Source organism: Aphelocoma coerulescens, chromosome 3 (assembly GCF_041296385.1).
Source record: "Aphelocoma coerulescens isolate FSJ_1873_10779 chromosome 3, UR_Acoe_1.0, whole genome shotgun sequence".
In the NCBI taxonomy this organism is placed as follows: domain Eukaryota; kingdom Metazoa; phylum Chordata; class Aves; order Passeriformes; family Corvidae; genus Aphelocoma; species Aphelocoma coerulescens.
This window is the reverse complement of record NC_091016.1, coordinates 7,648,574-7,776,100: the sequence shown is the minus strand read 5'-3', so window position 1 is coordinate 7,776,100 and position 127,527 is coordinate 7,648,574. Positions and strand designations below refer to the sequence as shown.

Below are 127,527 nucleotides of genomic sequence, written 5' to 3'. Positions count from 1 at the left end.
TGACCACTTCAGTGTTGAGGCTTTTCCCTGGGGTCCAAAATTAGATACCAGCGTTGCTCTTTTGCTTCTGAAACAAAAAAGATGCTTTGCTTAGGCCTGATTTTTTCACTTAACCCCCCTGTCATTAAGGCATATTTGACTTTAATTTACCACGATGGCACAGTGTGATGAATTTAAGGGTTTTGGTGAACGAGGAGGGGATTGCTCATGTATTAATAGCTATAAAGTGAAACAACAGCAAGAAATGGAGTGAGCTTTGGTCTTGGCTGTGAGTCTTGGGTGTTAGCTCTCTTGGTTCCAAGAGTACATGTACGTTTGGGCTTCTTTATGGCTCTATACCTTGTGCTTTCAGACTTCATTCTGCTGCCTGCACCAGAAAAAGAAATCTAAAAGTCCAAAGAAGGATTCTGGATGGAATAAGAAGGATACAGGGAATATGAGGGTTTAGAATAAAAGGTTTCATAATTCAAAAGTATGAAGGCTGCCCCATCCTTTTCCAGGGTGCTTGTTTGTTTTTCCTTTCTCCCACATGCTGTACATTTCCAGCATCTATTGCCATTTGCACGAATGAACAACAGAGCCTCCTATCACTGGAATTCATGGATTTCTTCCACCTGCGATCATTTCTATTTCTTGCCCAGTTTGTAAAGCATAATCCAACTCCCCGACTTCCATGCCATGGACAAGAGCTCACATTTCTATACAAAAGAAGTCAAACTTGCTGCTAATACTTATTCAGACTGATCAGATGATCCCAGTGCCTCACTTAGGCACACAGGCACAGCTCCTGGGAATTGAATTGCTGGCAGCACCTCATATCCCATATGGAACCTAACATCAGACTATTCAGAACATTAATATAAACTAGCAGTCATATTTAAAAACAAGTAAACAAGAATCAAAGGAAACCATAAAAATTAGAAATGTGCAATTTTAAAAGGAGGAGAATGTAAATGTTGACATACCAAAAAAAAAAAAAAAAAAAAGGGCAGTATGAATAGAATGGCAATTTGCCTTGTATAAGGCTAATGGCATGAAAATGTCTGGGCTTCTCCATTCTTATTTTTGGTCTTGAAAAAACATTCTCAGATGATTAGAAAAAAAAAATCATTAATATAGAGTAAAAATTCCATTTAAAGATCCTGCGAAACATTCTCATTAGACCACATGCATGCTACCTCATGCTCTTTGATTAAGTTACAATGGAATTTTTTTCTCCTAAAGAATGGGGAAAATGCAACTCCAGTAAATTCTATGTTCCTACCAAAATAAATGGATCAACAGCATGTCACCCTGAATTATTTTGAGAAAAATACCCAGGAGAAATTACAGCAACATCACAGATACGCAGACCAAGTATCTTAAACCAGTCAAAGTATCTATTATTGCTTGTTTTTATCTTTCTCTAAAGGGAAGCTATGTTTGACCTCTAAGGAAGGTCAACAACTTAATTATTGTACTCGAGACAAAGCTACTCTGTGCACAGGAAATGAAAGCTAAAGAGAAGCACTTTGAGAAGAAAGACGTTTTACTCTCTTAAATAAATGAGACCTGAAAAATTCAATATTGTTTTCATCCTGACCAAGCCTTCTGGCTGGATGCTAAGTGATGTTCATTGGGTGAAGACAGGAAATCCAGGAGCCTTCCTGCCTTTGCAAGACAAGAGTCGTAGCAGGGCAAATCTGCTTGGAAGACAGTAAAAGAAAAAGTCTGTGCAGGGAGGGCTCTCACAATCACAATCTTTCGTTAGAAAGCCAAATCCACTTGCTTGAGAAATGAGCACATCGAGGCATTTTGATTAAAAAACCCCATTCACTTCTAGTTCTTGCACACTGCGTAGAAGAGGATAGCTTGGCTCTCCTTGAAGGCTGCAATTGGAAGAACGAGGAAGAGTCAGGAGCAGTCAGGGTCTCTGACAGAGCCCCTAACATTAATCCAAACACACCAAAACAGAAAGACAACCAACCAACCAAGCCAAAAGGGATGTGTCACCATCACAGGATAAGCACTGTGCTCTGGTGCTGAGCTATCTTACCAGGACTGCTCTGCCAGCTTGTGCCTCTGTCCTTACTTTGCTGCCACACACAGGAGCTGCAAGAGGTTTGGTTGAACTTGGAGGTCCCTTCAGTAAAAATGCTGTGCTTTTATTCAGGTCTGAGCTGAGTTGTGCTGATGAGGCCAGAAGGAAGGATAGGCTGTAGTTCACAGAAAGCAAGGAAGGGTACAGCAGGGGTGTGGAGCATTAGGGTTAAAGAGGGAACCCAGCTTCACCAAAGAGCTGAGAAAAGGGATGCTATTCACCAGTGCTGCAAAGACATGAATCTTTTAACAAGGATGGTCTGGCAAAGGCTGTGAATCACCAGCCACAAGCCTTTTCCAGAGAGGAAAATATGGCAATTACAGTAAATAATGCAAAGACTGCAGCCCTGCTCTGGGTATTGGGGATGTGGGTGTCTGCTTTACCTTCAATGATATGAATAAAACAGATGCAAACAAACTTGGAGCATTCTTAGTGAGAGGAACTCAAGTGTGTGTGCACTACCTCTTTCTAGAGCTCAACAATACATCTTTCCAGTGTTTGTACCAACAAGGAAATGGCTGGATTGTCATCAGAGCAGTGTTGCAGCTTCTCCTGTGGTTGATGTGCTTCTGGAGAAGCCTAAGAGGGTAAGGAAATCCCTCTGACTCCCTACCTGTCGTATATCCCCACCTGTGGGGCTGGCTGATGCTCATTTTTGGCAGCTTACCTGCTCGGTGATGACTCAACAGGATGTTTTCCAAGGGCACCCCAGTGATTTACAGCTCGTGTTGCATTTTCAGAAGTCATGTAGAACTTTGGAGCCTGTATTAATTAGTAATGCAAATTGCAAATCATTAAGGTAGGGGTCCTGTAGAAAAATCAAGAGCAGTCATGGGATGAGAAGCTATCCTAATCCCCATCCACAAGGAAAATTACTTCAGTTTGCACAGAGAACTTAATCCTGGCATTTCTTACCATTTGAATACCTGACAAATACTTTCTTACCTAAAAGGAAGAATATGAACTGCTCAGTCTTGAAGGGTTTATGGGCTTCAAGAATGCAAGAGTGACCCTTTCCAATCAAACATCACCATTTATCCAGCAGATCTTTAGCAATATTTTGACTCTGATTTCCACATGGCCTTGTTTCTTCTCTTAAAATTGGCAGAGCTGCCCTAAAACTTGGCCTCTTGTCAGGTCATTGGTGTGATAACTGGCAGCCTCAAGGATATTCACTACAGATGATAAGGCATTTCAGAGGGACAAGAAACAACTAAGTTTCAAGTTCAAAATCAGATACTTCTGCCTTTTTCCAGCTTGTGGGAAAATGGGGAGAAATTGTCCTAAGCAGGCAAATTTTCACTGAACTCTACACAGTGGCTGAGAACAGAGTGGTCTGGCTAATGAGAACAACTGATTATAGAGATTTAACATAAAACGGATTTTAGGAGGTCTGGGATTGGATTTAATCTGTTCTCGTGTATGCATTGACAAAGCCCACAGCCTGTGCCTGGGCCAAGGCTTTCACAGTCACTGCTTCCAGGATGTAAACTGTCATCTGCACTCTTTGTTCTCAGATGTATGACCTTACATTTTGCTGGTTTAAAACACATGTTCAGAGGAGTCCACTTTGCCAAGTGTTGCAGTTTGTCTGGCAGGCTTGACCCGTCTTGTTTATTTACCACTGTGGCATATCTGCAACTTTTCCAGCAGCTGATTTATTTATTTTTTTCTTTCAAATCCTTGATAACAATAATGGATAGCCTGGGAGTAAGAACAAATCATTGCAGGACCTTGATAAAAATACCCTCTTGATACCTCTCTGTTATAACAAGTTACTCACTTAATATGTGCTACATCTTGGGTAGTGACATGTAAAAATTAATTTGTACCACCATTTTTATTATCAAAACTGTACTGACTGGTGTCATTTATGTCACCATCTCTTGAACTTAATGTTAGCACCTTCATGCACCTGATTTTCTTGCAGTTGCCTCAGAACTGACGTCAGGTTCACTGGTCTGTATTTCCATGGGGACTCTGGGAGAAAGGGGTCACCTCCTTCATCCTTCTAAAATAATGAAACATTTGCTCAGCTCTAGTTGTCTGGAATTTCCCCAGTACCTTATGAGGTAAGAGGGTCTCCAAGAGATGTTGATAGTAAGAGAAAGTAGAGAGTGCTATAAACAAGAGACAAAAATCTCATCCTTGAGGCTTGGACACAATGTTGTAGCACTTGGCTTCAACGAGATCAGGATGGAAATGGATAATATTTGTTTCTGTGGATTAGTACTCTGTCCTGGTTTTGATTCTCATGTATTCAGCATCCTTAAAGGTACACTCCATTTCTGCAGTTTAAGTCCATCTCCAATGACAAATTACTGAGTGTTGCTGACTTCAGCAGCAGCATGATGTGGCTGGATTGCCAAGCACTGCCTGCTTTCCACTTGTTACAGTAAATTCCCTGCATTTCCACTAACTGTGCCCCAGTTTGCAAACAGCAGCACAACTGAACTGCAGGATTTTATGAGACCTCCCAAAGCAGGCAATTTTACCTGGTTTTGAGTTTCATTAGGAAAGCTTTGATCCAGCTTCAGCCATTTTTAAGGGTAGCAGGGCACCTCCTGTGAAAACTGGAGACAATGATCCATCCTTCAGGAGAACACTGCATGGAGGCATCCCTAGGAGACAGTCTTTAACAGCAGACATGTTTTTCTAGCTTTTTGTCAACCTATTTTTAAGGGCTCAGCAGAGTCTTTTCCCTACCTCAGAAAAGGAATTGCCTCCCATTTGGCACTTGTGTTTTAAGGCCGTGCATGGAACCATTTTAATAGGACAGCGGAGTGGCACTGAAGTTGCAGAGTGGCACTGAAGTCACAGAGTGCCTCTGAAGGTCTGACAAATAAACAGATGGCAAAAAAGTGAGTTCCTAGACAGCGAGGAGCAGCAGTCAGTAGATACAGCTCTGCAGAACAGCATGAAGCTTGCCCTGCAGTACATGCAGCTATGGTCAGTTGACATTTCTCCCATAAACTTCCCCAGAGGGAAATTTATTCAACTGAAAATTGAGCCTGTCTTTGACATTAAAATAATCAGAAATCAAATCCTAAACTCTGAAGGAAAAATAGTACTTAAACATTTATCTCAAATTAGGACAAATCCAGGAAGAGAGAGCTTTTTGGCTAATGATCCGTCTAAGAGACTCCCCATAGACTTTCAGAAAACACATAGATTCAGCTGCTTTAGCTCATTCTTTTTTTGGGGGGGGGGAAGAAAAAAAATACTTTGCTAGGAGTTAAGAGATCCCTCTTGTCTTTTTTGTTTTGTTGTTTTCTTTTTGTTAGGGTACCTCCTATCTGTTTGCTCAGGATATTATTTTCCTGTCATCAAGAAGTATGGTTTTCACAGATACATTGCTTGCATGGGCACAGGGTCAGTCTCTGCGCGTTTTTTTCCACCACTACTCACAACAGAAAGAAAAGAAAATTGCATAATCACAGAAGAGCTTTCACCACTGCTTTTAGGGCTGATCCAATATCAGCAATCCTCTTTCAAGAATAACTCCCACTCTCAACACTGCTGATGTAGAACTGGTCTTGATTCTTCATTAAACATCCAAAAGGCCAGATACACTGCAGGAGTGTGTTAGGGTAGAGGACACTGAGCTCAGAGAGAAAGAGCTCCTTCTGATCCACAGTTCCTTGCAGTTCTTGTGGACTCTGGAGGTTGGTTGCCCCAGATGAAGCCTCAAATGCACCTACAGAGAAAGATTCCTAAGCTTGAGAGGCAGTACCAGCTCCACATGATTCATTTTCACACCAATTTCTTTAAAGATTTATTCAGGAAGTCTTTCTGTAAATCAGGAGCACTCCAGTGATTATCCATTGCAATATCCAACTGACCACAAGGTTTGGTGAACAAGAGTATGTGAGACATCCCAGTGGTTTAGAGAGGGATGGAGAGCTCCAGCTGTAAAGGTTTGCAATGAATAAATTCATGCCCTGCAAAGTTCCTTCTAATCCTTATATGGCATTTCAGGATATATCTTATATCTGCTTAACTTTTTCACTGATGTTCCTCAGAACTGGACTGAACAGTGATGCAATAATTCAACCAGATCACTCTGATTCTTGGCATTTCAGCAAAGGCTTCACACAACACAGCTTGGGGAGCACCAGGTATGACACACAGCAAGTGCAATCCAGCAGTGGCCAGGTGGGGATAGGCATCCTCTCTCTCCAAAATGACAGCAGGGGAGTCCCAACTGCACTTTCCCTCAGGTATGTTACTAGATCAGGAGTAAGAACCACCTGTAATAACTCCCTGATTCAGCTAATTTTACTGTAATCACATCCCACATCTCCTCTGACCTAATTGGGTGCAAGCTGTCAGCAAAAATATGCTGGCTCTCTCCTGCAGTATTAATTCTGTAAGCCATACAGATATTATTTCAAAAAGATGGAAACATGTTAAAAAGAACATGTCTTTTGTCTCCATTAATAACAAAGGGTGGAATTTAATGTTATGCATTTGATGCATTTGCTGCCAGAAGAGTTTCTTCTAAAGTACAAAAAGCCACTGGAAATCAATGTGTTTGATTGACATAGGACAGAGAACTTTAAAAGGCTTCTCTGTGTCCATACAGACCTGGGAAAATGCATAAATTTCTGTCCTTAGCCCATGTCTTGGGCTGCAGCAAACAAGCACTGCAATTTATACCAGACATTGGAGAATATGAATATTTTCTTTACTACTCAGCTCCGGGAAAGGATAATTATTATAAGTAAAACCAGATGAAAATCTGAGAATATTTTATGATCCACTTTCATTACCAAAAAAAAAAGAAAAAAAAATCCTCTATTAGCCTTAGAACAATGGGGCCAAATTCACACTTGGGGTAACATGACTGACATCAGTAGAGCACTACAATTAATTTTGCCCATGGGATCTACTCGAAAATAAAATGTACTGCCACAAGGATGACAGCCAGATTCTGTGCAGAAAATCTTTCTATACCAACTAATTTGGCTTCAAAAAGACAGCACAGCTGTACAAGCAGTAATCCAGTGGCCTGGATCTTCAAGTGCAACTCTGCTCACATCTGTACAATAAAGTTCAGTTATAACCAACTGAGAATTTGGCGAAGCACCTTTTCACAGACCAAATGGGAGATCACAGTATAAGTATTATTAGGCACCAAAATGATGCTTGTGTGACATTCATAAAAACAAAGAGAAAGATACTGGGAGGTAGAATTCAAGAGCAACCAGGTAGCCAAAGATCTAAGTGAAATGCTGATATCCCTTACTAATCCTTTCTTATCCTGGCTCCTCTTTCTTCCACCAAGTAGTCTCCTGAAACATGTTAAGCTGCAGAAAGAATCAGAAAAAAAGCAGAAGGCTCTTTTGCTGTTTCTGTCGTCATTTATTTATTTTTAAACAGAAAATTCTTGTCCCTTGCAGTGATGACGTTTTAATGAATCCATCAATCACTGCAAACTCCAAACTAGAATCCTACATAAAAGAGACCTATTTGTAATACGTGACCTAAGCCCATACCTAGCGAAATTAGTTCTCAGGGAGACAATGCAGGTCTTTCAGTGCTGTCTCCATGGAATCACAGATTATTAAGCTGGACAGGGCCTTGTGGGTCCTCAAATCCAACTCTGTACACCTAGCATCACTTTACCCTTGCCTCGTTCCCCTGAGTGTGTTATCTAATCCTTTGCTGACTGATTGTGACCCACCCTACAACTTCTCTTCCATGGGCAAATTTCCATTGTGTGCTGCCTAAACAAGCCCTTGATTGCTCCTCTAGGTTTTTGGTTCCCCTCTATCCATGAGTGTTAGGGTATTTGGATCCAGGCTATCTCCCCTCCCCTTAATTACTTTGAGTCTTTCCAAAATTGCCTTTTACTTTTTTTGGTTTCTCGTCCATTTGCTCTGCACATCTCAGTGCTGCAGGTTCTGCTTCGTTACACCTCTGCCACCATGCTGGGCTCCTCAGGGCACATTCACAGTCAGATCTTTGACTTTATTTTGTTGCTGCCATATGCAGTAAACCCCCAACTTCACTAAATCATGACTCAATTTTTTGCTTCTCCTTTTATGGCTAGCAGACCCATTACAATTTGCTTTCATTTCATTTACACCATTTCTCTCAGGTTGACGTTTCATAGCTCTCACTTGGTGCTTTCTTACCACAGCACTGCTTTTCCTTGCCACTTGTCATGCGCCTACAAGATCTGAGCTTACTTCTTATCCCAGACTGAGAGGACTATGTAAGTTGTGAGGTCAAGAAGATTCTCCCTGCCCACTCCTCTTCCCCAGGACTCCCTGCAGTGACATCACTGAGATGCAAATCCATGAGATGATCTTGAAAATAAAATTTGACTTAAAGAAGACCCTGACTCCACATTCAAAACTTCTGAGCTCTCCACTCTTCAGTGACTGTTGTTTTGGCTGCTGGTGATCTAAACTTAAGTAGATGAGAAACATACTCAGTGTGCTGCATCTGTGGGCAACTCCATGGACAAATATTCCTGCCGGCTTCAGAAGTATCAAAGAAAGCAGTTGCTGCTCCCTCGTGGTCACCAGCACATCCCTGTTTTTAAAGTTACCACCACCTAAACTTTGCAGCAATTTATGATCTTCTATCTCCTGTCTGCCTACAGAGGTGCTTTTATCTATAGCTTGGATAAGTCAAAGCAAACCAAGGTAATGGAGACTTATTATTGAAATGGCTTAAGCCAAACCATGTCTGCAGCCTCATGGGATGACTCAACAAGACTCAGACCAGGAGAATGTTACAAACAACAGTTTCTAAATCAACTGGGCAATCCTGAACTCAGTGATTCCCCTCCATCCTTTTGTACTTTCTCTTTTACCACTTGCTAAAGTGTTTTCACTGACTACATCTCCTGTCAGTACTGTCTGGCACAACTGATCAGCCATTTCAGAACTTAGGTGGCCTCTTAATTTTTACAGAACAGATAGAGACCAGAACACTTGTATACAGAGCTTAGATGTTATCACACAGCTGAACTCCTTCTGTGCTCACCATGGATGGCATCACACAGCAAATCTGCAATTATAAAGTGAATGGCAATTCCAAAACCTTTAGAAAAAAATACATCTTCATGTATTGGGAGCAGCACAGAATGAATACGTTGTTGTCAGTATTCCTTTTTTCTTTTGGGGTCCATTGTCCCTTGCTATACACACCACCAGGATATTCCTTTTCCCACATGTTAAAACCCAGCATGAAAATCAGACAGGGCTCTTGAGCCTGCTTCTCACTGTTTTACACTTGAAATCTGGCTTTACTCACTGCAATTTTCAGTCCTGGAAGGCAACAATCACAAGGGCCAAACGGAGGCTGCCCTCAGAAAAGAATCTGCTTTAGCTGCTTGCCTCTCAGTAGCTTCCTTCACAGGGCTAGTCCTGAGGAAATATAGCATTTTTATTAGCTTATCATTTTCCATTGGGACTGGAAGAGTTTTGTGGGAAGAAACCCCAGAGCACCTGTAACTTAAAGCATTGTCCTCTCTCCGTTGAGGTTGCTCAACAACTGTTTCCACAGTATCACCTGAATAGAAGACAATCCTTAATTCCACCAGTTTTGCTTATTTTCTTTGCCCTTGTTTCACATCTAACATTCCTACTTATGGAAGAACAAGTCATCTCTGCTTTTTGACTCTACGTTGTTCCTCCTTTGTTCCAAACCATTAAGGAACCTGTCTGCTGCCATGGGCACCCCTGTCATACACCACCATAGTGGTGGGATCTCCTCTCTTTCTTGTGTGAAAATCAGTCTGTCTTTTATTTCCCCCTTCATTCTCCCCCATGGAGTCTCAATCCTGGCTGTCTCCACTGTCATGTCATTTGGTCTTTGGGGGGTAGTTTCCCTTCCTTTCTTCTTTGCCTCTGAATTGTCTTCCTCCTCCAGTTGAATAAATTTGTTGCTCAGCTTCATCTCTCCCGCACTAGCTAATTTCATCCTCTCTCCTGCCCTTGGGTAGGGTTGTCCTGTGGATATCCCTTTCCATCTTTTTGTTCTTGAGGCCTCCTTCTTATTGAGGAGTTGTGCACCAGTGTTGCTTCTGCTCTCTCCTCAGGGTATTCCTCAACCACATCTTTGAGCTCCTGTCTGAATTTCCAGTTATCTGCACTTGTCTCTTTAGCACTGGCATTGTTTCCTCCATGAGTATGGTCAAATTATGTTCCATATTTACGTACTTTCCATCTTGTGCCACACCACACTGATGTACAACTGGGAGATTCTGCAACCATCCAGCATCTTGTGAACCCTTTCCTCTTTTGTTCCTTTAAAATTATTCTTCAGAAGAGCCCAACTGAATTAGGTACCAAAATTCCACAGATATTTGCTAGGTGCATTTGTTTATAATACATGTTAGAGAAACAGGAGACTATCACAAGCTGTTAGGCAATAAAAATCCCTGCAACATAATCTGTTGTGGTTGGACATTTTATTGAAATCCTGGATAGTCATTTTCAAAAAAAGCTGACATGCCGGGTTTGGATTTAATCTTCACATTTTCACTCAAACTGTGGCATTGTTTGAACACGACAGCTTTGGGATCCTGGCAAAAGAGTAAAACTGTCCGAGCTGTTCCACTCTGGTTTGAATTATCTCTCTTTTTATTTATGTATTTCTAGCTTTGAAGTCTGTGTACTTTAAAAATCAATGAACATTATATTAACAAGCAGACACTAATTATATTTTAACAAACTGGAAAGGCTTGGCTACAAATCTTTGAAAAGATAGATTCACATTTTAAAGAGCTTTCTAATCCAACTGGCATCATTGTCGTAAGACACTGACAAAGCCTGCACAGAATGGAAATGTTAAAGGAATCTGTTTTCCAGAATTTTTTTCTATGATTTATAATTAGTCTTCATCATTGTACTGTTTCATACACTAGGTCTGGTAAACAGAGTACTCGTGACTTTTACAGGATTAATGGAGACATTCTGAGATGTAGAAATTAAAAGATCACTCAGATAATAGCAACATTTCACTCGTACCTCTTCTCATCAGTTCAACTTATTGTTTTACAAATTAGGATTGCTATCAGAATTCTACAGAGGGGTAAAAATGAGGCAAGGAACACTAATGTGTCTCATCTGCAATTGCTTAGCAGAACAGAGACAAATCAGAACTGGGTGTCTTGTATCCAGTTTAGAGCTCTAATTCTTAGGTTACAGTGGTTCACTGAGCAGTTTGTAAAATATGGGTATTGGAGTGTGCAGTGGGAGTCAGAGAGTTTGTATCAGGATGTTCAGCACATCAGGAAGTGCCAAAAGTGTAAATAGATGGTCCTGGAACTATAAAAAATATCATGCCTCTTCTGGCCACTCTGTCTGAGAGCAGCTGTGTCCTTGGTGAGAGGGTTGCTGGAAAAGCAGCTCCCACATGAAAGTAGGAACCCCAGCAATGCACGGAACAGTTTCTGCACAGAGCAGAGAGCCAAGACATCACGAGGTTTGTGTGGTAACAACAAGGGGAGAGTAGGACACAAGAGGACACAATTCTTGTGTCAGAGCAGGCTCCAGGAAGCACTCAGGAGAAGCTATGCTTTTGAAATGTCCCCACTGATTTCATCACTTCCGTGCACTCCAGAACAGCTGCTTGAGAGGTAAACAGACAACTTGAGACGAAGCTATCTCAGCACACCAAAGCCAGCCTGTGCCAAGAAACACTTACTGCTGTGTCACGGACCACGTGTGGTCATATCAGACCCCAAAAGGCTCAGCAGGCCACTCTATGCTGTGCTCTGAACTGGTGAGGCAAAGATACCAAAGATAAGGGCAAGAAACTTGATGGCACGTCATGGCATGAGAGATCAGTTCTGTGCTCCAGGAGCTGGAAGATACAAATACTCTGGCTCACCCACAGGATACCAGAGTCAGCTCATGTCCATAGTGAATTCCTTGAGACAATTTCAAATGGAAGGGACAGCAAAGCACCATTGCTCTGTCACACACATCAGTATTTCTCTGTCACTACAAGTACTTACTTGTTACAGTTGATTTTCTAGACCTCCTACAGAGTCCTGCTTTCCTGGCTACATCTTCTGGTTGAGCTAAACTGCCAGAAAAAAGCTCATCTGCTGGATTGACCTACAGCCCAAGTCCTTCTGCATCTGTAAAGAAGAGGACAGACTGTCATGCCTGTCCTGGAGCCACATCAGGTGTGCCTGGCGGAGCAGCACAGGCAGTTGTCACCTCAGCACAGGCAGTCCCAGCGGTGGCATCCAGCAGTGATACCTATATAAGAGCACCCTAACCATCAGTGATTCTGTGCACTTCTGTCACTAAAACAATCCCTGAGTAATTTCCAGCATCAGCACAGCTCGCTATAGCTGATGGCTCAGGCAACCCTGGCCGCCCCTGCAGCACAAGCTGTGGAATTCAGGTACATTGATAACAATTAACAGTTTTGGGCTTTAGCACAGCATCTGGCAGAAGTGACTCTCCTTAAAGGTACTATGAATAGAGTACCAAGTATCAGGGTCACCTGCCATGGCACCCTATCTACCCTTTCTCTTCATAAACAAACTGGAACAACACAGGTGGTGGGATGCCTCCTTTGAAGTCACTATTTTGATATTAAAGAGCATTTTTCCACTTTCCCACCTAGCTGGTTAAAAAGATTTAACAACTCCTGTAGTGCTTACACAGAAAGTCTCTGTACACAACTGGATCCAGTCCAAGTCTTCAGGTCTACCACATCTCTCCAGATCCTGTGCCACTACACACAACGCTTTTCATTTGGTTAGCACCAAATGGATATAAATGGATTTATCTTTGCTTCCTTATGTCACTTGTCAGTGACATGCTACATGTGTGGAAGCACACTCCCCTCTTCAGTAAGTGCTGAGCAACTAGCCTGACTCAGACCCCAGACTTCTGTTACAATGGTGCTGAACTATTATTTTGTGTGGTCAGATGGGTGGTGATTTTGGGACCATCTTGACAAGTCTGAAGCTCTGCCTCCCAAATGGATAAAGGGAGTTCTCACTATCTTGTGACTGATCTGCAGGGACTGCAAACCACCCTGGATGTGTGGGTAAATGAGGGAAACACCTAGATGCTGTCTTTGAAGGCATCTGGAGGCTCGAATGTTCAGCTGCCGATAATGGCATGACATCTGCGATTTCTCAGCTGGTGGTGTGGTTTCCTTAAAATTTGGTCCTGATCTGTGTTTTAAATTGTAGAACAATTAAACTTCATGCACAAATAAAAAGCAGATCATATATTAGAGAATCTCTATTGGATTTTGGAGCAGGCTAGAAAGTACATAAACACCTTTAGTACAGACTGCTTTTCCTACATCGCTACTTTATTCCCTGTCACAGCAGGACAGGGAAACATGCAACACACCTTCAACGAAACACATTTTGGAAAAACAGGAAATAAACCCCAGCTGAAATCCTACCTTAAATAGATCCACTCCATATCTTGGTCCCCTGTGAAGAGCATCAGCTGTGAAATAGTCCAGAGACGCCAGTGTTCAAACCCCTCTGAAACAAATGCCGGCAGCTCACCTCACACTGGCAGGTTCCTCTCACAATTGTACTAGTTTTAAACCAACAGTATGCACTTCAAAGCAAGACTTTAACTGATCTACACTTGCATAAATGACAGAACAAGCCCATTCTTGGTTCAACAGCTTGGGCAGTTCAGATTCGATTTAGCGTAGAAATTTAACACCAGCCGCAAAAAACTTCTACTTGAAAAGGGAAGATTAAAGTCTGTAAGAGCTGATGAGAATACCCGGAAAAGCAGGCAGTGAGGCAATGCCCAAAAAGCCAACTGCTGCACTCAGGTTCACTGCAGCTGCCTGTGTGCTTTCCCCCAGCAGAAAGCAGCAGAACAGAGAGAACAATAGAAAAAACAGGAGAAGTGGAGGGGGGAACCACTTTGATAAGCTCAGGAGATGAAGACTTTCTAAAAGATGAGGTAGAATAAAGGTGCAGGAAAGGGCAAACAATTCAGTTTCTCTGTCAAACAAACTCTTGAGTTTTCCCATATCATAAAGGCCAATCAAGATTTTACACAAGATAAGAGGATGCAGCTTGCCCACAAAAAGTTAGTTATACTTACATTTCCACTGGATTAAAATATGACAACTTGAGCACTTTTTTCATTTATTGAAGGCACTTCTTCAAAACCTCCTAAAGCAATTACAGAGAACTATGTTTTCCAAGAACATGCATGCCTGAAGAGGGAGCACATTCTAGGAAATACACGATCCTGTGCTAGAGGTGCAAATTCCCTGATGGGTACTTGATCGGATTTTTTCTTACACGAGCTAAAATAGAGTCTTCAAATGCTGATCAACTCTAAATCTATTAAAATTGAAGTAAACCAGGAAAAACTCCACACTGCTAGAAAAGCAAGTGCCAGACTATAAGCCTCATGGAGAAAATCTAAAAGACTAAAGTTCCTGGGAGTTTCATTATTGCACCAGTGGAGCAGAGATTTCTCCCTAACTGCTCCCCAAGCCCTGGGGTAGTCAGTCTGTACTTTCTCTAGTGTGTAAGGGATGGAAGAAATCAGAAGAGAGCACATAATAAATCAACTGACAGTCTCTAAAAAATAGCTGTCCTGTCTCCTTAACATGAGTGAGAGTAATGTTCTGAGGGCAGGAAGAATTCAGCTTTAGACTGAAAACATTCCCCTATTGGGGTCCAGAAAGTGATCACTCTGTAGTTTAATCAGTCTCAGGCCTCTCTTTGAGGGAAATAGCGTGTTGCCTGCAACAGCACGTGTAATAATGTTTGCTGAAATATAAACAATGGCTGTATACCCCAAGATGGAAGGTCAGAAGTCAACTGAGGATCTGGCCGCAGATGTTCAGCAATAGAGATCAAAAAGCAATCTATCAAATCCAGTACTTTTCCTCAAGGAACAGGTTGCAGAAATTTCTCAACCCATCTCCCTTCACAGTAAGTGCACTCACCCTGCATGTAACAAAGCTGTGCACCACAAACTGCCAGGTTACTCAAAGACAAAGTTCATGCCTCCTAATTTCTCCTTGTCCTGTGCTCGAGTGTTTAAATATTTATATAGTGAGTTTGCTCTTATCCACAAACACAGCTCCCCTGAACTGCCACAGTGCTTTTGAAGCCCATCTACCACAGTGAAGAATCACATGACACACCACTTAGTCCTCCCCCAGCCCTTGATACCCGTTCCCTAAAGCTGACATTTGATATTATGGAATGTGTTGTAATCAATTCTTAAAGTTAGAGCACCACGGGATTTTTATTAACTTGCACAACAACAACAACAAAAATCCAACAAAAAATGGGCCCTCATAATCAGTCAGCCTTGTTATATCCTGAAAGCTGCTTTAACAAGCAGGGAGTAATATAGTGTAATTGGTACTCCGCAATTTAATTGTTCTGTTCTTAAATCTAATATTGCAGCTGCGGGTTAAGTTTACACCACAGCTTTCAAGAGAACATGAAAGTGTGGTACATCTGTGCAACAGAAAGCTAAACATCTCTCATCTGATGTGTTTACAATGACATTTGATAGCATGGAATTGTTTGGAGTTCATTCTTAAAGCTGCAGAACTGCTTTTCAACACTGCAAAAAAAAAAAAAAAGGAAAAAGCCTCCAATGTCCTTCCAGCAACTGAGCCCACACAAGCCTGATGATACCACTGCTGGCATGGCAGGGAAACTGCTGGCTGGAACAATTCCTTCAGGTAGCTTTGAGCATTTGTCACTCAGGCAGTGGACAAGGGCATCTTCCTCTTCGGGTGATAATTATTTGAAGAACAAACAACTCAAAAAAACCCCTGGACAGGACAACCCCTGACATGCATAAAACAGACAAAAATATTTCAAGAAATGTTATTACATGGATGACTGTAGCATGTATAGAAACAGTGGAGTTTTCTATTTAACAGGTGGCAGAACAGCTTATGGTATCTTGAAATTCACATTCTGTATAACTAACAGCTTCAGCATTATGTACTTGTTAGTGAATTTATTAGGCCCATAAGTAGTTCAAGAAACTTAGGAATGGGCCCATAAATGTCATCTGCAGTTTGTGAACTGCAAGTATCTGACTGTTTTGATCAAGGTTTTTACGGGAAAGTTAAATGGTTATTAAAATTATTTACTACTGCTCCACAAAAAGGGAGCAAGCCTGCTGAAGAACTTAGGTAGTGATAAGATGTGATAGGTTGTAGGTCAAACGCGCTGGCAGAAACGCATTTCTGTTTATGTCTAAGCTCAAATTTTTGTACAATTCAAAGTTGAGAGTGCACTTAAGAGGCCGAGAAAAGGTCTGTGGAGGGGAGGAGGAATTTTCCCTTTCCCGAAACCTGCTTTCAGAAATATACAATCTCATCAGGCTACTTTTCTTGTTCTCAGCATTAGCCTTCTTCTAACATTTTCTGTCCTTGGAGAAATGCATGATAGTGCAACTTAGTTAAAGAGGTTACTTTCTGCTCATTCCTTTGTAGCAGTCCACACTGGCATCTTGATTTATGATCTTTAACAGATAAAAGTCAGTCTCACTGATGAAGCTCAGCTATATTACACTGGAATCTATTAACTTTTTAAACTTTATTATTTCAGTCACAATTAAGACTATCCGAAGCCTCTTCATAAAAAGGGGCCATATCAAAAGCTGTATGTTAGCAACTGGATCAATGGATGCATTCATTCTGCATCAAAAATACCATAAGAAGAACAGATCTCTCCTGGGGAAACAAATCTGTATCAATATTTCAGTCTCTTGAATACAGAAATTTGATATAACGTGATGCAACACCCGAGCTTCCCCTTCTTTCAATTAACTGAGAAATAAAAATTGTCCTTAGAAGGGAAGAAATGCATTTGTATTGTTTAGTTTTCGGGTTTTCCGCCCTTTCATAGCATCATAATGTTCTCTTAATGGGTGGAAAACTTAATCTTCAAGTTCAAGCCTAGATTCTTCATACAGTTCAGGATGAGATGACTTGGAATACCGGGAATATTTCAGATGTAGAAAATCACCCAATTCATCCAGAGCATTCAAAACCTGTAAGACCATGATATTTTGTCAATTCTATTGGAAAAGAAATGAAGTTCTAGTAACTTCTACTTTACTGCAGAACAAGAAGATTATAATAAAAACATCAAATAAAGTTTAAAAGACAGACTGGCAAATTTTGCATTCATTCTAGAACAGTGAACATCAATACAGTCGTAGATGTACAACAGCATCTATGAGAAAGGAATTTGCTCCTTCAGTAGGTTATGGTTTATTAGTAAGTGCATTAATTGAGCACAGATGAAAAAACCTACTTTTTCTAAAGGTACAGGGAGGTTACAATCCAGACAAAAATTATCTTTGCTTGTGCAAAAGAAACGTGTAAGGCTATACTTCAGTATTTCTCCATAGCTCCCAGAGACTGGAGTTGCCAATGCATTTTCTTAGGTAGGACTCAGCCCCCAGTGCTGAGCAGAGTCAGCATAAACGGTCTGAATAGCTGAAGATAATTTTAGTGAACGCCATTATCTTACATTAATATAACAGAGACATTTATTTTTTGTTCATTAATACTGTAATGGAATTTGCTGAGCTGAGTCCCCAGCTTTCAGTAGATTCAAAATGTAGGCAGGGAATTCTGTACCATAGGGTAGCAGCTCAGTGTTTTTCAGCATCTGACCCACATTCAAGAGCAGCCAACTTTTTGGCATCAAAGAAGGAAAGAGCAGGTTTGATTTTGAGCCTGTTTCTGTTAAGCCACTAAAACAAGCTCATGAACAAAAAGAAGTAATTTAGAACAAAAAGAAGTAATTTAGTAATGGTTTATGCAGAGAGATAGCTTCCAGGTCATTAAGGAAGTTATTCTTGGGAGCTTGCCCTTTCATGGATCTTTCCTCTTTAGTTCCAGGCTGAGATACAAAACAAATTTTGCGAAAGGGAAACATTTTCATTGTGCTTGTTACCTGTTGTTACCCTGGGTTTAGGCACAGTCACAAAGTGTTTTGTCCTAAAAGCTTTGCATCTGCAAGTAATTGAACTCAGGGCATTTCCATTCCCCCAAACTGTAAGAGTGCCACAAGTACTGTGGCAAGACCACAGCACGTTCACTGATGACTGGGGAGCGTCAGATCTTCCCTGGAAGCAGCAACGTGCAGGTAGCGGGAAGTGAACGTACAATGATGGCCCAAAAATGTGGTGGGCCTGACATTTGGGGGCAGGGGGAAAGGAAGAAAATCAAAGCAGCAGCCTCAAGAGATTAATCTTCAGATCAACTTCATTGCCTGTTACCAGTTGCATAAGCCAAAATCCACACAGTCAAACAGCAGAAGCTGGCAAGGACCAACAGGAGAGCTATGCTCTGTTCTACAAAATACTACCTTAATGGTATTGTACCTTGTTAATAACTACTGCACCTTTAAAAGCAGCAGGAATTTTACACTGCACACATGCGAGGCAGGTTTTTGATGTTTGAAAGTTACCTACACTGGTATGGGAGCTGGTCAGCAGAGCAAGGCTCTGGCCTCCACATCCATGCGCATCTCAGGATGCAAAAGGAGAGTCAGGAGCTCTCTGCAGGCACAAGTGCTTGTCTACATGAACCAGTGGCATATTTAACTCAAATGCCTTTCCATGTTCAAAGATTTTTTGCTTTGACCATCACACTCGTGCGAAGAGAGGAAAAACAAAGCCTGAAATTTATTGTTAAGCCTCTGTGTTTCATGCCTCCAAGTTGGCTTATTCTGAGAATGAAAGAACATATCTCAAGCCAGGCCAAAAACACCTTCGGCAAGAAAGGGAGATGGAAAATATCAAAGAGTTTATTTTAAACACATTTCTGACTGTGTTGGAACGGAGGTTTACAATGGAAGTTTCAACATACTGTTAATGGTATTTCTGATATCCGAGAAAGATACGGAACTGAGACTGGCCAGACAGCACCAACTAAACTTAATTAGGTTCAAACAGTTCCAAATACTGTTTGCAATTTCCACCTGTACCCCCAAGGCTGTCCCATATACTTCTGCAATTCAAGAAACATGGGGAAATATGGAATAGAAATATGCGTATGGAAAACTTGATTTTCAATTATTTCCATGTCATTTTGGGTTTCCTACTCTGATAGTTTTGACATAGCATTTAACTTTTGTCTTGCTGTGCTGTTCATGCAGGTTTTTATTAGTGATGACAGATTTGGTCACTCTTAGAAATAGAAGAACATAAGAAGTTAACTCGCCGATAATTTATTTAGAAAATAAAATGTATAAGGCTCAAATGCCTTTAAAGATCAAGTGACAAGGCCAGAAAAACAAATGTAAAAATGAATTATTGAGATTCAAAGTAACAGAGGCACAGCTTCTCCCAGCCTCCTTTGCACCTGAAGTTAATTTGGGCAGGACATCTGCTGTGCTTACCGTGTCTAACATCTCCCGTGTATGTGCAGCTGACACACAAAACCGGGCCCTGGATTCTGTGATAGGAGTAGCTGGAAACCCAACCACGACCACCCCGATATTTTTTTCTAACATGCGTCTTGCAAAAGCCCTAAGGAGAGAAAAAGTGGAAGGAGAAAAACCAAAAATAAATTATCTCCAATAAACTGAACACAGAGAGAAAACATTCAGATATAATGCAACAACAGATAAAATCCTGTTTTCAACTGATTGAATATTCCCACTGATTTCCATAAAAGCCAGAATTTTACCAGTAGGATTGAGACTGTTTGCTGCTTAGCGGCTCATGAAGCCAAGTGGGTGTCAAATCCTAGAAATGTGATGGCAGAGAGGGCACTGCACGATAAACAATTCATTTCTGTCAATGAAAGTCTCTGAGTACAAATCAAACCATGTGGACATTCACAGTCCCTAAGCATGGAAGAGGTTGGGCTTGTGGACAGTATGAATGCTTGGTTCCTGAACATCAATAGGAATAAACCAATCTGTGTGATGGTTTATTTACCCTCACAGTTACTCTGCCAGTTAAGAAGGCTTGTGTGGTATGTATGAGACCTAGAGCTCACAGCTACCCTAAGCTACTTGCAAATTCTCCCTACAGCTCAACCCTTACATTATGCTACGACTGACTTCTGGTCTGTGTGCCCAAGTCAGTGCACAAGTGCTGCTTGAGTGGAACTGAATGGTAAAACATGCAAAATCCATTCAAAGACCAGATGGGACAAAAAGGCATTCATCTAAACCAATTCATACATCAAAGGCAACATGTCTCCTTTAATGATGACAAATTAAAAACCAAAAAATTCAAATTAAAAATGTTATCAAAAGTATTATTCCAGACCACGCTAAAAAAGGAAAAGAGAAAGATTTTAAAATTCTGAATTCTGGAACAACTCAAAATTAAATCTAGGGGCAAATCTAAAAGAAAGCAGAACTAAAGGATGTATTCAACTAACAGTGTATGTTTCTCCTGGGAAGCACCTACCACACAACATCATCTTCTTCAACGTATACCGAATAACCATGAACATGAATAGTGCTTGTTTTGCCAGCAAAACAAGTACTTTTTTTCAATACTTACCCTATTTTACCAGGCATATAAAGGAGCAAGGGAACAACAGGAGAATCATCATTGCCATAAATGATGAAGCCCATTTCATGCAGTTTTCGTCTGAAGTACCTTGTGTTTTTCTCCAACTGACGCACTCTTTGGAGCCCTGAAACAAGCCAGTCAGGAGAACAGTCAGTGTAAAGATCACAACTGGGGTCTAGTCACAGGCAAGAATCAGGGCTGGGGGTAACAGTTTGGCTGAAATGTAAATGTTGCTATTTGATTGAGAAGAAAAACACGGAATGAGCTAAATACAACTACACTGATTATTGCGGCATTGTAGGACAGATGGTTGATATTCCTGTAATTGTGAGGTGCCTTCCCATGGCAGAAACAGTCCCTCTCTGGGGAGAGACATGTGGGCAATTCCCTGAACTTTGCTGTGCTAAATAAAGCCTCCTAGATGACACACACCTACAGAGAAGTAGTGCAGACATGTAAATAGAGAATTTATTTCTCAGTGTAATTGACTATTATCTCTGCATTGTCCCTGGCCTCATTTAGTCATGGATGCACAGATGTGACCCCCGGCAAAACTGACAGAAGAGTTGAAAACAATTATTTTTATGAAGGAAAAGGACAAAAAACATCAAAGAAAAAATGTGCTTGAAAAGACATTTCAGCCATTTCTTTTGCAGTGCCACTAAGGAGGTGGTTTCTGACAAGTGCAACTGCTTCCCAACCCGTTGCATAGAGAGGGAAGAGACATGCTCTACATTACTGTAGTAAGAGATATAATATGTCCTTTCACTACTCCACCTGCATTATATTTAATCAGTAAGCTGATCTCTGTGCTGCTTTTCCACTGCTGTGAGGTGCTGGCAGGGATGGTGCCACCTCCTCCACACCCACATCCCTGTCCAGTGCCAGTCCAAGTTGACACGGCCACATAGCAAATCGAGCCAGGTCTGTCATCTGCCTGACCTCACCAGAAACAAAACTGGCAAGCCACCATTAAGCAGATTGAGTCTCTAAACCTAATCGCTGTTCAGCAGCTTGTGTCTGCCCAGCAGAGGTGGTGAGAATGTGTGGTAAGACTGGGATTTAGCAGGACACAGTTACACTCTTAGCTTTCATTTTCCTGCTGTTCATCAGCCCATACTTTCAATATCACTTATGTTATGTCACCAGACATGAACACTGAAACCTCCAGTGCAACTCATTTCCTCTTTTCCCTTTGCCTTTGCACAGATGTGTTATGTTTTCACTCTCCATTTATGTTTTCATTTTACTTTACATTTTGTTCGCTTCATTCTTCATTTACTACTTTCTGCTGTCACCGTTCTCTCACTGGATGCCTGTTTCCTAACTCCCCATCTTGCTCTGTGCAACCACAGTGGCCAGTAAGGCGTTTGTAGCAGCTACATGCCACCTTTGGCAGATTTGTCCTCAGACCACATTCTGCCCCACCATCTGCTCTGGCTTTTCTTCCTTTTCCCTCTTGGCTGACGTGGGGATCACCATACCTACATGAACCTCTTTTCCATTAATATTTCTGAACATGTGTAGGTTTGAACAAGATCTACTACTCCATCTGTTCTGTATCCTCCCAAGTCAAGGTTCTGTCAGTTTTCTGGCTGGGAAATTTATAGGAAAAGTGGGACTTGCTTCACAGTGATCAGTGTTTTGCTTGAACAAATTAAAAGAGCTCATAAAAACAGTACATTTGTAACTTTATGCACACAACTGCCCACACAGACAACCTGTTACTTACAGTCTCAGTCATTCAGTTTAAAGCACTCAGTGGAAGAGATCTGCTGGGTTAGAAAAGGCCACAAATAGTTTAACCATCTCTCTAATGCTGCTAAAGCAAAAACAGCTGTGCCAGAGCAAGGAAAACAAATGAAACACAAAAGCATCCTACTACAAAGCTTTCCAGTCACTAATAAAAACAATAGTCTGTGGTATTTCCAAAAATATTTTTGGTGTAGTAGATCTCAAAGAAACAGGAGGAAGAGGAGGGGAGGGGAGATGATGGTAAGGAAAGGGAGTTAGAGAATAATGTGGCTGAAGTCTAAAGAGAGACTTTTTCCCTTGTTAGAATTTGTAAAGATGTTATTAGCACCTCCTCCATGTCCGAGTTATAAGGAAGAGGGTGGGGAGTAACCTGAACTGGGGGCTCAAAGCAACTGCTGTTTCTTGCTATATAAGCAGCCCCTGAGCTAGTTTCCAAACTCTCAGTTGGAAAGCATTTGAAACTACTAGATTTTCAATTAGGGAAAGTTTTTCATAAATGCAGATGTTCTTGGTGAGTGCAGTTTAAGACTTGCTGCCTTCTCCTTTCTATTCATGCGTTTACCACAGAGCTGGAAACACAGTGTGAGCCATGCAAGATTCCAGGCTGTGCTGTTCGCTATTTATCAAAACATATGTGCAGGGCCCAGAGGTGATCAGTCTGTCTCTACTTAGTTTTAGTGCCAGAAATTTAGACTCCAGCTAAGGAAACTTTAGAGCTGAAAGAGGAGGTTCAGACAACCCCCCAAAAATCAAAAACCTCTTCCTTTTCTAATCTTCCTTTCCCGATTCTACATCCTCAACTGGTTTGTGATGCAAGATCTCCCCTTTCAAGACTCCCTATGGAGCTCATTTCAAGCCAGCCAGTGCTGATGCAAAAGAGACACTTGAATGTTTTAGCAACATCCCAGAATACTAATTTCATTTGCAGGGATGCATTAAAGAGCCAAATAAAAGATCAGAGCACTCCCATATATCTGGAGGGGAAAAAAAGCACATTAGGAGACGATTGCTACACTCACTGTATTTGTGGGTGGGTGGCTGGGAGGAACCTATTTCTTTACCAAATGTCAACACTTTCCTTTCTCATGTTAAGTTTTGTGGTCAAAGACCACAGACACACATCATATACACAGGCTTCTTATACGCTGTCCCAATAAGAGCAATAAAACCATTAAAATTTGTAGCTGTATTTCAACACTGTTTTTCATTCCTTTATGGGACCTTCCAATGTCAGATAAGGAGGTAGATCTGAGCAAAACGTTTATTTTTGTCTCATTGGCCTGATTTTCCCTTTACACTGCAGATTAAGAGTGATGAATTCAGTTTAGAATCAGGTCTTAGTCCAAATGCACTGGAGTATGTTTAACTAAAAACACCACAAAGTATTTTCTTTGATTCCTGAGGCTGTGATCTTGCATCCTTTAATATTTATTGAGTGAAAATCTACAGAGCAGACCCTTGAGCTAAAATAATATGGCTGCATCTATGTGAGTGTAAGAATTTACCTGTATGGGACTAATTAGAGGATCAGGTCCCTAGACAGTAAATATATGTGTTACAAAATTCATACTTTGCAAAATCCTTGAGGATTTACAGTCTATGCAAAGAGCTTACAGCACAGCAAGCAGCATATCCAGAGAGTTATATTCCATAAAATATGTGAACCACAATACAGCACATGTTTGGAAAAAACAGCCTGGACAGGGAAAACCAACCCTCCTCTATTTAAAACTAAGCCCACTAATGCCCCAGAGTATTCAGCTAAGGCTGAGAATGTCTTTATTAAGTGCTCTAGATCTTCTTATTGACTGAATTAAGAAGGGACAGAAAAAGAGAAAAGTAAAGGATAAACAATTCCCAAATTTCACAAGTTATCTTCATGCTGGTGGGAACATACACAGCCAGTTTATGGGGATTTTTCTGAAATAAAGGATTAGTTGCCTGGATGGTACAAGAAAAGCAGATTTACTGCATCAGCAATCCACCTTCTGCCGGAAAATTTAGTTTTCATTTGGTTGCACCACTTTAAAAATATTTGGTTTACTGCAAAGTTCTAAGGTGTCGGCAATTCTGGGAAAAATGCTGATTATATTTTTATGTGACACGCATCATTGCATGCTGCTGGCTTTAGCTCATTAGTTTCTGCAGGCTTTTAGAAAGCTTTATAGCTCAAAATTAATATGGTTTAGTTGAAAGAAAAATACAAAAAGAAGGCAAGAGGGAGAGAGAAATGATAAAATGTAGTAGCTTGCTCATAATTTCTTTGAAGCAACAAGCTTTTTAAGAGAGCCACTTGGAGTAACAGACTTGGCAGAAGCTTTGTCACATACTTTCAGGGCCCCTGACATCAGGAAGGCATCCTGACTACACATCTGAGGGCCTGATCCCAGGCTGGCTTTACCTGGCACAGCTCTGTGCACTTCAGTAGAACTTTGCTGTTTATGCCAGCTGAGAACCTTATCCTGGCAGTGAAAGAGGCAGTAAAAGTATCAGCTCTCTAAAATAAAAGTTCATTTTCCTCTTCCAGAGATGTCTGCTTTTGCCTCCCACAGAATGTTCATAAGCAGAGAAGCTGCCTACGTTCAATTCCTGCACAAACAGTCTACCTTTGAACTCTTCCTGTAGGCTTCTACCCTTGGAAGTTGTGACTCAGTCTATTGAAAACAGGAATAAGCAACCCGTAGCCTTTCATATCAAGATCTCAGGTGTAGGAGGGGAAGGAGAGCTATTTTTCCTGAACCTCTTCCAGGAAAGATAACCCCATGCCATACTGGTTTTTGGCATGTGGTGGACTCTTCAAGACACAAATCCACCTGCTTTAATCTTCTCCAGCTGTTGTTTCATAGAGTCTTTGTAGATAATTAATTACACAATTGGACTTTTACATACCAGTGTCAGTGTTCCTTGGATGGGGAACTCAACTCCCTGCCTTCCTCTACTAACAGCTAGATAGGAAAAAGCAAACTTCCATAGGCTGAAAAAAAATTGGAAAACAATAGCTCTTTCCCACTAAACTATTGCAGATGGACAGATTTTTTTTTTTCCTCTGGTTCCATTATAAGAGTAACACACATGCAGCTCCACGTGCATTAAATCACATATAGAATGCTATAAAATTGGGGTGCCTAAAGGAAATATGTTCTCAGATAAAACAATCTTCATCAAAAATAACTTTGCAATGAACTGGGGAGAAGTGAAGACATTTACTTCTACAATCTAATGCTAACTAGAAACCTAGTGATTTCAACTTAATTCAGCTGCTAAATAAGCCCTTAAGGACTTATTTTAACTGTGAACTGCTGCAAAACACTGTCCAGAGAAGATTATGGGAAGAAAAATGGCAGTTTCAGTTGAAGCAGAAAGGAGAAAAATTGTGAAGATTGGATCATTTTTACCTTATTTCTCGGATGAGTCAGCTCTGCCTAGCCAGCACCTTATCTATATTCAGATATACAATGCAGGGACAGAGCAGGCAGCCTTGGCTGAGTCCTGTTTACTCCCAGCGCAGGTGATTAATCACGAAGCGGGTCCGTCCCGCCGCTGAAAACCAGCCAGCGCACAACGCGCTCCATCTGCATCCCATTAGGTGTTTCTGAAGTGCCAGGGATCCGGATGCCGCGAGAAACGGCACTTCGCTGCTTTGTGCTCGGCAGGCTGAGAACCGCGCTGGATTCCTCGGGCACCGCAGCGCCAGCGGCATCTGCAGCAGAGGAGGGATCCTCACTCTCTTCCGGCAGCAGACACCCTGGAAAGGGGACTGTGTCATGGAGCTGCCTGCCGCTGTCCCTGGGGAAAGCATAGCTGTCACTGCTGGGGGACAGGTCACATCCAAGTCTGACATCCTTCCTCTGCCTGCAGGTGATGCTTATTTCAGGATACAGGGAACATCTATCCATGGGTAGGGTCTGCTAGAGGACTCCAGCACAGGTTTAACTGTGAATGGGGAAAAAGTGACTGCAAATGAGGTAGAATTCAGTTAATCCTCAGAGATCTTGCAAGTCACTGCAAATGCTGTTAGTCCAAAGCCCGTGCTTGTTCAGATCCACTGACTCTCCGTGCATACATTTGATGCCCTGTGGCAGGTGAATCACATGGCAGGTGTCTCCACCAGAACAGCATATCTCACTCATTTTGAGCAAAGATATCTAAATTTAGCTCTGTTTCATCATCTACTGCTGGGAGAACATCTGTGATGTTCAGCATATACAAATAACTGCGGCAGCATATACTATCACTGATATCTTCACTGTTGTGACTGGAAGCCCTAGTCATGGAGCCAGTGCTGTGCAAACAGGGAATGAATGTGCTTAAGGGCTTGAAATGTGACCACATACTTACTGGGAATATTAACTTAAAATTAAGCCAGGGTTCTGCTTGCTAAGGACCTAAGAGAAGCAATCCCCTCAGAATGAAGCAGCAAAACAAGAATTTGAAAAAGATAGACTTCAGCATGACTGATTCGGCCACCTGTTTTGAGCAGGTCCAAGGGGTCCATCTCTAAGTCACTTGCAGATTTAAAGCTTAGAGCAATAGCTTCATGATCAGTCCAGTCTGGCAGACATTGATTTTGCTGCAAAAGGGATTGTTCCTCTCAGCTCCAGCTGCTCAAGTCCTGGCACTGCAACTCATGAAGCCATACAGCAGATTGGCTCTGGGAACCAGTCTGGGTGTAGGCTAACCATGAGTGGGAGAGTTGGTTGCTTTTCAGCTACATCAGTGCTCTGATTCAGTTCATTGCATGGCTGCACGAACACTCACGCTGGTGTAGGGAGAAGGGGCACGAGAAACAGGATAGGCAGGCAGAGGAGAAACTGAGGACAAGACTGCCCTTCCTTGTGCCAGTGCTGGCTTATGCCAGCTTGTAGTGATGTGGAACTAAGGTTTCTGAATTTACAGAGGATCCTGACAAAGCAAAACTAATGTTTTCAAAAGACTGTGGAGGACAGATAGCAGAGGAAAATGCTGGAAACTGACTTTAAGGAGCTGGTCCTCCATTTATATAAAAAATCTGAGACCAGTGGAAAAAGCTTTAAAAAGGAACCTTTAAAAAACAATCTCTTTAATGCCAAACCAAAACAGAAAGCGGCATTCTGCCACTTCTCACAATCTGAAAGAGCTCAAATGCAAGAACTCAAGCGCTTGCTAGAAACACAAATGAAAGCTAGTAGTTACAAAAAGATAAACCAATCAGCACAAAGGGGAGAGTAAATGAACATTTTAAAGAAACACTTCTAATCTAAACAACTTCAGGAATTATCTTTTAACAAAACATCTTTTACTAGTTCGAGAGGACAGGCTTTTAAATGTTTCAGCATCCCATAAAAACATGAAAAATGCCCACTGCTGTGAATGATTGTTTGCCATGCATTAAACAGAAAAAATATTTCCTTTACAAATGCTGCAATTTGCTTTTTACACCAGTATAGTCTATTATTAGTCATTAAAAAAATTGCTTTGGATTTCCCAGCAGTCTTAACTCCGTCTGCCTAGTGGTTCTATTTTATACCTATCAAATTTAAGTGTAAAAATATGCTTTTGGTATTCTCATGCAGAAAGGGTAGGAAGAAAAGGTCTGAGGTCACAGCTGGAGGGGCTGTGTTGCATGCAAGTAAGTGTACTTGCAAATTTGTGCGGGGTCCAAACACTCTGAGTCAACTCCAGCCTCATCATGGGATAAAACCACGAAGGCAGCTGCTGAGTTTCCTGAGGTATCTCCAGTGGTGTAATGAGAAGCCACAAGGAGAACACATAAAGAATATCTATATAATGAATTATAAAGAGTAAATGCCATGGGAACTTCTGCTTCCCATATTTCCTAATAAATGAGCTGAGATACATTTGAGATGAAAAGGCCACAAAGGCTTAAGAGGGATAAAATTGTTTCTTTTTTTTTTTTAATAGACTACATGAGCCGAACTGTGGAACTTGCTGCATTATGACATTACTAGAGGAAATACAGCTGCCAGAAGTTCATACACTTTTGAACAACTCTATTATAGGAACTATGAAAGTACTTATGATGTTATGGTACTAAGAACAAATGTGTTTTGTTCTACGAGACATCGATTTTCACAGTTCTGTGAAACATGGCACTGAGAAAAACAGGATTTTTACTCCACTGAAAATCTGATTTCACATTTGCATTTTTTTGTAGTAAAAAATTTTGATTCTTTGCATATAGTCACTCAAGAAATACTGGCAATATGGACCTCAACCTATTCCTCTTTCCTGGGCAGGAAAAATGCTGTATATCAGTTTTGAGGGAGCTACTACCTTCTCCTAATTTAACACTTCTTGCCCTTCATTTTCTCAAGTCACCACAGAAAACACAACAAAAGAAGGAAACTGCAATAGCTGGCTGTGGGCTCTGCAGTATCCTCCCAGTCACATTGTCATTAACATCTCACAACCATCACAAGTATTGATAGGGGACATACCCTCATGTTTATGCTGAAACAGACATAGGCTGTGGTTAACTTCCAGCTGAACAGTTTAGGTCTCACAGAATCACCCTGAAAGTGCTAACCTGTTCCTTCCTTGTGATGAAGCAGTACCCCCTGGGCCCATAAACATCTATTCATATCCTGCAGTCATGCATCTGGTATACTGATCCTGTCCTGGAAATGCACATCTCGATTCCTTTTCCAAACAACCATATTCTTACTAATTGAAAATAGAGGAAGAAAATATATAAGATCAATCAATTGGATACACACCAGGATGCACAGGCAGTACTGCTGCACTTCTGGGCCCTGGCATTACCTACTATATAATTTCATCGGTGCTAGTCTTTTCTAGATCAGCTGCTTAACAAATTAGTGGAGAATAACTAGCAAGAAATCAAAGGGAATGTAATAGTCTTATATCTGGGAAAATAAAGAAGACCAAAAAATATGGATTTTTCTGAGCAGCAGCTTAAATGACCAAATCAGTTTTCCTTCTCTTAGTTTTCTATTAACCTGCCAAGGAGTCAGTCGTGATGTTCAGATGGAAGAACAGGCTGGATTAACACATTTGTTTTCCTCTTATTTCATCCTCTTTCCAACAAGCACCATCTAGTTCACATGGAACTTTTTAGCAAACTCTAATTTCATTATTTTCTAAAACATTCCCAGTAACTTTTGCAAGGCTCACTCCCCTAGAGAAATGACCTCTGGAGGATAAGCCGTTGGTGGACATCTCCTTAAAAAGGATTCCCTTTATAAGGGGTAATCATCCAGTGGGAAGAGAATGCCATTTAAAACAAATTGCAAAATAAACTCCTATGGATCCAAGGGGCCTCCAGAGAACACATGGTCGATACTACCCTGCAGCAACTTCAGTTCACTTGAAACTTCTCTGCTCCACAGCTCATGCCCTCACAAGAACAACTCACATGCAGGGTTCACCATTTTCTGTGATGGACCAAAAGAACTCTGCCAAGGTCATTGTCCTTGGAATCAAAAATATCTAAGGAGAGACAGTGCTTTCTCCCCTCTGTTCCTTGCTCCTTTCTAAGCCACCACCTTCCTCTCTCTGATGCCAAAGCAACACATTGTAGTGTGGTCCAGCATAGCATTTTTTCCCTGTATTTTGGGTTGTGGGTTTTTTTTGTAGTCCACAAGACAGCCTAATGAAGGGAGGCCCACATGAAAGAAAACCCAAAGACTAAAATAATGAGTCTGGCTCAGAAGGACAAGAAACAGTTTTACACATCATAGCCAGCTTGCTAGCCTTTGTGCAATGCTCTAAGTTGTGATATATGATTTATTCATTTGTTTTTCTAATCATTTGCATTTCATATTACAAGACAATTTTTAAAAAACTGACAAAACACTAATCTATTTCATAACGGATTTGCAGAAGACTTAAAAAGCTCTTATTTTGTGCAGAAGAACAAACATTGTGTCATTAAACAACGCTGCTTGTGGAAGAGAAAATGCTTCAAACTCTTAGCCCTAAGACAGACACGCACATCTTAAATCTTGAATCCAGTTCTCCTCTTACCCTGCCCTGAACTGCATGCAGAATCACGCTAAATGAAGAGCGTCCTTAACAGGCTTGGAAGGCCTGGAAGCGCTCGGCGTGTTCCATGCTCCACACGCGGCATCTGCGCGCTCCCGAGCCAGCAAGCCGCGGGCAGGCTCAGTGTCAGACCGCCCTCTCACGGCAAGGGAGCGCGCCCGGCCCCACGGCCCGCCCGCCGCGGCCCCGGGCTGCGAGCAACGTGCCGGAGGTGGTCTCTTCTATTGAACATATGTAGGCATCAGCACATGCAGCAGTGACCTTCCAAATTTCAAGCTGGAAGCAGTTTTTACGCTCTGGCTTCTCTGCAAAAATGAAAAGAGCGTCGCTTCCTCATCGTCTGCACATCGCGCCGGAGTTTTGCTGTCTTTTGTCCTTGCACTCGGCAGAATTTGGCACTGGGACTGGATTCTCTATCCCTCCTTCTGTACTCTGGGGTCTTGTAAATTCTGGTCTCATTGAAGAGCTGCGATAAACGTCTTAATAGCCTCGTATCTGTAATTTGAATATCTATTTGAAATGGCCCTCTAGGGCACTGCAGCAGAGTAGTGCAGAGCAGTATCTTACCTGCTCTCATCTACTCTTTATCTCTTCCATTCCCACCTTATCCCAGTCATATCTGTCAGGGAGGACTAATACAGAATTAATTCTGTTAGTCTCAGACAAACTAAGAGAAAATAGCACTGCTGGACCGGTATAAAACATTGCAATTCAGAGCAGAATCTGTACCTTCAGCTGCATGTTAAAGAACATCATGACTCTCAGGCATTCCTGAAAAAAACTACACAAATCCAATCAGTTTTTCTCCATATTGGGATTTAAGTCCTAGAACACTGAATACATATCAGCATTGCTTTGAAACAGTAATAAATAGATATCTCCCAGTTGTTTTGTTTGTTGTATAGAACGCATATTACACAGAGGATAGAACATCACTCAGAGGATAAAGCATGTCACACAGAGGATTGGACAGTAGCTGCATCTGCAGCTTCAAGAGACAAACAGAAATACTCCCGATTTTTCATAAAGACACCAAGCAGTCAATGCTTTGGGGACAAAATGTAGTACAAAACCAGGTTCAGGACACCAGAATTGGTGCCTGAGGGAGGTAGGAATTATTATAATCATCTTCTCATACTATTATTTAATGTTCAATACCCGTTCTGAAATGCTGCACCACGCTTGAGTTGCTTGCCATTTTGAAGGTTCACACTTACAAAGAAACTAAACTGACAGCACCTAGCCCATAAATGAAGGCATGTCCTTATGAACCTGACTACAAAGTCAGACAATACTACAAGGGAAATCCATGTATTTCTATTTCTTTGCTGCAAAGCAGGATGGGCTGGCTACTATGCAGCCAGAATTCCAAAATACTTCCATCCCTGCTACATGTGGATGAGCATGGGAAAAAACCCCCAGGGTCGACAGCACTTAGAAGTATGATGATTTGGGTATTAATTTTACAATAAGAGGAATTTCTTTTGCATTTCCATTGCCATACTTCTTTGCTGCTGGATGACATTGTGTGTGTACCTAGGAGATGCTTTGGTTGCAGCTGAAATAAGGGAGGGAGGGAGGGAGGGAGGGAGGAAGGAAGGAAGGAAGGAAGGAAGGAAGGAAGGAAGGAAGGAAGGAAGGAAGGAAGGAAGGAAGGAAGGAAGGAAGGAAGGAAGGAAGGAAGGAAGGAAGGAAGGAAGGAAGGAAGGAAGGAAGGAAGGAAGGAAGGAAGGAAGGAAGGAAGGAAGGAAGGAAGGAGGTTTACCTTGTGCTGTCCCATCCAGTCCCATGAGGCATTTCATTGCCCTGATGATTTGCTCTGCTACGGCGGGACACATGGATGTGGCGTACACAGCGCTGTGAGAATGAGTTCGTAAAAAGTCCACAAGGTCCTTACACAAGCAAAACAAAGCATGAATGAGCTGTGAGCTGGCCAAACAGCAGATCTCCCTCTTAACCACTGCAGAAGTGGGAATGTGCAAAAGGAAGAGGACATTTCACCAGCTCCTGGATTGCTTTCTTGGCTGCCACTGTTGATACATGGCCTGAAGAAACATCAGGCAGGTGCAAATACTTTACCATATAAGTGGGGCAATTATAGCTGAAACAAAAGTCTGGAATAGGATAATGTTTACTTCTGTGCTAAGACGTATTATAAAGGAGCCAAAATAATTTCAAGACCAATGAACAGCTGCGCTTAAAATAATGCTGCTCAGTTCCTCTCTGGTAATGAAACAGGCTATATGACGTCAGTATAGGTCCTCTGCCACGTGACCTAGCCCAGGAAAAGCAACCTTAATGGGATCTATCTTTGTCTATAAGCACATAAATTTTCAATAGAAATTTTCAACCACTGTGGCAGGTACAGTCATGTTAGAGTTGGTATAATTGCTTTAATGTTTCCTGGTATAACTAAGAACACAATCTGTGCTCTTAGTAAAACCACTGATATACTGTAGGCATGTCTAAAGCACCAGTAACTCTCCTGAATCCAGGCATGCAGTAGGAATTCAGATCTTATTAAGATCATCATTGTTATAACAACTTATGTCCTCAGTGCAAAATATCAGAGTAACTGTTACCACACTAAAAGTTGAGTGCCTGTTAGTGAGGAAGGGATGAGGCCTGCTTGAAAAAAAAATCCAGTGAGAGTAACACAAATCACTACCAAAAATACTGTATGAGTCTACGCAGTAATCCCAGTGCTGGGGATAAAGATTTACCTAACCTTACACAGGTTATGCACGGCCATATTGCAATTGTATTCCTAAGGGTTTGGTCAAAAGCTAAGAAGGCCTCTGGGCTCCAGCTGATGCAGAATAAACAGTGCCACTGAGAGTGTTTGGCTGCAGAAAGGAATGTAAGTGGGTGAATGGGTGAGCAGCCTTCCAAGGCTGAGAAGCCTGAGGCAAAGCTTGGTGATACACACAGGCATGAAAAGAGCAACCTGTTTGCATCTAAAATAACTTCCAAGGATTAGAGGAGAAATTAAATCAAACTACTTTTCACAGGTCTAATCTTTCTATACTTTCTAGCTACATTAGGCACATTGTCTTTGGTAAGAAATAAATGTAGAGATACAAATTCAGGAAGCCAATGAAACAAAGAAAATTGATTCTTGATGTATTATGACACTTGGTTTTAAAATCTCCAGGGGCAAACCCAAAAAAGACAGTAAAAAATACACAGTTTATACTTTCTTATAGCCCTTTTATTCTACCGTAGGACTACCCTTATTAATGTTATCCTGACAACAACCATATGGGCTGTCTAAACAGGCTTCCCACTCATTCAGCAGACTGCTTAAAAAATACATTCAGCTGGGTATGAAAAGAGCAAATAATCAGCAACCATTTGATCTCTCTGTCAAGCAACAAAACCAATGACATTTCACAATGGTGCTGATTATGCTTTCTCTTCTACACCCTCAGTTAAAGCAAACTCAGCTCTACTTTTTGTTGACATCTGTTGTTGGCAAGAGACTGTTTTGTTAATGTACGTGGAGCAACTGAGGACACAGAATTTACTATTGCAAAAGGCCCCCAGTAACCTCTTTCTCCATTCTCCTAAAAAATGCAACTATGTCAATCCACAACTCTTTAGGAATTTTATTATCAGTGGATGAAACTGTGGTTTTAATCTCTCAATATTGTTCCACACACTGTTTACAAATGTGAAACAAAGTAATGAGCAATCCGCATGCAAATTAATGTAGGGAAGTATATTTAGCCAACCACAACATGTCCAAACGTTTCCAAGACAAACAAAAACCATCAGGGTGGCACAGAAATAACCCAACTCAAGCAAATTACATAATGTGAACATGAGACAAAAATAAGAAAGTCTGACTGTTTGATGTGCATTTGGGATCCAGGCAAAAATGATGCTAACTTTAGAATAGTGCTCATGTTAAGCTGTCTGTGAAAAAAACCCCTGAAATATATCATGTATAATATGAAAGCAGTTCCCACACCCTTGATGTGAAATTGTTTATGATTTCCTTTTACCTTTCTGCCAGCTATGTATCCTCCAGCTGCACCAAAGCTCTTTGTGAATGTTCCCATTAATACGTCAACATCATCGGGACTCATTCCGAAGTACTCCACAACTCCTCGGCCCGTCGCTCCCACTGCACCAATGCTGTGAGCTTCGTCCAAGTAGAGGTAGGCTCTGTATTTCTTCTTCAAGGAGACAATCTCTGGCAGGCGCACGATGGACCCTTCCATGCTGCACATGGAGAGAATCAGGGATGAACAACAAACCCTGTACTCCTTCTGATACTGGCAGAAAACACAGTCATGAATTGCCTTATTCCACCAAAGCCCCTCTGGAATCTCAATTTTTACTTACAAGCCAAAGAAAACTCGCAACCCTTTCCCGCTTGCAGGTGAGTATAAAACAGTTAAATAGTTTTGGAATTCAAACAATCAAAACCAGTCCAAAAGTCTTTGAATGTTTGTAAATTGTCAACATGTCAGAGGAGAGAAGGAAAGGTGAAAAGCAAGGGAGAGATACTTACCCAAAGCAGCGCATTACAGTTCACCTCTACAAAACAAACATTATAAAAAACTGCTATAGTTCAGTCTGGTCCTTGCTTACTTCATCGTCAGCTACTGTGGCAATATTTGGGCATAATAGCTCTAGAGCAAATTCATCTGGTGCAGAGGAGTTGGGTCCAACATACACTGGAGATGGGCCATGTGAAACCCACAGCTGGTGCCATAAACTCTAAGCAATCCCAGTCTTCACAGAATCAGGGATTAAAACAGGCAGCTGAAACCTAGTCTTGCCAATTTTTGCTCTCTATATGTACTTTTTAGGAAATGTAGCCTGCTACCTAGTAATCAAAAAAAAAAAAAAAAAGTTTCCATTCCTTTTCTTTTTTACTTTCTTACAGCCATGCAGAAAAATGAAATATTTTGAACTGGCACAGGTTACTCAGAGAAGCTGTGTCCCATACCTGGCAGTGTTCTAGGCCAGGTTGGATGGGGTTCTGAGCAACCAGGTTTAGTGGAAGATATCCCTGTCCATGGCAGGGGGAGTTGGAACAAGATGTGTTTTCAGGTCCCTTCCAACCCAAACCACTCCACGATTCTGTGATTAATGGCGTATTGAGATTTAGAGAAATGAGAAAAGATGATAAATCTTTTGCATTGTTGGCAGTCATGTCAGTAAATGAGAAGACACAGAGGAGATGTCCAGCAAAATGAAAGCCCAGGGAGATAAATAAGAAATGCTCTCTGATCCCATAAAGATGACATATCCACAGTATTGCTGTGAAGACTTGTGTCTTGAAAACCTTTGTGAGATGACTACAGCTATGCTTGGATATGCTCAGATGCACTCAGTATTTATTTCATAATGAGTTAAATGTGTTCTCTTCCACTAGCTGTAGTAAGCAGGTCTTTAAAAGCTAAAAACTTCCTATCAAACACAAAGTCAGCACGCCGTGTGCCAGGAAAACCAGGGCTCTTGTGGCTAAGGCCCACAGCAACGGTGTATCCACTTGCAAACTCAACAAGTTTCAGGTGAGCAGAAACACAGACTTTGGTCCCAAATATCAAGTACAAAAGAGCAGTGCAATCAATAGTGTCCTGGGAATTTTTAGATCTTGGACCAATGGCTTTCACAGGCTGCTTTGTTGCCACTCTACTTGTACTGTGCAGCTGGAAGTTTGGCACCACAAAAGGAGCATGGTGTGCTTTTAGCACTCAGGAAATTTCTGACAATTTTAGTCCTTCTTCATCCTTTGGTCTTCTGAGTAAGCTTGGAAACTGTTTGGTCTCCAGTTTTGAAGGAGACCTGCCCACAGGCAAGTCTCCATTAGTGTAACAGCACGGGGGAGTAGCTGTAGACAAGGGTTGCCTGTGCTGTTCATACTGGGAGGTTCAGAGAGCCTGGCTGTGTGTGCCTGGAGGCATATTTTTGGCTGTTGGTGACTGCTGGCAAACCTTGCCCTTCTGTCTTGCCCAGCCATAAAAGAGGCAGCTGTGGGACTGTATGTTGGCACCATGGTCCCTTGCAGCAAATAAGGGTGGGCTTGTACTGCAAGCTCCTGAGGACTGGGCTTTCTCACTTTTCCCAAATGGCACTTGGCAGCTGTGGGAGGAGCAACTTAAAACACCACAGCTATTTTCTTAGTGAATACAAGTCCTCACATAGCCCAGAGTCAAAGCATTAGTCAGCTAAAATGACACTGAGCCACTGGGTGTGCTTGGACATGCAGCATCCTACGTGCTGGGCTTGGCAGCTTTCAGCTGTGTCTGGTCGGTCTGCAGGAGAGCCAAGGAGCACCTCTGCAGAGGGAAGCACACTGCCATCCCATCCTCCACCTTCCAGTGATGCTTGGACACACCAGTTAGGCACAGAAGGACAAGAATAGTTTTTCCACATTTATATGGTCATCACTAGGCTTAGTGGCTCACAGAGATTCATGCAGGACAGACAGCATCTAACTTCAAAAGGACAGGAGTAAAAAATGGCAAATTAAAAATGCTGTGTATTTGTGTAATGGAAGGAAAGTTGTGCTGAATCCCAGAATACATGGAGCTGGTGCATGGCTGATGCAAGATTTAACCATTTAGAAGATTTAATGAAAACTTTTCTTACTCATATGAGTAGCAGATTTCTCTTGGAACTCTAAGCTGTTTAGAAAAACAAGGTACTTGTATTCAGTTTCAGTTTTGAGTTACTGCTCTTGAAAGATGCTGGCTGACAAAAATACAATACTTGACAGAGGTCCTAATGTGGCCTTGAAGTGTCCATGGAATAGATAAAGTGCTGCTGGAGTCGTGCACATATTCTGTGCTGCCATTCAAACAAGTCTCAGCCCTCCTGACGCAGAGATGAGAACTGTTTTGCTGCCTGCTGTGGTCTTGGTCTCTCTTTTGACCGTGGGAGATGGTTAGTGATAGGCACACCTAGAATTGCTTCAAGATAAAGCTCATTTCACATGATCCCTTGGGTAGCCCAAATAGAAAGCTTACTGAATCCTTCAGTAAATGTTGATGTCAAGTAGCTTAAACCAAAAAGCCAGAAATGAACTGTTCTGTCTCACTCTGGTTGTGCCACACAGCTTTGTGTACAAACAGCTATTGGGTTCAAACATATTGATCTGTTTCCAGATCTGCTCAAGCACACAGGGCATATAAAAAATGCCCAGGCACAGATGAACTCAAGCTGGCTCTGCCCACGTTCCCATTACGTGGTATGACATCCTGGCTTGTAGCACAAATTCTTAGCTTGGGGGCAGGGATGGAAAACTTCTAGATTGCAGCTGACCCTCATCTCCCCTGTCTGGTGGACAGGCACAAAAACTTAAGTTAGTACACACTCATTTTGAACATACTTCCAGATGTGAGGAGATAATCCCAAATTTTGGGAACACTCCAGTTTGATACTTGATTCAATCCCCATCAAACCACTGACATTCCTCCTGATGCAGCTGATGAATTGTGAACCCAGGTGCTTTGAGAGACAGGAGGTGTGTGCTCGTGATGGTCGCTTCACTTGGAACACAGACTCGCCCTTGACATGGTACTGATGGTTTTTTTGCCCAGTTTATTTTGAAACTTCTTGGGAAAAGAGGTTTCTACATTCTGCTACATTACCGCAGTTTCTATTTTTTTTCCATCAGGAAAACTAATTGACAAATATTCCACCTGTTATCTACTTTGTAACAGCATCACTCAGCATCTCTAAACATGCCCTGGAGTACCACTGTCTTTTCAACATTTGAAGAATTTATCTGTTCCCCTTTCAGGCTAGTTCGTAATTGGGAAAATCCCTCCCTTCCTGGCCTGCTACTCCCAAGACATATACATTCCACTTTAACAGTTACTTTAGGTACTGTTTTCTTACATAAACCTTGTACATTCATACAACAATCTCTGTTTTGTAGTTTAGAGCAATAAATTTAAGGATATCTTTCAACTCTGCCCTCAAATACAACTCCATTTCAACACTGAAATGATAGAAATGTTAACCTTTAATGCTGGTCCTTGGCCAAAGACATTAAATGTTACCTCATTCTTTTCTGGAAGTCCAGTCACTTAATCCCAGGAAATAAAAAATAACCCCAATAAATTTCCTACACTATTGGAACTTCTAATGCACATGAAAAGGCATTAGACAATATCTAAGTGATCAGAGCTATTTTCTTAGCTGGAAGGGAAAATACACAAATTAAATTAAAAGCAAGGAAAAAACAAATGAAAACCAATCTGTTTTGATCAGTTTCTGATGCCCCATAACTCCTGCCCTGGGCCTTGGCCTATCTGACTCCTAAGTAAATATGCATGGCAGAGAGCAGAAGCCTACCACAAACCATGTAAGAACACAGTAACTGATTAATCCTGAACTGGAAATGGTAGAAGCCAAGGAAAACATTAGCTGGAATTCAAATAATAAAAATATGATTTAGCAAGTCAGTTTAACTTGTGCCCTGGTCACTGCCAAAACTTGTTCATGCTTTTTGGAGTCAAGATTGATGGCTAGATGGCCTCCCTCAGTTTGGAACACAAATGGAATATATTTGCTCCTAAGCTGGTCCAAGTTAAGAACCAGCTTTCACTAGGAGTTACATTTAATTTTGATGTTTTTTTTCCTTTTTAAGATAATAGAGACATTAAAAGCAAACAACCATATACTTAATGCTATTTATTTGACATGTCACTTGAGTGCTCCCCAAGTCGAGGGGCTAATTCTGCTTTCAGTTGTAACCAAGCAAAATCTGTGGTTTATGGTATCAAACACAAGTCTGATTTCCAGAAATGCTCGTGTTGGCTAACAATGACCCTTTTCAAATTTTGCCAGCTGGTAAGTTTAGGCTTATGCACAGTGTAAACACTTTAAGATACTCCTAATGGAAACAGAAGGCAAATTTCTTTCCATACCATAAACTTCACCATACTAAGACTATGGTGTCCCATATAACAATATTTTTTTAAAGAAGCAAAGCTTAGTGTTTTCTTTTACATCTCTGGAAAAAGCATTTCTGTAAAAATTTGCCAAGCCAAACTTGCAAATCAAGACATTTTAACTTTGAGAATGGCTCTGACCAAGTTATTTAAATTCTATTTTTGCTCCCCCTGTAGCATAACTTACGGAAAAAAAAAAAAAAAAGCAGTATTAACTATTGTAAGAAGAATACATTAAATATACTCTAACTCCTCTTAAACCCTCTTGATGAATGCTAATTTGGCATTTGGCAAACCTTCAAGAAAACTAACACTAGCCAATATAGGGCTGGAAAATTTTAGTCTTTCAAAAATCCCAGGCCAAGAAAGGAAAGCACATACACACGAAAAGAGTAAGAGTATTTCTATTCTGTCCTTCTCCAGCTGTTTTTTTGCATATGAAAGGTTCTTAGCTACCAAGTGGCTCAGACTGCCCGGCCTGTGAGCCTGCTCCCGGCAGTGCCGCAGGGCTGCCTGGCTGCCGGGCTGGCAGAGGTGGCAGGGACACGGCGCGGTGGCACATGGTGGCATTCACCCTCAAGTCACAGCAGATTTGCTTTACAACCAAACCACGCTCTACAATTTCTGATCTGCTTAGACCATGAAAACAACTAACTAAGCAACCAGCCTAGCTACTGCTAGGGATAGTTTCCAACGAGAGACTATTAGAGAGCTCAGCTTTGTTTTTCTTTTACTTTATGCCTTTCAGAAGCATAGACACTCAGGACATGAGTGGTCTTAACATTATTTAGCCTTTATGGAGCTGAAGGAACTTTATGGTTCCTTTTAGTAGGTACTCTGAGGTTTAACATGCTTTTATTTTGCACTCCAACAGAAGGTTCTTTGAACTCTGGAAAATTAAATCTCGTTTGAGAATGAACTGCAAAACTAAAGGAAAAGAAAACTCTACACCAAATATAAATCTGGAAATACAGTTATAAGTTAATGTAGTTAAATAGCTGACAGTGGATTTGTCTCACTGCTTGGACTGATCTGTGTTACCAGCCTACCTTCTTGCTCCCTCGTGGTCAATATTCAGGGTAAAGGATTTAAAAGTGAACAAAGCTCAGCAGCTGGAGCCTTTTCTGTCAGCCATGTGACCAATGGGAACATTTGTCAGTAAAATGTTGGTGGTCCACTTAATTTCTGCATGATCAAAGTCCTTAAATCTGAGCTTTCTTTTAGTAGTACCAAGCGATGTTTATTTGTAGTTTTGCTCTGTTTATTCTGGTTGAAAGGACATGTTCAGCCTGCTTTGGATCAGCTGATCTGCTGCCAACCTGTTTCACCTCTGAATGACACGTGTTTAGATAAGGACCGATTTGATCTCTTTGCAGATGGAAAATGTTAGGCATAAAGAAAACCCTGATTATTCTGAAGTTGTGATGACATGAGATCATAAAAGATTTCTCACAAAAAAAGCTAATTGGCTAAGCCGTGTCAGTGTTTTGCAGTAAAATGGCATAAGTGACTACCCATCCAGACTGGCTGTATTTCAGCCACACGTGATACGATCCCTACACATAAAGTTTTAATGCCACTTTCATAAACCATGTCATGTCCTGTGGATGAGTGCTTCTGGTTCCCTTTTCCCTGGGGCAGGTCTCACTACTCCCCAAACTACCTTTCTCCTGCTCCCCCATCTCCTGTCATCACCCCAGTAGCCCTGCCTAGATCCCTGCAAACCCTCTTACTGTCCAAATCGTTGCTTCTTCAGCCCTTCCTGCCTTTCCCTTCTCCAGCTCCTGCCCATCAGTGCCTCCTCTTCCATGAGCCCCCTGGCTGCCTTCCCAATGACCTTCTCCAGACTGGACAAGTTGCCAGGGTGAAGCCCAGGATGGTGAGCCTGGCTGGTGCCACTGCTTTGCTGCTCAACTCCAGGGACTGTTCGCCTTTCTGCTTGGGTATAAGCTGCACCACAGGAGTGAACTGGAGTTACCTGGCTGAGATGCTCTGTAATTATATTGTATTATTCATGCTGGTATTATCAGATGGATTCTCAAAGGCGCTTCTCTCGTTCGAATTCCTCCAGGGACCAGGGCTACATTAAATACCACTCCATAATTCTTTGAAAGACAGTCTTTCAATTAGTTTCCTGTTAAAGTGTGAGTCTATTAGAGCTAGCACTAGTTATTAGAAAGGTGCTGATATCACTTAGCTCAAGTTTAGCTTGAGATTTAAGATTGCAACAGCAGGGCAAGAATTGGGCATGCAGACCTTAATTAATTCTGTGTAGCTGTCTTTTGATCTGCCCATGCATAACAAACAACTCCAGAAAGCTCAGCTTACTCACTTAGCAGAACTCCTCACCACCTATAGCTCCATGAACTCTATCACATCTGTCACAGCAAACATCACCTTATCTGTCTTGCTCTCACAGTACATCTCCCACTCCACTGTGATTTGCTAAATCAACATCCAGAACAATGTACAGGATCTAACTGGAGCTACAGGATCCAAGGTTCAGGCTGACATAATGGAAATCAACATATTTATGAGGTCACAGAATGTTACTGTAGCTTCCACTCTCATTAAGATTTCCCTCAGATACCTACAGTCAGAGTTTGCCCCACTCAATTCATCATTCTGTCCTCAGAAATGATAGACTACTCATCTTTCTACAACATAAACATACCTGTAAATGCCCTCCACGAGGATGATAATTTTTCTCCATGCTCTGTGAGTGCGAGGCTGTCCATATATTATTGCATCCTTCAGCAACTTCTCGAGGCTCTGCATATCTTTATTTAAAAATAAGAAAAAGGAGGAAGAAAAAACATTAACAAAGATCTTTCTCAAGAACTTCCAATTTTCTCCTGGGCACTATTTTTCCTATACAGAAAAAGACAACATTACAAAAAAATGTGTCCTAAAGATAATTTTCCTTTATTAGTAGGCAAAACCCAACAATTAATTTAATTGGCGTGAATGCAATGTAGTGACAAAAAGAGTTATAAAAAGCTTTGAGTAATGCACCTGCTCTTGGAAACTTTCAGAAATCCTTGGCATACATTTTTATTTAAAGGCAAAAGGGAATCACTTTGCATCAGTACTGAGGCTAATTGCCAGCAGTTCTGTGTAGGGGTTGCTGATACTCATAATTTATCAAGGCTTCAATAGTGAGTTTTGGTTGCTTTCCAATCACAGGCTCACGAACAACATGCATTTCTTTAGCAAAGGTTTTAACAAGGCTGCATGAAGCACATCAGGATGGCAGCAAGAGAAGCCTTGTCCTTCTCAAGAAGGAAAGCAAGTGGAAGGTTGCTGATGAAAAAGGAAGAGACAGGTAGATACAAGCACATGGCATGGATACACTGATTTGGGGCCTAAATGCTTGGTGCTTGTGGGACTTCTATATAGGGAGGCCTGGAACAAGGTTATGATCCTTAGCTGATTTCTTAAGTGTTGAGTGTGAGTCACCTAAAAAAATTCTTGAAAGAAAGCCATTGAAATTTTGAAAAACATGGAAAAAGTAAGAAAAAACACCACAGAAATCAGGGTCAGACCAAATGTGGCTCTTAATGCACCAGCATTCTGGTGTCTCCAATGAATGGACACTGTTCAAAATGAATTATTCTGGTACTTTTCAGGAATTTGGATTGGTATTTCAAAATGTTTTCCAAGAACATCCTACAGTCTCATAATATCCCAAGGAACACTACAGATCAGCTCAAACTGTGGGCTGAGAAAATCAATGGTATTTTTTCCCAACATAACCCCATTTGCTTCAGCAACACACCTTAACACAGTTGATATAACCTACTACAATAGCACAAAGTTAATGTGTAAAATAAATTGTCCCAAGCAAAGAAAATACATCTTAGAAATATTAGTATTGATCTCTAGTTTGGTTTCTGCCTGAGGGGAATGGGGCCATTTGCACATTAAGTGCCCATCGTGAGTAACCTGTGCCCTGAGAGGTGGCCAGGTTATGACCCAAACCCTTCCACATCCTGATGCCTCACCTCTCCCCAGCAGCATTCAGTGATATTGATGACAGGTGAAGTTCTCAGCAACAAAACTGCCGCTCTGCACCTGCCACACTGCCACAAGGACCGAGCAAGCCCTTGCTGTACTCTACAAAGCACAAAACAGGCATGAACAATACCAGTTGCCCCTTATTTCAGTGGTGCAATCGCCTGCACAGCTCAGTGAGCTCCGAGACGGAAATGCTGGTAGGAATGATGCAATGCAGACAGCACACTTTCCACTAGATGGCAACCAAGGAAACAAAAGTTTTTTGGTGCTTTATAAGAGAAAGTTATAACCAAGCTGAGCATTTTCATCTGCTCACGTTGTCTTTCGTTTCAAGAAGACAGTATTTAGAACTCCTCCTAAAGGGCTCCCTCAGGATGACAGAGAGCTCACAGTAAAATCTGGACACCCCCTTTTCTCCACCGAATTGTTCTCTATTGTTGTCACTGTGATCTAAATCCTTTTGGGACCTTTCAAACTCTCTTCTGAATCACACAGGGTTTTTCAATTCAGTGTTCTGTCTATGTGTCAGTCCAGATTGGCTCTTGACTTCAGGGAAGTCATTTTGCCTCTGAGCTAAAAGCATGGCTTGAAGATTCAGTTGTTTCAGCACACATTGACATGAAAAATAAAAGGAAAGAGGGGATGTAGTGAAATGTATAATTCTGTTTCAGAAAATACAAGGCTGTGAATAGCTTCTCTGTCCAAACTACTGTGGAACATGAGACCACAGATTGGGGAGAACCCCTCTGAGGGATGAGCTTCCCTGATTTTACACATAATATAGTCCTGCTGGAGTACAGGCTATGAACATGCCTGTTTGCAGGATCAGGGCTATTTCACTTTCTTTTCAATATCTCATTCCGAAAAACATATATGTGTGACCCTTTCTGAAGCCTGTAATATTCAACACATAATCTGTTCAGGTGCAAATGAATTTTACTGACCTATTAACTCTGTGCCTCATTTGGAAAGGGGAAATAGGCAGGAAGAAAAAATCTGTAACTTTAAATATTCCCCACAAAAGGCTGCTTCCATTCTTCAAAGTGATGACAAAGTGCTCTAGGCTTTTCAGAAAGTGGGGATATACTGAACAGCAGGAAAAACAACAGTGCAACCCCAGGTGACTTTCAGATATCAAATTATTTACCCATTAAATATAGTTAGATTGAGAGACATTAGGACATTAAGATGATGAGCTGCATGAGTCCATCTTGAATAACCAGTTATAGAGAAAATAACAGTCCTTCCTTGTTTGACCATCACCAGCCCAGGGTTTTCAGTGGCAATGGCCAACAACTGCTCACCAGCCCAGGAGCTGGTGTTAAGAATTTGACTTGATCAGTCTGTCAAAGCACAACCAAATCTGTCCATGTTTTGCTTTCCACCTTGTCCTTATAACATATTGTCCAGATATGGAGGGAAAAGTTTCCTAAGAGGGAACAGTGGCTCTATCAATGGGTTGGTGGACTTGCATAATCCTTGTTTGGGATTTTTCAGAGTTACTTCAAGAGAAAACAAACTGCCAGTGGGCTGGAGCGAGTCTGGACCTGGGCAGGCAGCGTGTCATGCTGCCTCCAGTGCAGGTGGGACACCAGGCTCCTGAAGGGAGCACAGCACGCTCAGGGAGACACGGCGTCTCCACCCCTCATCCTTACACTGCAATGCTGGGGATGTCATCACCATTCCTCTGCGTGGGCTGGCAGCTGAATCCTGTTTAATTAAAATAAACAGGCTGCTACTACTCTTGGCACATTCTTCTTTTGGCTTTGCGCTTGTAACTCTGATTTTCAGTTTCTCCTCTTTTGCACTCTCCTGCAAGTTCTTGAAGACCCTGTGGCTACACATGAAGATCTGTTTGGAACGTGGGAGTGGTGATCACTGCAGCCTCAGCGACAGTCTGAGACTGCCCTCCCTGCCCCTCAATAAATACCAATCTCTCTGAAAGGAAAGGGCACTGGCTCAAGAAAGCTCCCTGCTCACACTTGGCAGGTCAGATGTGGCTTTCTAAAAGCAGAGAGGGCAAACGCAGACACAGCGTGCAGGGAGCAGGACAGACCAGTCTCCTTGCCCTGGTGGCGTCTGTATGTGTCACAGGGAAATACACACCCAACTGCAGTCCACCTATCTGGGCAATAATCCTGTCTCTGATAGTGGCCAGAGGCTTCAAGGAGCACAAAACTCTAGTGGGTAATGTGCCTTTCATCCTGCTCTGTAATAGCTGTAACACTGCCCTCCCTTCTGAAATTTAAGGGCTATCTACACACTTGGAAAAAAAAAATATTAAGGAACCATCCTGTACTAAGCCACCACAAACTCTTTGGGTTTTGTAACCAAAGAGATCTCTTTCTCATTTTTACATGTTTATGTATCTCTTTCATTTCCCTCCTATTTTATTTGCTTGCTTGATTAGTTGCACTTAGTTTACCAATTTTCTTTTTCTTATTTCCTCTTCTTTCCTTCTTTTTAGCCAGAGAATATATTAGAGAATATATTTACACTGAAAAATGAAGGCCTTCTGCCACCGAGAAGTTCCTTCAGTATTAACTACAACTCCTCCAGGTAGCTGTGCTTTCTCTTTAAGGTGTCCTCATGGCACTTGTATCTGAACTCCAAAGCAGTAATTTGACTGAGTAGACTGAGAAATGCCAGAGTTGGATTAACATAAATTCACAGTTGTTGTCCAAGTTGGAAACTGTATTTTGTATGGAAACCTGGACAGCTCACACCTGCATCACACACTTGTCATCAACCACTCGATCTGTGAGAAACTAAAAAATCCCTTACTACTTTCACAACACTGAAAAGGGGCATAAGGGGGAGCTAGGAACATATTACCCTGATTCCCATTTCAGATGTGGAGTCAAGCACCAGATTAGAGGCTGGATTTTCACCAAGGTGCTTGGTTTGCAATTCCCTGCCTTCTTCATAGGATCCCTTGTTCTGATTGCTCAGTGAAATGCCCTTGCAATGAAGAGAACTGGAAATATTTTTCTCCCATGGCCTGATTTCTGTACCTTGTCACAACATTCCCACAGACAGTTCCTGCAATTGCAAATCTAAACCTGAAAATGGGACTGCAGTTGAGTTGCCTGATGCTGCAGGGGAAAAGTGCAGTAGAATTAGAAAGAATAAACAAATCCTAAGCCTTGTATGGTGCCTTCTTTTACAGGCTGATAAGAACAGAACTCATTTGGATATAGTTAGTCCATAACACCCTCATCTGTTCACTGAAGGCACACCTGCTACTGGTATAAGACCCAGAACTGCTGGGAGAGAAACCCCTTGATAAAATCACAGGCTGATTGATTAATGGTTAAATATTTGGTTTTGCTTTTCAGGTTTTATTGGAAGTATTTATTTATTTTTACTTACCCAGGTAAAGGTCAGAGGTCCTGAAAAAGGGCTGTAAATGTATGGTGTTCTTAAAAGATTGCCTTAGAAATTAAAAAAAAGCTAAAAACCAACAGGGGATAAGTCAATCTCTCCCTGAGCCAGGAAGTAAATCCTGAGTTTAGCCCCCATTTAGCTGAAGGACCCCCATGCCTGTCATTTGGGGAAGGTGGGAGAGACTCCCTGGAGCCCAAGGCTGGTGAAGGTAACACCAGACGCCTTCTGGCAAAAAACTAACCAAGGCCAGGCCACCACTGCCCCAGAGGTGGGGAGAGGTTTTAGCCTCCCACCTTCTCCCACTGCATACTGGCTGTTGGACTGTGCTGCTGCCTGCATTCCCAGTGCAGCAATGCAGCTCTTTCCCATCTTCCCAAAGAAATCACTGCCTGGGAAGTGGTAACCTGAGTGGTGTCCACACCACAGCAGGGGAGAAAAAAGGCAGGTGCTTTATGGGCAAGTTAGAATGATTTTAGTCCACTAAAACACATTTAGGACTGCTTAGACCCTTAAATAAAATTGAAAAAAAATTAAAATCCCCTAGGACTTCCTCAGAGCAGAGGCTCAAGGGAGCTGAATGTTGCTGCTTGTGTCCACAAAACCTCACAAATGCCTACCACAGAAAAACTCCCTGAAAGGCCAAAACCCCTGTGCCAACCCTGCTACCACCTTGGCAGGGTAAAGAGTAGAGACAGTAGTTTTTAGTTATGGGGCTAAGATGGAATATTCTCTTACATTTCTCTCACATGGATGATCTGTAGGTGTGTGCCTGTGCATTTCTCTCAGGCCTGTAAATTCCTGTCTGTTTACAAGGAAGGGATTGTTCACTGGCAGGCAGGATGCAGGGCACATTCCTCTGTCCAAATAAAAACAGACTTAGAGGTCCACAGCACATTTTTGTTCCATTATTCACCTTAAGGCTTGTAAACCTTCTCATACACCTGTGCAATGTTTTTGTCAAAAAGGAGAGATATCCGGATGCCTTTTATTTCATCTAGGAAAAGCATAGAGGTCTAAGAATTTTGTCTGTTCTAGAAAAACTACTCAAATTTTTTATGGAAAGTGTAATGTCTAAGAGAGCTACTCAGTTATGGAAATAGAACTTCATTAACTTTTGTAAGAATAAGAACTGCATTATACATAATTCAGGTAATACGTAGAGATTCCTTCTTGTCTTACAAATGAAATAATTCTCTATTAATAATAAAAGAGTAATTATTTACTTTTGAAAGATGAAAAATCAATCCAATATTACAGATTTTATGCTTTGAAATAAAGTGATACAGTTTTACAGAATTAGCTGTAGCACAGCCTTTGAAAGATGAAGGTGTTTCATAGCAAGTTTAAAATGGTAGATTTTACTCTCTTTTCTGTGAAATATTTTTATCATAGAACAAAGTTTTGTATAATTTTTCTCTGACAAATAGTTTTTCCATAAGAGAGAAGGGAAAGGAAAGAGGAGAGAGATTTATACGCTTGTTAGAACCTGATGGTGAAATTGATGCTTTTTAAACATCTTAAAGCTGTAACTTAAAGTGCAAAGTTTTCTGTTCATGCACAGAGCCAATACAGCACAAGGAGCCTTGCTTTCACATCAAGCAATGTGACACAGAGCATGGCTCAATTCCCCTATTCCTAAGCATGGCATTGACAGCACGAGCATACTCTGACAATTTGGGCATGCCTGTATACATCATATACCCACACATTAGCAAGAATGAATCTGGGAGCATAAGCAACACAGCTCTGATCTAACAAAACAAACATCTGTCTAACTGAAAAGAAACCTCCCAACCCAAGCTGGAAGTTTTGGTTACTTAATTAATACAGTTTTGGCCCTTAATTTATTTGCTGTACTGACTTGTTTACACTACTCCCTGACAGACCCAGAGAGAACAAGGCTGTCTGCTTCATTTTGGGTGAAACCATGCATCATACAAAGGCACTTCCTGCTGTATTATGCTTTCCACTGCTCTCTCTCCCAATACACATCCTATTTCCTCCAAAGCAAAAGGCACATACATACATCTCTGCATGTGTGATTTTAGATGTTAGTGATGTGTAACTCATGAGTATGATTAAGGAAACATTAAAAGACAGAACTTTCTAACCATAGAACTAACAAGCTGAGAGACTCACAGAGGGCTGAGAGAAAGCATGAGCATGTGAAGTTTCCTCACATGAAGTGTTCTCTAAATGTAGCTTAGGCTCAAAACTACAAAATTGTGACAACAGAAGCTGTCACTCAATTCCAAACAGTATTTGCAAAATTTTCCACAGTTTTATTTTGGAAATAAGTTAAGGCAATGTCTCAGCAATGGCATACGAGACTGTCTTTGGCAAATAAGATCTCTAATCTAGAAACCAATGAGTTTTTCCAAAGCTTTTCCACTTGAATGGGCTTCCCCTGAGGTTTGCCAAGATTCTTAAAGGAACTGTCTGCATTTTCCAGTGCTGGATTAGTGCTGTTTGGGTAGCTCACTATTATTTTTAGGTTCACCCATTATTCAGAAGAGCATCAGATTTATTTACTGTCAGTGCAACAGAAGCTGGTTAGGTATCAGGTTCTGGGGAGGGGAATGAAGTATTGAGAGATGGTTAGAGACCGAATTCCTTAAAGAGAGCACGACAGCTCCAGGTGATATCTTCACAGCTGAGAGTAATACACTCCTCAAACTGTGCTTGAATGTGCTTTGAAATGATGTGGGAAGTGACAGAAGCCAGCTGGACTGCACGCAGCATAGGTGGGTGGAGAGGCTGAGAACATTTGGATTTGGGTAGTAAGAGGTCAACCTGCAAGATGTGATGTAAACCTGATTGAATGGGAAAAGGCTTTGGACAACTAAGGAAAAGTTGAGAAAAACTGGTGTGGCAACCATGCTTAGTATATCCAGATTTGTGGAAGTGGACCAAGTTGGGGCATGCTACAGGTTAAGCCATTAATAATTAATTCTGGAAAAATATTCATGTTCTGTTCAGATGGTCTTTAATTCTTGAATGATCTTCAGAAATTGCTTCTTGCCGAAATTATGAATAGATATTAATTATAGCAACATCTTATATTATAATTATAGTGTGCTTTTCATTCCAACTCATCCTTAGGCCTTTTACAGCATATGCATAATTCATTTTTGCTCCCCTTGGGCCTGAACACAACACTTAATAAAGAGTAGGGATTGTATTAGCTATTAAAAAAGGTAATCAGACCTCTCTTCTGATTTCTCACCACTTTTCTAGCTTCTAAACCTTTCTTGCAATCACTGCCTGGTCACAGCAGTGAGGATGGAAAAGGGAATTGCAATGGGGAATAAGGGAAAAAAACAAGGTCTTGCCATCAAAGGCAGTCCCAATGTCAGAGTAACCACAGCAGCTTTAACAAAATAAAAGTCAAAGAGCATGAGCATATAGGTAACTATACAATTGCAAAGTTAATGTGTGATTTCTACACTAAAATTCTATTTCAAATAATATTTGGGATGATGCTCTTCAAATAACCATCTGCATCTTTGCTATTAGATCCCTGGGAATTCAGAGTAACTGCTGCAAAGGAATGCCAAGTTAAGGTAATTCTGGTTTCACTGAACCTGCTGGAAACAGAAGCATGTTTCTGTAATTGTGTTTCTACTTTGGGCTACAATGACAATAACAATAAAACTTTTATGACAGCACAGAGTCATTGAGAAAGTCAAAAAGACACAATAGCAATTATAGTATTGCACTATTAATTTTTCCCATCAGAAACCACTCATAATATTAAACGGTTGATCCTCCTGCCTGGACAAAAGTATCTGGGAACTGACAGCAAAGTAAGCATTGAAAGAAAGCATTCTTGCCTTTGAGGTGTGAACAACTCTGTCTCTAAGTTTTTCCAACTTCAATACTCACTATTGTGCTTGAAGATTCTAATAGTGGCACCTGAAAGCCTCGCACCAAGAACGAGAGAAGTGTGGTTCAACTCATCACTTAAAATGAGGCAGCCCTGTGGAGAAGGAGTACAGTGAGCATCTGCATGAACTGGGAGGCTGCTGACATGTGGGCATGTGTGTGCCAGCACAGAGCATTGCACCAATTAAGCTGTAAGGATTAAACATGAAATGAATTTTCTGCCACTTTCCTGAAGGTGCCAGGGTGCACTGCAAAGGCAGGCAGAAATAATGGGATCAGATTCTCAGGCACTCCTGGTGGTGAAATGCTTCTTGTAACTGGCAAGCAGCAAATAAGCCTATTAAAGATTGAGTGCTTTATAGTAATATCAGGTGATGTTGCTTACTCTATCACCTGTCTACAGCCCATTTTGAGTTGTAAAGAAACTGCAGCCACCACCCCACATATAAAGACTGTGTGACAGCAGTGTAAGGAGGAGTAATACCTCTGAGGCTGGACTGACATCAGCAGTTTGGACTGCAGAAATGAGATCAGGAGAGACTGATGCCCTCCTCCACAAAGATGTGGGTGAAGTTTAGGAACCAGAGTCTTCCTCTGGTAAATGCATATAGAGTTGACCTGTTGTATACTTTTTATTAATTAACTCAGTTGAAAACTCATTTTGTTTTTGGAAATGAAAATAGAAATGCGGGAGAAGTAAATTTATATATTGTACTAACAAGGGGCAGGGCTCACAGTTGAGTTTCAAAGCTTGAGCCCTTGTTTAGCTCTGCTTTCTATTAACCATGTTTCACTGTCCTTCATTACCCAAAGGGCAACACATCATTAAGCAAAAACTTATTCTGGAATCATGGACTAAGCCTAGGTTGAGAAATACTCACACAATCTCCCTAGACACTGGTATGCAGAACTAACAGTAAGTGCAGATGCATCTTGACAAGAAAATGTAGCTGTTAGGCTTAATTATAGAGGAAAACATAGGAGTGAATCTCTCAAATATATGGTGGATAAATAATATTTGTAATACATAATATATAATAATACCGTATAATAATATATACTCAATTGTCAAGAAAAAAAATACAATACATAGAGTATTTATTATCTTTATTTGTGACACTTATATCTAAATATCTGACAGAAGCTTGAATCTCTACATGAGGCCAGGTAAGGCAGGGAAAATTATTATACAGCTAAGCAAAGGACCAAGTACCTCACACTGTATACCTGCAATTTCATAAATTTACCTTCATTAATTCTCTGTATCTGTTCCCTTTGAAACTGCTGGACAGGTTCTCCAGCACTGCAGCAGACTGAAGTTCATGTTCTGGGCAGCTGAAACAACTCTCCCTGCCCAACACTTGTAAACATGTATTTTAGAGATCTCTTGCAAAAGCTGCATTCATCTTCAACAGTGAGTGAAGAAGTGACTTCACCTCTACACTGGTGTTTCAGAAGAAGTCTTGGTCATACACCTCAAACTGAGCTCATTCAGTTTCCACCAAGAGGGAGGTCATGTTTTGTACTTGCATGGCACACTTCATACTGTTGCCCAGCTGGATGAGCTGAGGAGGAGTTACCCACTTCCCAGCTATCAGCACAGTGCATCTGCCTGTGATACCCGCAGTGATCAGTGGCAGGATGATGGATATCCATGCCTTTGAGTTAGGTACTCCAAACTGGAGATGAGGTTCCTTTGGCACCAAGTAAGAGCCCAACTTTTGTAACATGATGGCAGCTTTAGACTTGCATTTCCTGCCAGCTTTCTTCGAAGGGCTAGCTGGAGCTCTGTTCACCAGGAATGCTAAGCACTGTGCTTTTTCTTTTCTCCAGGTGTTGTAAACACTATCCGAATCATCATCTTTCATCACAGGCAGCTGGGCAAAATCTCAGCAAGTAGCCCAAATACTTCATCCCACAACACCTGGACACGTGATTCTTCAACATTTGCTTATTTTTTAGGGAGAAGCAACTTCACTGAGAGGAGCTAGACAGCCATATCACTGATCCTTAAACAGATGTTAGGTATGTGCCATAGCAACACTCAGCACTAGCACAGATGATAAAGGAGCCTATTTAAAGTCACGAGGTCATCAGCTTTATGACTCACACATTCCTGATACCAAGCTTTGTTCCTCGATCAAGCCTTTCCACTTACTGAAAGCCTAGAATACTGCAACAGTAGTTAAAACAATTAATAAACGATTGCTTTGCATGTTCCTGAAGGAAGTACTCACCTTTCCAACAAGGGCTGGAATATTCATCGAGTTAGTTGCAAAGCCCATGCCAAACACCATAGCATCTTCCACACCAAGGAACTTGGCCACAAGTTTCTCTAGTTCTACATGTTTGTCTAGGGTGCCTGCAGAAATAAGCACACAGAATATTAAATCTCATTAAACTGTGAAAGTTATTAAGACACAAAACATACAAAAGAACAGGCTAGAAGTGTGTCATTAAGCTCTACAACATTAAGTTCTAATGAAGGTTTTCCATGTGTATCCTGTGCATGTGGGCTAATGCAAGAGGTGCAAACCAGCTGTGACTAAAGCTAACAAACACTGCTGCTGTTAAGGCAGCAAAGCAGTTGCTATGGGAAAAAGCTTCCTTTTCCCATAATAACTTTTGACATAGTTTATTCTGAAGACTAATTTTTTTGTCTTTTTCTCTCCCCTGCAATGAGGGTAAAAATACCTCGTTTTTGCAAGAAATGTGGGACAAACATTTTAGGCATTCTTGAGTTCTCTCTCGATGTGAAAACAAATATGGGTGACAACAAAACTCTCCCTTTTTTATTGCCTGCCTAGGTATATGTACAAAATTCTTAATTAGGATTTTATATGGATAGACAAACAAAAGCACTCTCCATATTTTTCTGCTTTGGAAAGTAAAAGCTATTCCACTCCCCATAACTGATGATAACTCTCCTCTTTCCTTCCTCTCAACAGGAAACATAAACAATAATGCAGCACTAGAGAGCCTTCTTAATTGCATGTTAATTATCTAATATTAGTGCCTGAAGTCTCCAAACAAGTAAGGTGCTCCAACTATCCAACAAAAACAGTATCCTTTCTGCCCAACTCACAGCGGAGGATGACAAAATACAAAAGGCAAACAAACAAAAGAGTGGTGTTAAGAGACTGAGATAACAGATAGCTTTGAACAGTAAGGAATCATCTCAACTTGCCAGCTCTCTAGTCCTTGGTTGCCTGGCTGTGCATTGCAGGGACCAAGGCAGAAGGAACTCTTACAGGATGATCTGTGGGGAAGAAAAGAGAGTGGCCTGTGGATTCTGACAGCATTTCCCCTATGAATAAGGCTGTAATCAGAGAACAGAAGAAAAGAATTAGGCAAGTGAATATGTTACCTCACTTGCACTGCACAAACTGATGCCACAATAATATAAAGTGAATTACAATGGATGGAACAGGAAAGCTGTGCTCACTGTGATGGACAAAGGGCAGATGAAGGAGGAAAGCAGAAGCTTGGCTAGAGTGTCTCAACAAGAATGATGAGTCAGGAAGATGATCTTACCTTCATCATGGAGCAGAGCTCATTAAAAAAACAAATAAAAATGGCGGGAGAACAATGTCAGCAACAGCACTAAGTCAGCTGGTTACAGTGAAGCAGCGTTTTCATTATCTTTTCTCATTAAATATCTGAAGTCAGAATGACATCCATTAGGAAATAGAATGTGACAAATACCTATCACACAGGCAGGTAACTCTCCAACAATCAGGGAGATAAGGAGCAAGGATCATGTGGCTTCTTGAAAAACGTGGGTTACATGGACAGTAAAGGACAGCAGTGCTGAGATATTGCCAGGGCCCTCCTGGGCTGTGCTAGACCAGAGCCTACTCCAGCAGAGCTTCAAGAGTGAGTCTGCATTTGTACCACACTGCATCTACCTGGAGCTGGGTTGTTTCTGTGCTCTGAGAATTAGATAGTGTGATACAGAAAAGGTGGCTCTGCAGAAACTCCACTGTGAGCTGAGTTTGTGTGAAGCTCTTTGGGGATGGCTATTTTTGAATTTGTACAACCCATGATACACAAGGATATGAGCTGGCTCTGCACACAGCCACTGTTTAGTAGCCAGGCTCCATGAAGTACAAAACAGAGCTGAGCTGCTCACTGGGAATGTGGGTGAGAATCTGTCTTAACTTGTAAGCCCACCAGAACTCAGCACGTATTTCTGTGGTTAGTACTGTATTTTTTGCAAATTGGGCCCAGCTAGTCTTCAACCTGGTTACAGTTCTCATTGACAACTAAGAGTTCCAGCATGATCAGCTGCCTTAGTGTTCCTTTCAGGTGTTATTTTGTCACTTGAGGGCTATCAGCACACAAAAAGGAGATGAAGTCTGAAATGGAAGCTTGAAGCCAAGCACCCTACGGTCACAGCTTGAATTAGAAGGTTTGTGAAAGCATGAGAAACAAGCAGTGTGTGCTTTGCAAGGCAGGCATTTTAAGGCATGACACAATTGTCCCTGACTATTCCAGGGCTAAGTCTGACACTACTGGGGTGGAGTTAAATTGCTTTTTCGGGTTGCATCACATGTTTTCTGTTGTTGCAAACAGGAAAAGCCTGACTCAATACAGATTGTTCTGTTAAAGCTCCTGTTGGATGACCCACAAAGGAACAGCACTTTTTGGAGCTATTTTTATTGATTTTGTCATGGTGAAGAACTAGACATTCTGAAAGTGACTGATTCCTACTTACTATTTACTAATCCTAAGAGTGAATGCAGATGATATTGTACATCACTATTGCCTACAAATCCTGGAATACAAATTGAAATTGGTTTGCAAAACAAAATCCTGAATGACAAGGATTTGCAAAACGAGCCCTGGTTTTGAATCATGCTAATTACCGTGGCAATACTGTTGGTGGTAGGTAAGGTGTTGCAGAAGAAATACAACACACACCAGTACTGTCAGTGGGAGGTTCGTGACAGCTGTATACATCGAACAGAGTTGAAAAAGCGTATAATTATGCAACTATTTAATCATATCAGACGATACCTCCACACAGGATGTCCTTGGACACTATAAATGACACCAATTCCCTCACCTCTCTTCACTGGAAGAAACAAGGGGTCAGGTGTGTGCTGCTGGGATGAGGCTTGTCCACTAGCACTCCCAGCTGTCACAGCCACCACCACGACAAGCATAAGCAGCACTACCAGACAGATGCAAATTTGATCCAAAGGAACTGGCACAAGCTGAAACATCTCAGCATCTAAAGCTACATAACAAAGGCAGTAATTACACAGCTCTTCATTAAACACAGCCTTAGAGATGTCAAGTGAGGTTATCCTGGCCCTTAAAATGTTTTGTGTTGTACTAGATTCAAGGCCAGTATTGTGATCTGATGAATGAAAAGTGATATACTGGATACATTTTTTTAAATACGTTGTATACACAGATACTTTTTATGCTTGCCCTATAAACAGATATTAGAATTTACCCACTGACTGACTACAGCTTGGCTTGACCCAACAAATGAGGACACAACTAAATAATGTACACCCAATCACCAGGAAAGATTTAAGGGAAAAAAAAAAAAAAAAAAAAAAAGAAAGGTAACTGCATCTTTAAGAGACAAAATTAAATCCTTTTGAAAGTTATTCTTCCCTGCTGAACAGCTGTATGTAATAGAGTATAGCAGGAGTTACTGTGATCTGAGACTATATAGGTATTAAGGTCAAAGATCATATCAAAAGTGGACTTTCACAATGAGAACCACCTCCACAGATTTCCACACTTCTCAAAGCAAACCCCCTCCTTTTCAAAATCTGGTGACCCAGTTCCCTCCATTAACTTGCCACTGCACTCTGGTGACAAGGAACATGAAGTACACTGTATTTTGACAGGCTTTTTCATAGACTTACCCATGCTGTTGGGCTGAAAGTCACTGTCAGACTACTAGACAGATAAAGCTGGAAAATGGACTTCCCATGATCCACACAGCCATTATTTAGTTTGACATTTTCAGCTTGGACAAGATGGTTTATGCCACTGGTTAATCTGCCCAAGACAGTCTTTCAGGTTCTTATACACCAATGACACAGACTGGTTGAACTGCCAACACTGGCAACAGTATCTTGTAATAGAATTTTATGCTTGGAATTCCAAGACCCAAAGAAGACAGGGAAATACCTGCTCCCCTCAAGTTAAACAAAAGCTGGAGGAGTAAACTGATATAAGCAACAAGCCCTTGAAAGAAAAAAGAACAGCTGGGAAACCTATGCACCCTTGAGGTGACTCACCAAGGTGCATGAGAACCATTACACTATGAAAATGAGGGCTTGTCAGCAGCATCCTTGGGAGGGTGGGGAACAGAACAAAGCACCTGAACCTCCTTGTCGCATTTGACACTTAAGGACACAAACTCACTCTGGTAAGATGCTTGTCAGAGATGAAAAAATCTGTATTATTAAAACACATATATGCTTTAACAAAAGCAAGATTGGATGAGTTATCAACAGAAGAATGAAGAAACAGAAGCTGGAGAAATGATATTATTTCTTTACACTGTGTTGCCAGAGTAGACGATGCAGATGGTATCACTGTCCTACAGAGCCACCACCAGAGGAAAGCCTCAACTTGTAGAATGAGACATGTTGGAAAGAGAGGGAGAGAAGCACACAGTAATGTTATGTAGTTGCCTCATTTGACACTGTATGTGCAGAAAAGAGTCCTAAAATAAAGGGGTTTTGATGAATCATTTGATTGAAAGGAAATGCTCAAGTTTTCTAAACATTGCTACCAACTGACAGGGCTTTCATACCACAAAGATGCCATGGGTGCCATATATCTAATAATGTACCTGTGTAATTTATTGATTCTCAGAAAAAAGGTGGATTAGTTTTAAAAAACTTTCCAGTTGAATTTAGATCTTCTGGTTTTGTTTCCTTTTTTTTTCCCTTTAGAAAAACACAAGGTTAAAATTTCCAGTTTAAATCGAGCCGCTTCATGCTAAAGCCTGTATGGCAGTATCTTAAGTATCTAAATATTTGCATGCTGATAACATCATATATTGCAGATATTTTAGGTATTAAACAAGTCACACAGCCCTTAACTCCTACAGATGCCTTCAATTCCGCCTGCCAGCAGATGGACTATCCAGACTGTTAACCTTGTTTTGCAAAGTATACTTTTGTAATGGGGAAATACCAGGAACAATACTGATCCAATGATCGTAAGTTGTTAGTAAGTTGTTCATAAATTGGATTAGTTATTTATGAGAGGGTAGGTACAAAGAAGGAAAAGGCTGCTAGTAGATGACAAAAGAGAATTCTAATGTTTCCTAATTTATACCATACCGTACCAGAAAATAGCTACGATTATGAAGTGTGTGTGTATATATATATATACAAACATGCACACAAATTCTCATTTTTGTGGCTTTATTTCTCCTTAAGATCCTACTTGGAAACAGTAAATTATGGAAAATTCAGTTCTTTATCTCTTTCTCCTAACTGAAAAATGAAACATTTATTAATGTTTGTACAGTATTATGTTTAAAATGAGCTCTGGCACTAATTAAACCTCTAAAGCAGTATAAAAGAAAGAACGGCCAAATAACTATTTTTATCTTTTTGAAATGCTGCTAGAAATTCATATTAGGCCTCAAAACCCAAAGGAAGGAGGTAAATAGGATTGAGCTACTTTGGTAGGTTAAATGTTGGCACAGATTTTCAGATCTACTTTTTAGAAATGAGATCACAATCAAGTGTAAAAAATCCTCAAAGAAAAAGCCCTAAAACTGAGTGCAAGTTAGGTGTTAAAGGGTAATCTCCTAATATGCCCTCCAGAGTGAATCACCCTGCAAGTGCTCTGTGCAGGCTCCATCTTGTGTTTTGGTCCAAGGCATAATCACAGGAGAAGGATTTCAAAAGGCAGGAATCCTGCCTGGCTGCTTAACCAGCACTAATGACACGTTTGCTCCAGTTACTCACGTATATCATCTCCATGAGGAATAATGGGGAGCTAGATAAACAGAGCATTGGAGTACTGGCTGTCCATGTGACAGTCCTGTCACCAGCCTGGCCCCAAGCCTAGGAGCACTTAGAGCACGATAATCTGCCTTATCTTAAAAAAAGTGTAACTTTGCTGATTTTATTATCATCTGAAAGCAGCAAGCAGGAAACTAATTGGCATGTTTCTCAATAACTCTCAGTCACATTGCCTAGAAAAGGCTGACTATAAACACTGAGCCACAGGATGGGCTCAGAAAAAAGGCTTTTGAGTCTGCTTCCAACGGTAGCCAGCTCCCACTCCAGCCATTAAAACACACTGATTTGCATGGGAAAAAGGATGTTACATTCAAGTTGTCATTCTTTCATATTTTTCATTATATGGAGGGAATACTTACTATTTCATATTTATTTAGGTTCCTATTTGCTGGCAGTTTTATTGAGCTAAAAAGTAACACTTTTGAGGGAAAAATTAAAACACAGAAAACAGTATAGGTATTTTTGGGGGGTAGTTTACATGAAATGCCCGAATGTTACAAACACTCCGTTAGCTGAACAGTTGGTGTCCAGTTACTTATGGAGTCATGGAAGGAATCACAGAATAGTTTGTGCTGGAAGGGACCTTAAAGATCATCTCATTCCAGTGCCCCACCTTGGGCAGGGACATGGACACCTTTCTATAGATCAGGTTGCTCCAAGCTCCATCCAGCCTGTCCTTGAACACTTCCAGTAATGGGCATCCCCTGCTTCTCTGGACAACCTGTTCCAGTGCCTCACCACCCTCACAGGGAAGAATCTCTTCCTGACATCTAGTCTGACCCTGCCCTCTTGTCAGTTTGAAGCCATTCCCTCTCATCCCATCACTCCATGCCCTTGCAAAAAAATCCCTCTCCAGCTCTCTTGTAGCCACCTTGAGGTACTGGATGTCTACTTAAATCCTTCAAGATTCAGGAATTATTTTCTCAGACCCAGCATGTATTCCTAAAAACTAAAACTTCCTACTTATTTTTGTCCCAGTTGGTTTCTTGATGTATAGTGAACAAGCCAAGAAATAAAAACAATGACCATTTCCTGCACCTACAGGAGAGACTGCTGCTGACAAAAGCTACTTTAATTCAAATAACACCCATGGTCAATTTTGTCAGGTACAGTAGGGGCAGATCTCTCTGTATCCTCCCTTGGCATCTCCCACAGTTAATTAGGACACTCTGAATCAGGTACAGTTTGGGTATTGCTAGTAACTATCAGTGATCCCTCCTCTGCATGCATGGCCAATGTCCCTTAGAACACAAGGGAGTGAGAAGTTCTGGCACCTGCAGCAATGAGCTCCTCGGGTCTGCCAACCTCCAGTATTTAGGTGAAAACCTTCTACCAGCTTCATACTGTAGATCAGTAGATCTGGTAGTGGGAGAGGCAATGGACAGTGAACCCTGACCACTCTTCCACATCACACATTGTACTGAACACTTCTGTAATTTCTCCCTTTAGGCTCTTTTTGAGTGAGATGACAGGCATTTGTGACTGCTGAAGACAGCAAGCTCAGTAGTTGTTCACCCAGAAGCCATCTGAGGCCTTTGAGGATGCCTGTGGCCCTTCCTTATACTTTCCAGTTTTGCTAAATATTTCTGATCAGACTTGCATAGAGTACTCAAGACAACAGCAAACAGCAGCTTTATGCAGTAGCATACTGAGGCTCTATGGCTGGCTTTCTGTGTACTTTCTAGTAACTTCTAGTGTTTGATTTGCTTTCTGACCATGGAACAGTAAGTTAATTCTTCCATGGATGTACCACTTATAACTCCAAGATCTTCCTCCTAAGGGATAGTAGCTAGCTTGGTCTCAAAAAAAGGAAAGTATTTTTCTTTCACATTGGAAGTCCCACAAACCCCTCAGAAACGTGTCTTAAACAACACTGTTATACTAAGAAAATAATTTATTAGTATTATAATTAAATAGAGCATGGAACTAAAAATGGAGAGAAAAGCCTTAAATCTTTTTATGAGGGACAAATCTAGGAAGGTCAGCCACTGCTTTCATCAGTGTTAACCATGCTCTAAGAGAAACTACCTGCAACAACATTCTGGTACGACAGCATCGTATACCCTCTTCACAGCCTGGCCAGTTGTAAGAGGAGGAGTGTAGGCAGAAGACCATAAAAGACAGTTTTACCATCATGTATTCTTTCAAACATCACTCACATTACTTTTTATTTGTGTCTTCTTTGTCTTACCCTCTCTCTGAAATCTTCTGAAAGCGGTGGAATGATGCTTCTCAGAAAGAGAGCTACCACTGCTTACAGAGAGATCTTGGTAAAACTCAAACATGCCAGACACTTAAATGCACACAAGCAGAGCAGTACTTCCAAAGTCAATTAGCCTGAAAATATAAATATGTTCAAGTGCTCTCTTGGATTAGAACCCCACAGGCAATTTGCACAGCCTTGGCTCTTGCAGCTCACTGCATTTTTACTTCAAAACACTTCAGCTCTGCACACAATAACAACAGAAGTTTTGAAATGTGATCTGCCCAGAAACAAACTCATCCTGTTCTTTTTATCTAAGATGAAGATGAGAAATGATAATTCCAAAAGTTAAGACCTTTCATTCAGACCCTTCCCTATCTCTCTCTTTGATACATTTAACTCAGAATTTTTCTGTTCAACTGTGATGAGAATGGAGCACAAGAATGTAAAGGAGCAAGGAAAGAGGATATCCACTATGAATAAGAGGCTGTTTTCCTTAGGCTGTTTATAGAGATCTTGGTGACAGACAGGCTCCAAAGAGCCAGCACCAACGAAGGAACCACTGCTCAGCACACAAACACAGGCCCTCTGTTACCTGCCCAGGATAAAACGCTGTGACTGCTCGTTCACACCAGCTAAGTCAGGCCCAAACACACTGCTTTCCTTTCTTAATAGGTCTATGTCCAAGCTGCTCTCTGAAATCCACTTCCAGAAGACTGAGACTCACAAGGATTTTAGGATGCTCTTTATCTCTAGTCCATGCTTGCATTGTGAATAGTCTTGATGCAGTTCATGGGACTGTTTGTTGTGAAGGCAATTAGAATGAATCTAAAACCTTGCTCAATCAGTGAGGACAACAACAGCACAGGAGCTCAGATGAAGAGAAAATCCTAGAAATCTCTACACACTGGCTCTCAGATACACTAAATGAAGTTTCAAGCCATAGAAATGCAAGAGGAGATTTCTCTTCAGGCTTTACCTTTCTTGGGAGTTATCAAAAAAAAAAAAAAAAAGAAAGAAAGAAGATGTAGGATTCCCAGAATGCAGAAGTCATTATGAACAAGATTTTTAATATTTGAACACAGAATCAATCTTTTAATAAGTTGTGTTGGTTTGTTTTTTTCTTATAAATTAAGTCACACAAGTCTTCCATTAAAAAAACTCAGCAAAAACTACAGAATAAGGAATACCAGCGATAACCTTAGATGTACTGAAAACAACTTGAAATGTTCTTAGACAAAATAGAATCCAAGAGAAAAAGAGAGAAAGCTTCCTTCAATACCTTAAAGGACTAGCAATGGTGACCACTTTCAAGCATGCAATGCAGGTTAAATAATATATTGCAGTCACCAGATGGGTCACCTACAAAAGGAAAAGTAGGGTCAATCTGTAAACCCTCTCTGGGTGGTGCCACTGACATAATTACTATCAGCAAATCAAACCACAATGACAAGATAAGAAGCAGGTGACAAGGTTTGCATTACTTTTTTGTCTGAAATGGAGACTTTATATAAAAACTTAAATACAGTATTTTTTCTGTAAGATTTATGGAAGAACAGAGGTTACTTTGAAGATACAAAACATAATTTTTTCAGGTTGCTGGATTAGAAACAAGAAATCTATAAAGACTTCTGCATTCTGGGAATCCTACATCTTCTTTCTTTCTTTTTTTTTTTTTTTTTTTTTTTTGATAACTCTCAAGAAAGGTAAACCCTGAAGAGAAATCTCCTCTTGTGTTTCTATGGCTTGAAACTGTTTGGTTTTTTTTTTCTGAAATGTAAGATGATTGTACCATAAGGAATGCAAGGCTTTGTGTAAAAACAGAAAGTTGAAGGTAACACTGCATGCAGCCTACCAACCAACAAAGCAGACAAATCATAAAGGACATATAAACCAAGAATGTCAGACGGAGCCTTCCTGAATTTATTTGCTAAAGGCAAACTAGAAATATTTTGTTTGCATTTGTGTGGAAACTACGGTTTTTTGCCAGTAGTATCTCATAAAACATTCCAATACATTCTTAGAACATGGGATTAGAAACATTATGTAAAAGATCATTTTACTAATCTGAAATCTCTGTGTGTGGTAACTGATATAAATCTGTGATGCAGTTGAATTTGCCCTTGAACAATACTTGAAATCTCAATGCATTTTTTACTTCTCTTAAAATATAAGCCTGTTACTTCCGTCATTAAAAATCCCAGGCCAGTATACAACACATGTGCTTTTGCTTTTCCAAAAATCAGTACTATTTTTCCTTTTGAAAAAAACCCTCATGTGAGAACAAATAAAACACAGCATTCCTTCTAATTGTGAAATGAGTAATTGCTGATGGGATTAAAGTTCTCTAAGTATCCAATTCTTTCAAGATATCTGTGAGAAAATGAGTATAGTTTTACAGAAACTTTGGTGGCCATCTCGCTGTTTACTCACCCATTTCTTGCCTGGTACTGCAGACTCCTGTCCCGTATTTTTCTAACTCTATGGTCACAGTTTTCAAAGCATTAACATCTGTTTCTGCAAAGCCGAGGTAGTTATAAGAACCCATATTGATTACATTCTTGATAGTCCTTCCTGTAAACCTACAATTAAAGCAAATTTTGAACAACAGTGCAATTTTCCCTCCAATCCCAAATGAAAAGAAAAAAACCCCAAATTTTCCCACCAAATTTTGTTCTGGTGTCAAATTCCTACTTGGGAATTTACAATCCTCATATTCTAACAGCCCCAAAGTTTTTCTAGCCTCTCTCTTTTCCTAACTAAGTACTGCTTCTTGGTCAGAGTGCTTTCTAGAAGCCACACTGTAGATGACAATATACTGGTAAATTGAATGGTGAATGGCTGCTTTTATGGTTTTAAACAAACAAACAAACAAACAACTTTATTTAAGAAACAACTTACAGACATTAATTTTTCAAGCAAATTGTCAACTGCTTCCATTAAGTCATCGGTGTTCTCACACAGACAGAGAACTTAAACTTGATGAAAATACAGGAACCACTATGATGCATTCTCAGTAAGCTCAAATACAGCCAACCTACCCATTGTCTATGCTGTGAATTTCCACAGCTGCTTAATTCAGCTGCCATACACCAGAACCTTCAAACTGTAATCTGCTTAATACCCACTGCCAAAGACTCACTATGAAGGCAAGAAGCCACATTCATGCAACGCAAGGTATTATGATTTAAAACCTAACCAAGGGATAAAACAAATTTTGTTGTAATATTTTGAGTCAAGGTCTGTTATAAATGGAGTGTGAGCAGTCTTGTGCTGACACAGCCAAACAAAATCTTGCAAGCCAAATTTTTGGATTGTAAACCCGTTTGCAATAGAGTTGGAAGTCCATACTGCATTTCCAAACAAATACTCAGATGAAAAAGATCAGATTGTCAGCATGGTGCTGACTGCAGAAAGAAACATGCCGATGGATTCTAGACAAGGATCTAGGCAGAACTTTCTGTGCTTTGCAGAGGTATCAGGAGTATGCTTATGAAGCTGAGAGCAGCAGAGTGTAAGATGACTCACCTAAATGTCCAGTTGTAATCATCTGTAACACGCTCCATGAGGTCAAACTGTGGCCCAGGGACGCTGCAAATTGGACGATTCCAGTTATCCCGTATTCTCAAATAGAGGTTTCTGGTGTAAAAGTTCTCAAAATCTTGATAAAGTGGCACAAAGTCCTGGTTTGAAAACATGCACAGGGTTATGTTGCTGGGAAAATATCTGCTTCTGTACCCAAGTCATTCCTATTAACAGGGAAAAACTGATTCATCAGTAAACAGAGCTATAGCAGCCACAAGTTGGTCTAATTCCCCCTACATATCCTGAATGTTGGAAATGAAAAAAAAAAAAAAATCAGAATTCTTTCATTTAAAGAAACCAATTGTTTCAAATTGAGCATTTTTCTATGTGTGGAGCAGATTGCAAAAGTAGGATAAACAACTCACTACGTTTCATGAAATGCTGGATACATTAGACTAAAGCTAGAGCAACATATGGGATTTGGACATTACTGGCCTAACCTGGAGGTGCAAACATCCAGTTAAGACAATTTTTTTTGGTTGAGAATTAGTGTCTATCTAAGGATTTTACTTGGAAATTAAAATTTAAACAAAGCTTTATATGAAACAGCAATATATCCATGTTGGGCACTGCATACAATAAACTGATAAAATAACATGGCATGCAGTTAACATACGTGGGAGAATTAAATAAACATGCAATCCATAGTGAGGACAAAAAAATTTAAGTGGCACAACTGGAATCAACAAATGGCTAAATCATGAAGTGAATTGAAAATGGTACTCATTAAGTTATGCACATATCTTCGAAAATCTAAAACGAAACAATTTCAGGAATTTTATTTGCAAGGGAAACACTAACACTCCTCATGTTTTTCCTTTGTTATGCCAGGTGTTACCATAAATGATGACTCAAACTGCACAGAGGAGGAGGAGCAACCAAAAATTCTAAACAAAGTTGGAAGGCAGTTGATCTTGCAAAGGTGCAAGTTTCACTTAGAACTATGTGGGATGAAAAATTTCGGGAGTTACAAGAATTCAGACTACATCCACTTTGTTCTGGGACATGACTCCTTAGTGCTCTGTGACCAGCAGTTCAGCAAACAAGCCAGCAATTATAACAAAGTTAGTACTGCCTCGCTGTGAAAAACAACATAAGACAGCCAGATGGGACAAAGGAAAATCAGGGTTTAGGAGATTTGGAAAGATGATATATTTAACAATAAGGCATTTCTGAGTTTTCTTTTTCTGTGGATTGACCTCAAATACTGAGATTCTGTTTTGCTGAGAGTATTATGGAACTCTTACAACAAGGTGAACATGTGCCTGGGTAAAAATCAAGACTTTACATAAATGTAGGTACATAATCATACACATGCATACGACTCCACTGCAGGGTGTGTTCACTCCTCTCACCCCTTATGCAACGTTCTGCAAAAATGAAAGCTGTCTGCCTTGTTACTTCCACACGTCGCTGTAAATCATTTGCAAGCAGGGGAAAACTCAGCTGTGGATACATAATGACCTTTTCATACATACTTTTTGTTGTTCTCTCTCCGCAGCAATGTTACGTTTTTCTAGTCCCCAGGCTCTCATAAAATCTCGCAGGTAGCCAAATATTGTTCCCACTGCAAACCCCACGAAAGTAAAAACTGCAACATACATTGGTGCCTGTTCAAAGTGCTCAATAAATGTTTTTTTGTAGAGAGTTCCGTTTGATACTCCATTCTTCTGAAAAAATAGAACAGAAACTTTTGATTAATATGTTTCATCTCATCAAAGCTTAGACCTTTAGACCTCAGGGCAAATCTTTTTCTCTAATTAGGGGAGACTTTTAGACCTCACATGAAGTAGAGGACTTTTAACCCTGAAGCTGCTACTGACCACTACAAGTATCTCCCATTTTCTCTCCTCTCATATCCTCAGTTGCAGGTGTCTTCAACACCACTCCCTTGTCTATTTTGAAACATGTGAAACTTATGAAAGGTTGGCAATATATTATTGTGCAATTGGACAATTATTTCAAAGGTGATTAAATGGAAACCACAATACTCTGTCTCGCAAGACAGAGCTATAAAAAGGGAAGGGCAGCATTAAAAACTCACCTACACTGTGCCTGACTGCTTCTGGAAGTCTTGTGTAACCCATTGCAGCAACTAACCTATATAAAACAAATCCTGCCTAAAACAGGACAGCTTTACCACAATGTTCTCCAGACCTGAGGAAGTATCCAAAACAGCTATGATCCAGGCCTTCTATTTCTCTTCTGATTTCACAAATGCTTTTAATCACATTTTCAGTGACCTCTCCCATAATTCTAAGGGTTCTTAAAATCAAAATAGAGAAGAGCAAAAGAAAAGGAAAAAAAAACCCAGAAGACACACAGATGTCCTTGCTTAGAATTAGTGATCCCATTGTGAGCAAATTCTAGAAATTTACAGGTGTGTGTGGACAAAATATTTTTTCAATAAAACATATTAAGATTTCAATTTTCAAATTAAAGAAGCTAAGTTTTTCAGTTGCAATATTCACAAGGCTCATCAGATTATTCTTTGGAAGAGTGGTAACTCCCTTATTTCTGCAAAACATCATGGCCTTTACAGTTACTGCCTAGTAACAGCCAATTTTCTAATTCAAAACTAACAAACCACAGTCCAGAAAAAAAAAATGCCCTGTTTAAAAAAACCCCAGAACCAACCAACAAAATACCCAAGACATATACTTTGACATATTATATTATAAAGCAAATCTACCAGCATATGAAGAAATACCATTAATACATTTCTGCCTGTGGGAAGGATGAACTAAACAGAGTAGATTACCTAGTTATGTAATGAAGCTAGCTGAAATACCATATTCATATTAAGAACAATTGACAATTCACTATACTTGTAAGGACAGAGTATTATTGATCTTCATACTGCATCAAGATGTTTTTATCCTCAAAGGATTTAGATTTCTGTTGTAACTTGCTGTCCAATCCTGGATTCCCAAGGGGTTTTTGGGAGAAAAAGAAATAAAAAAAAAACCAAAAGCATTGTTGGCCACAAGAGAAAATAGAAAGGCTGTGAAGGAAACCCAAAAAAGAAAAAAATATTGGTTGGGCTGAACAGAAACGCATTTAGACTTTGGAAACACTTATTGCCCTGCAAGGGAGAAAGAATGCAGGGCTGGCTCTCACCATGTGAGGGGACACCTTTGAAGCAATGCTACACATGCACTCCTACCTCAAGTTAATTGCTCTTTTAGGGCAACCTATTTGCCATGAAAAACATTTTATGAGGATGAGTTAAATATGTGGTCAAGTCAAATTTCACATGAGTCACAACAGCTGTGTGCACACCATGATGAGACAAAGTAAATATTTCAGACAGGATTAAGCTCAGTCCTATTACCTTACATTTGCCATGGGCTAAGAGCACATTTGTGGTCATCTATGGGAAACTCAAGTGGCATTGTAGCTTGATGCTCTTGAATCAATTGGCATCAAGCTGTGATGATGTGATAGTGCAACTGAGCCCAGAGGAGAGAGTTACAATGTTTCTCTTCATCGATTTTATTAAGAGTTTATTGCTATAAACCTTATTGGTAAAGGAATGGGAAAGCTCCTATCAGACTTTTGCACTGTAACACTCTTCTTCCACAATGAAACTCTGCTGTTGTAGAACTCTCATTTCAGCAGGTGCCATTTGATGCAGTCAGATTAACACATGTATTTATCAGGTAACTGCTGTCACTGTCCTTAACACAAACAGCTGGGAGTAAAGAGCATAGGCAGTAGTGAAGTACAAAGAATGTGGAGTCAGATATGACCCACATTCTCCAGGCTATGAAGGAAAAAAACCAAGAGTCTTCATACACTTAGTCAAAGGCTGGGAGAACAAATTCAAAAAACACAGTGACATCTTGCCAAAAAAATAAAGTGAGAAAAACTAAGTCCATTTAATCCATCCCTAGAGTCTCACAAAATAGTAAAGGGAGAGTCTCAAGAAAGAATAACCAAAACAAGTGGATTCGCTGCTTCTGGAGAGTGGGAGAGTGGTAGCGGGGATGTTTTTGTGCAGCACTTCTGATCCAAGCATGGAGTACATGAGTGACTGACTGAACATCATGAGGATGTTCAATTTCAGCCAGACTAAACTGGCTGAATTGGTCAGCGAATGAAAGCTTAATCATCGTTTTGCACTGCATTACTGTGGGCTTTTTCTGTGTTACATAAAGTTTTATCTCAGAAGAAAGAGGTGGATTTGGAGACTGTGCATTTAGAACAGCAGCTATCCAGTGAAGGGTGATTTAATTCAACTCTGACTGGCACTGGAATCAAACACAGCAGATTTCCTACAAATGGCTGAAACGACTCAGAGATCATTAGTTACACCATTACCCAGTGGGTGCTCTGCTGAACTGTGCACCCACAAGTGTCTTATTACCTGTAATAACACCTGCAGCAGACAGTACATTTTCTCCTCCATACCTTCAACTGCAGCAATTGATTGTCCAAAGATTCTAAAAAAAATATACATTCTCCCAACTTCAGCAATTGGTGGCTTTGAGATTTTATGACTCTAATAATGTGTTATCATCTACAATAGTCATCAGGGGATAACTGTGGATGTGTTCACCATTTTTGAACCTAAATATGTTGGGAAAATGAATTGTGACTTTTGGTAATTCATTTCGTCTCTAAAAATCTGTTTCCTTTTCTATAATAAAATTACCTGACAGTGTCACGACAGTCTACTTTGACTGTTCTTGTCTGTTCAGCTTTCCTACTCAGCCAGTTACACAACTCATAATTTTCTATATGTAAATAAATTCTGCCTCTCCATTTGTCTCTTCCCAACCTATAAGAATCTGAATCTATATAATTCTAGTCCAGTCTCCTTGTCCTTACATGGACTTAAACCCCAAAAAAATAAATGTAAAAACTCTGTATTTTAATTTTCAACTTTCTATTCACTCTGCAAAGTTCAATAAAATCTTTCTGAGATGTAGAGGATACGAATTAGGATTGGATACCACACTTGATAGCACAGTATGGATTTATACACCTGCAAATGATGCTTTGTCTTCTTTTCTGTTGCTTTTTAAAGACTGTTAACATTCTATTTGCCTTCTTGCCACAGTTCACAGTTTCATCTCTTATGATTACACATATCCTTCCTCAGTTGCAAAAATACCAAATTTAGAGCACACTGCTATTTGTGCATTCTTGGGACCATTTTCCCTTCCAACTAATTCTTTGGTTTTTATTTAGTGACCTGAAATTTTTTCTGCTCTTTTGTAAACATTATACACACTACCAATGAGAAACTTCTGCAGTGTTTCTTGTTCAGACCAAATTTTTCAGCAACCTGAAGAATTCTGTATTGTCAATACACACTGTCACCTATTTCTCCTCGTCCCTTTTCCCACACCATTGGTGAAAATATGAGAGAGCGCAGGTCCAAAGAGCAGTCCCTGGGGGACTCCCCTCCCTGCATTTCCCTCGTCACCTTTTCAAAAATTGTTCATTTGTAACCCCTAATTTCTCTGGCAAAAAGGCCAGCATAAGCAGCAGCCCAGAGTTATTCAGCAACTTTATCTTTGGCTTCCTTTAAAAATCTTGAGTAAATACCCCTCCTGATATGTTAATCCACAACTTATTGGCTTGTTTTAAAAATTCTGCTGGCATTCCAAATCAAAATAGTTTCTCAGTGGCCTGCCACACAGTAAGTTTACCTTCCAGGCACAAATGCAGGGAACCTACTGGTGCAACATAAAGGCATGCAACACAGAAAGGCTATAGGCGAAATTCAAGGAGAATGGATGTTTTACCAAGGAGTTTTACAAATCTAGGATTTCATCAACTTTTTGGAAACCACAAGCACAATCAGGGTAGGCAACTTCTGTGTGTTGCTCCTCTGCTTCACTGGTTTCCAGTAAGATACTGCAGCAAGAGAATTCCTTGCAGCAAGATTTTGATGCCAAGTCAACAGGAGTTAATAGCAATGCAGCAAAATCAGATTTAAGTACAATACTTTTAGATTCCCATTTCCTATAATTAGCCATAGTATTTCAAAACTCTCCCCGAATGAAGAACCCCTTCCAAAATACCTTCAGGTTTTCAAATGGAGAAATCAACTCTTACAACAAATCTTAGTGTGCTATGAGAATGGACATCAGTATAAAATACTGAATATAAGGGACACACAATGTTAATCAAAATAGCTTGCTCTAGTAATAGTGTAAACTCATCTTGAAGTCTATTAAACACTTCTGGCAACACCTTTACAAGGAATAGTTACAAAATATATTTGCATTATCAAAGAAAAACAAAGGATAGCTATGCAACAGCATTAATAATACTTAAATATTTGTTCACACTACCATTAAAATTAGGAGATAATTTTTCATTGCATTTAGGTCCTGCAGCCCTTGGAATTGGCTAATTGGCATGCTAATTGGCATGAGCCAGATTTGCATTGAGGGGAGAGTGAAGAATTGAGCAGCACAGACAAGGTGCCAGAGTACCAACCCTGCGTGCTGGCCCCAACTAAGTCCCCAGCAAAGAGGTAAGCACGTGTGCTGGCACAAGGCCTGAGTAAGCCCGTGTGAGTGGAGTTGTACCAAGGAACCAGAGACCCAAGAACTCATGTTGTCATGCAAGTCTGTTCTGCAGAGACAACAAGCACTAATTAAATATTCTTCTGCTATTATGGCCATTGTCCTTATAGCAGCAGGAGGTGCAGACAAGTATATCTTTGAAATAAAACTACTGGGAGAACAATAAAGTCTTTATCTTTAAATATAAGTTCCCTGCTAGGAATCAAATCTGATCCAGAAGTGGATGAAACTTCATGTGTGTTTCTGGATCATATTTTATCAAGTTGTTGCATACAACCTATGAAAAAACAATACAAGCTGACTGATCCTAATACTTCCCATACAGATATGTATATGAAGAGAGAGGTGTTGAAAACTGTGAACCAAGTGACAGCCATGTTTGCTCAATATCTGACAGACCTACAAGATGACAGTGAAATCTTAAGCAAATTGGGACAGGGTGTTCTTACAGCAAAAAACTGATGGGAGAATAGACATAATTGCTAATGCAACATCTGATTGCTTGTAGACAGTTTGGTTCTAAACAGGTGTTTCCTCCCCAGCATTTGAAGAGCATCTGGGACAGGACCCTAAATGTAGATGATTTTACATGTCCTAGGATGTGTGAGACAGCGACATGGGGAAGAATATAAGTATCTACATAACTAATAACATAAACAAGTAAGAGGATCTACAGAGGCCTGTAACCTTCTGGAGCAGAAGCTGAAGATGGGATACCACAGGATTCCATTTCAGCCAAGGGAAGGGTATGGTCCAGCTGAATCCCACTCAGAGCTTGCCACTGGATAGTCACAACTTGAAGTGACTGGTGAGCAATTCTGTCTCCTATAGATCACTGTCACCAGAGGGCTGGGTCCCAAAGAATAGAACTGTCAGGTTCTGTGCAAACCCACTAGGATGACTGTCACAATTACTACTTTTCCCCAAAATCACTTAGGAGTCCATTAGACACTGGAGGAATCTGGGTGATTGCATGCAGTTCCCAGGAGAGAAAAAAAAAGGAAATTGAAATTATGAAAGCAGAGGTTCCTTGTAACGAATATACTATTGTCACAAATTTAGATTACTTCAGAAATCTCCTCACTTACTGGCAATGATATCCTTCACTTTAAATGTGTGATTTCTTTTCTGTAACAACACATTTCAGATCTTATGGGCTCAAGTTTCTAAACCGTAAGTCAAAAATGGCTACTCAGGGAATTCATATATTACTGAGCTATAACGACAAGACTTAAATTAAAAATAGTTGTGAAACTTTAAAGTCTAGAAGGCGCTAAAATGAAGGTCACTGCCCCTTGCAATGTAACAAAGCCACAAGAAAGTGGCTACAAAACAAACTGCAAGTAGCAACCTAGCCAAAAAAGCTTTAGCTCTCAGTAGTGTGCCTGCAGAATCCTTGTTTAGACTGATTATTGATTTCTACTGAAGTTTCAAATAAAATATACACCTGGTAGTAATACAGTCAGTAAGGACTAAGAGTAAAATCTCCAAGATCGTCCAGAAGGTTTAGGAAATATAAATCACCCTCAAAATAACTTAGAAAACCATGTACTCTTGAACTTGCCAGAGATTCAGTATTTAACAATTCAGAAACCCTATAAAGTTCACTCCTTGTAAATAGTATTAAATGCTGCTTGTTCTGCTGCTTGAGGTTTATTTGAAGATGGGGTCTTCACCACACTTTTCACAAGCACCAGGAAATGGGTTTTCATTTCTTAATCAACTGTCATCTAATTGCTGACTGAAAACTTGCAGCCTCTCTTCAACTACAGGCAATCACCAAAACAGTATGAAAAGACAGGATCTTCACCTTCCAGACTTGCATAATCTTTTCAGCTGAACACAAGTTAAACTCCAACATATTCATCTTGCAGCAATTCTTTCAGCATCAACTAAACAAGTCCTGCAATGCTGACAGTGACGCTATTATGAAAATACAGATGTGAATAACAAACACATTAGAAAAATACTATGAAATACTGTTATGTAATGAGGAAAACAATACCCATACTCTATAATTTTCAGACTAACACTTTACTCTGATGCTAAAATAATACTTTTGAGTGCAACATAGGAGGCTGGGAGGATACAGAAGACTTACTCATTTATAACGTCCAGGAAGAACATTCAACAGTGGCAAGAGTCCCAAACAAGAAGAAACATGAACTCAGAAAGTACACATTTTATCTCCGTTTCATAAGTTTTTGTTAAGGTATTTATATTAAGAAGTATCTTATCTGATATATCAGAAATTTTAGCCCTGCACGTACTACAAGCAACATGCACTCCAGCATCAATGAATGTTTAATTTCAACTATTCAGAGACTGTCTACTTTGTGCAATTTTTCAGCAGGCAAAGCTGCATACTGCAGAACGGTCACACCACAGTGTTTGCCAAAAGAAAAGCCATATATAACTCTTTATAGCACAGAAGCTTAGATTAATGCACACAGACTCAGAACAAATCCCAGGAGCAAACCATGAAAATGCAATCTCATGAAGGGGAGAAAAATAGTAGAAAACACAATTCTGAACTTCAAGGTTCATAAACTGCAACATAAACCATAACAGCTACTACCCAATACCAAATAACTACAGCACTTACATCAAACAGTACAGGGCAGATAAAAACAACTGCATAGCAAACTTTTTTCCCAATGGCTTTACATTATTTACATTATTTACATTTATTTCAAGCAATAGTAAGAAACAGTAGAAAGAAAAAGTAACATGTCTGTCTTATACAGCTATTATTCTGCTGTTACTCCCAGAAACTTCAAAGTGACTCAGCATAAATAGGAAGGCATGAGGGCAAAGATGGAGCTTGGTAATTTCAAATTACTAGAGACAAAACAATGAAGTTCACTACCCAGAGAGATACTTACAAACACCAGAAGGTATTTCCTAACCTTACAGCAATTACAGAGCAGAAAGCCAGGCATGTGGGATCAGAGAGAAGTGGATGAAACACCTCGGTTACAGCAATCCCAACATAGTTTGTGGAGTCAAGTTGCAGCAAGAATTTGGTATGATTTCCAAAGCTTAAGGTAAATTACAGGATTCACACTGCTTGGCCACATCACAGTATCTCCTGATCATCCAAATCCTATGGCTTTGGCTTTAAAAATAAACAAACAAAAAATATGATGATGAAGTGGTATCACTTCAAAGGCTGCCAGTTTCTGCACATCACTGGTGATGATCTACTAATATGGGAAACTACTTCCAGAAGTGATTCAGCATTTATAAATTAATCTTATGTATCTCACATACATTTTTGATATGAAATTGTTTGTTGGGATGAAGACTGTAGCTGAATGCAAAGTTCTCAAGATGTGCTAAACAGATTGCTACTGATTTTGCCCAGTGTAGATTCTGAGTAAATATCCACGTGAAGCAATCCACCAACTCCCACATATTTCCTACACAGTGACTTTGCACCAGAAAATGTTTTAATTAGCCATCAAATTCCTCTCCATGCAAAATTCCCTTGTGGAGAAAATGCTTCATCTTCTGCACTAACTAGCATAATGAATCCTCATTGGATCCCAGACCCTTCCCAATTATATGGCACAAACAGCTTCAAACAGGGCCAGGATTTTGCATCGTTTTAATAATGAATTTAATAACGACACCCACATTCCCTATCAGAATGGATGTGGCCGTGGATGCTGGATCATGCCAAATACATTGCAAGCTTAAATCTTAAGGTGTTAAACCTTTAGAGGTGGTCTCAGGCCATCCTTGGTTCCTGAGATTTCAGCACCAGTTTGGAGAAAGACTCCTGGAAGTCACAATATATCCCTTGTTAAAGGAGCACAAATGTATTCACACTTCCTACCTGGAAGTTGCATAACATTAGGATAATTTGCACATTATTTTGATGATTCTGAGAGTTATGCACAAGTTAAGTTGAAACTGTGGGCCTTCCAAGACATTCCAATTATTGCAAGGAGTAACTTGTTATATTTCAAAAACCTGATGAAAGTCGTTGCCAATTTTGTTAATGCAATCAGTTTAGCTGGATTTATGCTACCTCCTCCGGGGTAATTAACTACTTTAAAACAATACTTAAATGTAAATATCTTGGCATACCACAGATGGAGAGGAAAGAGAGAGATAAGAAATTCCACAACAAAAAACCCCAATGGGGAAAGCAGAATTTCTCATGAACAGATGAGAAAGAGGCAATCAAATTTGTGCTGCTATCTTGACAGATAGGGGGATTAAAAACTCAGTAGGAAGATGATCATCTGGGTAGACAAGGTCCACCTCTGAGCTAGGATAAGAATTCAGCATCAAAAGAGAGCCCTAGGGTGAAAAAACATCAGGATAAGTTCAGTTAAGGCATAGCATATAGGTTTGTAGGACAGAAGATTTCGAGGAAGGTGAAGGAGATACCCATCCTATGAACATGTCAAGAAAATGAATAGCTTGACACCTTCAAACACAATAGAAGCTGTTTCAAGCAAGAAGACAAAAATGCATTTAGCCAATTGTTAGGCAACTTGGCAGCAGTGACCACGGCTAATTAAAGTCAGTTGCCCTATACCAAAGCCAGCATGACAGCTGGTACCTGTGATCAAATCACTGCACCATTTAATTTCACAACATGATGAGGGCTGCAACCCACCTATCATCAAAGTGTCTTCAGAGAACCCCAGTCTGGAGTAACCCACATTCACCAACTTGTGCCCTAATGCAGCGAAGCTACTTCGTTTAACTAGTGACAACCAATTACTTTTTCTTTTTTCACCTAAAAATCTACAGGAGCAGTGTAGTGGTTTGGTCTAAAATACTCATTACTGTTTATCTTCTGTGAGATAAGAATTAGGAGAAATGCAAAGCAGGCACCAACTTGAATGAATATAAAGAAGTTTATTAACAGACCTAAAAGAAGAAAAGAAAAAAGAAAAAAAAATTATACCACCTTTAGAACTCTCCTCCTCCCCCCACATTCCTCCCTTCTCCCACTGACAATGTAAAGACAACCCTTAAGATGTTCAGTCTGTTTACCACTTCCATAATAACCTTGTTCAGTCCATTTAGAAAGAGAAGTCTCTTTTTGCTCATGCTATGAAAACAGTATCACACCGAGACAGCCACCCACTTCCAAATATTGTTCAGTCCATTTAGGAAGAGGTCTCTCTGCTTACGATGTGAGTCCCTTCCCCCGACTTGCAGCTTTTCCCGCAACTGCTTTCGAGGGTCCACTCTTGAAAGTTTTCTGGGGTACAATTTTAAGGTTGAGCTGTTCAGAAACAAAAAAAACAGAGGCCCTTCTCCTTCCCTGGGAGCAAAGGGTCATCTTCATCTTTAAGACTATCTCTGGAAGCATCTCTAGGAATTGAGGTTTTTCTCCCTTCCTCTTTGGAGCAAAAGTCCTCATCTGGTTCATCTGGTTCATCTCTCTCTGTCCAAACTTCTCATGAAATTACAGCTGCGGCAGCATCTGCCTATTGCTTATGACTTGAACACTCCACCCCCCATATCTTCATGAAATTACAACAGGATACTCTGATGTATCATAGCTTCACAACAGACTTTCAGCTTTAAGCGTCTCCTCTCTCTCTTCCCTCAGGTTTTCAGCTCTTCACAGCAATAAAAGGGTTAATCTCACCTCGGCCTTGCAGCTGGAATGTGGCTTATCGCTGTTGGTCACCTGACCTCTGCCGGACAGAGGTGCCGCTTTGCTGAATCTCGGCCGCAGTGGAGGGGGGGGTTCCGAGCCGCTCCGGCTGCCCACGGCAAGGCAGTGGGGGGGGTTCCATGGCTGGAACAGGCCCATGGCTCCAGGCTAGCTGTGGCCCGGCCCGGCCTGGCCCAAGCAGGGCCTGGCCGGGCCCACTGGCCCCTGCACGGGGCCTGCAGCCACCTGTCCCAGCGCCGGAAACGAGAGAGAGCTTGGGGGGGGGAGTTTGTCTACTCTTAAGTGGGTATCACAGAGACGGTCACAACTTTAAGTGGCTTAAAGAATTGTCCATATTCAAACTGGCCAGCTGATAGGTTCTATCAGGTCCCAGAGGAAGCTGTAAGCACCCCTTAGCAAGGATATCCCTTCCTGGACTATGCTTGCTAACCTATGACAAGCAGTAACATCCTTCTTTAGCTGCTTTTTTTTTTTGTTTGTTTGAAAACTATCAGGAAAAGGCAGTTTCAATGTGTCATGGTTAAATAGTGCCCACACCTATACCTGTGAGAAACTTACAGCTGGATGCCTCCAGGAACAACAGCTCTGCAAGAGGCTCTCTCCTCTTCCCACCAATTTCAATTTTTTCCTTGTACAACTGGAAAAGATGATCTTGGCCTATATGACTTCTTAATGGCTATTTAATTATTATTATGTTAATTAACTATTATTAAATTGACTAATTCAATCAAAGCTCAAAAAATTTCATTTTACTTCAATTGCTCAAAGATCAATAAAAAAGAATCTAGAAATAAATTAGTGCTTTTTAAAAAAAGTGCATTCTACATTTAAATGCTCTTTATAAGTTCCAGTAATTATCTAAGTCATAACACTTGAGCATGAGAAGTGCTGGCTTTCTCTCGTCTGAACCTTCTGTAACTACCCAGATTTGCAGAAACACCCTTAAATAAATGCTCTCCTCAGATTTTGTAGCAGTCTAAGCACAGACAGAAAAGGAAGTCCTCAACCCACCTTGTACTGATTTCACCAGTGGGTCAATGTCTACCTAGAGGTTAGCACCTAGAGCCTGTGGTTCTTGGCTGGAAAGACAAGGGTTAGGAAAAAGAAGCACACGAGAAATTCAAGGGACAAAAATCAGGTGCAAGAAAACTGAGGGAAAGAGATGACTGAAGTGTTTTGTTGTTTCAGCAAAGGAAGACACCTCCTCAAATGCACAGCAAAAAGTAAAAATTCAGTTGAATTAGCCTTTGGGTTTGAACAATCAACTTTTTTTAAGAAAGCAATGGCCTACTCTCTCATGTTACTTCTCTCTCTGCAAGTACTCCTCTACTAAAGCTTTTGAACTCACAGAGCATTTTCAATCAAATCTGACGAGGCCTTCATGATATCAAATTTTCTTAAAGCTTCAGAAAAATGTAACCTTGATAAGGCAAAGGGATCCAAATCCCTGAACTGAAGGACAGGCAGCAAAAACTTGCCTCTTTAGCCATTCTTGGAGTGAATTACACAAGCACAATTGTAATAACCCATGAACCAGCCTCTAGTTAGGTCCGAACAAGGTTCAGCACATTCTGCCTCTTGCCCACCTGGAAAGCAAGGATGTGGTAGGCAAGCTGGGATGTTTCGGGGTGGCAGAAGATGCTGGATATGCAACAACATGAAATCACTGCTTATGGAAAAAAATGCTTGCAGGCATTTCACAAGACTTTCCCTTACCTCTATTATTAATTTCCTCCCATATTGCCATGGGGCAAATTGGAAGTCAATACTTAAAACATTGCTGAACTTTGGGAGTAATTTCAGGACACATTAAGGTGTATTAACTCAAAGTTTTCATTTATACTGATAAAATGGTAGAAATCAAGGGACTTAGGAAAAGTAGGAAATGGAACAGCAAAATCACAGATTTCAGAAGAGCACAACTGTACTCAGAAGTAGCAGGTATTGCTATAGGAAGCAATGTTAAAAGTAGAAGGAATTAGAGAAAAAACAGCTATCTCTTAAGAAACTCATGTTAAGGGCAAAAGGACAAACCATTCTAGAGCTACTAAGCAGTACTAATGCAGGTCTCAGCTGAAGTGTCCATCCAGCTTCAGACACTGCTTTTTGAGAAAGAAGATGTGAACCAGATGGAGAGAACTGGGAAAAGAAGCATAAAGTCTGGTCAAGTAAGTTATGAGGAAAGAATGAACGAATTAGAATTGTCTAGTTTAAAGAGAAGAGAAAACCCTAATGACTGGCAGCCTAAGAGTCTTCAAACATATAAAAGATAACTGCAAAAGAAAGAGAGTACTCTGTGCTCTATTAAGCATCAATATGCTCAAATCACAGCCAAAGCGATCTAAACCAGATATGAGAAGGAGCTTTGTACTGATAAAATCAGTTAAATGTGAATCTAGAGCAATGGAGGTGTTTAAGGTGGATATAAACCACCGGTAGGGACATTTCATGTAAAGTCAGAGCTAACATTGTCTAGCAGAGGACAGCAGAAAGCAGTTCTGTCAGTCTCAACGAAACCCCAAAACAGAGTGGCACATCTTATGAGCTAAGAGGCTCCAGAACAGCCTTCAAGATATTCCAGCAGAAAACCAGCCCTGGATAAAACTGACTTGCAGAAACTGACTAGATGACACCTCAAAATACTTTTAAGCCTCATGTCCTATTTTTCTGCTTACCTGATGTTCACCTCGCTATGACATGAAATGTGGAACAGAAATGACTGAGAACTGCAAAAACAGCTGAAATGTATCTTCAGTGGGTAAAATGTAAGCAAATAGAGAGAACCTCTGAATCACAGGTGCTGGAAGAAGGAAATAGGTATACAGACTTTCTGCTTAAAATTAAAATAAAATTAATATTACTCTGGCTCTAGGCAGCTGTTGATGTTTGGGGAAATTAAATCTGTTCAGCAAATTTCATGATCTGTGTAACAAAAGGTCCATATAGACATTTTTCCCCCTCTTTTGTGGACAAACAAAACCCCCCTGTTATCTTTACCTCATTAACATCTTTCCATATCACCATTCTAGTGTATCAACCCTCTGAAAGATATAATAAGTTTTCTTTGACTTTTCCTTAGGATAACACTTTGGTACAGACATCTGTGCCCGTGCTCCTAAATTTGGGAATTTAGAAACAAAGCAACAGTAGTTGGCAAAGCAAAGGCTAGGCAAGGTCATCTAGAAGGATATGCTGAATCTCTGATCAAGAACACTCCTGAGCTACCTGATATGTTTCTAGAGCAACAGAAGATGCCTAGACACCAATCTGACTTCTTGTCAATGCAATCCAAAAGGAAGGCTCGTGTAAAAAACGTGGTTTTAAAGCCCATTAAAATGTAAAGATTTTAAAATACTAGTAGTCTCCTACTTCTGAAAAAAAGAAGTTACTGTTTAAACTTATACATGATAATCAAATAACAGTAAACCTTCATGCAGAAGATAAATAAACGTTTTTCAGAAGACCTCATGTTTCACCTCTACCCCTCCTCATTTGCAAAAAGAACCCCCCAAAAAATACAAACTTGCACATAAGACAAATGTTGTACCCTTCTATAATGGCTGCTACAAATGTATTTCTGCAATGAGGCAAATAATGAGCAACAACAAAAGGTACCAGTGTCTCTCTCAACTGTAGTGGAGAGAGGGCCTTAAATTGGTTCTGACAACTTTAGTTCATCCAGGAACTCCCCTGAGAGGATGAACTACATACTTACAGCCTACCATCTAGCAGAGAAAAATATAATTTATTTGTGAAAAATGTCCACATGTGCAAAATGATCTCACTAGCATGTCCCATTGTAGAAATCAGTTAATACAGAATGAATGAAGTTCAGCTACAATAGGGAAAAAACTCCCAGCAAACTACTTGAGGTCCCATGACAGAAGCTCCTAACAAGATCTAAGGAGACACTCCTGTAGGTAAATATTTAGATGTTTCAGACATAATTCTTTACAGTGAATTCTGAAACAATATTAGTATATTCTGATAACTCCTTATTTTACATTCTTTCCCAGTGCACAGGGAAAGCTGTGCACTCCCCTCATACTCAGTATAAAATTAATCATAATTAAGAAATTTTATGTGTCCATCCTGACAGCTCCCTTATGGACTAATGGAATAACACCAGCCTGTGTGAAAAATATCAGTTGATACAAAATCAAGAATGGCAAGAAGGACATGCAGAACAACCATCATAATTCAAGAATATCCCCCTCTGAGGACCAAATTCATACTAGATAGTATTGTTGTCTCTTTTTCCACCCCTCTTTTTTCTTTATTTTCATGGCTCAGATCTAATCTCTTAAAGGTGCTGGAAGACAATAAGTACAGTAAAATACTACCTGCAGTTCCTACGCCATAATTTTTGTCTGCATTCTGCTTTGGAGAAGTAAAGTGGAAGCCCTTGAACAAAACTCAGGTGGAGCTGCCCCCCAGCAGGGACTCATGAGGGACAATCCGGGGTCTCTCAATGGGGAATGCAGCTAAGGCACTGTGAGCTGTGAAGAAGGCATGACTTGGTACTCGGAAGCACAGCTGTGGGCACCACCCCAGGGCCCTAGAGAAACTTGGAAAAAAGATCAATCTTGCTTCCAGAAAAACAGAACTGTCAGCTGTAAAGGCTAAACGATGTAATTAGCTTGAATTACCTGTTTAAATAATTGCTTGAGTATGGGAGGTCTGGATAGTCCCAGCAATACCTTTTACTTTTCCCCTTCAAGCAGCAGTGCTTCCATCCAGGCTGCAGGAGATCACACCCAGGGCCCTGTGCTGCCCAGCTGCACTCCTTGTTTGACAGTCAGTCAGTCAGTTTGTGTGGCAGGTGCTGTCTGCAGTGCCTGGAGGCACGGTCTTGCCTCAGTGACACACAGGGGCTCCTGGCTCCCAGCCTGGACAGGAGCTGGCAGGTTGGTGAACTGCTGCCTGACGCTGTTTTATGAACACAGGACACCCTGGCAGTACCTTCCCTCTGCGAGAGGCAGCGGCTCTGGAATCCAGTCAGCTCAGTCAGAGGGGTGGGCAGGTGTGAGCCTTGCCTGCATCCACCCAGGAGGAGATGACAGTTCGTGTCCCTGTCCCGTTATAGAGCCCAATCCCTGAAGTGCACCATGATTTCTAGCTTTAAGTCAAGAGAGAAATGAATGAAAGGCTTCTCCTTTTGGATAAAGGCAGTTCAGACTAAGTCAAATGCTCAGTACAGCCATGTCCACTGGAGCTGTTGTGTGAAAATGATATAGAAATGTCCAGTGAAAAGCACTGGCTTGCCTGAGAGACCCTGAAAGATACCAGCAAAAAGTTATGCCAGATTTGGAAGAGCAACAGAAAAGCATGCAGAGAGATTATATCCCTTCATGTCAAATATTCTAAAACATAGATTCTGTATGAGTAGTTTACTTAAAGGTCTGCCTTGACCAATGCATTTCTGCTTTCTGCATTTCTGTATTCTCACAGAGTCACTGTAAGCCAAAGCATGGGGTAAAATCCAGTATCCTGCCATTTGTTAATGAACAGAATAGATTAGGATTTCATTTAAAAAACCCAGACAAGCGGAGGAGTGTCCAAATTGGGATTCTATCAGCCAAGGAGGAAGATTGGCTCCTACACCAAGAAAACTGAAAATGCAACAGACAGTGCAGTGAAGGTATACAGGAAGATACAGAAAGGAAAGACAATTATGCTTAAGGTTCAGATTATCACATAGGTCTTGACTGGAAAGGAATGTAAAATCTTTAAAGTATCTTCACTCAGGTGCATCACACCATATAGATTATTTACATTAAAACAGAACATAACCTCTGGGGAAATAAATCCATGCCAGGAATGGAAAATATTTGATGCAGGCATTCCTGCACTGTCAGAAGAAAAGATCACAGACCACAGAATTTTGAAATATTTTTATTTTCTGTGGGAGCCACTCCAAAAATCTGACCACTTAGTTTGCAAAGCCTAGTGGAATTATTTTGAAATTCCATATATGTCCTTTTGTCTCTGTAGTGAGCTAGAGTTAAGTGCTAACAACTTTTTCCTGTATTACAAATCTCAGTAGAATAATGTGGAAGTCTTGCATTCCTACACAAACCCCTAGAATTCCGTCCTCATTTCCTAAGATCCATCTCAGTCCCACACAGCCCTCAAATCTGCTTTTGCTATTTTACGAGACATGCTGCAGAGGACACCACATTTCCCCAGAGACACTACAATTTTGGAGCTAGCAAGAAAATTTTTAAAAAATTAAGTATATCCTTGAAGGACGTATGACAAAATGGATTAAAGCACTCTTACAGACTCAGAAAAACAGAAGAAAGGTGTTGTAAGCAGTTACAAAAGAGCTTGTGCTAGAATTTTCCTAATGGGAGTATGGAATAGAGCTGGGGGTAGCAGACACTGCTGCTTCTGTTTTAACTAAACATTCAGTCAACACTAAAGTATTTCATTTCCGAGTACTACACTCTAGTCAACACACGTTACCTGTGAAATTATTCTGCAGCAACCCACTTTCCAGTCTTATTTCTTTGCTATTTTTGAAAAAAAAAATAAATAAAAACAGAAAATCAACTCCCTTTAAGACTGCAGTTGCTTACAGATCTCCATCTTCCCCTCTTTGCACCATCCCTTCCCTTTGGTTCCTTGCCGTCATCCTGGCTGAGATCACCTGCTACAGACTCAACCCATCCACCTTTCACCTCCTCTTGGCTTTCCCTCCGTAGCCTCGGGCTACGCGGGCAGCCCCAGCGCACCCGGCACGCCCCTGACCCAGTTCTCACAGCGCATTTTGCTCCCTGGGGCAGCTCCACCTCACTCCACCCGAGCACCACCACACTGCTGAACACTGCTGAAAGCAGCTCGGGACAACCAAGCGAGCCAGACTCTCCAGTCCAACCAGTGCTTTATCACACTCCCTCCTTTCCACCCTGCCTGGCCAGCCGTCACCTGGGAGAGAACTCTTTGTCCCTTCACTAACACAGATTTCACTGACCTGGCCTTGAAAGTGAGAAGGAGTTACAACAGTTCTACCGTGATTCCTTGTCTCTGATATTGACACCTGAATAATTACAAACTATTGCAGACATGAATGTCATGTTTCCAAGTATGTTTTTCTCAGATGTGAAAGTGGGACCTAAACCAAAGTGTTTGTTAATAGCTGTAACCTGCTTGGCTTACGACATAAGCAGCTTTCTATCCAGCTGGTGATCACCCTTAATATGAAGATAACCAGTATTAGGTAAATTAGATCGCCACCATAGCCTGAGAAGTAATTTTCCTAATGCAAAAGTGACCAGTATCCATACATAAAGACCTGTTTCTGGCAGCTTTCGAGACATCCTTCCCTTTCAAAGCCTTGCATGTGTATACATTTTCTTGTTCCTTCCATCTCCTCCACGCAAGTGAATTCTCTTTTCAAAACTCAGAATGTTTCAATGCACTGCTAAATTCTTACCTACTCAGCCGTTTAAACACTGTTGTTTATGAGCTCTGCTAAATCATACATGTTGAACAACATGGACTGAAAGTCACAAGCTCCTATTCAGTTTTGCAATGATCTGTCAGAAAACGAGAATAGATAAAGCACAGGCGTGTCTGCTTGTTTTACCCATGGCTGAATGAGGCTAATAAAGAAACAAGACTCCAGCATTTGCTTCAAGTTAAGAAAAATATTCCTTTTTCCAATAGCACAGAAAGTAACACTAGTTAATTTGCCTCTATCATAAGTTTCAAGAAATTGTGTCAGAAGATTTATCATCAGACTTGGTAAACCCTTTTATCACCATAATCTCATAGATAAAGCTGTTTCCTATTCCGAAAGTATAGCTGGCAAATATGATTTATTACAGATGATTGATGCCCATCTCTGTTACCTCTGCTGAAATACTGCATTGCAAATCCTGCATGAATCCTGTGGAAAATGTCTCTTTTTTTTTGGCCACACATCTAAGTGGGGATGTAGCACAGCCAAGAATGCCACACACTGTGCAACAGTGATTAAATGCAGCCTTGAAATGCAGCCATAAACCAGGAAGATGCACAGGGCTGGAAAAAAGAAATAAGGAACAAGCAGCAAACAGTGGAGTCTGCAAAAAAATTATTGTTAGTCAACCATGGTGGTTACTTATTGAGAAGTGTCAGAGTGCAGAGATGTTTTGATTAGCTTCTCCAGCAAAAAATCACTCTATAAAAAAAGTAAACTAAAGAATCCTCAAACCATCCTCTGCAAGTTATTTCTGGCTATGGTTTAGAGGCATGACCCCTTTTGGATATCTGGTTAAAAACTGTTTAAAATCTTTCCACACTATTCAAGTAATTGTGTGTAGCCCTGAAAAATAAAATATTCTCATCATGTTTATATTAATCTCAAGGAAGAAGTGTTCAAAGCCCTGTAAAATGCCTGTGCATCAACCTCTGGCCTGAGCTTACACAAATTACCTGTCACAGAGTGAGAGGTTTGCATTTCTGTCTTTAAGCTGATGTCCTGAAATACAGCTCCAACGAGAATGCTGTTGCTGAGCAGGCAAGGTACTTGATCAGCAGGAGGTGAACTGAAATAACATGGCCCTTGTGAACAGGGGGAACACCAGGCAGACAACAACGATGAGTTTGGAACTGCTCCCCTTTGGATAAGACTGCTCTAAGGATGAAGAACTGATGCCTGAGTTAGGAACTGAGTTACGGGAGAACAATAACATTTAACATGAACTCAAGTTTCATCTGTAGATAGACTGATAGAACAGAAATATCCCATGAGAGATGACACCAAGGCACACTTCTCCATCCTGACTTAGTAGCATCAACTAGAACAAGAGGCAGGGCAACTGCTTTACACAATACCAATGACAAATCAATGATATTTGAAAAACTGGGCAACTTTGATAAAAATCCCTGTGAATAAAGGTACCCTCAATGGACACTGATCATACGTGTACCAAGAATTTTACAAGTAGAGACCAAAATAAAATGTCTTTATGTCAGAAAGTTTACGGACTAAACAAATTCCAGAGAAATGCAATGGTGAGGTACACACCATGGAGAAATGAGTTGGAGCAGAAGTAAACAGAGCAGTGCGAGCTCTGGGAATAATAAATCCTGTGTTTTTTATATGTGCCTCTGTTGGCTGACTTTGGTGTCAAATAAAGGAACACACTGACAGAAACTTCTTTCTTATTTGGGACATAGGTCAAATCTCCTTTCTGCTGCAGACTGTCCAGGTCACTGGAGGAATCAGTTCACACTGCAGCTTCTCTTATTTCAGCAGGGAAGGTGCTGGGCCTTTCTCCTGTGCCCAAAAGCCTACTTAAAGGAAAGAGTGGATGATACAAAAATGGTTCACAAGTTCACAAGCTGTTAAGGAGTTGACAGACAGATAGTATAGTATCGCTAAATAAGTTTTGTTTCTTTAGGATACCAGCCAAGATTTTATAATGCTACCATGCTGAAAGCTCAGCCTATGTAGGTAGGTTTTTTCCCCTCATGCAACACTCCTGTTCCCCAATCACATACATTTTGGACACCTATAAAGTGTTCGGCAGGGAATAAAAACAAATAGGCCTACCCAATGTTTTAAGAATCTGCATAACTTGCCATTGATTGAAATTTTGTTGCCTGTAGATGTTAACATCTTTGCAACAATATCACAAGCTTACAACACTGTTTCTCAGCAGCTACACATTGAAACACTCAAAAAAGCCCAAGTCTCTGATAATGATACAAAAAAAAAAAAAAAATAGATTGAAATAATGTTTCAATTTACTAAAATATACCCCTGTTATTCTCAGCCCACATGCAAGTATTCTAAAGGTCTTCAGTTACACTGAATCACAGATATAAAAACCTACTAATGATACCTTATTTCTGCAAATTTTAAAACGTTTTCTACCTATTGATAGGTAAAGCTAATTTTTACCTTCCGCCTTGCTTGATTTAATTATGCTGTGGTGAAACCATAAGGAAGTTAACACAAGATTTTCAAAAGCATAAATGAATGGATACTTTGGGTTGGGGACGAGATGGAAGCTGACAGAGCTCCATTTTTGTTCTGTCATGCTTGGTAATGCTGTCTTGTTTATTACTAGCAGAGTGTCTGTTGACTTTCATTCTTGTATAACCTCCAGAGATGGATTTCTAATGCAAAACCCACAGTGACTTCTTTACCTAATCAAAGAGGTGATGACAGGGCTTCACTTATAGAGAAAGACAGCAAAGAGAAGAGTTTTCTCTCATATCAATAGAAATTTGGCAAGAGGCAAGATGCTAATGAAGGGCAGAGAACAGCCTGTTGGGAAGGGACAGGTGAACTTGTGGGCTTGGGAAGACATTGTACACAGAGGGATGAGGAATGATCTTGCAGACATTACTTCACGCTGAAAACTGCTGCCGTTAACAATACATCCTCTGCTAGAGGACCAAGGGGCCAGCCTGCTCAGCTCCTCATCCTTATTGTAGACACATGGAGAAAAAACATGCTTCCTGAAGCCCTTCTTGATCCTGAATATCTTTGGCTCAAGACAGTCATCGTGTGCACCATTTTATTTCTTTACCTTTCACTGGTGAGCAAGAGATGCAAGGAGGTCAATTAATTCCTCTTCAGGGAGGTAATATATTACACCTCTTCTTGGACAAAAGGTTCAACCCAAGGTGAAGCCAGATTTTATTAAAGCTGCTCCTCAGTTCACAAAGCACAAGTCTCCTGTCTCAGGACACAACCTTGTAATTATTTTGCCAAGTCTTGCTAGTGCTCACAGAATATCCAACATTTCACACTACACACATCAACCTACCAGTCCCATTAATATGCATCTGAAAATAGACACAAATTATAGAATTGATATACTTTCTATCCCTTGAAAACAGATTTTAAGAAAAAGCTATTAGACTTGGCATATATCAACAGCATACTTATCACAGCATGAGAAATAAAAATACTAGCTTTTTTCTTCTAAAGGTGTTGGTTTTGGCAAACGCACATTTGTGATTTGGAATCTGTACTTCCTTCTTGGTTATGAGTAAGAAATAGATTTAAGAAGCAAAGGTTCTGAGTTTAACTTGAAAAGACACTGTTAAAACATGTATTGAGAGCCAAAAAATAATAACAGACAAGTTTTGCCCACGAGGCATTCTTCCCAGATCATTTGATAAAGTAATTTCTTATTTGCTAACCTGCGATAAAACTGGGCTGTACATAGAGAGAAATGAAAATCTGCTTTGTAACACCCCTTACTATTTATTTACCCACAGATGCACCAATCCACTACTTAAAGGCTTATTTCACAAAGAGGTTTCTTGTAACCTAAAGCAAGCGGGAAGGAACCAAGGATAAGGCCCACAGGGGAAGGTGATTGCGATTAGAAGAGAGGAAAAGGGATGGAGACTGCATCCAAACAGTATGAACAGGGTTTTTTTCCTTTCTGATCAAAACAGAACAATCAAAAGCCAAGAAGCTTTTCCCCTTCAAGATTAACATATCCTGATATCTGATAGAACCTCCCAGACAATCTTACCACCCACATATGCACACAAAAAACCTGTTTATGTAACAGTGATGCAAGGAAAATATTGCACAGAGGAGCAATTTTAAAGCAACCTTTTATAAAGAAGAGATGACTTCAGGAGAGTTGCAGCCACACATTTGTGTGCCAGAGACAAAGCAGAATGTTCCCTGTGAGCATGACTGATGTCAAGAGATTGATGGAAGTTCAAAAGCCCAAACCCAGAAACTTGCATGAATACAATCTCAAAAAGAAGGGCAAACATGATTTTTCAAATGCTTTCCTGAACCATGAAATGCCTTAAAAACAATCTTGTTCACTTTGAATTGTTTTGTAGTTTGGTGTTGGGATCTGTGCAGCACCTGAAGTTTTGAGGTTGGTCAGCAGGAGATATATTTGATCAGATCACAGGGCTGGGATTCTTTCAGGGAACAGCTGACAATGAGGTACAATGTGACAGCCACAGGTGGTCTTAAATTTATTTCTCAAGTTATATTCCCTGACCTCCAAGGTCTCATGTAAATCACTACAGTCACTAACACATGGCTGCTAGGACTGGGTGGAAACATCTGTGCCCTGCTCTCTCCAGGCAGCAGTGTGGCTGATCTTAACAGATCTCCCCCACAACAGTGTGCATAAGAACTTGGCTGCAGCTTACCTTTACCTGCAGGAAGTGCAACCTGGTGATGACAGAGGAACTAATGTCCCTTTAAGAAGACAAACAGAGTTTTGTGGAAACACAAGAAATGGGCAGAAAATGGAAATTCAGAGCTAGATTGAGGGATTCTCCTGCAGAACAGCCCCGGGAAGCTCAAGAACATACAAATTGGCTGCTGTGATTCCAGATGAAGGCTGACAGCTTTGGACTGTGAAGTCTCAGATAGCTACGTGTGAGTCACAGGGAGAGATGCATGGCAGCTCTTCAGGCCTTATGAATCAGCAGGAGCAACAGGGAAGCAGAAACTCAAATGTAAATGCCTGGAGGAAGCAGAGTGCAGCATTATCTCAGCTGAAATGGCTACAAGCCTCAGCTCCGCATTTCAAATTTGTCTTTCCAAAATTCTTTTTTACGTGAATAAATCCTCACATCTTGGTAGGCTGATGGAGAAGACCAAATTTTTTGGAAGAAATGACAGAGCACATGCCTGTGCTTGATCGAATGAAGGAAGGCAAGGATACAGCTGAATGGCTTCCAAAAAATCCCTGAGATCATCAGTAGAACAGATAAGGTATTGTTGTGTTACATCTACACTGGGTGTTCTAGAAATTCAAAATACTTTAGGTGGGAGAAAGACACCTGGCCAGAACAGGTTAAATGTTACTTTGTTCTGAAGACATGGGTGTACATAGATAGCATTTACCCCGGAAATTCAGCTCTTCATCTCACAGTTTTGTACTAAAGGTATCTCGCAGAACGTTCTAGTCATCTGTCTGAATTCATATATCCTTAACTGTAAAACACTCCAGTTCCTCCTCAGTCTGGCACACAACACTGCCAGTCCTGTTGCCTGCTCTTCTCCTTAAATGACGTTTTTCTTCCCAATTCAATACCCATGCCACAATGACAACTCTCAGACAATAGAGAGCAACCCTCACAAAATTGCTGGCTGGGTTGCTTTCTTAAAGTATTTTCTGTGGAAAAAAATTAGCTGCCAGGAATGGCAGGAATTCTCTGGCTGTGCCACTGGTCATTGTAGGCAAATTTAATTTCCTGCTTTGCTGGTTAATGCCACAAGTCCTACCCACAACAAAAGTTACTTTTCTTTAAAAAGAAAGTAAAAACCAATAATCCACAAGAGAATTCATATGTCTACGTTGGCAGAAGAAACAGACCTGCATATCATGATAAATTAGGATCTTTATGGTTGTCCTGTACCCTATAAGCCAGGATTAGAAACGCCACTGCACACATGCAAAGAGCAAGCTGTGAGAGAGGCAGCACGATGCTAAACAATTTTCTGGTGAAAAGTCAGATTTTATAGAAACTGTGGGAACATAACAGAAGATTGTTGAGGAGAATTATAAACATGCTGAAGTGATTGCAGCTGAGGTGTAGAAAAACACATGTATCATACCAATTGTTGCTTAGCTTTGTGTGTTGGCTAAGTCCAGTGTCTGCGTTTCAATAACACTGGCCTGAGATAGACTTACAGGCACTCTATCAAACACACTTGAGATTCCTTCCCTGCTGTGGGAAAGATTGAAGCAGGGAAGTAATCTACACCTGTGAGAACCCCTGAAATACAGGTGAAAACAGCAGGTTCAGAGATCCTCTAGCATGGACCAAGCAAGAACTGAGCTCTGTGGTGTCCCTGCTCATGTGGCTCTGCCCAGGCGCTGCTTTGGGGATCCCTATTTTGACAAGGTAATGAAAATAAAATAACTCTTTTCATTTCATTCAGTGTTCTGTGGTCATCCCTGGGTCCTGTACATGCCAGCTCACACAGAGACCCAAACAGGCCCTAAGCAGCCATAATCTTATCATTCTGCTAGTTATTGATGAACTTGCTTCTGCAATGGAACACTTCCAGCTACATCGCTCGCTGACATTGCAGGTAGAAGACACATTTTACCTTTCTTGCTTCTGTAAGGCAGACCACCACTTACAGCTTGCACAGGCAATTAATTCTCATGCTGAAGGGATGTAAATAGGCAGGCAATGGGACTAGTCACGCCACGGCTTTCTATTACTAATTACCTCTGTTGAGCATGAATAAGCTGCTTGCCAGATAGCTACTCACAGAAGCCTGACTGGGGTTCTGCATCAGTTTAATCCATTTTTGGATCACTGCTGCTGACTCACCACAGAAATGCTGCCTCCTTGCACTGAAAGGTCACAGACTCACTTTGACTGGATGGTCTCTGTTTCATCTTCATATTTAAAGGCAGCTCAAAACCAAATTCCCAGCAGGGTGCTCAGGGTTTTGCCCAGCTGAGCCCTGAAAGGCTCCATACGTCCCATTGCTGTTACCCATACCTTGAGTCCCACTCCCCGTCTACATATATGAAACCTCTCCAGCCTGCAGGCAAAGTATGAACCACTCACCACCACCCCTTGAGTCCAGTGATCCAGTCAGTTATTAGCCCATATAGTAGTCTGCCCATCGAGACCCTAATGTCCCAAGTAGCACATGAGGGTGGTGTGGCCAACGTCAAGGTGGTGACATCCATTACTCACCTCTTATACACAAATCTAGTCACCTCAGCATGGAAGATAGTCAGTCAAAAATCACCTTTCTCCCTATGCTCCCAGAAGCAACCTTTGCTAGAAATGATCTGTCTTTTGAAGACAGGTGAAATATTTGTCTTATCAGGGATCTTTGACACGTGGGAGCTTTCAAAAGCTGACAGTGAGTGATATCACTGTGATATCAGCCAGCACACTGATCAGGAGTGCTTCCCTCCTGATCCCACACCCTTTTATAGGTTGTGATTTCTCAAGAGATCCATGACTGAACCTTCTTTCACTGCTGGTAGTTTGACAACACAGAGGCTTGGAAGACTTTGATGATGAAAAGTGAGGCAAAGAAAGCACAGAGTACACCTTACCTGCATCTGTGGTCACTAAGTCATTCACCCCAGTTGTTGATGGGACATGTTTTCCTTGTTTATTATCTACTACTAATGTAGCAGTGAAAGCTGTTCTTGCTTCCCTTGGTATTCCCTGCAAATGTTGACTCCAGGAGATCTTTGGCTTTCCTAACGCCATCCCTACATGCCCCCAGAATGTTTCAAAATTCCTCTTTCAAAGGCCACTCCCGTTTCTATCTCTTGTATAGTGCTTATTTTTGCACTGGAGCTCAGTCATGGGTTATGTGTGTAGTTAAGCCAGCCTCCCAATACATTTACTTGCTTCATGAGTAGAAGGATGAGCTGTTACTGTGCTAAGAGGAGGCTGACCTTGAAGACCTGACAAGCTGAATCTTTCAAGCCAAAGTAAATTTCTCTCTGCTATTTCTGTCAGGGCTTTACCTTCCAAAATTTAATTACCTGAATTTAGAGATTTCCAGGCGTTAAGAAGGTAATGACTCCAGACCAACCTTACATATTGAGCTATGTGAAAAATTGCAGCCTTGCATGCAAAGTCTCATGCAACACACTCACAGCATTGCTACAAGAGTCAGAGACTGCTACATGTGCCCACACAGTGGTGACACCTCGGCTGCAGAAAGATGTCCCCAGTGTTTCCTGCTTCCAATGCATTGAGCTCATCACATAGCAGGGCAGATGACAGAAACAAGGGCGTGGATCCAAGACCTGTGATTATTAGCTGAGAGTGCAGGTGCAAAGCAACACTTTTCTCAGGCTTGAAACCAAGGAGAAAAGAAGGCAGGAACTGAGGATGAGAAGGTCCTACCTATGGTGCAGCTGAAGAAACAGGTACAGTAATTGGCAGAGAATTTTACTGAAAACCAAATTTCAATTTTTTTCCTGACGTCACTATAGCTACGAAACCCAGAGGGCAAATGGGAACTGCACTTTCCATGAACACATGCACAATGGAAACCATCCAAAATCCTGAGCTGCTGGAAGTTCCCTTTCAGTTTGTTTTTACCCAAACCAGTATCAAAATATGAAGATATTTCAGAAAAAAGCTATTATGTTGGTAGACCATTATGGCACAACTGATGCTGCAAACAGAGCAAAGAAATTACAGGCAGCCTTTACAACATGCAAGAAAGTTACTCCTATGGAGAACAGTTGCATGGCATATTCCATTCCTCTCCTTCTAAACAATCAATGCTTAAGATCTTTATTAGGGAGTAAATGATATTGTAGAGCAGAAAGGGGAGGAGGAAAACTGGAAGAGCCAAGAGCATGGAAGGGACTGAGATTGGATGCTGGAGTATTGAACCAAATAGCTAAGTAGAACAGCTGGGAGGAGGTTCAGATATCACAGGACAGAGGTTAAACATAAACAGTTTCTGAATTTTAGAGCCTCCAAATGTTGGAGACTATCACATTTTCAGGCCATCAGATAAGTGGGGCAGATCCTGCTGGGTTTGGTCTCATCCCAGGCTCTTTTTTGCTTTCAGACAGGAGCTTGAAAGTCCTGGAAAAGGTTATAGTCTTGTTGACTACACGTTTCTTCCAAGCCACTGCCATTCTCAGTGCAGAACATCAAAATAATGAGTTTGCAAAATAGCTTTATAATGTCTTGGAGGTTAAGGCATCCAAGGAAATAATCTATTGAAGAAATGGAACTGTTGCATGTGTTTTATAGGAAAAATGTTTCCACTAGACATACACATTTATTGTTTTAAAAATCCAATGTCCCCTATTACTGGTACCCAATTAACAGCAATAAAACAGCAATGAAACCATCACTAGGAAAATACCTTCTCCTGGCCAATACAGTTAGCTAAATAAATAGGTTAGCTACTGAACTGTGCTTTGAGTAAAGGCAAGTCCAGACTATGGATTCTGGAAGAACACAAAGCATCTGCCTCTGGTAGAAGCACTAACAAAGTAGAAGACATGGTCTGCAACCCACATCCCAAAGTTTAGGACTTACTGTGGCCCAGCTTCCAAAGGCTACCTGGAGGCAGCATGGCTGTGGGGACGTGGTTAAGCCTGATGTCCACTAGTACATGGAGAGTCTGTGCTACCAGCCAGAATTGAGTGAATCAGACTTAAAACAATCACAGAAGCTATCTGAACAAGCCATCCCACCCCAAAGCAGTCTAGCACTTCCCCAAAAGCAGCAGCTTCTCTTCTGGTAGGATGCTTCACTGCTTCTTTATCACTCAGCTACCTCCTCTCTGTCCTTTGTATGCCATAGATTGCTGGAAGCAAAGAGAGCCTCCCTGCTCCCCCACATTTGATCATCCCTAATTACCTTTCCCAACCCATTAAACAAAATCCTTTCTTTAGAAAGCCGGGGGGAGATAGGGGGGGGTTGTGGTATCAGAATTGCTTCTCTATTTCTGTCAAGCACACACAGACACACAAAATGTTCTTACATCATTAAGATTCAAAACACATTGTTCTTGAGCAAGTGCTTTCAAAAGCAATGTTTCCAAAGCCAGCATTTCCTGAAGCCAGTGCTTCCTGTGGGCTCCCTTGGAAAAAAAGGGTATATAGAGCTGATTTCTGCAAAGCCTGATGTTCCAGCCAGCCAATTGTGTAAAACTATTGCTATAGGCTTAGAAGCCTTCACTGTGCCATTCTCTCACCGCAGTCTCTGCATTAGTTGCCTCTCTCAAGCCACAGCATCTCTCCCTCTTCTGCTCCTTGCAAAGTAGCACGGCCATAACTGAGCCCAAGAGTTTCGGAACTATCATCAGTCTTAGGTTCTAGAACCAGCATCAGCAGTCACATCCCCTGAATATACTAGCACTATATTTCTGCTATATAAAGTGTTCAATGGTCAATTAATTTACCGCATGGGCAGTAAAGTACATAAACGTGTGTCAGAGTGTTGCGGGAAATAGGGGCAAGGTGGCTAAAGAGCAGAAGAGGAAGAAGGGAGAATGACTGGAGTTAAGGGAAACCTGGGTCTGGCTCTTGCACAGGCTTCTGTGTGCACCCAGCTGCCGTATTCCCTGCTTCTCAGATCCCAGCTTGTAAAGCGGGAAGCACAGCCCAGGAAGGGGTTGCAAATACAAACGCGCGGAGGGCTGTGTGGAGCCACACACCTCCAGCAGCGAGGCTCATAAACAATGCAGGGAGGAAGGAACAGTATCTGTTCCTGTAAAATAGCATCAAGCACTGAACAGGGTGAGGCAGCTGGGGCGGGGAAACAGACCAGACAGGAATGGGGAGATTCCTGCCAGGAATGAGATTCCTGGTTCATTCAGGACTCTTGTCTGCTATTGTTTCCTTCTTTCCCAATCTGTGTTTGGAGCAGAAAGAAAGGGGAAATGGTGTGTAATTCAGAGCACAGTGCTCGACCTGGACTTACCAAATCTGTCTTTGATAAGCCTCCTGAACTTTCTAAGCCTTCACTTCCTCACCACTTCCCTCAGCCATGGATGGTATTTACAAGTGGCTCAGTGCTACTGTCAGGTGTCACACAGCAGGGTAACACACCTTCTCCTCCAACCATGTGGCGCTTGTAAGACTTCACTAATCTTGAAGATCCACCTACTAATATTTCCCTCATTTTTTTGCCACCCCTTTCAGGCCAATTTTTTTTTTTTTTTTTTGGCTCATTCTCAGTAATATTATTCATTACTTCTCTAGCTGTTTACTTTACTTCTCTTTTTTATTAAGGAGGAAATCCTAGTAATGCCCTCCTGGGATTTCAAAATCACTCATTTCAGTTGACAGTAACTGAATGGCAAAGCTTAGCCCTTGAAATCTGTCACAAATGGAAAGCAAAGATTTAGAACACCGTTGTGGCAAACAGCTAATGTATAAAATGATGAGGAGGTGTATGTGATATGTATAAAAGGATACTGAATTAGGTTTCTGGAAGCGAATCCAAGAAAGGCCTTTTTCAGTCATTGCGCAAGACTTTTTGCTTTCCTCATCCAACACAAGCCAGTGATTGGGAAACACTCGTACCAGGGGAGACACCTAAAGCCAGACAACCATTAAGCATGACACTGGGCGTGCCTTCATTAGAGTGCTAAGGTGTGTTAGGGCCCCATTAAGAGAAAGATAAAAGATAGCAGTTTATTTGTAAAACAGCGGAGCCCTCACCACAGTCCTTGTCTAAAGCTTCCAACAGGGATAGTCAGGTGAATGCTCAGGCTCCACAAGCAACCTCCTCCATCCCCCTCTCACCACCACACCGTGCTGTAAAGCCAGCCTTCTTCGAGTCACTACAAGACTTTCTCCTAATGATCACATAAAGATCCCGAATTAGGACACTGCAAGACAGACAGTAAGCTCCCAGTCAAAGCAGGTATCGCAGACAGACAACCTTTAAGACTTTGGCTCTTTTGGTAAAAGTATACTGTTAGATTTGTCATTCATCCTTTAGGATGTTACATGCCAACAGTTCTACAAAATACTCAGGTATGTGAGAAGTGCTGCTTCAAAGAGAACAGCTTGAGAAAATAGAAAGTAAACTGACTTGGATTTTAAGCAGTACTAGGTTGGAGAGCAGGCATCAGTAAAGTGCAGGGATCAGCTAAACCAACCCTGCAGAAATGTAAACATCAAGAAAAGACAGCTTCCTCTGCCTACATATTTTTATTGTTATACTTGTACAGCAACAAATTGAACTTTAAAAATTACTCCACACACACTTGAAGTTGAAAAAACAGCCCTCCACTAGTGATTAATACATTGCAAAGTCAACTCCACCACTGGTTAAGCTTTAGAAGGAAGCTACTACATGTGTTTGATATGAACTAGAGGCTGTCAGTCCACAGGACCGACAGCATTTGCATGAGCATTCCCAACTCTCTCTTGCAGTTTAGGAGAGACAAAAGCTGTGTTAGGTCCCATGATTACAAAACTTAAACAGAAGCCTAATCCATACAAGCTGTTCAATGGACACTAAGACGGTTATAAATCTAGCTTAATAAGTAATGTTGCAACTACCTATTTGTTTTCAATATTGAGGCAATTAGGGTAAACAATTAAACCTTACCTTCATTCCTTTAGTGATTCCATTTTTCTTAAATATTCCACTTTTTAAGAGGTTATTCTGTTTCTGATGATGATGATGTAGATGTCCATTGCAGACAGCACTGGGATTAGCCATCTGTTTAAATTAGTCAGATTCTCAGTCCTTAAGGGTGTCTCAGGTCTCTCTACAGTAAAAAAGACAGTGGGTTGAGAAGATAAAGTTCTTGGTTAAGGCCTGAAAGGTATCCAACTGGTCTGTCAGGATTTTCCAGGATGAGAGGAGGAACTATCTTTTGCAATATCTTTGAAACGTAAAACTTTCTTCCATACAGCTTCAGCCCCAGCAAGCTAGAATGAGAAATACATAGCAGGAGGTGTGCTCTTAAAATCTCTGAAAAATACTGCTCATCGCTGGGTCTTGCATGAACACGGCTTCTGTGAGTCAACAAGACTGCTGCAGCTATCAAGAAGTGGGTGGATTCAGAGGCGGAGACACTTAAACATATATTACCTCTTAAATACCTCCCAGGGAGAAACCTGGTTTCTTTTCTCCGAATTACACTCAGTGTAGAGCGATGTCACTCACATATAAACTGCCAAAATGTTTTGAAAATTTTAACAGAGTAATCTGTACAATTACATGCTTCATCTTGCTAAGAGCGTATTAGCTGAAAACAAGTAGTATTGCCCTGAGTAAAGCAGAAACATTTCTTTTAGTCTTTTCTTATATAAGTAGCACGACAGACACAACATTAACCCTGCAAAGAAATGGAAAGCATTTTGTCACTAAAATGAGAATTTATCTAGAGCTAGATCCTACAGACACGTGCACAAGTACTCACTGGAGTGAGCTGTCCTTTTAAACTCAGTTTGGCCAGCAGCAGGGGAAATGGTATGCAAGGAATGGTATTGCAATGAATGAGAAATGGAGTTTTATAAAGTTGATTAATTTAGTTTTAAAACAAGTCTGGCTTTAATCATATGTAAAACTACTAAGGAGGACTAACATACAGCCTTTCTTTTAAGAAAAAAGATTTTTAATTGTGAAAATTAATATATGGTCTTTGCTGAATCAAATTCTCATGCTTCAGATTTTAGTGACAAAAAGTAAAAGTAGAAGCATCTCTGGTAGCATTTCATAGAATCCCTTTATATCAAAATAATTAAAGTTAGTGTGGAGACAGATTAAAGGAAAGCTGTGTTATAATATCAATTTTGAAAAACAGTTAGGATGAAAGACTGGGATAATAAAAGTACTTGAAGTTCTTTAATTAGAAAAAATTGCTAAGCCATCCTAGCAATGAAATGTAAGTAATATACAGAAAGAGCAGCCTAGAACTTGAGTATGTGGAATGCAGGAGATGAAATGTTACATGAACCACTGTGAAAATACACAGGGGAACTCACTGTGTTGGTTTTGAAAACTTATCTCAGACACATAGCATATTAAATTGCTAAAATATATTTTCTTCTTTGAAGTGATTTGCAATGTGAAATGTCTTCAGTGAGCTGGAAAACTTTTGGGTCCTGCTTAAGAGAGATCTAAACTTAGATTAATAAGACTGTAGTATTTTAGGTGAAGAAAATAACCCTTTAACTGACTAAAATGACACAGAAGCAGCAAAACACCAAAATGTTTTGTTTCACAGTTACACAAGATTCACCATCAGAAATCAGATTTTTAAAGTTTTATCTTTTTGGTGCTTTTCCTAGGCAAGAATAACTCATTTCTGTACGAATTAGTCATGTTTAGGCTTCATTAAGGCATCTGTAAGTAAAACTCAATGACAAATGAATTGTGAACATAAAGCCAATAACAGTGGCAAAATAAATTGTTGGTCTTAAGAGTTCATATTTGCTAAGGAAATTAGAGACTGAGATGAGGACAAGCCTGCAGGAAGGATGGTTGGTAATAACTCCTGCCTACCTCTCACCTCTGAGCTGCTGATAAATGGAACAAGGTAACGCGAGGCATTCTCTCTGCACCTGGCAAACCCCTCCCAGCAAGAAGCTTTCTTCATTTGGGAATTATGTCCTTGATTGTCACAGCAAATCAAACACCTGTAAAACACGCCATCTGCTCAGTCAGTTACTGACCATCTTCCCCCTACTGGGATAAAGACAAGAACACTTACTGGAGTAGTGCTCTTCCCCTTACCAGCTTCCCGTATCCCAGCTAGCACCTCTGCCAGGCACTCTTCCCAACAGGCTCAGCACCTTCCAGGGCACAAAGCAACAAAATTAACATCTCATATGTCTCTTTTATTTCTTCCTGTTAGGTTCAAGAGGGAGGTGGAATCTCCAATCAGATAACGCTTCAGATAATGCAAATTCTGTTGCCAGCTCCAGGTTCTGGGTCTACACCTGATATCTGTTTCAAGACCCATGAAATACCAGTGTCCTTACATGAATGTAATAGTGAATTAAATATGTTATAGTAATTTTAGATTTCAATGTCTATAATATTTAAGACAACAAACAAATAGAACTTTAAAAAAATACTACATTTAAAGATGACTTTAAATGAGCAATTAAAAAAAACTCAGAGAAGAGTTGTCCATTTGGATATCTGTTAACCATGATCTAAAAGCCAGTGCTCACAAAACAAATACCACTAGAAGTTGACTAAAATTCCTGCCCTGATCCTATTCAGAGCAAGAAGGGACAAGTCTGGACAAATACACAAAAATGATCTGTAAACAGAATGTGATATTTCTCCTGCAGTAAAAAAAAACCAAAAAACCCCAACAACAAAACCAAAATACCCACCAAAAAAACCAAAAACCAAAACAAAAAAAAACCACCACCAAAAAGAAAACCACCCAAAAAACCAAACCAACCAACTGACCAAACAAAAAAACCCCAACCCAAAGCCAAAAAACCAACCAAACAAAAAACCCAAGCCCAACCAACAAAAAAACCTAAAAAAAGAATTGTGTCCTTCAGAACTCCATCTTACTCTAAGCCATCTCATCTATTACTCATTACCTTCTAGATACGTATCAATCATTTTACCAGTTATCTGCACCTAAATCTATTACTCAAAGGTATGAGGAGCTGTGCTGCCTGGACACTGGAGGAAGGACTCAATAATTGTCTACTTGGCAGCACCAAAACCACCACTAGCAATACCCTATTTTTACCATTCTGGGAAGTGGGAGCAAAAAATTTGCTATGCTGACCTTAAAAGAACTGCACGTATTCAACTGCAGGGGACACCAATCCTACTAAGTTTATATGGGACCTTCTCTTTAGTGGCTTGGGTACTGGTCACCCTTTGTACATTGGCAAGAAGATGGTGAATTTCTAATATTACCAGCAGACCACACACCATGTTCTATAAAAATGGTAGTAAAGTTTGCAAGACATGAGTGCAATTACTATAAATCTGTAGGAAAACCATCAATGAATTCCCAGGTTCTAGGTTTTATTCCTTGCTTTGTCATCATCCTGTTGATGGATTTTTGCTAACTCACATCAAAATCAGGATAAAAGTGTTTAAGTCCTTTTTAAAAGCTCTGAGACAAATTGGTGAGGAGTATGGTGCAAAAATGAAGTAAAATACACTCAGTTAATTGGCCAAGGTTTAACAACAGAGCAGAGAGAACAGGAGGGGAGCAGGGTTCTGTCTAAGTTGTCTCTCAGTGTGTGAAGAAAATCACTTTTCTGGTATGCACTCCCATTGTTACATAGGACAGGTTAAAAGGCTGAAATCTGCTGATGCACCCAAGAAATGGGGACAAAAACATCTAACCTCCCACTAGACTTTTGGCCCAGTCAGACATGTAGTGTCATTGGACTGGTCACAATGTCCCCATTTAAAATAACAATACTGGATCCACAGTGTCCCCATTAATAATAGCCGTACTGGATTACCTACCAATAAAAAAACGTAAATGTTGCAAGAAAGTGTGAGAGCTCATCCTAGAACACTGTCATGTCATAAGCCAGAAGGATTTCGTGGGATTCCTGCTCACCCCAGAATACAGTTACTTACAGCACAGTTGTGAAATGGTCTTGCAATCTCATTGCAAGACCTCGATAATTTCAGTTCATGGCAGATTCACATTTACATACCACATGAAACAATAAGGATCTAAGCAAAGACACCTGGCAGCTTTATGCTTGTTTTGAGTGGACAAACACCGATGTCAAACATGAGCTGAAAAAACTGGGAACCCAAGCCTGTTCCTCTGTTAAAATCCAAGATTCTAATAGTGTTTAAATTGGCAGCAGAGCATGCCAGTAGTGGAATACACAGTAAAAAATTCCTTTTTGCTCTCACAACAATTTCCCTTACAACAGAAATCCATCTCATAAATTCAGTGTACCATTGATGACTTCTATTTATATTTCATGTATGTGGACACATGGATGTTGGAGGTGATTCCTGCCTTGGATACGTAGATGACTTCATGAACAGATAGGGAGACACAATAACAACAAAGCAACAGAAAGTACCAGCCATCAGCTGGTCAGTCACCCCCATTGGTGTCTTTTGAGTCATCCACACTTCACCAGCACTAGCTGTAGACTAAATTTCCTAAATGTTCACATGGAAGAACCCCATATCTATGTTTGCTTCTTTACACCTTATCTAGCAATACATACGTGGGAACGAGTAGGGATTTGCCACTACACCTGGGTGTAAAACTGCACACTAATGTGGAAAGATCCCCTCAAGTGTCCTTGCACAACTTGAAGGACATATAAAATGGTTTGATATTGGTCAGGGAATAATCTAGAGCAATTCAGAACCATGGCACAGGTGGATGCACGCAACCAGTGTTGCAACAGGGTAGGGCATGGCACAACAGGCAGGGCTCCTCCATGTCTGGCAGGTCCATGCAGCCCCTGCAGAACCCTGGGGCTGGCACAGCTACCTCTTGACACCTCTTCACCCTCCTTCTTCTTCACAGTGCACAGTAAAACAACAAGACAATGGTTGAAAGCCTTAAGCATATAAAGATACTGTCAGCCTGGTTTCTTAGGCAATATTACCAGAACCAGTTTTCTGACTGCATCCAGATGTCAATAAGCTTTGAGTACTCATAGCATTTGGAAGTTGTTGGGATTTTCTATCTGATACATATATCTGATTGATACATGATACATAAATCCAATTAGGAATCTGTAGCTAACCTGAGGACATATGTAGCACCTTCAACTTTTATCTCCTTGCAAGGAGCAAGGCTTCATATTGCACAACTGATAGAGTTCTGTCTTTATCTTATGATACAAAAAAAAAAAAAAAATCTGACTAGAACATCATGATCAGATGAAACCAACATTAATGCAAAAAAATCACACCGAGACAAAAAGAATAACCATATAGCAACTAAGAGCCTGCTGCAGAAATCCAGCAGCAAGCACAAGTGAGCCCAGTGTACCTCCTGCTCTATCTTCTTCCAATTACAAGCCTGATGCCATTACTACACTCTTATCTGGAAATTTCTCATAAAGTTAAATCTGCAATTCTTACTCCTTAAATAAAAAAACCTTAACTCAGATAACTAGACCCAGTGAAGCCAATAGAACTACTCAGCCAAGCCAAAGGCTAAAAAAAACACTTTAGAAGCACCAGGTAGAGGCAAAATGTCTTTCCTGAGACATTTCTCTACAGACCTCTTTCAGTAGTGATATGATCCATAGCCATGTACCCCTTAGAGCCATGCAAGGCAGATTTCAGTTTACTTTTCCAAGACGTCTGCCAGTCAGGCTGATTTGTTTGCTGAGCTCCGTAATTTGCCAAGAGCCAGCATGGTATTGTCATTGTTTCCACTGGACATGATGAATGGAGCAGGGGGAGCTCTGTGCCATCTGTTCCTTCTCTGTGTCATCACCACGTCGCTTCAGACAAGTCATTCTCCACTACAAACACCTGGAACATTAAGACAACTGATGCTTAACAAGGTAGACAAATCTCATTACTATTGTACTAATAAAACTGAACAGAGCAGACATAGCTTTGACCTGTGTTTAATGATGAAATGTCAGTCTCTGAACAGGAAATTATGAAGTGATTTAACACAAAAGTTAAAAGTTATTGCTTATTGTTCTTGTAATGTAATTTTTCAGTGCTTCCAGAAGCATGAGACTTATGCAGGCCCAGATGGGAACTAGTAGTGCTACTCAGTTAGGAAAAAAAAAAAAAAAAGGTAGGATTGCAAAATACCCCATTTTTTAATCTAAGTTGCTCTGTTTTGCAATTCTTACTCATTCAGTGAAGCACTTCATTGAATTAGACCCAGTGAAGTCAATAGCCCTATTCATGCAAGTAGTAGTTACACTTCAAAACCTTTTTATTAGCATTACTAAACTTAGTGACATGACAGAGTAGATTATTTGCCTTCCCCATTGCCAGCAAACAAATCATTTCAGGACATGCTACAGAATCAGATTTTTGTGTTACATGTGACTCCATACATGTGCTCTCTGTAGACTTATTTCCTCTTGTCACTACCTACGGTTTTGTTATTCACACTTTCAATTTTGTTCATCCTATCTCTTAGGGAAGTACAGGTTGACAGAGAAAAAAACCCAAACAAAACTCCAAAACCTGTGTTTGCCAGTTATGGTAAAGAAGTGGTAGCTGAGTGGCCATATAAAAACTTAATATTTTTCATTCAGTTGCCTCATGATACTTTACTATGGTTGACATTAGTTATTTTTACCCTACACTGTCAAACAGATGGAAGAAACCAAAATATTGTTCACTTTACCTACTTACTGTAAACTTTCAAAAGCTTTGTCAGATCCATTTTTTTTCTATTTTCACTTGTGCAGAATTTCTTTTGACTATCAAGAGTTTTACTCTCCCTGCAGCTTGGCATAAATAGTTGCAATTCTGTTTTAAGCAGACTTAACTGCAATTCTTTCTCAATTTCATGCCTCACTGAAGTCAATGGAGCTCTGAAGAGGCACCAAGTGTCAGATGGGAGACTGAAAGGAGGAATGAGAATTGAGAAATTAATTCTAGAAATTGCTGCCAAATGCAGGAAGGGCAACATTACAAAATTATCCCAAGAGTTTTTTTAAATTCATGAAGTTCTAAGACAAGTGTTTTTTGAAGTTAGTTTAAGACTTATATTTATATTTATCATTTTGACAACAAAATAAAATGTTATTCCTTACTTGAAGTGATTTGTATTAAAGGTTCAGTGCAGAAGTCTGAAACATCCAGCATTTGTTACAGAAGCTTTAGGAACACACTCTGGTGTTCCAGAAATTGGGCCATGTTTCAGGAGCTACAACTCCAAAAGCTCAGTTCAAAGCTGGTACATATACCAGAAAAAAAAATTAATTGAAAGTTTCCCAGAGCAGCAGGTCCTACTCAACACAGTTTCAGTCAAAAAAGATTTTCATTAAACCCAGTCAAGTTTAGGATTGGAGTCTTTTAACTCTCCTGCCAAGACACCAGAAAACTAAAGTTTCTTTCCTGTGATACTTGTTTGTCTTTATATTCTATGTAATCTCTAACATTATGCACAGTAAGCTTGTCAGACCTCAGTAAAGAGCTGGAATCAAATGTTACTATTTCCCAGTCTGCAGTTCTCTTTTGAAACAAATCCCAATTCAAACAAAGCAGCATATTTCAGATTGTTGGAGAAGAGTTGGGCAAGTTGGACCTTAGAGTACTTTTAGACAGGTGTCATTCCACTCTCCAGCTGTTCATTCCTTAGCTGGGGAGGCAACTTTTGCAGCTGCATTTAGCAACCTATTGCTTGCAGTGGATTTCAAAGCCACGTTTTCTACACAAGATTAGCCCAGGACAGAGGTCCTGTGCTGCTTTTTCAACGCTGTTAAAATTTCAAGCCATTAAATGATCAGCTACAACTTGCTCTGAGAGTAGTGCATGCCCTTCAGCTCCAGCACTCTCACTGTAGCTAACAGACATCTACGTCAGTCTCTTACCTGGACTAGCTCCTTTCCTCACCTGCTATGCACTATGCTGGCAAACAGCAGCTGATGTCATAGAGTTACTGCATCATTACAGTTTCTTTGCATAAGGTTTCCTTCTCTTCCTTTTATCTGCTAAAAATGGAACAGAGGTGACTCATGACGGAGATAAGCAAAAACTAAATACTCAGCAGTAAGGGCTCTGCTAAGGTTTCCACTGCCTGAACTGGTTCCCTTCTTATGCTCATCCATGGGAGAAAACCTATTCCTGGCACCACCTCAGCCCCTTGGACCATGCTACAGCCCTGGGGGGGCTGGCTGGATCCCCCACCCCAGCCTCTCCACAGTGCCATGCATTCCCCGTGGCAAAAGCAGGGCTGGTGGAAGGTCTTCACGTGGCTGATGGTCCAAAGCTTCAGCTCATTCCTTTTGCCATGGGGCCTGGCTGTTGTACTCCTGCCAGTCTGTGCAGGACAGGTGAGCATCACCCCCAGAAGGGTGGGGCAAGGTTTAATAGACTGTTTCCATTGCAAACAGGTGTATAGGGGAAAGGAGTGGAGCAGGGTTTGAGAACTGTTGGGAGAAATTCTTGAGACAGAGGTTTACTATTGTACTTCTGTGAAAGGAATGCCAGGAAAAAGCCCTTACTCCTCCCTTCCTTCCCACGGCAACAGCCATGCTTAAAACTCCAACCTTTACCAGTCCTAGCAGCCAATTTAGCTCCTAAGATTTCTGGTCCTGGAAATGGAGACAGCTTAGCCATGGCCCTTGGACGTCTCTAGCTGCCCTGGATGACTGGCTCTTTTGTCTAACGTGTAAGGCAGGGGTGGAACAGATCTGGCAAAAGCATTTGTTCATGGGGGCCAGTTTCTACAGCCCTGGGAGCCACCTGACATCAACAGGTGAGTACAGGAACTGCTACTCCTTGTCACGGAAGAATTTCAGAATTATGATACTGTTTCTAGCCTTTTAAAACAGTGTGAAGATTACCTCTTTATCACTAGATTTCTGAGGCCAGGAGACAGTGCCAATCATTAGATTCAAGATTAGAATAATTAAATTCAAGATTAGTACAGTTTTACTCAGACAGTATAGCACTCTCCTAGACCAAAGCCTGGTGCTCTATTAGTGATCTGAGTTTGACTAAAGGATCTCTCAGAAAAATTCTCTGATGTAACTAGAATTGCTCAACAGTGGGAAATGTAATACCTTGCCAACATGTTCAGAATTACCCAGAAGCAGATTTTGATGTTTAAGGCAAAGAACAAACACACACACACACAAACACACACACACACACACACACACACACATACACTCTTTCATCATTAGTTCTGTATAAAAATAAAATCTAGAGAGGAAACCAAAAAAATCCTGTGATCACTCTGCAGTGAGTCATGGCCTTCTCCTTAAGAAGACACACATGCCTCTACAAGGCTTTGCTGACTTCACACATTCTGTCCAGACTAAGATTTATACCTGGGTCTATCTAGGCCTAGTTTATATTTGCTTATATTCTTACTAGCTTAATTCACTATCTTACTGAAACTTGACAAGAAACTTAAATATCCACCCTGACACCAAGCACAAGAAGTTTCAGACCAAAGCCACCTTCCACATGATGCTTAGGGAAATATTTTAATTAACTTCAGGAAGCAGTGTCATTAAAGATAAATCCCAGCTTTCATGTAGTATAGAACAGCAAGAAAATAATCCACACATTTCCTCTTTCCCACATAAGATTAATTAGAACTATAAGTGGACTTCACAAAAATTCAAACCACCATTCACTATCATGACCTTTTGATAACACAGGACACTTTTAACTTAAGTCTTTTTAACAAACTACTCTCTCCCAGAACAGCAAAGCTTTTCCTGCAGACATCCCTGCCTTCCTACAGTTCCATACATCCTTTGGACATTTCCAGTCAAATCAATACAGCTATTCACAGTGTAAAGTTAAGGCTGAGAATAATTGTTTATAAAATACAGCAAATTCTTGACCCTTCTTATAACATTTCTCAGATCATGATTATTAAATGTGGTTACAGTTTGGATTCTAAGAAGTTTTCTTTCCAATGTTGTCACGGCCTTCCTAAGACCTCACTGTGTACCTCTGTTGCTCAGCATCAATAGAATACAAGTAATTTTGCAATCTCCTAATGCTATGAGACAGGTAATTATTACTGAGTCAACACCAGTAAAAAGTAAAGACTTTTGGGTCAACAGTAGCTGATGTGGCAACAAAAGTCAGGATACTGCCTTGTTTAGTCTCTGTTCAGACCTCACAGCATATATGATAATGTTTGATCTGTATTTTATCAGATACTGGTATGTCCCAAGTCATTCACCAGGGCTACAAAGGCTTTCTAGTCAGTTCAAAGATGTTCTCTCAGTATCTATTCTCAAAGATGTTCTCTCAATATCTATTCTCTGGCCACATTTGAGCTAGACACAGGGAGAGGATTCTCTTCCCATACTCAGCATTCCAACTGGCACAGTTTCATCAATAGTCTAACAGCATCTAATGTTCCTTCCTGTAGCCCCAGCTCCTGCAGCAATGGGACTTTGTGAGATTAGCTTTTTTTCAGTTTTTTTTTTTTTTTTTTTTTTTTTTTTAATGACAGTAGAGGAACACTTCAGTTTGGTACTTTTCCCACTTTCTCATGGTCCTCTACAGGCACAAAGACAAAACCATGGTATCTTAATGAAAGGTGAGATGATAAATAGCTCTGGGAACTAGGCTTAAAGATAAACAACCAATATAGTGAGAACCAAACCTGAAGCCCTGGTAATTCTGGCTGTGCAGCATTTTGTAATTTTTATTATCCTCCAAGACCGAGTTTCAGTGTTTCTCCCAATAAAATCAAGTTAATAAACTGCCTTTTAAATTTTCAGCTGACCTTCTACACTTGAATTTTATTTTCAGAGCTTAGTTACAGATAAGAAGCATTCACATTATTATTTCTGCTGCCGAGGGAATGAATAATCATATTTCATAGATTTTTTTCCTGTGTTTCAATATTTCTTTTGGGTCAAACCCAAAAGCAAGTTCTTCTTAAACACTTAAATGCATTATAGTTGCCTTTTTTTTCTTTTTTACCTTTTCAATTTGTCTCTAGAGGGCAAAGATCCCATAACTGATAGACCATTTTCATAGTGGGAGACAGAAGTTCAAATTCACTCTCTGCCAGATTCCTAACAGGGATTCTCAGCCTCATTCTGCACCAGGGACTTAAACCACCAAATTCACTGCCTTTCTTTCACTCTCCCACCCTATAGCCAAATAAAATTTTATTCACATTCCTTTAGGGAAAAATTTTCAGTGAAACAGATGTAGAAGGGTACAGAAATAAGTAAGAGTTTGGGAAAATAAATTCAGAAATTCCCAAATCTTTTTTTACCTCAGAGCTTTCAATTTTTAGCAGTTCATAGCATGGGCTTTTTTTCCTTTTTAAATAAGTATAATTTAAAATCACTTATAAATCCACAGAATGTTGCCTTCAGACCTTTATGTTCTTTAGCTGAGGACTATTTAGATATTTTTTCAGAGTGCACTTCACTGTGATCCATTAATACTGGACTCTAACGAGCCACTGAAATAACACATTGCAAGGTGTAGGCTCTTTCCTGTAGCTGTCCTGGGGTTCCCTCTTGGCAGCTGAAACTTCATAACCAGCAGGATTAATGTCAAACAGAGCTCAGGGAGGCATGAGCATTAACTGAGTATAGCTATTCCACCCATTCCAGTCCTTTGTCAACTGCTGAGTGAGACCTCCAAAACTAGAACAAACTTTAAGTGGTGCTTTTCCTGGGACACTGCATGGAGTCAAGACCTTTACCTAAGCATACATTTTGTGTTCATTAGCTTCTTACTGTTCCCCAGAACCTTCCTACCCAGTAAGATGTTATAGATGTGAAGGATCATTTTCTTGATCAGCAAAAACTTGCCATGTAAAACTGGAGGAATAAAGGACCATAAAGCTGCTTGGATGAACGAACTTGTACTGACCTCCGATGGCTGGAAATGTGTATGAAACACATCCCTGCAATTATCTGTGCTTCCTTAGGAGCTCCAGGGCTTTAATTAAAGTAATGTTCACATGACAAGAAGGAAGCATTTTTGAGGTGGAAAGCAAATGATTTATAAGGGAATCCTGGGATTATTTTTGCTTTGCATCATCATTCCCTTTTCAAAGCATGATGAAAATGTATTACCAAATGTTTGCCAAAAAAAAAAAAAAAAGTTATCTTCAGTGGGAAGCTGGTTTTTCTCTTGGAAGTTGGTTTGGAAATTTCACAAGAAGGTATCCTTAAAACAATTTCCCACCTTATTTCTTCTTTATAAATGGTTTTACAAGGCAGAAAACAAAAACATGTGAGCATGACAAAAACTACTGTCACAATTTCTATGGCTGCTGGGTTCACAATACACTAGAGAAGATCCAACTGCTAGGGATGCTAAGTCAGGAGAAACACTTGTACTTAAATCACTGTCAGTATGGTAGAAACTGCCTTGTGAGCTTTGGAATGGGCCCACCTGGGGCACCAAAAACGGTAGGGGGCAAGGGAGAAGCCAATTTGATTCTGACAAGATTTTTCCCTTGTGTTTGTCCCTGAGACAAACTCTGAGACAATTTCTAGAGCTTTATGCTTTGCTCCTCCTTTTAAGGAGTCTTATAGGCAACAACTCTGAAGAGTGAGATTATGTGCTACAAAGTATCTAAAATAAGCCCGAGTATGAGAGCATAGTCAGGAAATTCTGGGTGCAGCGGGAATGAAGAAAATACCTTTTTTTTTTAACATTGATATACAGACTTCTTTTCCTCTGTACAGTGAAATGAAGAAGTTGAGTGGCACAGGAACAGGGTGAAAATCCTCACCTATTAATTCAGAGAAGACAAACAACTAAATAAGAATTACGGGAAATGGAGTTTGCCCATTTAAGTGTAGGAAACCAGAAAAATCTCAGGCTGCCACTCTGAGGTGGAAGGACAAATTGTGCAGAGATACCAAATAACTGGTCCTAAGTTAATCACATCTGCTTTAGTGGAGAGCAGATGAGAGTGACACAGGAAGCTCACAGATGGATAAGCACTTTTAAAGTGACTAAATCTGAGCAGGTACATCTGGGAAGGAGAACAGCAGAATGCCAGATGAGCGAATCAAATTGAGATATGCAAGTGAGTAACAACTGGGAAATGAAGGAACATTGGTTGCCTATGGGAGGACATAAATTACTTCCAAGAGAGAAATTCTACTATCAGCATTGGCATCTCCATACCAGCATAACTTAGGAATACTGCAGCTAAAACATTGCTCAAAATGCTGTGTTTAGCTGGGGTAATTAGCGCACACAAGGTTGTAGGGTTTTTTTAAACAAAACAATCCAAAAAAAGCAGCAATGTCGGAATACTTCAGTTTCACTGTGAGATATGTCAACTTTAGGCAGATGTAGAGCACTGATCTTATAAACTGAAGTGTCTTGCTTTCACTATGCTTTACCACAGGAGAACAAAGGTGTATTAGTTACCCTGAGGTAAAAGAAAGGAAGAAAGGAAAAAAAAAGCTGCTTCAGCCCTAGTGACAAGTAGTCAGTTTAATTTATTGTAAGATGAGCAGAAGGGCTGTGCCTAGACAGAAATACAGCATTGGCCTCACATACCTAGCCAGAGGCAAGCACCTGAAGTGTCACCTTCCCCTTCTGTATTTGTAGTGACATAATCCACACTTGTTAGCTTGCTCTAACAACCTCATCTGTCTTGAGCAACGAAGGTAAAACCTTCTTCTTATCTTGCTTTTGGGGTCAAAGGCAAAGCTTGGAGAAAGTTATTAACAGAATCAAACATATTCAGAATTCCTGGGAAACCATCCCAGTCTATTAAAGAAATTGGTTTTGTTTTGCTCCCAAATTTCTAAGGGTTTTTCTTTAGCTTTCAGTAAACATAAAGTACCCATCACCATGCCTGTCAAAGCTGTTTTACCTTTCCCTTGCCTTCAACACAAACCAATAGATCAATTCCCATATCCCTGTCCAGACTGCTCTGAGAATGAAGTTATTTATACAGGATAAAAGTTGTACCTTCCTCTGACATTAAGGATCAGTCCTTCTTCCCCAGAAGCTTCTGGAAGTGAACACCCATGAAGAACAGCAGTCAGCAATTTCAAAACCAAGTCATTTAAAGGGAAAAATCCAGACTTTATAGATTAAAATTGAGGCAAAGTCATGAAATTCATATTAAATATAATGAAATCAGAACCAGTCTAGACCTTTTATTTCACAATTTGCTGATGAAGCAAGAGTAAAACCTTACCTAGCAGAAAGACCAGCTTCTCAAATCCAGCACACAATATGTCAGGCATCTCTCCTGAAACTGTCTAACCTTTTACTTCCTTCCTTTCAGGGGCCTTGTGCTCAGGTAAGAGGACTCTATTACCAGGTGGGATGTGAGGATTATTCCTCTTCTAATAGTTGCATACACAGAGACCGGAATGCTTTTCCAACCAAATTGTCCATTGAGTTTGGACTGAGACAGCAAGATTTACCTCCTGTAAAAACTGAGAACATTTTTGTGCATTAAGGCTATATTGTCACATCAAAGAATAATTTTAAACATCTGCTAGGGGATGGAGAATTCATAATTAATAAATTTTCCCTATCCAACTTTAAATTCTCAGACAGCGTCCAGGGTTGGGTTTGTAACTGGGCAGAAACACCAATTTCGTGTACTGGTTTGGTCTAAAATACTCATTACTGTTTATCTTCCGTGAGATAAGAATTAGGAGAAATGCAAAGCAGGCACCAAACTTGAAAGAAGTTTATTAACAGACCTAAAAGAAGGGGAAAAAAAATTATACCACCTTCAGAACTCTCCTCCTCCCCCCACCTTCCTCCCTTCTCCCACTGACAGTGTAAAAAGACAACCCTTAAGATGTTCAGTCTGTTTACCACTTCCATAATAACCTTGTTCAGTCCATTTAGAAAGAGAAGTCTCTTCTTGCTCGTGCTATGAAAACATTATCACGACGAGACAGCCGCCCACTTCCAAATATTGTTCAGTCCATTTAGGAAGAGGAGTCTCTCTGCTCGCATGTGAGTCCCTTCCCCCGACTTGCAGCTTTTCCCGCAACTGCTTTCGAGGGTCCACTCTTGAAAGTTTTTGGGGTACAATTTTAAGGTTGAGCTGTTCAGAAACAAAAAACAGAGGCCCTTCTCCTTCCCTGGGAGCAAAGGGTCTTCCTCATCTTCATCTTTAGGACTATCTCTGGGAGCATCTCTAGGAACTGAGGTTTTCTCCTTTCCCATTTGGAGCAAAAGTCCTCATCTGGTCCATCTCTCCCTGTCCAAACTTCTCATGAAATTACAGCTGCTTCAGCATCTGCCTATCTCAGCGCAGGTGCTTTTGCTCACAAGTATGAGTTGAACACTCCACCCCCCATATCTTCATGAAATTACAACGGGTACTCTGATATATCATAGCTTCACAACAGAACTTCAGCTTTAAGCATCTCCTCTCTCTCTTCCCTCAGGTTTTCAGCTCTTCACAGCAATAAAAGGGTTAATCTCACCTCAGCCTTGCAGCTTTGCAGCTGGAATGTTGAATGTTGCTTATCGCAGCGGAGAGGGGGGAGAGCTGAGCCACTCCGGCTGCCCACGGCAAGGCAGTGGGGGGGGTTCCATGGATGGAACAGGTCCCATCGACTCCAGGATGGCCGTGGCCTGGCCCAGCCTGGCCCAAGCAGGGCCTGGCTGGGCCCGCCAGCCCCCGCACGGGGCCCTCAGCCACCCGTCCCAGCACCAGAAACGAGACAGAGAGCTGGGGGAGAGTCTGTCTATTCTTAAGTGTGGATCACAGAGGCAGTCACAATTTTAAGTGGCTTAAAGAATTGTCCATATTCAAACTGGCCAGCTGATAGGTTCTATCAGGTCCCAGAGGAAGCTGTAAGCACCCCTTAGCAAGGACATCCCTTCCGGGACTATGCTTGCTAACCTATGACAGACAGGTACAACCTAAATGACGGCGTTCAACTCACAGTAAGATCTGCAGGGATGTGAACAAGCTGGCCTGCCTTAGATGGTGCTCTCATCCTTCAGCTCTATCAGTTCAGCAGTACCTGAGCCTCATTTAAAATGGAATATTAACCTCCTGATGAAAATGTGGGATAAATGTACCACAACCAGAAGCTGTCATGATCTAAGTCAAATTATTGAAGTGGGACTTGAGGGGTGGGAAACAGCACAGGAATCCACAATATGAGACAAGATTATCACATGGAGTGCAGTGGTCAAATTCTCAGTGTTTGCAATTTGTGTATTTCCACCACAACAATCACAGGTGTCAAATGTTCACAAGGGATATGCGCCACGAAATACAGCAAACAGATCACTAGTGCAGCTCAACCAGTACAGCCTTCTGCTCCATTACTTAGCATAATCAGTTGTTCGGGTACCTTTCCTATGCTTCAGATGCCCTTCCTCCTCGGCCTGTATCTTTTGCAACCAGTACTTGTTTTCCCTTCATGTGATTTCACTGATCTACAAAAGGATATGGGGAGAACTTAGAGAAAAAACCCCAGATTAATTTACATCCATTTAAAATCACATTAGAATGAACAAGTTATTATTTATCTCTATTGTTTATATTTTTTATTGAAATTCAATCAATCTGTACTCAGAAATGTATAGGGTGTGATTTTTAACAGTGGCTCAATTGTTTTCTAGCTTTAAGTGTAATTGCCCTCAGCAGGGACAAAAAAATAAAGCAAGCCAGGGACCTCTAGAAAATTGCAGTTTGTGCCAGATAAGAACACTGATAAAATTTCCATTGAAATTGCTGTGCTTAGGAGCTTAATCCTGAGTACCAGCATGCAGCTCTATTGGCTAGTGACTGCAGCAATATGTGAGAGGCTCACAAAATCCCTGCCCGAACACACAGCACCACAGTACCATATCAAGAGCTCTCCTGTGTGTTATTGTCACTTCAAAGAGAGATAATCAGCTCAATCATTACACTGTGGTAAGAGGGAGAGCCAGTATATCCATTGTTTTGTCTCTATCTAATAAAAAAATCTGGAGACACACAGCAGGGTAAAGTTACCTCTTTTTTATTGGGAATTGAACCTACCTAAATGGTCCCAGATCCAGGAAAGATACAAAATCAGTTCAAAATAGAAGCCTGGCAGAGTATCTCAGATGAGAAAGAAGATGTGCTGGTCAGCCCCTCAGCACAAATGGCAATGATATGTGACTAGTCTCATTTACCAAATCGTAAATCTGTGTCATGAGATCTGGGACAATCAAAGACCCAGTTTTTGACTGTATCATTTAATGATCTGTATGATGGAAAAGATTTTTAGGAAAAGCCAATAGAGCCTACAAAACATAAAGATCTAAGATATCTAATTCAAACCTCACCCTAACTCCAAGCATTTAAAGATAAATGATTATCTTCACTTGTATGTTCTTTACAATGCAGACCTGAAGGTGTCACACAAGCCCAGGGACAAGCAAATCTCCCGTACTAGACTGCTATACATTTAGAGATCACTGCTTGCTCTCCCCAAGCAGTGGATCAGCACCAAATCCATCACCTTTGATAGCACCTGGCTACACAGTCCTGCAGCACAGAATTGTTACCTGGGAAAAGATGCAGAAATCCAACCAATAATGTGCTGATGACAAAGCCCTGCCTGCATCCCAGATGTCTGCAGCACTCCCAGGACCCATTTTCACAGGCATACATTTCCTTCTTAGTGGACTGCTGCTTGGCCTGAATTTAAACTCTCCACAAAGACCATCTGCCCTCGCAGTGAGCACTGTACTCGTTCCTGCCTGGCTGCAGGCAGCCTGCCCTGTGACTGGGAACCAAACGGGTTTCTGCACAAGCCAACAGATGGCTGTCTTGCATTTCTTTCCATTAACAGTCACATTTGCTACAGAGAAACAACTGTCACTGTTCTCTGGAATCTATTTCCCATCAGGATTCTACACGATTTTGCAAAAAGAAGGAATAAGAAAGTCTCTAGACCATTTCACCTTGTATATGGAGAAAATTTTAATGATGACTTGAGTACTGCACAGTTTAAATATAAATAGTATAAATACTAAACATTCCTTTTTTTCTAATTAGGCCTCATCTATTACTATGCCAGATTTTTTTTTTCTACTTTTATTTAAACCTTTTCAGCCTACCTATATTCAGCAGAATTAAAACAATAAATGCACATAGATATAATGATCATCCAGCATAACTAGGGAAGAGTACCTGATCAATACTATCTAGGAAATCAGCCCAGTAGTCTGGGCTGGCCTTCAGAATCTCTAAGTCAGCAGTTTTTTATAAACCCTAGGCAGACTTGGCTGGATACCACACAAAATAGTGAATAATTTCGTCATAAGCACTGTCAGCTCTTTCAGTTGTTATTTGTGGCTTATTATTAACAACTGCATATGCGTATCTGCATGACAAATGTTTTTTTGCCCTGAAGATGTTTATGAATCCTAAATACTTCGCAAATAGTCAGTGAATAATTATTCATGTTGAAAAGTAATATTGCAAGTCATTATGGGTTAGATATTTTTGGTGATTTTCTCATTTTAAGACTAAATTATCTAATCATAGTGTAGAAACAGAAGACTTGAGTAAGCAGACAAATCAAATGGCTGAAAACAATTACCAGATTCTTGAAGAACTAGTAGCAGGGGATTAATAAAAAGCCTTTGTAACAATTACTTTTTTTCTTAAGTGGCAAAAATTAGAAGAATTAACACATTCACAGCAAAACCTGATCAGTTCAGGAACTGAAGAAAATAAAAAAAGATTAGTCAGTTCAGTAGTTCATCAAGGATAAATCTGAACACTTCTAGTCTATAATGGACTTAAAGATTTACAATAAATCACCATTTTCAGAGTGAAATTCTCAATCTACATAGAAAAACAGCTTTAAATGCACTATTTTAGGATAAAATCTAGAATCTTGATAAAAATGTTTATGGCTCAGCCATTAAGAGAACAGAAACGCTATCACATAACTAGCACATAAAATAAATCATGAACTCCTCTAAACAGATGTTGAAAGGAATTTGTAGCTCAGAGCTGCTCAGGTAATCATTCTAAACAAATACACTTGGAAAACACCACAGCTAATGTCAAAAGAGAAAGGAAAAGTTAAACTTATGAAATACAATTTCTGCTGTTCCTTACTTCCATTAACACAGCATTTCCTGGTATGCAGTTGCTGGGCTTACAAAACTGGGCTACCAGAGGAAAGAGAGCAATGATGGTTAAGCAAAAGGTTTATTTTCTGTCTTAACAGAAAAAAAATCTACAGTCCCTTACTCTGGGGAGAGTTCACATAGTATCAAATCCTCACCTTGCCTTTTCCCCTTGTCTTGGGAAGGGCTCTTTTTTGACATGGTAGAGGTCAGACATGAACATGAGTTCAGAATCAGAGGAAGAGACAGATGATGATTTTGTAGAATGTCTTTGTGTGGAGTCTTTCACGAGAGGCCAACCTCCCAAAGTTTCCAAAGATTGTGAGGATGATGATGAGTACATTCACATGCTGGTGAACAAGAACAGGCAGAACACCAGGGATGTGACACTGATTACAGTCCAAATACTCCTGGGGTCTTTTTTGTTCCATCCACCCTGACACTTCATCCGGCAACAATGCTTAGATGCAGGAGCCTGAATAAGAAACTCACATTTCTTCTGCAAAAGAACACAATCTTGTCTTTACTGTGGCGTATTTTTGGGAAGCATATACTGCACAGCAGGTTTGTAATCTGCAGTAATCAAAGGGCAAGTATTTTTCTGTAGCAGCAGAAGGAAAACAATGGCCACTTTTTTTTTCTGGAAAAATATGTAGCCCACATTTATATGGCAGCAGAATGTATTAAAGAGCAGTATATCTGTGAAGTGAACAACCGCAGGTAAATTGTTCCTGGCCTAGCTGTTGACACAGCTCGCAGTCTAAGGGAAAGTTTTATGGTTTACACAGTGGGGACTCAACAAGCCAACTACACCACCATCTCTGCTGAGAACCAATTTCTTTCCAGACTCTCAGCAACTCTTAAACTCCATGGTGTCATTATCTTCCATACAGCAGATAGATTATCTTGCATACAACGTGCTATTTCTAGTAGGACGTTATTTATTTAAACAGAAGAGAGCTTTCCATAGCCAGGATGCTGGGAATTGTCCAGATTGCTGTGTTCTGCTGAAGCTGCCCAACTTCTTTACAGAGACTCATCTCCATGTGTGGCTGATAGAGAGATTGACCGTGTCTCCTCAGAAGCTGAGTTATCACCCACAAAGGAGCAACCACAGCCAGGTCTCCTTAACATACTCCAAGGTTACCTTGGCATCTAGATGAAACTTAAAAATCCCAGCAGCCAAAAAAAACTTGTGGCACTGGCAGTAGAGAAAAGCAACATCCTGCAAATCTTCCCTGTCAGTGTAGTGAAGAGGGCACCATGGAATATTACCAAGACCCCTACCAATATTAGTTCCTTTTCATTCCTTGATGGACATTATCAACAGCTCTGGTAAGCAGGCTGCATTTCATATTTACAGCTAATGCATTCATAATGGAGCAACCAAACCTTTTCTTGTTACTTTAATTTGCTTTCACATCACTTTAACTAAAACTTGCGATTCTTCCCTGGAGTCTCCCTCCCTTCTTTTACAAAATTCCCTTCTGCTTCAGAATATTGTAACTTTTTATTTTATGTTTCTGGGTTGAAGCCAGTGAGACCTGCTGGCCTGCAAGTGAACAGACTAGCACTGCACTTCTAGATATGGACAGAACATCTCAACCCCTGGCAAAGTCTTTTCAACAGTGCTCCTCACACCCAGAGCTCTTGAGTTTCTGCAGTCACTCACAGCCCTGCCCAGGAATTAGCTTTCCTGTTAGGAAATTTTTCACAGTTGCTAATGTAGGGGATGCACAGACTGCATTCCTTGACCTCCTCACCATGATTTAGCTGCATCAGTAGCCCAGTGTCACTGGAGCTGACTTAAAAGACACAAAAGGGGCAACTATGCTTTGACTTCATGTCTGCACACTTATCCCTATGCTCATTTTAGGAGTGTTGATAAGATTAGGTTGCTATGAATAGATTTTTCTCTACATGTACTTAGGCTTGGCTATTTCAGATTAACTGGCAAACCACAGGAATCTCATTCCTAGGTAAAAAATGGTCTTGGAAGATTCTCATGGTGCCCAAAATTGGTCTTCAGCAATACCTAAATGGATGAAGACTGCACAGGTTATTACAGATATTGTGTAGCAGATGGTCTGTGTGAAAGAGAAAATAACAGTTGCCACTAGAAAGAGGTACATTAGAGGTGCAGGAAGCTCACATAGACCCACACCCTGTAAAAGACTTATCCTTCCTTAAACAGGGGAAACATTCTGGATCTCTGCTTTCATATGTATCAGGAGAGGAAAATATTTATCCTGGGAGAACCACTTACAGTAGTAACAACACAGCTGGAGAAAACATCCTGTTTTTCAAAATGGAGTATATTCATAAAAATATCTTTAACCAAGTCATACTTTATGGAATGATACTGACATTAAGAAAACCCAAACCTTCCATACACTTAAAAAAAAAAAAAGAGAAAAATGGTATGGAAGGAAAAGAAAAATCACATACATGACAGAAAAAATTCCAGTATAATCTTGGGGTTGGAGACAATAATCATAATTTTCTTCTTCTTTTTCATTAATATTTGTCTTCTTTTACTAAGACATGCTTACTAGTAGCATATCTTCAAAAATGATTATGAACACCTGTCCCCATCCAGCCACTTACTGGAAAAGTTTATGAATGAACATTCTCAGTTCCTGGACTGAGACAGCAAACTGACAAGGAAACACACTTAAATCTAACAGGTGCTGGTGCATGTTCAGCCTTGGGCTGATTTGGCACATCCTAGTTTTTGGTAGCAGGGAAGGACCACAGAAGTGGCTTCTGTGAGAAGCTGCTAGAAGCTTCCACCTGTCCAGCAGACCCAATCCCTGATGGCTCTGAAGATAGACATGCTACTGGCCCAACTAGAGAGTTTGGTAATGCCTCTGTGATGACATATTTAATAAGGAAATCAAAACAGCGCACGCAGCAGCTTTTTCCGAGGGGTGGCGAGGTGCCACCGTCAGGGGCAATCCCGGCGCTGCGTGTGGCCATGTGGTTGCCACCATTTTGGCATGACCTGCAGCGATGAAACACAGAATTTTAAAAGAAACATAAAAGATTTAGTTAAAAGGTTAGCTGTGCTGAAGTTAGTTAAGAAGAGCTGGACCTGAAATGAGTTTTCAAGATGCAAGTAACTAATTACTGAATTACTGATTACCTGTCACTTTTATGTTTGTTTAGCTGTGCTTAGAATGAGGAGCAGAAACATTGATAAGTAGATCTAGGGAGCGTAAACAATTATCAATTTTCTCCCCATCTGAGAACCTATTTAAAAGTCATGCAAAGAGGAAGTGGAAGGTCACCAAAAGTAATTTGTATTGTCAAAACACAGGAAGGCAGAAAGGTCAAATCGAGAAAGATCACTTTTACTTCATCTTCAAGACCACCGACCCAATTCCGGGAGCATACCACGCATGCTTAATGACATTTAAGCTAATTTCCATATGAAGCGGAGAATGGGAGGTATCATTGTTATATATATGCATTTGTATTTTGGATATTCATAACTTCTGTAGATAAATAGACTCTGTATTGGCTTGTAACTTTGCACTGCGTATCAGGGAATTATCCCGCACAGCTGCCCGGCGCTGGAATAAGCATACACTTTCTAACTCTAAACTGTTAGAGAGTCTTTGTCCGTCTCATATGGGTGTCAATATTAGATCCATACCCTTATTTTGGTAATTCAGTGAGCTTTGCCTGCCTGGCCGCCCTTAGCCAGCCTCACCGTGGGCGGAAGGGCAAGGGCGGTGGCTTCTCCTTTTTGGCACTCCACATGAAGAGAGGCGTTGAATGGCGCTGGCATCGCGGCAGTCAGCACCGCCCACGCGGTGCCGGCAGCGGAAACACGGTGAGCAATTCCCCGACTCAGAACCTAGATGAGATCAACTTCTCAGCGCTGTGAGATCCTGCAGAAATCTTTGGATTGGTGGAATTTGTTGGCAATGGTACTTATGAGCAGCAGTTTTTTCCCTGCCAGTCGGAGAAAGAGGAGGAAGTGAGGACATGTGGAGAAAGACAATATGGTGGCACCAAGGTCAGTAGAAAGAAAGAGGGGGAGGAAGTGCTCCAAGCGTTGGAATTGAGATTTCTCTGCAAGCTGTGGTGAGGACTATAATAAAACAAACTGTCCCCCTGTAATCCATGAAGTCCATGGGGGAATGCAGAGACCCAATCGCAGCCTGTGGGAAAAGGTGCTCACGTTGGAGTGGGTGGATGCTAAAAAAACTGTAGTCCAGTGGAAGAGCCAAACAGAGAAAGAGCCCTTGTTTTCCAGAGATAGAGAGAGAGAGCCCTTGCTTCCAAACTGGAGCAGCTTATCCTTAAAAGACTACAGCCCATGGACTAGCGATCCATGCCATGGTAGTTTTGGGAAGACTGCTTTGCCAGTGAGAGGGACTCACATTACAGCAGGTTGGGCAGGACTGCTACTTGTGAAATTAGAACCATGCTGGAGAAGTTCACAGAGAACTGTCTCCCATGGGAGAAAGACCCCATGGCGTAGCAGAAGAGAGACTCCTCTCCCTAAGCGAATTGAAGAAAGATCTTGAGTGATGAATTGATCAAACACCCCCACACCTGTCTCCCTGCACTGTTGGTGGGAAGAAGGGAGGGATTGAGAGGTGGAAAGGTGTTTTAAAGGCTTATTTTACTTCTCATTATCCTCCTCTGACTCTGTTAATAATAAATTTACTTTATACCTTTAAATTTGAGTCTGTTTTGCCCTTAGAATATTTTCTCCCAATCCTTAACTCATGAGCCCTTTGTTTTTTTCCCCTCCTCTGCTCAGCTATAGCAGAAGAGAGTGAGTGAATGGTTTTTGCGGGTGCCTGGCGTTTTAACCAGTGTCAAACCACGACAAGCCTAAAAACAGTAAGTCAAAATTATCCCCACAGAAGTAAAACAAAAATGTTTCCAGAAGAAAGAAGTTCCATGGTTCTCATCATAACCAGCACTATTTAATCCCTTTCAGAAGAGATCTGATTAGAATTAAATCCAGAGATACCCCCACCTAGAAATTGAAACACACTGCTGGAGAAGCTTATTCACTAAATCAATACAAAATCAACAGTTTCTTGTCTTGGTATGGTTGACTGTGTATTCTGCTTATTCTAAAGTCAGTGATAAAGTTCATATTGACTACAGTGGAGCAGACCTGACCAGACTATGGCAGTGCCCTTTAGGAAATACCACCCATATGTAATAAAACAACAAAGAATTAGGACAAAGAAGGTCTAGATTCATGTCACAGCTCTTTCTTAAAGTTCCTGTGTGAGTGAAAAAAACCCAGAAGTCATGCTATGACTCTGTATCAGAGCTGCCATATCAAAACCAGGGCAAAGGAACTTTCCATTCCTTCACTTCTCATCTAAGTCTAAAAGGGATGATGAAGATTTAGCTCCATCTCTTACCATCCTGAACACCGTATTTGTAGAAACATAGAATCATAAAATGGTTTGGGTTGGAAGGGACCTTAAAGGTCGTCTAGTTCCAAACCCCTGCCATGGGCAGGGACATTTTCCACTAGACCAGGTGGCTCAGAGCTCCATCCAAGCTGGCCTTGAACACTGAAAACCTGTTCCAGTGTCTCAACACCCTTACAGTAAAGAATTTCTTCTGTATATCCAGCCTATATCTCCCCTTTCAGTTTGAACCCGCTACTCTTTGTCCCATCACTACAGTTCCTGTGGAGTCCTTCTCTGGTTTATTTGTAGACCCCATTCAGATACTCAAAGGCTGCTCTGAGGTCTCCACACAACTTTCTCTTCTGCAGGCTGAACAGCCCCAATTTTCTCAGCCAGTCCATAGCAATGAAGTGTGCTTGTGTGCACTGAACCCCACTGGCACAAGCCTAAAACTGCTGAGACTGATACCAAGTAAAGGGTTGTTTGAGCTCCTGGGAACAGGGCAGCTGTTGGACATGTTGCTCTGGGAGTCACCTCATTCTGTCCATTTGCTCAGACACCCCCAATTTAAACACCTATGAAGCAGAAGCAGCTGAGCTGCGACAGCAGAGAACTTTGAACAGGCTGCTGTAGTTTTCCAAGAAGCCAGCTCTGGCATTTCTGCTGTGTGCTGTGGCACTGAAGTTTCCTTTGTTACAGGCAGGACATCGCTCATCTCTCTCTCCCCAAGTACAAATGTCTCACAAGTCAATTCTGTGGTTAATGCAAGCTGACTGAAGGAGGTTTATGTACTGTGCAACAATACCACTGCCACTCACTCAAACAGAAGATACTTCAAGGGCAGCCTGCTCCTATGTGACACAACTACTGCTTTGCCAAACAGAACAGATGACTTGCAGTGGTAACGCTGTTTTTTGCTGTAAGTCCCTCAGCTAGACTGTTAACGTCTCTCTTGTGGCAGATGTGCCGATTAATTGCTATCTCAGCCTGCAGTGCTCCAGCTAATTTAAACACAGATGCACTGTGGAGAGTACAGAGCCTGGAGGAAGAGGGAGGGGAAAGCTGGTGTGCTTTGAAGGAAGCCCAGCCTGCTAATATCTACAAAAACTGAACAAGAAATAGATAAAACTAAATTAGCGATCTATTAAAAATAAATTAATGACATCTGCAAATGAAACTAAATCTAAAATAATCACTCTAGTAGCAGGGTCTCTGGTGAGCATTAGTGCTTAAGTTTTTCTTGTATTTGATGAAGGCATCTATTAATTAAAAATATTTATACAAGGTAGAGGCTTGACAGGAATACTCTGTGCAGCTGTTCTTAAGGGAGCTGCTTCTGTTAATCAGCTATTTTAGAAGAAAATGCCTCTAGTCTATGCAATGAGGGCAAGATTGTACTTCAATAAATAATATTTAAGGCCTGTGCTTTCTAAATAGTCTCTGCAGCTAGGCTTGGATGAAGTAGGCTGCTTTCTACAGATGATATAATGCATTTCCCATTGTTTAGTTACCTTGTACTGAAAAGAAACCTTCATCTTATCCTCCTCCTTTTTTACCACTTTTTTATTGCTAACGTTTTATTGAATTGTTGAACATCCAGGAACAAAAGAGGATGATCTGATACGTATGAATGCATTGTACAAATGAGGAAGACAAAGCTAAACACACATTCAACAGCAAGTATAAAAATATTATCAGACATTGAGGCAGGGACAAACCAAGACTGTGTGTCATTAAAGAGGCTATTCAAAACAATTTTGATGAAGTTATGATTCTATTGTCATCCAGGACTGAGAAGGAATCACTTACCATTTGAAAAAAGAATTGTTAATCATTATGCAGCTCTCTGGGGCACTAACTCTTTCAGGATTTTCTTCTTTGTCTCCCATCCCCCTCTTTTTTCTATTCTTTTTTTCACCTCTCATCTTTTCACTGCTATAAAACAGAGGGGATTAGAAGTTGTCCCTGACGATGTTTTACTGTAAGGTTGTTAGTTTTGTCTTTCACCATTTATTAGTTTGAACTCTGTATGAAGCACCTGTTGGCTGATGAGAATAAATCAACAGGAAGGTCACAAATGGGTTGGTATTGCACGCTTGCCTTTTTAAGCATTTTGGGAACTCACTGCTTTGATATACAGTAAGAAATGCTGGAAAGAGGGCAAACCAGGCTGTTCAACACTATTTCATTATGTGAATTATGTCTGAATTGTGTAGGCTCCTAGAACAAAAGTTAGGTTTGAAGTCCTGTTGCTAATGTTGTCATAATTAACTCAGGCTAGTGAGGGCAGGAGTCTCAGGTCATGACACGGGTTAAGCAACCCACAGTTCAACTCACCTACCACAGCTATTGTGATGCTGCATGGAGGGAAATGAGCACTGCGAAAGGGCACTCAGAGAAATAAACAGGGAAGGTGATGTATGGATGCAGCTTTCTGAAACCTCTGATAAAAAGGCCTGGCTGTGCAGTCCATCATGCTTGCTAAGTCAAGGATGGGTAGCATAAAAGCAAGTGATGAATGTGTTAAATTGCTAAAAAGTGGATCGGGGGACAGCCTGGGACTTGGACTTAATGATTTCTTTTGCTTATGTTACTGCTATGATAAAACACTATGGCCAGCCAAGTGGGAACAGAGCCCCCTCAAGCCCCCTCACTCTTTTAATCCTGGGGACCTAGCTGAAGTGAACTCTGGAGTAAAGAACATTTCTTTCAGAGAAGGGAAATAAATAAAAAAGCATTTTATTTTAGCACACAACTTGATGTACATCATGGCTCATGAGAATGTCCAGTTCCCCATGTCCTTTACAAACTACAGCTGGACCTTACAATGAGATCTTTACAATTAGATGTTTCTCACCAACACTGCCCATTTTTGTAACACTGCAGTATATCCATATGACCACCTCCTCAGGAATGGAACACTAAATCAATTCCCACTTTGGGATGGGGAGGGAAAGGGATGCAGCCCTCCCAAATCTAGAAGCCTTTCTCACCTGGCAATCAGCTCCACAGGCGCTCTCTGCTCCATCCCAAGAAAGTGCATGAAAAGAGAATTCAGAACTGAGCAGGCCAGAAAGAGGGAGCAAAAGCTGTTGTGCTCCAGACCCTGTCCTAAGTCTTGCTTATAGATTTTGATTAAACATAGCTAAGTATCTTGGACTTTTCTCATTTCCTGAAATGCCAAGAAAAAAATACTCCTCCTTCCTTTCTTCTGTATAACCCCCGTAATCTTGCCATTTTTAAAAATTGGTTTTTTTCTATTATTAAAGATACATGCTATTGATACTTTGCATCTGTGGCCAGTTATATCTCCTTTTCCTTTCATTAGTAAAAGATACATTTAGACATTTATCCCTGTATTTTTTAAAATCAGATTGGGTGTTTGATGAAACATTTCTTTTTCTTATACAATTTTTTTCACCCATCCCTGCAATTTGGAACTCCAGCCAATACCAAAATCAAAGCACAGCCAGAACATCTTTTCATGTGCTAAGTGAAACCGTTAAGGGTTGGAAGTTGAATTCATTCTTTTCAAAGCTCATGACAAAGCTTCTACTGGTTTCAGTGAATATAACAGTTTTCCAGGTTATTTCAATATATGAATAGATGAATGTTACAGTGCAATCTACTGTAATTTTTTTTAAATTTAAGGAACATTCAAATTACAGGTAGTTATAAAAGTCAGGGAAAAACCCCTCCATTTCTAACCCAGGAGGACAGCTTTAAATGTTGGTAAATTAGATTCATTTTTCCATAAACTCGCTAATTTTCCAATTCCAGTTTTACAGATGCTGTATGTACTGGCATGGTAGAAATACATATTTTTCATCTTCAAGATATTATTCCAGTAATAATCAATTAAGAACTCCCAAACTTTTAGCATTTGCCCATCATTAAGATGCAGCATAAATTGGCCTATTCCCCAGGCCCTTCATTCAACAACAAAATCTGATGATACCAGCACATTAAGCAGCAAAGAAAAATAGATAATAGGAAAAAAAAGAATCGTCATTCTGTCTCTAAGTGTTAGTGAACTGGCACTATTAATGGTTTTTTCAGTTCCATTGATGCTTGCCATGCGGCATGCAACACGCGGTGCCAGCTCAGCAGCTGATGTAATTTGTCATTTTTCTGACAAAGTTAATGGATCTGTGTAAGTTTTCCCCCCAGGTGAGAATGTGACCCAACATTTAGACATGGTGTTGCTTTGATAAATTTGCAGTATAAAGAGGATGGTGGCATGACAGGCAAAAGCCTCATTGTGAAGGCATAAGCCAAGACAACTGTAGTCTGTCAGCACAGGTGAAAGAAGAGGGGCTGAGGAACAGAATAATAGTGATTAGTACCAGAATTTTATTTCACTACCTAGAGAAGATCTGAGGGGTTTTGCTGGCCATTTTACAATTCTTTCACTTGACTTGTTTACTGATGGAAACGTTTGCCAAGGAACTTTGGAAAAATAGTGACATATGAACAATCTGTTGCGGCATATTGTAGTGGTGATGTTTGTGCTGCTATAGTTACTAAGATTTTAGCATTTTTGTAATTTGTCTTGAAAAAACTGGAATTTGGCATGAAGTTTTTGGGTACCTCCATGTTCAAGTCAGATGGTTTTCATTTTTTTTGTTACATTTCTTGTTTGAAGAAAAGCCTGAATATATGCTGTGTCAAGGAAAAGGAAAAAGCGCTCTCAGATGAGGAAAGAAGCAGAAGGAGGGAAAAGAACCAAACGCATTGCAAGATTAGGAGGAACAAGTGCAGTCTTCTTTTCAAGGTGAGAAGAGTATTTACAAGATACTCACAGGTCTTATGCAACTGCAAAATTAATCAGGTTATGCCAAAAATGCCTTGGGATTTTTTACTTTTCATTTGATTTCTGATCTGACACTAACACTGTAAGGTTGGTTGTCACTGCGTGATAAGCCTAGAGCAGAACCTCATGTTCAAGTACTTGGAGTTCCACATGGCTCTGCTGTGGTGGGACACAGAACCACCCACCCGAAATGTGGCGGTACAAGCAAACATCTGATAGAAAGAAGTCTAGAGGGGAACTGAGGAACTGTTGGAGAATATAATTATTGGGATCAATAAAAGAACTGTGCAAGCTATTGGGCTGGAGGTTTTTAGGCTTGTGTGTGTGAGAGACATTTTCCATGGGAAAGTCCCTGTGTGAAAGTAAACAGTTCGGCCTGAGAACATACAGGGAGTAAAGAACCTGCAGCTGTGCAGTCCAGGAGTGATACAGAGGAGTTGAGCACAAAATTCTTTTGATCATAACAAGACTGTGGAAAACTGCCAATGTAGTCCAATTATGTAGAAATACAAATGTATCTTGATAAGCTTTAAGCCACTTAGGAGCAAACAAGATGGTATACTATGTAAGTGCCTTAAGACTGCTAATAAACGGAGTTCATTTATTCAACCATATTGGTTTGGCTTCTGTTTCTTGCTCCCCCCGCCGGGGATCTCGGCTCCTTGTCCCGCGTGGCCTCCAACAAGGAACAGGGAAAGAGCAAAAGGGAACAAAACCCAAACAAAATTGTTGATGACTAATCAAACAATAAGAGGAGAAAATATCATATAAAAGTTCATCATGAGAGAAACTGGGAAGCAATAAGTGTGGTCAAAATACTGGTGTATGTTATTCCATTTGGGAACCCTTCCCATCACATCCTAGGGCTCTGTATACGGGTACTTCCCATTACAGCTGAGTGCATATGAAATACTAGTCTTCTGTCAGAAGAAGAATACTCTGCTTCCCCCTCCTCAAACCACAGCCCACACAGAAGATTCTATGCTCCTGCCAGGCATCATCCTAAACACAGAGAAAATCTTACCTGACACATGTTAGATTAATAAGGCATTTAGCCAGTGTTATGGAAGTCTTCACTGCTCGAATGCATGTCTTATCACAGTTCTGCAACAATTTTCTTGACACTTTGAACTTTCCAGAGGTCTTTCTGAGGAAGAAGGAGGCTGAAAGAAGAATATTACAGTGCTGTTAATGAACCTATTAGCAATCATGCTTGTTCTGTATGTGTTGGGGAAGACAATATATAGATAATTCTGTTTGCTTTTAGCATTTTGCCTTTCATAGTCGTTTAGCAAGTGGATGCATAGAAAAGTTGACTATAGCAGCACTGAAAACAACTGAAAAATTATACAGTGTATGTTTAACCAGCAGAATTGATTAACTGAGGAAAATACAGCAAGAGGTTTGGTGTGATTAAGTGGGATTAGACACGCACATGTATCATGAGATATAACCTATCAACATTCGTATGGAAAGAATAATATCCTGTATTACATTACCTGAAATACATATTCATATCCATATATAGATTATACAAGATATCAATGCATGTATTAGAAACAATTATGAGCCAAAAGAACAATGGCTAGCCCAGAGCTCACTGAAGGTTATTGGAAAGAAAACTCCCCTCTGGGAAGTTTATTCCAGAATATATCTTCTAATT

At 40.7% G+C, this 127,527-nt stretch overlaps 1 protein-coding gene across 2 annotated transcripts; it reads right to left on the bottom strand.

Annotated features, from left to right (window-relative positions):
• Window positions 1-16,611: 16,611 nt before the first annotated feature.
• SPTLC3 (serine palmitoyltransferase long chain base subunit 3) lies at window positions 16,612-96,680 on the bottom strand. 2 transcript variants are annotated; one of them, XM_069008998.1, is made up of 12 exons: window positions 96,567-96,680; window positions 65,828-66,019; window positions 64,293-64,447; window positions 63,198-63,346; window positions 52,784-52,908; window positions 50,547-50,640; window positions 41,932-42,037; window positions 34,347-34,566; window positions 32,105-32,231; window positions 20,569-20,704; window positions 19,449-19,578; window positions 16,612-17,085 (listed from the first exon to the last, which is right to left on the bottom strand). In XM_069008998.1, the coding sequence occupies exons 1-12, from the start codon at window positions 96,678-96,680 to the stop codon at window positions 16,972-16,974; spliced, it is 1,662 nt and encodes a 553-aa protein (XP_068865099.1). In that variant the 3' UTR covers window positions 16,612-16,971. The 2 variants fall into 2 exon arrangements, with proteins under 2 accessions (XP_068865099.1, XP_068865100.1); XM_069008999.1 differs by lacking the exon at window positions 96,567-96,680 and adding an exon at window positions 66,394-66,438.
• Window positions 96,681-127,527: the final 30,847 nt, after the last annotated feature.

Bases quoted from the DNA above. Each gene is read 5' to 3' on its own strand.
- SPTLC3 (XM_069008998.1), bottom strand. From the start codon at position 96,680: ATGGCTAATCCCAGTGCTGTCTGCAATGGACATCTACATCATCATCAT. The intron at 64,448-65,827 runs GTATGTATGAAA...TTTTCAAACCAG, and splicing joins CGGAGAGAGAACAACAAAAA to GACTTTGTGCCACTTTATCA. The intron at 32,232-34,346 runs GTAAAAGGAAAT...TGCTTGTGTAAG, and splicing joins GATACATAGCTGGCAGAAAG to GACCTTGTGGACTTTTTACG.